At 42.2% G+C, this 144,179-nt stretch overlaps 2 protein-coding genes and 1 pseudogene across 4 annotated transcripts; all 3 read left to right on the top strand.

Annotated features, from left to right (window-relative positions):
* Positions 1-17,835: 17,835 nt before the first annotated feature.
* LOC118713787 lies at positions 17,836-22,564 on the top strand (annotated as a pseudogene).
* Positions 22,565-44,962: 22,398 nt separating this feature from the next.
* EXPH5 (exophilin 5) lies at positions 44,963-112,982 on the top strand. Of its 3 annotated transcripts, none has more exons than XM_036427299.1 (6): positions 44,963-45,287; positions 84,539-84,699; positions 87,109-87,271; positions 93,657-93,705; positions 103,512-103,647; positions 107,553-112,982. In XM_036427299.1, the coding sequence occupies exons 1-6, from the start codon at positions 45,169-45,171 to the stop codon at positions 112,886-112,888; spliced, it is 5,964 nt and encodes a 1,987-aa protein (XP_036283192.1). In that variant the 5' UTR covers positions 44,963-45,168; the 3' UTR covers positions 112,889-112,982. The 3 variants fall into 3 exon arrangements, with proteins under 3 accessions (XP_036283192.1, XP_045433980.1, XP_045433981.1); XM_045578024.1 differs by lacking the exon at positions 44,963-45,287 and adding an exon at positions 67,599-67,878; XM_045578025.1 differs by lacking the exons at positions 44,963-45,287; positions 84,539-84,699 and having other exon boundaries at positions 87,137-88,226.
* A 10,710-nt stretch (positions 112,983-123,692) lies between these two features.
* On the top strand, positions 123,693-143,866 carry POGLUT3 (protein O-glucosyltransferase 3). The gene is made up of 8 exons (XM_036427303.2): positions 123,693-123,942; positions 130,457-130,654; positions 131,257-131,543; positions 134,934-135,150; positions 137,267-137,463; positions 138,971-139,165; positions 140,431-140,535; positions 141,951-143,866. The coding sequence occupies exons 1-8, from the start codon at positions 123,741-123,743 to the stop codon at positions 142,074-142,076; spliced, it is 1,527 nt and encodes a 508-aa protein (XP_036283196.1). The 5' UTR covers positions 123,693-123,740; the 3' UTR covers positions 142,077-143,866.
* The last annotated feature ends 313 nt before the right edge of the window (positions 143,867-144,179 follow it).

Here is a 144,179-nt window from a genome sequence, read left to right as displayed (position 1 = left end):
ATCTGAAGCAAAAATTTGATAAATCTATGAGCAAAATGAAAAATTTTTAGCATAAAACTCTCAGTAATTTACATGTCAAATAGAAACAAAATTAATAAGCATGTAGATTTTAACAACACAATGATGTTTAACCTAAACATATGTATAAAACATTCCACACAACAATTAAGCAATATTCATCCCTTTCAAGCACAGAGAGAATGCTTTCAGACATTGAATACAGACTAGTCAAAAAGCTAATTACAACAAATTTTATTTGGCATCATATGTAACCTCTCCACAAAGCCACTAAATAAGAGAGTCAGAGAGATGTCCACATTTTCCTCTTTCAATGTTAAACCTTGGATAAACCTGTAATGATTAATTGACTGCCCAGGGAACTGGTAACACATTGCTTCGGGTGTGTCTGTGAGGGTGTTTCTCTAGATTCTAGAAGATTAAGATTTGAGCCAGTGTATTGAGCAAAGATCACACTCATCATCTAATCTGGTAGGGCCACGTAGAACTAAAAGGCAGAGCAAGGGCAAATTTGTTCTCTGAGCTGGGACATCCCTCTTCTGCTGCCCTTGGACATCACCATTCCTACTTCTCAGGCTTTTGGATTCAGATGGGGACATCTACCATCTTCCCCCAGTCCTCAAGCCTTCAGGTTTAGATGGGGACTACTCCACTGGCTATCCTGGATTTCCAGCTTGCAGGCAAACTGCTCAGCCTCCATAATGAATGAGTCAATCCCTCATAGAAAAATCTCTTTCAGTCAGCTCAGTGTGGCTCAGTGGTTGAGTGTCAACATATGAACCAGGAGGTCACAGTTCCACTCCCAGTCAGGGCACATGCCCCAGTTTCAGGCTCAATCCCCATGTAGTCGATCAATGGTTTCCTCTCATCACTGATGTTTCTACCTCTCTCTCCCTCTTCCTTCCTCTCCGAAATCAATAAAAATATTATTTAAATAATATCTTTCAGTGTAACTCTATGTAGCCTATTGGTTCTGTTTTTCTAGAGAATGCTAACTATTACAAAACCTGAGGACAGAAAAAGCTTTATCTTCTGCTACCCTGTCTAGTTTCTGAGAGATTTCTGTACAGAGAGCTTCTTGTCAAATTGGGCCAATTCAATACAGTAAAGAAAATAGAGGCATACGGATGGAGACAGAGAACATCTCATTGACTCATCTGAACCTTGACTCCCTCGGTTCCTGGGTGACCAGTGAGCTTGTCCTGGGACCTCCATAATTGGACAGGTGATCCCACAACAATGCTAGCGATAGGTGGAATCAGGGGCCTGGTATCTGAGTTGGAAACCCAAAGTCTCTAGCTGGTAATAACTGAGAGGATATCAACCGAGCAAGGGGGAAACCAATGTCCTTAGAAGAAGGCCGAGTCTAAAGAATAAACCTTGGGTATACCAACCAGCAGGACCAGGCAGAGGACATTAAGCCTAAAAACTCCACTCCCTGCAACTAAGTCACCGAATTCATTCCCCTTACCTAAAATTCCAGGGAAGGAAAGGGAGATAACCTAGGTTTTTTGTAAAACCTCACCTTTTTAGCCAAATGAGAGCTTAAAGGACTGTTTAATCATAGAATTGGAGTAAATTTGAACAGGATCAGACATTCAGTGAGGTTTATCTACTAGCCTGCGATTGTGGCCTGAAGACAATAGTTATAGACAAGATAACCAGTCTGTATGCATCTTCACTGCTGCAGCTGTAAGTACATAACATTTTTTGGTTTTATATATTTTTTATTTTCTTTTTCTGATTATGAAAAGAATATAGAAAGATTTAAAAAAAAAAAAAAAAAGCCCAGAAAAGAATGAAGAAGGAAACAAAGTATCCATAATTTTATCATGTCCATGACAGCTAACTGTTCCTAACATGTTGACAAATTTCTTTAATTTTTGTTATGCATTAATAAAACATTGAGTTTCATAAAGCATGTGGGTTTTATATTCTGATTTTTCTTATTTGAGTGTTTTCCAGTGTCTTTAAAATTTCTTTTTAAACTTAATTTTAAAAGCTACATAAATTCCATTTATGGATTTATGAAAAACTACTTAACCAAGTACATTTTGATTGTTTCTGATTTTATTAGATTAAAAGTAATATCACAGTGAAGAAATTTGTATATTAAATTATGTCTGAACTTTTTCTTATATTCTTATGAAAGGTTCCTAAGAGGTATCATTGCACAAGTTGATCAGAGTATTTTTTAAAGCTCTTAAAAATATGTAGCTAGATTGCTATTCAGATGATTTTTTAATAATTTATTATCACATCAACAAAATCTTATTCTTAACAATTAAGATCTATTTATAATGTGACTAGTGGCCTGGTGCATGAAATTTGTGCATGGTGGTGGGGGGGTTCCCCTCAGCCCAGCCTGCACCCTCTCCAATCAGGGACCCTTTGGGGGATGTCCAACCGCCAGTTTAGGCCCAATCCCTGTGGGCTAGTGTAGATGTTCATTCGTCAGAGTTTTTTTTTTCCCCCAGAAAGAGAGTTTGAAGTAGTTATTTACAAAAAGATATTGTCCCTATATCTTCTGAGTTGAACCAGCAGCCACAATAAGGAAATTTTATGTTATATTTTTTAAAAAATTAAGTAAAGAAGAGTAAATAGGGGATAAAAATGAAATTTTTGGTAATATTAGCAGTCACTATAATAAAGCCACTGAAAAAATTGTTTTTGGACAACTGTATGTAAATTTTCATTTTTCTTTGATGACATAAAACACAAGATTTGTGAGTTTATCAGTTAAGTGAGCAAATATATCTTTGGGGAGATCATGCCTAAAAGTATTAGATCAACCTCTGTTTTAGAAATAAACCAGATACTTTTCCTCTGGAAAAGTAAGCCCAGGCTTCTTCAGACTCAGATCTCTACAGCCTGGCTGGGGTCAGTGATCATACTCAGGCTGGGGGAGGGGCACAGGGGCCTGAGCCCTCTTACCTACCTCTCTCCTTTCACTGGCCCCAGCGATATTCCAGGGACTTGCAGTGAGAGAAATGACCTTGACTCTTCCTGGCCTCTTGTACATCCTTCGTCTGAGGCCAAGATATTTTCTTTGGAAACTCAAAATTCAGAATTTGACTCTTACTTTTATGTTCTGACGTGCCTGCTTTTTATGTAGATATAAATGTACAACGTCCTTGCCTGTGCAGGGGAAAGGAAATGGAGTGTAAGAAATGAAAAGGAGGGTCAAGTATCATGAAATGTTATCTTGCCACGTTTTTCTTGCATATTTGAATTTGTGGACTAAAAGCGGTGCCTATGGATATTTCCTAAGTGTTACTTTCCATAAGGATGTCTTCCCCAAACAGCTCTTCTCTGCATGCTCTTCTTTGACAACCCCATTCACTAGTTGATGGCTTCCAAATCATTTTTCCAGCCTTTGACTTTAGAAAATGATGAACACTGACTTCTGGATATAGCCCTTGATGACCCATAAACACTTCTAATTCAATGTGACCAAGCTTGAACTAAGATCATTATCCAAAAATCTTTTTCTTAGCATTTCCAGTTTAGTTGGTGATGCTATCATTTTGCCCAATCATTCAAATTGGAACCCTGGCTTTATCCTTAATTTTTCTTCAAGTCCCATATAAAATCCATCTGAGATTATTGATTTTTATCTCCAAAGCATTTCCCTACCACCAGTGTCCTTGTTCATAGCCATGTTATCCAGTGTTTACTGCAATAGCCTGCTAGCTGTGTCTCTATGTCTGGTCCTGCTTGCCTTGAATCCGTTCTCCACATTGCAGCTGCAGTGACCTTTCTAAAACATAAAGCCTCTGCTCCTCCAGTTTTACCTCTTCCCCAAGTTTCAGCAGTTGGGTGCTTATCTAATGCATTTGTTTTCTGATCTATCTTCCCAGGTAGGGTGAGACACTGGCCCAGCTGGGACGCCTGGGAAAAATCTGAAGCCCCGATGAGAGTGAAACGAAACAAAGAAGCTCCAAACAATAGGCAGAAAGCAGAGATGAGATCAAAGTGAGAGGGGCTTTTGATGGGGGACAAGAGAGATGGCCCTGCAGATGGGAGAGACAAAGCTGGGAAGAATCCCTCTGAGGCAAGGGAGAGAGATATTTATGCACTGGGACCAGCAGTCCCAAGGGAGCAGAGAGGTTAACAGGTGCCACAGAATGGTTGAAAGTTACGACCAACCTTTCCTCGTGTAGCTCCTGTTGTGTCTGATTTCTAGTCTTCTTTGAAGACTCCGATGAGACAATGCATCTTATGGGAAACCTTGCCTGACCTTCCTCCTTGAGCTGCTGTCTTCTCCTATTCGTGTATATCTACAAGTGTTCCTACCCCTACCTTGTTTTGTGCCAACATGTGTGTAGCCATTGCTTCTTTGTTTGAAATGATCAGTTGACTGTCTGTCTTCTCTCCCTTGGACTAATGAACAAGGACTGAGTCTTATTTATACGTATTCTAATCCTCAGTGACAAACACAAGGCCTGTGAGTTATGGGGAGCTCCAATATTTGTATTAAGTGTCATCACTTCCAGAATCTTCACTTCAGTCTCTCTCTCTCTCCAGCTCGTTTCTAACCCTCCACCTTTCCAATCCATTTTCCTTCCACTCCTTTTTGTCAACTGCAAAGAGATCTCTATCCTCCTCTCTTCCTTTTAAAACAAGTTTGTAACCCTTGTTGGGGAAGAGGGAAATTCCTCCCTTTCTACTCTGCTTTAGTTCTTATGGCTGGACTCATGGTAAAATAAAATTGACAGAAGACCAGATAAATAGGAGAAAAACCAATTTAATACGTGCACATGGGAAAAATGCAATATAATGTTCAAGTCCTAAAATGAGGCTCAAAGAAATGACCACATTAGACACCTTTTAGTATTTTTTAGACAACAAGAAAATAGATTATGAGAAGATGACAGGACAAAGAAAGTTAGTGCTCATTAGAAAGGAATCTAAGCAAAGTTTGGCTATTTGTTAGTGAGGAATCTGAATAAAGTTTGGCCTTGGGTGGTAAATTAGTAAAAACTTTTATTTTATTTTATTTTTAAAATTGATTTTAGAGAGAGAAAGAGAAACATCGGTAAGTTGCCTCCCTCAACATGATAAGTTGAGTTGGCCCGTAATCTGGGCATGTGCTCTGATTGGGAATCAAACCTGCCACCCTTTGGTTTACGGAACAATGCTCCGACCAACTGAGCCACACTGGCCTGGGCAGTAGAGGCTTGTTTATATGAGCTTTCACTATAGATTCTCCTAACTCCTGTGGTCAGGTTATTTCACCCCTCAGGATCAGGGTGGGCACATATCACATGGGAAATTTACCTCCTGCTTCTAGTGGGACAGAGAAGTCAGGTTTTCTTGCATGAGCAATTCCTTAAACAACTTTAATTCAAAATAATTAATATGTCATGTTGGATATCTTGAGGTGGCCTGCCCTGGGCCCTATAGTCTTCAACTAGCTTCGCTTCCCAATCCAGCCTCAACATCTTGGTACATTATTTTAACTATTCTTTTGCCATAACACCCCCTCTCTCCCTTGTCTTCCTATCACTTCCATCCTGCAAATTATCAATACCAGATCAATTTAGCCATCCTCTTCCTGGAGTCTAAAATGGGGAACTTTCCTTTTGTAAATAATGCTAGGTTAATATGTAAAACACAGGCATAGGTTGTCCCTTGTTCTTTTTGTTTTTGAGTAGTCTTTTCTAATTTTACTTTATCTCAACTAAACTATGCTATTTGCATTTCTGGGGCTTCAAATCTGCTTGTCTGATCACACAGTATTTGTGAATGTGTGCTCTTTCTAACACTAGATCTACAGGATTCTTAACGAAGATGGTTCTGAGACTAAGTAGGGTTGCAGTCCTGAGGTGGTGATCATAGATGACTCTTTCAGCTCTCCCTCCTGAGAGTGCTGGCTTAGCCTCTCCTTGTAAATTCCACTTCCCTCAGGTCTCACTGGCCGAAGCTCTCTCCATTTCCCTTTGATAAACCAGGACCACGCCCCCCTCCCCCTCCCCCCTTCACACACACCTCTGCTATGGCATCATGGAGCTTATCGGAAGATCTATTAGCTCTCAACTTGGCATCAGTGAGCTTTCAAAGCTACTCTCTCTCCCTGAAAAAAATCTCATCTGAAGTTCAATAATTTCTTGAACTTTTCTTACTCATTTTTTTAATTGAATTAATAAAATTAAGCTTTTATACCTTTTGTTGAAAAGGTAACATATAATTTGGTAAATACCACCTTTTAACCAAGTGATCAAGGTTAAAGGCCCAAGTATAAGAAGTCATTTCGATATCATGTACCTTGATAGGATGCAGTAAGAAAAAACCTTCACCAAAGTGCTATTCTTTCCCAAAATTCATATTCCCTGCTCTAATCATGAGGAAACATCAGACAAATTCAAATTGAGGAGTGGTCTATAAATTATCTGAACAGTATTCTTCAAAAGTATCAACAACAGGAAAAACAAAGAAAGATGAAGAAACTGTCACTGAAGGAGGCAATGGAGACAGTGACTAAATGCAGTGTGGAATTGATCCTAGACAGAAAAAAAGACATCAATGAAAAAACTGGGCGATCCCGATTAAAGTCAAAGTTTAATTAATAGAATTGCACAGATATTTAACTTCTTAGTTTTAATAAATATTCCACGGTCATGCAAAATGTTAACCTGGGTAAAAAGGATATAGGGGAACTCTGTACTATCTTTGCAACTTTTCTAAAAATCTAAAATTGCTTTGTGTGTTTGTTATTGTTGTTGTTAATCCTCACCCAAGGATATTTTTCCATTGATTTTTAGGGATTGTGGACGAGAGAGGGAAAGACAGAGCAAAACATTGACGTGAGAGGAACACATTAATTGGTTGCCTTCTGCACACACCCGGACAAGGGCCAAGTTGGGGAGAAGCCTGCAACCAAGGTATGTGCCCTTGACTGGAATCGAACCCGGGATGCTTCAGTCCACAGGTTGATGCTCTATCCACTTAGCCAAACTGGCTAATGCTAAAATTTTGTTTTTTTATTTTTATTTTTTATTTATTTATTTTCTTAAATATATTTTATTGATTCTTTACAGAGAGGAAGGGAAAGGGATAGAAAGTTAGAAACACCGATGAGAGAGAAACACCGATCAGCCGCCTCCCGCACCCCCCCCACTGGGGATGCGCCCACAACCCAGGTACATGCCCCTGACCGAAATCGAACCTGGGACCCCTCAGTCCACAGGCCGACGCTCTATCCATTGAGCCAAACCTGTCCTGGCTGTTTTTTTTAAAAAAAAAGATTTAAAAAGTAACACACATGTCATGATCATATAAAATTACTTTTATCTATTTATCTATACTTTAATCCATCCCTCTATTTCCTCAATTTGTATATAGAAATGGAAAGATGCTTAAAATAAAGGTCACCCAATTTATTATTAGATATTGGGATTTTTAGTTCATTGCTTTTTCTTTGTACTTTTCTTTATTGCTTACCATTTAAAATTATTTCATGTCAACAATAATAAACAACTAACATATATTGAGCACTTATTATGAGGTAGAACTTCTGGGATTAGAATTTTATACTTCATTCTTTTTTTAGGTTTTAAGCTATTTAATGAAAAAAGAATTTAAGAATTTAATATTTAAAAGGTGACTAGGTCATATCTTAGTCTTAAAATTTTTTTTCCTTAATTTCATTTTATATTGGTTTTGGTGTACAGCTTAGCAGTTAGATAATCACATGCTTTACATAGTGTTCTCCTCAATATTCCCAGGCCCCCAACTGGCACCACTCATAGTTGTCACAATATATATTTCCTACACTTGACTTACTTCTCCATGACTATTTTGTAACTATCAGTTTGTGCTTTCTTAGTCTCTTCACTTCTTTCACTCAACCCTCCAATCCCTCCCCCCCTCCAGCAGCTACCAGTTCTCTCTCTGTATCTATGAGTCTGTTTCAATTTCATTTGCTTATTTATTTTATACTTTAGATTCCCCATATGAGTGAAATTATATGGTATTTGTCTTTGACTTCTTTCACTGAGCATAAATCCTCTAGGTCCATCCATGCTGTCACAAATAGTAAGGTTTTATTCTTTTTTTTTTTAATGGATGAGTAGCATTCCCTTCTATATGTGTACCATGGCTTTTTATCCACTTATCTGTTGATGGGCACTTAGGCTGCTTCCATAGCTTGGCTAGCTATAATAATAAAAGCATAATATGCAAATTGACCAAAGGATCGAACAGCAGAATGACCATCAGGACGATCGTGCTATGACACACGCACTGGCTCCAGGCCAGCCAAGGCAGGTGCAATGTGATTGGCTGGGGGGCCTACCATCGCCCATGATCGCCCTGCAGAGGGAGGGAGGCCCAGGCCACCGGCCAGCAGGGTGATCAATTGGAGGGCTCTGCAATGACCCCAAAGAAGGAGGCCCAAGCCACCTTCTGGGGAGCGATCCATCAGTGGGTTCCATGGAACCAGGGAACAGGGGTGTGTGGTGGCAGACTCAGACAGCACCAGGCCAAGGCGAGTGTGGGCAGGGAGTGGGACCTCGAGGCGGCCGGGGCTGTGAGGGCCCAGGACGATAAAGGCTCTGGCAGCTGGGACTGTGAAGGCCTACCCTTGCACAAATTTTGTGCATCAGGCTTCTAGTTGTAAATAACATTGCACCTGACATAGTGGTGCATATACACTGAGTGGCCAGATTATTATGATATCTGAAAGCTTGGCCAAAGGGAGGGGACATGGGCGGTTGGCCAGCCTGCCTGCTGGTCGAACTCCTGGTCAAGGGGATAATTTGCATATTAGCCTTTTATTATATAGGATATACACTGAGTGGCCAGATTATTATGCATTCAGAGATCATAATAATCTGGCCACTCAGTGTATTCTTTCACACTGAGTTCCTTTGGATATATCCCCAGAAGTGGAATTACTGGGTTGTAAGGCAGATCCATTTTTAATTTTTTGAGGAAACTGCGTACTGCTTTCCATAATGGCTGCACTAGTCTGCATTCCCACCAACAGAGCATGGGAGTTCCCTTTCCTTCACATCCTCATCAACATTTGTCATTTGTGGATTTTTTGACGATAGCCACTCTGACATGTGTGAGGTGATAGGTCCTATGGTTTTAATTTGTATTTCTCTGACAGCTAGTGATATTGAGCATCTTTTCATATGTCTGTTGGCCCTCTGTATGCTCTCTTTTGAGAAATGTCTGTTCATGTTCTCTGCCCATTATTTTATTTTATTTTTTTAAATATTTTTTAAAAATATATTTTGTTTTTTTTATAGTCAGAAACATCCTTGAGAGAGAAATATCAATCAGTGGCCTCCTGCACACCCCCCACTGGGGATGTGCCCACAGCCAAGGTACATGCCCTTCACCAGAATCAAACCTGGGACCTTGAGTCCACAGGCCAACGCTTCAGCCACTGAGCCAAACCAGTTAGGGCCTGCCCATTTTTTAATTGGATTGTTTGTTTTTGTGTTGTTGAGTGGTATGAGTTCTTTATAAATTTTGGATATTAACCTCTTATTATATGGGTCATAACTTATTTTAATCCTCAAAATAAACCTATTTTGAGGATTAAAATAAGTTATGACCCATATAGGTGTGGTTATTGTTTTTATTATTACAATATTACTTCTTATCTAAGTTAAACATACCTATCACAGTAGTGAAAGTCAGAGTTCTACAAGGTGCACTGTGAAAACATATGCATCCAATTTTTGCACTCTCTGGGAGCAGTCATTTTAAACTCTTTCAGCTGTTTTCTTTTAATATTTACCTATATGTTGCTTTCCCAAAAAATCTGCTTAAACAGCTAATTCTTATTTTCAGTTTTAGATGTTATCTCTTGATTTTCTACTATAGAAGACAAATATTTAGATCTTTTAAGATGCTCCCCTTTTAACAATGTACATAAGTTTGCTAGGTTAACGTTCTATGTTTGCATTATTAATGTCCACGTAACCAAGATTAGCAGCTAAGCCATGAGTATTGCCTGCCTGGTATAACTTGTCCTCTTCCCTGCAGTTAATAATTGTCTCATTTATTCCTCACATAGACTTTCAACTATCTTATTTTAGCCTCACCGCTATCCTGATTTTAGGGGGACCTGGTACCACCCATCCACCCTTTCGGCAGTTCTGCAGTGTTGAAGCAACTTGCTTTTTGCCTTTGTTGGTTCTGCTAACTCCATTAACACCATTCCATTTGCTTTTTAGCCTCTGTAGTTTTGTTCTCAATTCTTTTTTTCTTTTTCTTTTTTCTTTCTGTTTTCTTTGTCTTTGTGGATTTGGGGACATGTTAAATCTCTGTTATAATTTTGATGGCATTTTAGCAGAGAGTAAAGGTAAAGAAATATATTCAGCCCACTTTTAAATAAAAACTCCATTGCTGAATATTTTAAATAATAAGGGATGTCACTCTTATAAAGACAAAGTTACTTAGTTAAGAAGACAAAAAGAGACCCGCCTAATGTATTCCTGCAACCATCTCAGCATTAAGGTCACATTTCACAGCGTGTCATGGGAGACCCCCTGTGGACTGGTTCTCTCCAGGACCTCGTTCTATTACCTAACGCGGGGCCCCTGGAGAAAGGCCAGGACCTTTCGGATTACCCAAAAAATATTGTAGATGATGACTCACTCTGCCAATGCTACTGCTGCTACCAATTTCTCTTTGCTTAATTGTCTTCGTGTTTTATAAGACAGAAAGACTGACATTGATCTCATTGAATGTGTGTTTGTCACATCAGGCCAGGAAATCTATGCCACATTGTGAAAAGTGGCCTTTTAGAGAAGAGCTTCTGTGGAAACACTGAAGTCCTGTCAGCTAGCTAGCTTGCCTTCCAAGGCTTATCTGGATGAGCTGTGTTTCCAGTTTTGTGTACTGACATAAGTATTTCATTACTCACTGTGGATTAAGTTGAATTGCCAATTCCCCACCCATTGTATCAAAACAAAAGCAACTTAAAAGAAGAAGGAACTGAACAGAGCGTAGACTGTGAAACCACAGAATCTTAAATGTCATTGAGGTTTCAATCTATGTCCTTTCCTGCTTTGTGAAAGCAGGGATTTGGCAGGTGAGATCTTACTTCTTCAACATTTCAAATGAAACTAAAAGAGTCAGTCAAATGAGGGCTGCTCAAATCTTAAAGGGTGAAAGTTGCTATTCAGCCATCGAATAATTTTACTACTCTTTGAACATTTTTGTTTACAATATAATTGAACAGGAAGAGCTTGGAAACAGCTCTCCCTGGACTTACATGCCAATATAAACCCTGCACCCAGAAAGCATGCTAGACACAATTGTGTTGACTCTTAGAGAAGTTTGCCTTTCACAATAATGCCAATTACATCATGGGAACATGTCAAATGCACAAGCCCCACCTCAAATACAAAACTTTAATACAAGACAATGACCATATATTGGCTTATTTGGTTAGGACAAGCAATGAAAATGAATCTGCTCCTAAGAAATATTTAGAATAACTGTGAGTTAAGAGGGCAAATCTGTCTGTCAAACAGGTTTTCCAAGTTGGTGGCCTTGAACCCTTGGGGATATTGGATGCAAGGCTTTAAAATTTCATATTTTCACTTCAATGATAATCAAAGCAATAATATAAACACTATAGGGATAATATCTAAAAATATTAAACAGGTCAATTTTGGTTTTCCTTATTAATCATGTTCCTCAATAACCTGCTATCATTCATGCTAAACTAGAAGGTGCCTCAGGAAAAAAAGATACAAACTAGAAAGAAAATCCATTAAATGGGAAAGATGTGGTAAACTTATTACTCCAAGACTAGGAGGGGAAGCAGAAACCCTGTGGAATGGAAAAGAGATGGAGAGAATGAGCCAAGAGGTCAAAAACCAATATCTTCCTTCTCTTTGATTTTCCAATCCTCTCTCCTCGGTTTTTTCTTCTTCATTCAAATGGCTTCTTCCTAGAGTAAATCCTTTAGTAGTTCTTTTAGGAAGAATTGTCAGTGGTAAATTTTCTCAGATATGTCTTTTTTAATTTTTAATTGATTTTATTTAAATTATTTATTGTTGAAAGTAATACATATGTCTCCTTTTTCTCTCATTGACCTCTCCCCATCCACTCCCACCCCCAGCTCATGCCCTCTCCCCTGTCAGATAGTCTTATAACACATTTATTTTGCCTTATTTTACCATTTCAGTTGAATGATCATTTAGTTAGAAATAGAATTCTAAGCTGATAGTTTTGAAATTTCTATTCCATTGACTCTGAACTTGATAAGTCCTGTTTAAGTCCATTGTTGTTTTAACTAATGTTTTCTATTAGTAAAAGCTAGAGGCCTAGTGCACAAATTCATGCACTGGTGGGTCCCTCAGCCTGGCCTGCAGGATTGGGCCAAAACTGGCTCTCCAACATCCCCTGAGGGTTCTGGATTGTGACAGAGCGCAGGCCAGGTCAAGGGGCCCCATCAGTGCATGATTGGGGCCAGAGTGAGATGCGGGAGGTTGGCTAGCTGGTGAGGGACCACATGTCTGACCTGTCTTGCCCAGTCCTGATTGGCCAGACCCCAGCAGCAAGCTAACCTACTGGTCAGAGCGTCTGCCCCCCTGGTGGTTAGTGCATGTCATAGTGAGTGGTTGAGTGGCCTTAGCATATCATTAACATATTACGCCTTGATTGGTTGAGCGGCTGACCAGGTGACCAGACATTTAGCATATTAGGCTTTTATTATATAAGATGTAAAAAAAATCTTGTTGTTTTAATATTTTCTTTTTATGTTAGGTGTAATATAATCATTTATCCTGAACATTCGTGTCTTTCATTAATTCAAGAAAATTCTTAATTATTATCTTTTGAAATATTGTCTTTCTTGCACTCTCCATTTGCTCCTTTGTAAACTATTGATAGACACTGGACATCTCCCTTCTTTCTTCCATGTCTCTTAAACTCTCTTTCATTTTTTCCATTTCCTAAATAAACTCTTTGATATTCACATTCAGTGTATGTTCTCTTAGTTCTATATTTCAGGTCATGAATTTTCTATTTAGGAAATTAAGTTTTTAAGTTATAATTATATTTTAAAGATTTTCTTTCATGAAGTTCTATTTTTTAAGCCTACCTTTTATAATATCTCATTTTTCTATGCTTGCTATTCTTTCTTATGTCTTAAGTTATTTTTATAAGATATGTATTTTTTTTTATAGTGCTATAAGTGGATGTTTTAGGGAGGAATGTTTGGAGAATGTATAAATCTATTGTTTATTAAATCCAATAACTTTCACAGATGGCAAATTATTTCCTCTTTTGTTTTGTAATTTTCAGAATGTGGGTTTATCTCCAGTGGGTATTTTTTTCTATACAGATAGAAATAGCTTCTTTGTATATTTGATTTTTGCTTTTGCCAAGCTGCTGAGTGATACCATCAACAGGGACAAACTTTTTCATTCACTTTTTTAAAATTCTCACCTGAGGATATTTTCCCATTGATTTTTATAGAGTGGGAGAGGGAAAGATAGAAACATCGATGTGAAAGAAACACATAGATTGGTTGCCTCCTGCATGAGCCCCAACCAGGGCCTGGGCCAGGGAGGAGCCTGCAACCTTAACTGGATCTGAACCCGGGACACTTCAGTCCCCAGGCTGAGCTATCCAAACCAGCTAGGGCTACATTCATTTTTTTTGATGTGGGGTAGGGTGGGGTTGCAGGACAAGGTTTTCTGGACCATGAAGATGTTTCAAATCTTACATGAAATAAATTCAGTATTTTCAGATTCCAAGTTCATACCTGAAGTAATGTTGGGGCTTTGATTTCTTAGGCATTGACAAGTTTCCTTTGAGTCTCCCTGGGACAGTGGAAAGAGTTTTTTTAGTCCTTTCAGAGGTATATCTCTTTCAGTATCCCCAAATAGGTTTAAAATCCATGTTCCTAAATATTAGAGTTAATTTCTAAGTCTGAAAATTACCTCTGCCCACCCTGGTGTCTACATGGTGAGCTGTGTGTTCAAAGTAGTACTCGTGTTTAATTCTTTTACCAAAGTTAAAAGCTTTTTTTTTTTTTTTAAGTGATAATTCAAAATTAAGGGTCATTTCATAGAAAACAAGACTTTGGCCTTAGCTGGTTTGGCTCAGTGGATAGAGTGTCGGCTGGCAGACCAAAGGGTCCCAGGTTCAATTCTGATTAAGGGCACATGCCTTGGTTGCTGGCTTCTCCCCAGCCCGAGCCCTGGTCAGGGCACATGCAAAAAGCAACCAATCGATGTATTTCTCTTACATCGATATTTCTCTCTGTGTTTGCCTCTCTTTTCCACTCTGTAAAAAAAAAAAAAAAAAAAAAAATCAGTGGAAAAATTTCAAGGTGACTCAGCTTTTTATATCCACAAACAGGGTGGGCATCCCCTAGCTAACAAGGATTAGTAAACAGGCAAAGCTTCCACCTCTTTCTGGACCACTGAGCTATCCATGGACTAGACCTTAGTCATCTTCCTTCCCTTTCCTTCTTTCCTCTTTCTTCCATCTCCCTTTGTCCTCAGACATGAAGCACCATTAACAAACAATGCTGCCAGAGAGTCTAGATGGAGGACATGGGCAAGGAGAGGAAGAGCTTATTTTCATTCTCATGTAATGGTTTCAGTGGAATGTATCTGTTAACACCCTGAACCTTGCCCATGAAAGAGAACACTGAGGATCAAGAAAATGTGTGTGTGTGTGTGTGTGTGTGTGTGTGTGTGTGTGTGTGATATATGGGAGAATTCCATCTTTGTACATAGACACTTGTATTGTAATACACTGGATCCTAGAGTTCAAAAATCCAAAATAGCTCTTGGAAATCTCCTCATGGTCCTTATTCTTACCTTACACATTTATTTCAATGTTAAAGGAAAGACAGCCTTGGGGACTATCTTATGATTTCCTATTCCAAAATGGGAGGCTATTTTGGTTTAGGTTAGTCTTCATGTTATTTTAAGAGGACTGACATTGAAGCAATTGGCATGGCTTGTTATAAAGCTCCAATCCTGTCCATTTTACCCAGCTGTATTCTCACATTTTCTACTCCTCTGCTAGGTTGAAAATTCTTAAAGGCCAGGGACACGATAATTAGCATTATACTGTGCAGTTCATGGAATATTTAAGGGGTAGAATGGAATCATGTTTTCCCTAATTCACTCTCCTGCCTTCATCCAGGGCCCTGGAATGTGAGCACCCTACTCAAGTGTCATGGGGATGGTGCACACAGCAAAAGGGAAACGAGCTCTCAGGAGAAACCAGGAGGTCTCTTTCCTTACACAAGGCAAGGTGATGATTCATATAATCCCAATGAGGCAACCATCAGACAAAAGGATTTCAAGTCGAACAGCAATTATGAGTCATAAGAGTCATGCTCTAAGTTTGAGTATCCAGGTTTGTTTTGCTCCTCAGTTACATAAATAATGGGCAGCACACCTTACATACAGACAAAAACAAAAGGCCTAGATCACTTGATTTTTTAAAAAATTTAAACACTCTTTATGTACAAATATGCTTTAGTTTTATGTTTATGGAGGAAATAAAGTGAATCATATACATTTTCTTCAATTTCATAAGTCTTTCATTTGCATTCCTAGGAGTTATATTTATTTCCCTCAAATACTCACTCAAATATCACATCCTAAATTATTGTGAATAGGTATTTGAAGTGAGGACTGGAGAATACAGTTTTTCCCATAAGAAAGCCTAACTGTTGCTCTTATAAGAACATGAAATCTGTTATCTCTCTTTTTAAAAAATATATTTTTATTGATTTCAGAGAGGAAGGGAGAGAGATAGAAACATCAATGATGACAATCATTGATTGGCCACCTCCTACACACCCTGTAATGAAGATCTAGCTGGCAACCTGGGCATGTGCCCTTGATCGGAATCGAACCTGGGACCTTTTAGTCTGCAGGCCGATGCTCTATCTACTGAGCCAAACTGGCTAGGGCTCTGGTATCTCTTAAACAATATAACTGACAAGGCATCATCACAATATTAATAGAGATGCTTAGTAGCAAAAAGGGGACACAAGCTTAGGACCCCATTAATAAGTCATTGTGATAAATAAAGTTTTGCTACTTTCTCTACCAGTCAACGTCCTTAGCAATTTTGACTTCCCTCAAAGTGTCTCCCACATAATGGTGTCCAATATACAATTGACAAATGATTCGTGAATAAATGAATGCATTTCTCCACTTTGACATGCTGAGCTTATGGTAGGTCCTTCATATATACTTCTTGATCTGCTTTGTCACTATTGTCAACACTTCTGTCAGAGCTGCTGCTCCTCGTGGCACCTGTTGATTATGGCAGTTGCCAAATAAACAACATTTGTATACACATTCCTACAGATAGGACCCAGAAATAGAGTACTGTGTTGTACCCTGGTCATGTGACTCAGATTTTCCTGCTTTGTAGTGATCTATGTAGACTAAGAACAGAGCATGAAACACAATTCCTTTTCCCATCATTGGTGGCTGTAATGTTTTTTTTTGTGGGTTTTTTTTTTTTTTTTTTTTTTTTTTACCAGTTTTACTTCAGTCATCAGAGCCTGATTGATACGCTTTATAAATGGAAACTTAAAAATCATAACTCATCAGCACCATTAGGTATATGTGTTTTAAGTTGCCTTATGGGGACAATAGTAATTCATTTGGTATGTCTTGATCAGCATTAGCACTATAATAAAATTTGACGACTGTTGCTTTTTTTAAAAAAATATATGTTTTTTATTAATTTCAGAGAGAAAGGGAGAAGGAGAGAGAAAGAAGTATTGATAATGAGAAAGAATTGGCTGCCTCCTACACACCCCCTCTGGGGATTGAGCCGGCAACACAGGAATGTGCCCTGACTGGGAATCGAACCATGATCTCCTGGTTCATAAGTTGATGCTCAATCACTGAGCCATGCCAGCCAGGCTACAGATACTTTTTAAATTTTACTAAATATATAGTTAAAGTCTATATATGATCTGTTTAATCTTATTGTTACTTGTTTAAACTTTTTTGAAAAAGTATTTTTCAATCTGGAATTATAAAGGCTTTTAAGGTTTATTCTGATAATAATATGTACAAGAATTAATAGCCTAACTTTAAAAATACTAGTTCAGAAATTCACACTACTTGTAAACTTCTTTTATTAAAAAAATTTTTTTTTCATTGATTTCAGAGTGGACGGGAGAGGGGGAGAGAGAGAGATAGAAATATCAATGATTAGAGAGAATCATTGATTAGCTGCCTCCTACAGGCCCCTACTGAGGATTGAGCTGACAATGCCAGGCATGTGCCCTAACTGGGAATTGAACCACAGTGACCTCCTGGTTCATAGATCAATGCTCAACCACGAGCCACACCCACATGCTACTTCAAATGATAACTAAATAACTAATTATGTTCCTGGGATGTTCATAAAAATGAGGGTTTGTGCCCTGGCCCGTCTGCTCAGTAGTTAGAATGCTGGCCTGTGGACCAAAGCGTTGCAGGTTCCATTTCTGATACCTTGGTGGTATGCTCACCCAGGAGGCAACCACTAATCAATGTGTCTCTCTCACATTGACGTTTCTCTCTCTCCCTCTCTCTCCCCCCCCCCTTTCTCTTCCTCCCTCCCTTAAAAAAAAAAAAAAAAAAAAAAAAAAACAGTGAAAGGTGGAATAATAATTTCACAGTATACTCATATCAAATCATCATGTAGTACAACTTAAAATAATACTTTATATGTCAATTATATTTCAGTAAAACTGGGGAAAATGTTGAGGCCCCTGACTGCTTCTTCTCTCCCAGCCCCTGCCTCTCACAGACCATGTACCTTTTGGTGCAGACAAAAAACAAGCAGCAGTTGGACAGGAAGTGAATGGCACTGAAACAGATTTCCAGCATCAAGTGGTTGGGGGTCGGCAGAAAGTTCTTGAACATGACAGTGCTGGACTGAATTACAAAATAAAATTTGTTATCTACTTAAACCACCAAAGGCAAATGCTTGTACTATATTGGCTGTCTGTGTTTTTTTTGTGTGTGTGTTTTTTTTAATAGCAAAATCTGGTGATCGTTAGGATCCCTCAGCAAGTGGCCTTGTTGTCATTGTTCCAGGTAGCAGCCCTCATGGCTGAAATATTAAAAGAGAAGGTGAGTCCGGCCAGGGTGTCTCAATGGTTGAGCATTGACCTGTGAACCAGAAGGTCATGGTTCAATTCCCAGTCAGGGCACATGCCTGGTTGTGGGCTCAATCCCCAGTGAGGAGCGTGCAGGAGGTATCTGATCAATGATTCTCTCTTACCATTGATGTATCTCTCTCTCTCTCTCTCTCTCTCTCTCTCTCTCTCTTTCTCTCTCTCTTTCTCTCTCTCTCTCTCGGTGTGTGTGTGTGTGTGTGTGTGTGTGTGTGTGTGTGTGTGTGTCTCTTTCTCCCCCTTCCTCTCTGAAATCAATAAAAATATATAGTTTTTAAAAAGAAAGGAGAAGGTAAGAGCTGGGACTTTGGCACTGGTGCTGAGTGTTATGAGGATGCCACTGGAGATCCTTGGGCCACTAGGGGCAGGATGTACTCATATGTACAGTAACAAAGGAGCTTCCCAACTCATAAATGCCCATTTCCCAGTGGGCCCCCAAAGGATGTCTATTTTTGGCCACTCTGTGGGAAGCCACGGAGCTCTGAGTTTTGCTTTAAAGAATTTTGGAAAGTATAAATCTATATCAGCATTTGCTCCCATTTGCAATTCAGTACTTTGTCCTTAGGGCAAAACAAAACAAAACAAAACAAAACAAAAAACAAACAAACAAACAACAAAAAAACCCACCAAAACCTTTAATGGATGGATATTTTGGAACTGATCAAAGTAAATGGAAGGCTTATGATGCTGCCCATCTTGTAAAGTCTGATCCAGGCTCTCAGCTGGACACACTAACTGATCAAGGAAAGGATGACCAGTTTCTTTCCGATGGACAATTACTACCTGACAACTCCTAGCTGCCTGTACAGAAAAGAAAACCCCTGTGTTTTTATTTATTTACTAGAAGCCCGATGCACAAAGATTCATGCTAGAATGGGCTTTACTTTCCCTGGCTGCCAGTACCGCCTTTCCACTCCAGCCCAGCCACTTTCCGCTCAAGCCCTGCCTTTCTCATCCTGCTCAGAGGCCGTTGGGGAGGTGGGGGGGAGAGCAGCAGAACTCCTGCGTCATCGCCATGGTGATAATGCAAGCATCCCACCCCCATCACTCAGCCCCTGTGTATGCAAATTGACTGCCATCTTTGTTTGGTTGATTTGCATATAACTCCTGATTGGCTGGTGGCATAGAGGAGGTACAGTCAATTTACATGTTTGTCTATTATTAGATAAGATTTTCAAATCTTGGTGATTGAAAGTATTATATATGTCCCCTCCCCTCCCCCAGTCACCCCTTCTAGCCCACCCATTCCCTTCAATTATTATTTTTAGATTGCAAGAAGTTACTAATCATAGCCACTACTTCATTTGCAACCTTTATCACTAATCATGCAAAATAGCTACATGCCTGAAAAAAACCTTAGATAAGGGAGTCTCTTCAGGATTATAAAAATTTTAATGAAGAGAATTGTAGAGGAAACTATTTCAAAACATTGTGTTTCATAATGCTAAAAATGCTTCGTCCTATGTAGTTGAATAACTTTCCAAATAAATATATGAAACCTGAAAAAAAAAACAAAAAAAAAACCAGGGGGAGAATCCAAGATGGCTGCTTGGGTAGGCAACTAGCCGCAGCCGCACACAACAATTTCAACAAAATACAACTAAAATATAAAATGGACATTACCCAGAACTACAGGAAAGTCGACTGACTGGAAATTCTACAACAAGAAGCAAGGAGAAAACCAGAAGGAAGCGCGGAGGAGCTGTAAAAGCCCAAGGTACAGAGACACGCGGCGCGCGCGGAGAGGACAGAGCCGGAGAGGAGGGAGGCCGAGTGCCTGGCTGGCGGTCCCAAGCGGGAAGGAGAGAAAAGCTCCGACTGTGCTGGGCCCAGCTCCAACTGCTCTGAACCCCAATTCTAGGCCAGACCCCGGGGACCCAGGCTCATCCATAGGGAGCCGGGCTGTAAGGAAGGACTCGGGGGAAGTGGCGAAAGGAGGTCCCGGAGGCGGAGGTGCGCACACTGCGCTCAGAAAAGGGCCGGCCGGCTGTGCCGTGGGATTGCCCTGACGGGAAGGAGACAGGGGCTCCAGACTGCTTTGAATGCCACCTCCAATCCCACTACCAACCGAACTGAACCCCAATACCGGACTCATTGGGGGAGAGCATAGACAGTTTGGCAGCAGGCGAAAATCTAGGGCACTTTTCTCTCAGAGGAGCTCGCAACAAGTACTGAAGGACCCTGAGTCTCAGGAGTCGCATAGGGCGGGGCTGACGGAAGCCAAGGCTGTAGGCTCCACCCTGAAACCCCGCCCCATCAGGAAAGCTGCCTGCGAAAATGCCTAAACCAAATAGATCACAAACGAAAGAAATGGAGGACAAAAAGCGACTGGATATAGAGTTCAAAACCACACTTATAAGGTTGTTCAAGAATCTCCTAGAAAAGGCCGATAAAATAAACAAGACCTATGAGGATATGAAAAGGGATCAACCAGAAATAATAAGGGATCAACAAGAAATAAAGAATACATTGTCTGAAATAAAAAATATTTTATGGAGTCCTAAAAACAGAATGGAAGATCGCAAGAATCAAGTCAAAGATTTGGAACATAAAGAGCCAGAAGACACTCCTCCGCAGACACAAGAAGGCCAGAGAATCCAGAAAGTTGAAGATAATGTAAGAAACCTCTGGGACAACTTCAAGCGAACCAACATCAGAATTATGGGGGTCCCAGAAGATGAGAGAGAGCAAGATATCGAAAACATACTGAAAGAAATAGTGACAGAAAACTTTCCTCACCTGGTGAAAGAATTAGACTTACAAGTCCAGGAAGCGCACAGAACTCCAAACAAAAGGAATCCAAAGAGGACCACACCAAGACAAATCATAATTAAGATTCCAAGAGCAAAAGACAAAGAGAGATTATTAAAAGAAGCAAGAGCAAAGAAGGTAGTTACCTATAAAGGAGCACCTATACGATTGTCAGCTGATTTCTCAACAGAAACCATGCAGGCCAGACGGGAATGGCAAGAAATATTCAAGGTGATGAATAGCAAGAACCTACAGCCAAAGATAATCTATCCAGCAAAGCTATCACTCAGATTCGAAGGTCAGATAAAGAGCTTCACTAATAAAAAAAAAGCTAAAGGAGTTCATCACCACCAAACCAGAATTATATGAATTGCTGAAGGGGGTTCTTTCAGAAGAGAAAGTAAATAAAGATAAAAATTATGAACAACAAATATGTAACTATCAACAAGTGAATCCAAAAACCAAGGAAACTAAAAAAAAAAAATCTGAGGAACAATATTAACTGTTGAATATAATAGAATCAGAGGTATGGAAAGGGAGTGAACTGTTTATTCTTGGGGAAAGGGGAGAGGGGGATGTGGGAAGAGACTGAACATAAACTGTGCACCTATGGATGAGGACAATGGGGGGTGGGGAAAGGGCAGAGGGTGGGGTGAGAATGGGGGGAAAGGAACATTTGTAATAATATGAACAATAAAAATTTATTTAAAAACAAAACAAAACAAACAAACAAAAAAACACAACCTGGGAAATGGATGAAGGTGGAATGATTGACTGACCAACCGTATTTCTCTGTCAATGCCAGAGAATGACAGTCTTGAAGGACTTGGAATTTCTGACCATGTCCCTTTAAGGGCTCATTGTCCTGGGCATCTCTAACGCATCTAATTGGAGCTCAGGGAGAAATCATGCCATTGCCAATGGAAGCAAGGTTGTTGAGGAATCTGAAGCAACATTAATACATATGTACCAGCTAAGGAGTTAGTAACTGGGTTAACTGTATGTTTGACTGAGGTTACTGGAGAAGTAACATTTCTATTTAATACCAAACACTCTAATATAAAGGAATTATATGTAAGAAATAGATGTGCATTGTTTAAATCTTCTCCAGACAAATGTAACTTTAGTTCAATAGTACCTAATAATAAAATGTTATGTGTTTTATTGCTTTTTGTATATTAGAAAGAGATAACTACACTCATAGTCAAAGAACACGGTGCCAGCTTTGACAAGCTCTAGTAAAAATGGAAACAAAATGTCAGGTGTTACTTCTCCAATGTCAAAAGTCATTAATAAATTTATCCAGCTCATGTATCATATTGCAAAAGAACTTAGAACAGAAAAAGAAGTAAATGTTCTGGTTCCAGAGACACGGAATGTTAGTGAAAACAAACGAACAAGTCTATGATTTTTAAGAAAGACTCAGCCACCCTGTCCAGGTAGCTCAGTTGGTTAGAGTGCCATCCCAAATTGCCAAGGTTGTGGATTTGATACCCCATCTCAGCATATACAAGAATCAACCAATGAATGCCTGGATAAGTGAAACTACAAATCAATATTTCTCTCTCTCCCTTTCTCTCTCTCTCTAAAATCAATCAATCTATAATAATAAAAAGGTAATGTGCTAATTAGATCAGACATCATTCTGTATGTTCTTCCTGATGAAGCCAGGGAGGGAGGGAAGCAAGCCCAGGCCCTGGGTGCCCGTGGGGGACAGAAGGAGGGAAGCCAGGGTCCCAACAGCCCAGATCCCGGGTGTTGGAGGGAAGCCAGTGCCAGCAGCTGGAGAAAGGAAGGCCTTCTCTTGCACAGATTTTCATGCATCGGGCCTCTAATAAGTATATAATTAAAGGAAAGAATCTTCCCCCACAAGGAGCAAAAGACTCAGTAAAGGAGCAATACAGTGAGTGCAGTAGGGAATAAGAAAAAGTTTTGGAGACCATTAGGGCCTGCAGACTGAAGGGTCCCAGGTTTGATTCCTGTCAAGGGCATGTATTATACCTTAGCTGCGGGCACATCCCCAGTGGGGGGTATGCAGGAGGCAGCTGGTCGATGTTTTTCTCTCATCAATGTTTCTAACTCTATTTTTTTTAAAAAGAAAAAGAAAATAAAAATAAATAAATAAACAAACAAAGATGAAATGCCTCCACTATTGTTTCTAGGATTTTTTCCCAAGTTGTGCCTTGATGCTGCCACTTTCATGACCCCAAAGTAACAACCCAGTTTGCTCACAAGTAAACAATGACAACAGCTGTCATCATGCTGTCTTTCTGACAGTAGCTATGAGACATCACACTCCATCTTATGTATCCTAAGATGCTAAGTGTGAATAAAGGAGCATCTTAGAGTTGTGGGATTTGGGTAATACTTATCTTCATAGAACTACAGTGAGGATTAATAAGAAAATACAGGAAAAGGATTAATAAGATAACATAAGTAAAAGGTAGCTATTATATTACAGGGAAATGAGAAAATTGCACCACTTCTGATCTGGGCTCCTCACCATGTCCCTGGGATGCTCATAAATACTGAATTAGCTTATTCGATCCTTATGTGTTGTAGACTTAGTTGAGAATTGGCATTTTGCATATGATGGTTGGACTTTGCAAGTCTAAAGCAGTATTGCCAAGTAGGAGATTTATTCCAGTCTCTTACTCCTTTCCTCCAAATTAAAAAACAAAACAGCAAAAAGCCTTGTGGTCTCCTAAAATCATGGCAAAGTCACCAGATTATGACCCTCTTTTTCCGTTTTGCTCTTCACCTCCTCTGCTCTCCTGGGTCTCACTCATCTCCCGTTACCGCCATTTGACCTGCAGGTCCATTTCCAGTTTACATTTAGAAAGCCACTTCAGGCAAATGGCGAAGAGTGTATCAAAGGAAATATCAAGACTTCTTTCAAGGGTAAATGAAAACTAGCCATAAGAATTACTTGGGACTTTGAAAAGACAAAAGCCAACAGCGCTGTAATGGCACTGAGCTTCATTCTTCTACTCGGTTCTTCAGTGAGAGGTCTGAAGATCAGGTTAATCTAAAACAGGAAGGAGCGAGAGAGAAATCTTCTGCACTTTTCTTTTTTTTAATTTTATTAAATATATTTTTTTATTGATTTCAGAGAGAAAGGGAGAGACAGATAGAAACATCAATGATGAGAGAGAATCATTGATTGGCTGCCTTCTGCACGTTCCCTACTGGGGAGGAATCGAGCCTACAACCCGGGCATGTGCCCTTGGCCATAATGGAACTTGGGATCTTTTAGCTCGCAAGCCAATGCTCTACCCACTGAGCCAACAGATAGGGCGTCTGCACTTTTCTGCAGAGGATTAAAGCAATGTCTTCACTGCTCAGACACCACATGCTCTCTTGTAAACTCTATAATTTGTCCTAATTTGTCAGGCAGGTCCCACAATAAAGCTGGACCAGAACAAATTCGTCAAACCAAAAACCTGCTTGGAATGGAAATGTTAAGGGAAAATTAGCAAAGGATAGAGGGAAGGAGTGGGCCAGGGAAGAATGACCAGGCCCACATCAGGCAGGATGACATCAGATAGGACTACTGACATTTTGAACTAAATAATTCTTTGATTGGGTTGCTGTCCCATGCAGAGAAGGATGTTTAACAGCAACACTGGTTTCTACCCACTAGATACCAGTAGCACCTCTTCTATCCCCTACCTCACCCTTGGGTTGTGATGATCAAAAGTGTCTCCAGACATTGCCAATGTCCCCTGGGAGGCAAAATTGCCCTTGGTTAAGAACCACGTACATGGAACCAGGTTAACAAATCAAAGATCATGGGTTGTTGTGAGATATCAAGGTCCCAAAAGGAGTCTATGTGTGGAAGACTAATTCAAGCAGCAATAATTCTCAGGGGCAAAGGTTATGAGTTTCAGCCCACATCCTGGGTTCACTCATTCAGTTTCTCTCCCCCAACCCCTGTCCCTCATTGAGGATGCAACTGGCCCCCGCAGAGAGCAGGCCTCTAAGACAGAAGTCTTTGCAGTCTCTGCTTGAGCACTGCCTTCTACCAGCAGAGGGAGGTGGCCCAGTTCCCCTAGCTGGGAAGGAGCTGCAGAAAAGCATAGAGGACTCCTGCTTCTAGACTCGGCAAATGCGCCTTCACCATGTGCAAAGGGACATGTCAGAAGAGCCAAGCGTTGTCTCACTTTCGGTTCTTATAAGTGTATTTCCAGTAGGACATGATCTCACTCATCTAGGGGAAATGGTGGACAACATAGACTGATGAACAAGAACAGACCCAGAGATAAGGAGCCATGGGTCAGACTGTTGGACCTCAGAGGGAGGGTGGGGATAAAAGGGAGAGATCAACCAAAGGACTTATGTGCATATATATGAGCCTAACCAGTGGCCAAGGACAACAGGGGGGTGGAAACATGAGTGGGGAGAGATGGGGGATGGGAATGGGGAAATGAGAACAAATATGTGATACCTTAATCAATAAAGAAATTTAAAAAAATAAAATACACACACACACATATATATATATATATATATAAAATCTTTATTTTCAAAACAAAAAGATACTAACCAGGTATGTGAAAATAGCCCAGTTGCTGATTTACTTGGCTCTATTTCTTGGTTTTTATATTGGTATTAGCTCTTTTTTTTTTTTTACCATTACATATTTAAAATGAGAGAGAGAGAGAGAGAGAGAGAGAGAGAGAGAGAGAGAGAGAGAGAGAGGAGCCTAACAGTGGTGTATGAAGCTTCCTCTACTTCCAGAGTTTCATTAGCTTGTCCTGAATGCCCATGCTGGAAATTCCGTCATCACAAAAGCACCTTTCCTTTGAGCTGTGATGTTAATAGGTGACAGGCAGAACCTTCCAAATCTTTACTTTAGGGAAGTGCAATTTGAATGCCAAAAAACCTAGTTATGATTACAAACTTCATTGTGTCTAAGTATTACCTTACAGCACTTATTAAAATGTAGAGTCCTTGAATACATTTAATTGGACTATTATTCAACCTTTAGAAAGAAAGAAATTCTGGCACATGCAACAACATGGATGAAGCTTGAGGACATCCTGCTCATGACATAAGCTAGTCACACAAAAAACAGATACTGTGATTCCATGAATATGAGATACCTAGAGTAATCAAATTCATAGAGACAGAAAGTAAGATGATGGTTGTCAGGGCTGAGGTTGGTTAGGGGTTGTGGGGGTCATTTGTTTAATGAATATGGTTTTAGTTCTATAAACTGAAAAGAGTTCTGGGAATAGGTGGTAATGGTTGCGCAAAAATGTGAATATACTTAATGCCAATGAACTGTACACCTAAAATGGCCACAATGGTAAATTTTATGTTAAAATACTAAATTAAAAATGCAGATACTTGGTTACCACCAGTGATTCTGTTTCAGTTAGTCTGAATGGGCCCAGAAATTTGCATTTTTAACAAGCAATCCAGCTGATTCTATGGTAGTTTTTAGATAATCCTTTCAAAAACACTGGTTAGTGAAGGAACTAAAATCTAAGGATGTACTGAGATCAGCTAGAAATGTATGATTTGCCAGAAATACCAGGACACAATTTTCTTCAATGAAGACAAGATTTTAAAAACTGGTTCATGAGAAGAGCTCCGAAAAATAATGGGACAGAGTCCCAGAGCTAAAGAAATGTATCTAGATTTGATCTAAGACAAGGTAATTAGCAGACACAGGTGATCTTGTTTGCTGTAACTGTGGGTGGAGGCATGAAAGATTAGTAAAGGGGAGGGATTCCTCACATGCGTAAATCACAGTGTGAGGAAAGTGGGTAATAGCTTCTTGGCATTTGGGTAATTACACATGCAAATTAGAAGAGCATATATATATATGAGCCAAACAAAACAAAGACAATTATGAGCACATTCTAGAACCACCATGCCAGTCGTACCACCATTTCCAGCTGCCCAGATGTAAGTACCAGCAAAGACACGGTTTCCAATTGTTTATACTGTATTAGATATGTTAAGAGCACAAATGTTTTGTTTGGAGGGGATTTTGTACATCGAGTGAGGAAAAAAATATGACGGGTTCTTTTCCAATTAACTTCATATTCTCCCACACTAAAAACCACATGACATTAAATAAATATAGGTCTAAGTAAGTGTTTGAAATAATTATTATTTTCAGTGTTTACATTGACTGGGAATGCGAGAATTAGAATTTTTTCATTCTTCCAGTTCTTCAAAGCACTCGAGTGACAAGCAGATGGTAAAGGGAACACACAGATATGAGGCACTTCCCCCTTTTTCTAAAATCTTATGTTGGTAGTGATATTCTCATTAGCAATATTTTATATTTGTGTTGTATTGATCTATTGCCTGGAACAGCTTCTGTTCATTCTCAGATTCAAAGTCAAAGTATTTCCAGAGAACCTGTATTTTCAGACCTTCTAATCTTGTTTATTCCTCTTGAGCCTCAATTTGATGACTCTTAGATGGCCACAATGAAAAGTCCATCATTTATGACTTTTGTAGTCTGGGAGGGTAAATGGAAATGTTCTCAACGGTTTGTAATTTTAAAAATCGGTAAGTGGGTTCTGGCTTCTGTGGCTCACTGGGTTGGGCGTTGCCCCATGCACCAAAAGGTTTCTGGTTCAATTCCTGGCTTGGATATTTCCTTTCTCTCTCCTTCTCCCTTCCTCTCTCTCTAAACATCAATTTAAAAATATTTTTTTAAATCAATAAGTGGTATGAAAAAACTGAACCTAGAGCCAAATGTGTGAGTTTAAAATAAAAATAATTAAGATATGATTCCTGCTTCACAGACTTTGCCATCTAGCTAGGGGAGAGAGGTATGCAAACAAAAAGTGCAGTGAAGAATTCATTCTAGGTGCTGTGATAAAAGTCTATAGAAGTCGACTGAGGCTCGAGGGAGGGTATCAGCAGGCAGGGATGAATCATGTGGGAGGAAGTGGGGAAAGTCTTCATATGCAAGGTGAATTTTGAGCTAAGTGTTTAGTATGAAACTGTCTTTAAAAGTCTTAAATTCAAGATATTTACAATCTCATTAGAGAGAACAAATAAAAAATATATGAATAAATAGTGAATTATTTAGCATTACATTGTGTGGGACTGATTAATAAGACCAAAAGCTTTTGGGAAAGGTGGGTTGGAGCAGGTGCTTTAGAAAGGAAGTAGAGTGGAGCCACGCCGTAGGATGGGCAGGAAATAGATAAGAGCCATGGAGATGGGGGAACACATGCAGAGAAAGCACCTGAGCAAAAGCCTGGACCTCAAGGAAACCAACTGACCGGAATGGTCTGGAGGGACAACAGAGTCAAAGGAGATAAGGCTTTAGAGGCAGGCAAGTGCTTTTGAGGATTTCTGTAGAACAAGCATGTCAAACTCCAAGGCTAACACAGGCCAAATCAATGAGGCATGCAGCCCGTGGGAGACGAGTTTGACATGATTGATGTAGAAGGTGATGTCAATATCTCACAGATTTCTGATCAGGGAAGTAATGTGCTAAAAGCAATATATTTTTTAAAATATATTTTATTGATTTTTTTACAAAGAGGAAGGGAGAGGGATAGAGAGCTAGAAACATCAACCAGCTGCCTCCTGCACACCCCTTACTGGGGATGTGCCCGCAACCAATGTACATGCGCTTTACCAGAATCGAACCTGAGACCTTTTAGTCCGCAGAAAAACACTCTATTCACTGAGCCAAACCAGTTTCGGCTAAAAGCAATATTTTGGGAAAACAACTCTAGTTTCCACTTGGAACCATAAAGAGCTCGGAGTAGAGGCTGGAAGGCCAGCATAAAGGCTGCTGTGATTCTCCAGGCAGAAGGGGTGGTGGGCCTGGGAAGGGGCAACTGCGTAGAATAGGGTGGGAAGGTGGGGAGGGACTGTAAGTCACTGTCAGTCACTGCCTCCCATGGGGAATTACTACATCTGCATTTCTAGCCACACTTTTCTCTCTTATGATTGTAAATTCCATATTCCTTTCTAACCAGCAATACTGAAAGTCAAAATGATCAATTAGAATTTTTAAAATTAATTTTATTGTGGTGACATTGGTTAATAGGATCATATAGATTTCAGATATAGATTTCTATGATACAAGGTTTGTATATTGCACTGTCTGCCCACCACCCAAAGCCAAATCTATTCACATCTTTCAGAATGATTCATTATCACATACGTCCACCATAGGATGGTCATGGCAAGCAACTTTGTATATACTTTTAACAATATTATTATTATTATTATTATTATTATTATTATTACTTTCAGAGAGAAAGGGAGGGGGAGAGAGAGATAGAAACATCAATGATGAGAGAGAATCATTGATTGGCTGCCTTCTGCACACCCCCTATTGGGGATCGAGCCCACAACACGGGCATGGGCCATTGACCAAAATGGAACCTGGGAACCCTTCAGTCCCCAGGCATATGCTGTATCCACTGAGCCAAACCTAGGGAACAACTTCATGCGTTCTGGTCCATCAGAGAAACCGAGTAGCTTTCAAGAAGACCCAGAGTTAGCAATGAGAGGAGCATGTCTCAAAATAAAGGTTCTCTCAATCCAAGTCGTTCCTATACAGGGTTTCTCAACCTCGGCACTGTTGACATTTGGGACCAGATAACTCTTTGTTGTAAGGGGCCGGCCTGTACATTGTAGGACTTGCAGCAGCATCTCTGGCCTCTACAGCAGATGCCAGGAGCACCCCCTCTCCCCGGTTGTGACAGTGAAGAGTGAATACATTTGCTGAGTACAGAAGGAAGGTGTCCTTTATGGTTTTCTGCAGCCCCTGCCCAACAGCTAGGAGAATTGGGCTGCTACTGACCTTTGACAGTAGAGACAGTGCTTATGCAAAGGTTTCAAAGCCGTCTGTCTTAGCGGGCTATTCTCTTGCCAAAGGTTCTCCAGAGGTGCCAAAATCACCCATGCAGTTTAATTTTTAGAAGAATAACGTTTTAGCCTATGCTTTCCTGAGACAGATATTTTCCATTACTTTCACTGTAAACTTCAGGCTAGTGCTGCTCATACACTGAGTCTCTGAAGGATGAGAAAAATCCAAGCAGCGGAGTCACTGCTTCTTTGACCAATTCATTTTGGAAGTAACAGCTGCAATTCATTAGCAGTGGAATGTTCTCTACCTTGAAGCATCCTTACAAAGGGGCTCCACCATCACACTCCAGCTCCACCTAGAACTTTGGTGATAACTGGTTTGATGCTCTTCTTCCAGAAATTTTTTTCCCTACTGAAATACTATGCCGATCCCTGTGATCTAGCTCTTGGAGAATGTCCTTACTGTCCATTGACCTCTTCTTCTTCTTTAAAAAAAAATAAAAAATAAAGTTATATATATATATATATATATATATATATATATATATATATATATATATATATATATTTTTAGAGAGAGAAAGGGAGATGGAAAGAGAGATAAAAACATCAATGATGAGAGAATCATTGATCAGCTGCTTTCTGCATGCTTCCTACTGAGCATCAAATCTGCATCCCAGGCATATGCCCTCAACCGGAATCAAACCTGGGACCCCACAGGTCGACGCTCTACCCACTGAGCCAAACTGGCTAGGGCTGACCTCTTCTTTACTCCCAGTCCCTCCCAAGTTAGTTTACTCCAACTCAGCTTCATTCAACTCCGTTTTTTTGTGTGTGTTTTTTTTAAATATATATTTTATTGATTTTTTTACAGAGAGGAAGAGAGAGGATAGAGAGTTAGAAACATTGATGAGAGAGAGAAACATCGATCAGTTGCCTCTTACACACCCCTACTGGGGATGTGCCCACAACCAAGGTACATGCCCTTGACCAGAATCGAACCTGGGACCTTTCAGTCCGCAGGCTGTCGCTTTATCCACTGAGCCAAACCAGTTTCGGCCATACAACTCAGTTTTATCTCTCTGTCTGGTTCACTGCCATTACATGATCTCTGAAAACCTTATTAATTTTACCGAAATATTGTATACATTTACAGGCTTTCTTTGAGTGTTCCTCCCCCTTTAACCAAAAACTAATTTTGTTCTCATGACTTGGATTCCCTCCTTGAACAGAGGTGGTGGCCACTTGTGTTGTCCTCTTCGCTTTAACCCTAGGGTCTCAGTTATTGGCATTCTCTTTGACCTCCACATCCCCTTCCACACCAGTTTTCTGGCCACCATTCTTCAGTATCCCCTCCTTTAAAAGCCATCCTCTCAACATTCCTGTTGCTGTTCCACCTTCTCATCTATAAACCAGGACACTTGCTCATAGAACAGGGATTGGGGCCCAGAAATCTTTTCCTTTGAGTTCAAATTTTTAGTAATAACATTCATAAAGTAAATATGAAAATCACTATGGATGAGAGAGTAATGAGGGAAGGATGAATTGAAAGGAAGGAAAATAGGTTCTCTTTAATCAGCAAAGACATGTATGCTATTAATTTTTTAAAACCATCTACCTCCCTTTCCCCAATTAAAAACAGCAAAAATAAATGCCTACCTCCAAAAATTAACCTAAATTGGATCAAGTACCACCATAACATCTTCTGTTCTATCCTGGTTTACTAGATACATCTCAGATGTATATTTAGTTACTTACGGATAATAGTCTTGCTAGGCTTCCCCAACATCATTCCAGAATCCCAGCCATCTTTTTCCTTAAATTTCTGAAATCTATATTGCTTCTTCTAGAAAATGCCTTTCTTCCCTCCAGCTCAATCCTTAAGGAAGGCCTACTCCTTATGGTAAGTAGGTGTTATTAGGAACTGCTCTCTTCACCCGCAGGTGGAGACCATATTTGTTGCAGGATTCAGAGTTATGTGGAGCAAACAGGCTATAAACCAGTGCAGAGTGGCTATGCCTTGCAAGTGTTTACAACTCCTTTGATCTAATGCTGTCCTGCTGGACGAAACTTAAGCTTTACATTTTGAGAAGATTGAATTAATAATGACATTATGTTTGATACATTGAGTTCATATTTGGACTATTTCCTTTACTACTGAGGTGAAGGAAATAGTCCAAATTATTAACATAGACATGTCTTATTAACATAGACAAAGACATGCCTTATTAACATAGACAAATAGTCCAAATTATTAACGTAGCATGTCTTATTAACATAGACAAATACAGTGAAATATAATTTATAAAAATTTTATTGAAGTGAAATTCACATAATATTAATCATTTTAAATAGAAAAATCCAGTGGTATTTAATACATCTACAATGTTGTACAACTGCTACCTAGTTCCAAAATATTTTAGCACTCCTAAAGGAAATCACACCCAGGGAAATATAATTTTTAAACCAGCCTAGGAAATTATATATGATTTGCACAATACTAGTACTAGACACTGGGTTTCTATTTGTTTTTCATATCTTATAACCCACTTTGTGTTAAAGACAGTTTTAGTGAAGAGGGAGTCCAAGGACCACAGTCAATGAATTACACAGAATAAAACTCTTCTAGCCCATATAACCTTCCTGGAAATTTGATGAGTAACATAGATTTATATAGAATATACTCTTCAAAAAGAGAAGTGTAGGGGATGGGGGCAAATAACAGTTTGAAATGACCAAAGTCATTGGAGGATATTAAACTAAAAAGAGGAACTAGAATAGAGAGGCAAAGAACATTGCTTGGCATGTGCCAGGTGCTCAAAAAAAAAAAAAAAAAAAGTTTGTTGACTGAATAAGTGAACAAACTACTCCCAAAGGAATTAATGAAATAATCCAGAATGGATGGATGGATGGATGCATGCATGCATGCACTGAAAATGGATCTAGCATGTAAGGAGTAGTGTTTCAATGAGCAATTGATAAGCCATGGAAGGAAGCACAGTAAATGTTTACTATATAATTGCAGCTGGACCAGCCTTAAAAGCAAATAGGAAAAAGATGTAAAGAATTTATTATTTTGAATTCAAATATTTACAATTAAGGCAAAAAGATCAGTCTCTATAGTTTTGCTGTTTATCATTATTAAATATTTGAAATAAAAAAACATTTTAAACTTAGAGAAAACAGCTTTGAGGAATAAATATTGATTGAATTTGAGTACTTAAGGTTTTAAAAAAGGGCCTTGAAGTAGAAGGGCGCCTGCTATTATATAAATTGTTGTTTATAAGCTTGGATTGCGCCTCATGTAGTCATAAATTTGCATGACCTTTCTTAGTCAGTCTTGAGGATAATATTTATGGTTTGCATTTTCTCCCATATGACTATTAATTGAAGTATGCTATTAATTTTTAAAACATCTATCCAGTAAATCCCTTGACTAGAAGAATGTCTAATATGATACATACCATTGTTTGATTCTTGGTATTATAACAGAATTAATTAAAGTACTGGCATATTTTCATCTACACAATAATTAGTTGAATGGGATTTAGCAAGATTTAGAAGTGACTCTAGTCTAAGAATATTCATTTCTGCTCAATTACATTCAAATGAGATATTTAAACTCAGGGACCACAAGCATAGATGCATATTTTTACCTTCACCAGGATTATTCCACTAGCTGAAGGGAGCTCCTCTATTGCAGGCAATTCTTTTTCATCCACAGGCTTAGCTAGAGGAGTTAGCTTCCTAATGCACAGCAACAACTTTCTGTATTCTTTCAACTGCTCACATGTAGAAACTTACATATCATGATCCTGTTTGAAGGCACTTGATAACATTGTATTTGTCATCCAATTTGTCACTTACTGTCTTAGCCCATTTGGGCTGCTATAATAAAATATCGTAGACCAGGTGGCCTATAAACAACAGACATTTATTTCTCACAGTTCGGGAGGCAGGAAGTCCAAGATCAAGGTGATGGGAGATTCAGGGTCTGGCGAGGATCACTTCCTGGTTCATACACTATGGTCTTCTTTCCGTGTCCTCACACAAAACAAAACAGACAAACAAACAAAACAACAACAAAAAAGCACTTAGGAGCTCTCTGGGTCTCTTTTCCAGAGCACAGGTCCTATTGATGAGGGCTCCCTCCTCATGACCTAATCACCTCCCAAAGGCCCTACCTCCTAATTCCACTCAGTGGGGTTAGGTTTTAACATAGAGTAAACCTATAACCGCGTGACACAACAAGCACTGGCATAGCCAGAAAAAAACAATTGAGTATCATAGCAAAGGTGAAGTGCCGGGAGCCATAAGGAAAAAGTCCGGTCTCACTTCCTGGTCAGTTCCACTTCCTGGTTGAGCAAGAGCATGCGCCAAAAAGCCTGCACGAGCGCCAAAACTGTTATCCCTCCCACATTGGAATAGCCTACCAGCTAAGAACAAGTACCCACCGCCCAGTCAATCTTTCCTACCCCTCCCCTCCCAGCCTGAGAGCTTATAAACCGTTGTTCTTGAATAAAATTTTGAGGCTTGATCAGAACCCTGTCTTGCCTCCGTTCTTCGCGTTCCTTGTTTGTTTCATTCTCTTAGGTGGTTTCCACGTGCCCTCGTTGTTGCCCCGCGGGTCGGGGCAGTGAAGGCTCAAATCCTGAAATCTATGTGGTTTAGGTGCCATGTGAAGCATGCCCATGGATCAGAACAAATGTCTAGCAAAGGCAATGAAGGACCAAAATTTACTTAGAATATATCCCAATTAAGTAATTAAGGTTAAGTTAAGGAGGCCATAATTAGTAGTTAGATCTACTTAAAGTCTTCCAACATGATGGCTCTGGTAATGAATTTAGAAACAATAAATAAAATTATCAAAGTCTATTTAATGAAAATTTGTCTGCTTAATTCACAATACAAGTTTTGAAAAACTATATAATCTTGGTACTGTGGTAGTCACACTAAGGAGAGAACTTTATCTAGTTTGAAATCTAGGTTTTTTTTAATCAAAAAGAGAAAAAAAATATTTATAAACTCTATTTTTATTTTTTAATATATATTTTATTGATTTTTTACAGAGAGGAAGAAAGAGGGATGGAGAGTTAGAAACATCGATGAGAGAGAATAATTGATCAGCTGCCTCTTGCACATCCCCCCATTGGGGATGTGCCCACAACCAACGTACATGCCCTTGACCGGAATCGAACCTGGGACCTTCCAGTCCGCAGGCCGACGCTCTATCCACTGAGCCAAACCAGTTTTGGCACATAAACTCTCTTTAAATACACTGAGGGGAAAGACCGTCCAGTTTAGCCACAATTTGATTTGATGTAAACAATATGTTAATTAATCATAATGGTTTAGTTAATTAGAGATTGCAAACAGGCCACTGTGCACCAGTGGATGGGGAAAGGAAAGTATAGGTTTCAATCTTTCTCCTTTTATTCTGAGTGGCTATTTTTTCAAAGCATGGGAGAAGCTGAGATCAGTCTTCATATTAGATTTTCCTCTGCTCTTTCTGGCCTACTCTTCTCTCCTGCCCGTGCAATTCAACAGGGGATGTATTGGAATAGGGAAGTGTCTCTTCTCATCTCCCTCTTTCTTTCCAAGTTACCCAGATAGCAATCTCCTGGACTCAAAGAGTAAAATCAAGCTCTCTGGGAAGAAACAAATAAAAGGCTTTGATTTTGAAGAAATAAGTAATTGAATTTTTTTTTTTTTAATCTACTGAGAGCAGGGATGGCATTCTGTCTCTCAGGTTGGCAGTGGTTATCAGTCTCTATCTCATCATCACTGTGGGTGCTCTTCTTACCCTGCTTTTTTTTTTTTTAACTGATAAGAAGATGCCCCAGCAACGAACAAGAGAGATTTTCCAGGTGTCACTTCTTGTGTTCAAAGGATAGTTATTGAATGTTGCCTGGCCAGTGTGGCTCAGTGGGTGGTTGAGCGTCAATCTATGAATCAAGAGATCATGGGTTTGATTCCCTGTGAGGGCATATGGCTGGGTTGTGGGTTTCATCCCCAGTAGGGGTCACCAGAAGGTAGGCAATTGATGTTTCCATCTCGCAATCCCTCTCCTCTCTCGAAAAATCAGTAAGAACATACTTTAAAAGTGTAATAAAAACATACTAAAAAAGGACATTGTTTTCTAAGAGAAAAAGCAGCCATACCCAGCCAGTGTGATTCAGTGGTTGAGCCCCATGAACCAAGAGGTGACAGTTCAACCCTCCCAAAGGGTCGGGAGATAGGGGCATGGTACAGGAGGCAGCCAATCAATGATTCTCTGTCATTGATTTTTCTCTCTTTTCTTCTCCCTTCCTCTCTGAAATCAATAAAAATATATTTTAGAAATGAGAAAAAGAAAAGGAAAGGAAAAGCAACCACAGTGAAAGTACGTAGAATTGCTCTAAGAAAGAATTTCTGAAGAATGAATACTGTGAATTACCAGAACTGGTTACTGAGGTTTTATAAGAAACAGCAATAATCTTATTTGCGTAAAAATACTTTAAAGTTCTCAGAGAACCTTCAAAATCATTTTTTGATCCCATTATATTGTGAAATCATCTTCTATAGAGGTCTTTCAGGAACAATATTAAGAGCCTTTATCAAACTATACACAATGTGACTGTAATTGAGTTATGAATATGTGTGTATACACAGTTGTTTTCATTAACTCTATCTATACACATATATGTACAAGGACTTTAGGATGATAATCAAATACAGAAAAGAGTTCCTGAATTAGGATGAGAGGATTATAAATATCCTTTTTTCTCTTTTACTTCTTTAGTATCATACTATTATTTGTTTTTTTATTTTTCTTTACCTGAGGATATGCTTTTAATTGATTTTAGAGAAAGGAAGGAGAGAGAGAGAGGGAGAGAGAGAGGAAAAAACATCAATTGATTGCCTCCGGTACACACCCTAACCTGGATCAAACCTGAAACCTGGGTATGTGCCCTGACCGGGAATCAAACCTGTAACTTTTTGATGTATGGGTGATACTCCAACCAACTGACCCAGAAGCTAGCCTATCTCTCCCTCCTTTCTTCTCTTTCTCCCTTTCTCTTTCTCTCTCCCTTTCCCTCTCTCTCTCTCCAATCTCCTCTTTTCTCTCTCATTTATACATTATTTCATTAGAACTACTATGTGCTAAGTAAGCACTTCACATACATCATGACATTTAATTCTACAACTTTATGAGGTGGGTACTACTATTACTCTTATTTCATAGATAAGGAAGTGATATGAGCATCCAGGGTAACACATCTACTAAACTGTACAGCCAGAGCTTGAACCCAGGACTCCTGACTCCCAGTCCATGCCCTTAGAATGAGATCTAAACTCCCTTGCCCTGATCTAAAGGCCCATGCCTATCTCTCCAATCTCCTTTTATGTCCTCCTCCTTCCACCAATACCCCATTTTTGCCATGGTCCAGAGACATCAGCCCTGAGTATCTCAATGACTTCCCCGCCTCAGCATCTTTGTACTTGCCTCTGCGTGGAAACCCCTTCTCCTGCTCTCACCAAGGCCGAAGTATTGCCCCTCAGCTCTGGACCTCATGTCACGTTAAGGTGGTCCTCTGGCCACCCCATGTAAAGTTGTCTCCTTTTCTCCAAAATCACGCTCTGTCAAATCACCCTGTTAATTTTCTTTGGAGTACTTACTATGCTTAGTTAATCTTTTATTTATGTACTAGAGGTCTGGTGCACGAAATTTGTGCCCTAGGGGAGGGGGGTTGACCCTCAGTCCAGCCTGCACCCACTCCAATCTGAGACCCCTTGAGGAATTGGGCCTAAATGGGCAGTCGGAACTGCCCATTCACAATCCAGAACTGCTGGCTCCCAACTGCTCACCTAACTGCTTCTGCCTGCCAGCCTGATCACCCCCTAACCACTCCCATGCCGGCCTGATTGATGTTTAACTGCTCCCCTGCCAGCTGATTTGCCCCAACTTCCCTCTTCTGCTGGCCTGGTCCCTCCCAACTACCCTCCCTTGCAGACCTGGTCCCTACCAACTGCCCTCCCCTGCTGGCCATCTTGTGTTCACATGGGGGCAGCCATCTTGTGTGTTGGAGTGATGGTCAATTTGCATATTATTCTTTTATTAGATAGGATCTACTTAGGTATTGTCTGTCTCTCCCCTCAGAGTGCAAACTGCACAAGGACAGAGACCCTGCTTGTCTTTGTACCTTTGTGTTCCCAGCACCTGGCACAGGGCCTAACACACAGCAGGTTGAACAAATATTAAGCGACCTTAACCACTCAACTATATTACCTGGGGTGGGGAACCCAATGAATTATTTCTTGCATAAAAACAATATAAGTTCAAAAGACGTTATACATAGCATACACGTCTATTTTTATCCATATTTTACTCAAATTTAAGCCACTTTGAAGTTATCTGTACACTTATTTTCCCAGTTATTCATGCCTGACTTCTTAGCCTGCAGGTTTCAGCTCAAATGGCACCTCGCCAGAGCCTTTCCTGATCATCTCACGGAGTATGCCAACCCCCTCCCCCCGCCACACTGCTCCCAGCCACCACTGTGATTTTTATTCCCTTATCACACTCTAAGTTTCTATTAATTTGTTTCTTTTTTTTTTTTTCTCTCCCCCTCAGCCTATTCAATACAATGTTTTTTAGGGCAGGAACATTTTTATGTTAACCCTGTATACACAGCATCTGGGACATTTCCCTACACATTCTAGACATTCCATAATGAATGTGTAAGTGAATCAATACACTGGTCACTTATATGTATTCTCTTTTTATTCTACTAGTTTTTAAATGGATTTCTTCCTGATTTTTTTTAAAGTAGATAATCATCGCCTATAGTTAACTCTTTCTTTTCTGAGAGTTACATTCATTACTTTTGCTTTTCTTCAATGTATCAACTAGAACAAAACAATGTTAAGATAATACAGGTAATACCAGGCATCTTTGATTTGTTTTTAGTTAATTAATCCACCACTAATTATGGCTCTGGGATGAACATGACTTACCACACCAAGGAAGCATCCTAAAGTTTAGTGGTTTAAATTCAGTTTAGTTCAAACAAAAAGCAATCTTGAAATTTATCAAAGGACTTTTGATCATGCAGTATTCTTTCTTTCAAATACTAAGGTGCACTACATTAATTATAATCTTGCATTTCTAGAAAAACTGCACTTAGTCATTTCATAGATTTTTGTTTTTAATTGATTTGTTTTAGAGAGAGAGGGATAGAGAGGTAGAAACCTCAACAAGAAAGAAACACCAACGGGCTGCCTCCTGCACAACCTCCTGTGCCCTGACCAGGAACTGGAATAGTGATCTTTTGGTTCATGGTCGATGCTCAGACACACCGAGCCACACCAGCTGGGCTCATTTAATGTATTTCTATCTTCAATTTACTAGCCTTTTTCTTGGGATTTCTTTCCTTTCCTCTCCCCATATCTATAGTCACAAGGAGAAGTACATTGTGTTTGTCTGTCTGTGTAATGTCCTAGTTTTTTCAGGTGTTGCTTTTAGGCTAACAACAAATTCACTTATTGCCCTAGGAAACGTGGACCTCTTTTGAGTTTGGGAGCAGAGTCTTGGGTGTTTGTACAAACCTCAGAGTCCACCACCTTCTCCCTCCATCCTTCCCCAAAATCTTCTTCTTCCATCCTTCCCCACCTTCTTCCTCCGTCCTTCAGGCACAGCAGAAACACTGAAAGCCCCTTATGTGGAAGATGGGAGGCCAGGTGGAATTGAATGTTTAGGACTGGGGTGAATAATAAATGTGTGTTTTTCACACAAGTTCCTCGATTTAGTCAGGATTTTTGGTTTTTATCAGGTAGACTTGGTATCTGAACCTTATCCGTGTTGAATTCTGACATGAAAGAAGAGGAAGCTCTGGCCCCCTTGCTTTATGTGATACTTCGGATTTCAGTTAGGCTCAGTGACCTGTTTAAACACTTCAAAAGTCTTTATGAATCTTGCACAGTGTTTCTCTTACTCAAAGGGCCATTATCCTAGGACTTAGGGAGTTCTGTGCAGCCATGTAAGGGGTTGTTGTAAAAGACTATTTAATAATATATTAGATACCTATGAAAAGGGGGCTATACAAGGATTTAAGTAAAAATATTTTTAAATAGTGGATTATAGATCATTGGTCCTTTTTCTTCTTTTTTATATTCTTATATTTTTATATAATGGACATTATCTGGGGGAGCAACCATTCCCTTACTTCTCTTTGCAGGTACTTCCATGATTAGAGTAACTTCCCAGCCTCTCTTTCTGGTCCTCACTTGCTCCTTCTAGGGTAGATGGAGGAGTAAATTATTTGATTGGAGGGTGGTAAGGGTATGAAATTTCATGATTCATGCTTTTTGAATGATTGAGACCAACCATTAGGAAACTTGAAGCACTGGTGGCATTCTCCCTACCATCTTCCTACCACCAATAATATCTGCTCCCCAGACCCAAACCTAACCTCTGGTGATCTGCGCCAAGGTCTAGACTTGCGAGGAATGAGTCCAGTGAGCCCACTTGGCTATAAAACGAAGTCACATCCTTTCATTAACCTACCAGTAATAAAGCTGAGGTTTTTCATCTTCATCTGTTTGACTCCTATGCTTTATTTTCCAGTTTTCTCCAGACTCAAATGGTCAAAGAAAATGTTACTTTTTAAATTGTAGGCTGCTCTGTGTGCAAAATAATATTAATAGGTGCCATTTATTAAGCATTAATCGTGTCCATTGGTTTATCGCATCATCTCAGTGAATTTTTACAATAATCTTATAAGGCTGGTTCTATTATTGCCCTTGTTTTTGTAGGAAACAAAAACAAACCAAAAAACTAACGTTCAGAGAGTGTCAGATGCTGTTCTTCGTGGAATACTTATTCTATAATTGTGGACTCAGGACTGGAGCTTCAGGGAAACCGAAAAGGGAGTTTTCTGTCTAGATTTGCAAACCCATTTACTGAACTACTGTTAGAACAGTGAAAGGAACAACTGCGCAAACTCTCTCCTTCACATCTCTTGCTTATTAATAAAGTCCTGTTGCCAACATCTAACATTCAAGCTGACAGGTATTTGCTTGTTTAACTGAGAGCTACCACCCAAACTCACCCCAGAGAAGATATGTGTGTGGGTGGGAGGGAACCCATCCCCATGCTAAAGAGATGGTTTTCAAGGGTCTGCTAGGGGCTTACGTGACTTTAAGTGACAAAAATTCAGATATTTAACCAAGTATGTGATCAGCATTTCTCCTGGCAGAGTGAAGTGCCAGGGAAGGGGAAAAACTAAGGCATCTATCGGGGATTTGGCCCACAGACTGGAGGAACGGGACTATGGGAGATTTCTAAAGATTGTTGCTATCTATCCAGCTGTTATTACAAAAAAAAACAAAAAAACAAAAAAAAAAAAACCATAAAACTGATGAGTATCTCTTTAGCTGGAAGGCTGGGCAGGAGGTTGCTGGGGTTACCAGATACTAAGGTGAAAAACAGCTGCTTAAAGCCCATCACACAGCACTTTGAGAATTATTTTTACTTTAAAAGCATGATGTTTATAGCCCCACAGAAATTATTCGGTATGGTCTCTAGAGCAAGCCTCAATGCCTTGCGGGCTTCTCATTGTAAAACCTCAGTGTTAAAATGTCTCAACTGGATGCCCTGCTGTGCCACAACCCAGGGCTGAAGTGTGCCTCCGTGACAATGTCTGGTGTGGTCATTCAAGGATCTGAGCTCAGCCTCTACGCCCTGTCCACCCTTTGCTCTGGCTAGCTTATCCAGTCTCAGGCTTTTGGCTTGTCGCAGATGACTCCTCAAATCTACTTCTCCATCCCTGTTTTAAGAATTTTCAGCCTCTGCCGAGATGGGTTTGGCTCAGTGGATAGAGCGTCGGCCTGCAGACTGAAGGGTCCCAGGTTCGATTCTGGTCAAGGACTTGTACCTTGGTTTCAGGCACATTCCCAGTAGGGGGTATGCAGGAGGAAGTTGATCGATGTTTCTCTCTCATTGATGTTTGTAACTCTCTATCCCTTTCCCTTCCTCTCTGTAAAAAATCAATAAAATATATATATGTATTTTAAAGAATTTTCAGTCTCACATTCTCACTTTTGCTGAGTGGGTCCATAAATTACAGGTACCTCAATCTCATGTCTAAAACAGAACCCTCGGTCTCTTTACAAACCGTATGCTTCTTGTGCCATCAGATAGATGACTTTCAGGTACTGTACCTCTCTTAAAAGCCTGCATCATCTTTGTGACTCTTTCTTTCTTTTTCTTTTTTTAAAACATATTTTATTGATATTTTACAGAGAGGAAGGGAGAGAGATAGAGAGCTAGAAACGTCGATGAGAGAGAAACATCAACCAGCTGCCTCTTGCACACCCCCTACCGGGGATGTGCCTGCAACCAAGGTACATGCCCTTGACCGGAATCGAACCTGGGACCTTTCAGTCCACAGACCAACGCTCTACCACTGAGCCAAACCGGTTTCGGCTGTGACTCTTTCTCTCACCCTCGTGTCAAATGCATTACCAAGTCCAGCCAGCCGGTATCTTTGGACTCCAATCCTCTTTGCTATTCCATGTCCACTGTTTTGGTTCAGGTCCTCTTTGTCCTTTCTCCTACCTCAGCATCCCAGCACAGTGGTGTCCTTGCCCCCATCCTCCCTCTACTCTTCATGTCTACGGCCACTGTCATCACTGCTCCATTTCAACTACATCATTGTCATCCTCAAAACTTGTGCTGATGCCTCATTGCTTACACCTGGAGTCCAGATTCCTTAGCCTAGTAATCATAGTTGGGCCTCAGCCTTATTTACTCTTCATATGCCCTATACCCTAGCCCAGTGTTTTTTTTAACCTCATTTTCATTACTGTTCCCGAAAGGAGACTTCCAAGGATTTTTTTCTTAATCACCCCTTTCATGAAATGTTAATGCCACCAATATATAATACTACTGTGTATCTGTTTATGCATGAAACACATGTTTATATTCTGTACTTCATATTTAAAAGTAAGATATTTTTACCCTCAAAAAAACAAAACAAAACAATTTTTGCTTCATTAGGGGCAATCTCTTCCCTATTGACAATGTATACTCTAGCCAAAACAGATCACTTACCAATTCCTGAAAATGTCCTTGTATTTTCTAGCTTCCAAGTTTTTGTTCATTTTGGCTAATAGTCAGAGGATTTGAAAGAATATGAGAAGATTCCTGGAGTGTCAAGCTGCCTTGCCTGGGATTGACTCACACATCTCCTCTCAGCACCCTCCATTCTTCTGTTGAAAGCTGGCCTTTACTGTTGCAACCCAAATACCCTGTCCTCCCCCTGACCCACTCAGTGGGAACTAGCTTCTTTCTGTGCTCCAGTAGAACCTTCTTTATGTCCCTGTTGTGTTCTTCTTTGCAATGTAGTGGTTTTGCTTTTTGTGTTATTCCCTCACTGTCCTATAAACTTCCTAAACACAAGGACTAACTTCTTCACAGTGTACAACGCCTTCAAACAGTATGCACCAGGGTACATTAGTTAAAATCAGTCCACTGATACACCAGGGACAGGAACAAGATAAAAGTCTACCAGTGCTCACATTAAAAAGTCTTACGTGCAAGCTGAATAAATGAACACACTAATGATTAGTGGGGGAAAGGCACATTCCTAAGCCAGCATCATTAACGCAGAGACTGCCTATAAAGGAATGTGAGTGTTGTACAACATTGGTGAACTGAATTGGTTCCTGCTGCAGAGAAATAACAAACGCCCACTGAAAATTGCTTGAATGGCTCCCTGCCTACATATGTCTTAAACAATGATGCTCAAGGTGAGTAGAGGACCCAGAGGCCAAAACATAAGTAGCCATTTTTGACACCGCGTTTTTTTGTGACATCACCACCACATAAGAAGTGACCAGACTGAGGCCCTGGGCAGGGACATTGATCTGACCAAGTTTATTGTTATGTGAAAAGTGAAGCAAAAGAAACATTTTCTGGAAAAGACTTGATCATTTTAAACTATCAGTATAAATATGTTTAGAAAGTTCCATCATATCTTTGAATACTACTTTCTAAGAAAACCTGTTTCTGTGGTTTCATAGGATTACATTTTGCTTTAGTCAGAGGATTAGGTCTTGGCATTTGTATTACTTCTTTCATTGAGACAATCAAATCTTTTTTTTTATTATTGAGGGCAAATTTCTCAGACTTTCCAATGGTTGATGCTTTTTGGACTTTGTTGATATTATTAATTCTCATCTGAGGATTTTTTTCCATTGATGTTTGGAGAGTGAAAAGGAGGGAGAGAGGGAAGGAGGGAAGGAGGGAGAGAAGTCCATGGGAGATAGATACATGGGTGGGCTGACTTCTGCAGGTCCCCTACAGGGATCAAGCCCAGAAACCTGGGGTGCATGGGAGGATGCCCTACCAACTGAGCCACACTGACCAGGGCAAAGATGATCAAATCCTACAGAAAGCTACAAAAGGTTCTTCCTATTATTCTTTGCCTTAGGGCTTGCTCCTAAAATACCATACACAGTTTTATGTTGTTTCTTTTCTAAAATCTGAAAATGACTTTTGTGGGGCAATCAGATGGGGGAAGGGAGAAGATCTCTGAAGGATGAGATGCTTGTCAGAAAAATGTATTTCCAAGGATGCTTTCAATTCAGCCCTTGGGCCTAGTCTGCTCACAGCAATTTACAGAGAGTTCAGCCCTTTCCGGTCATTCAAATAGGGTAACTAATCTTCATTCAGCAGCTTTAAAGCGCCTACAGGCAATTCTACTTCCAATGGACCCTTTATTGAAAAGGAAGGTTGGAGCTGTGACTGGTTTGGCTCAGTGGATAGAGCGTCAGCCTGAAGGATTCTGGTCAAGGGCATGTACCTCGGTTAAGGGCACATCCCCAGTAGAAGGTGTGCAGGAGGCAGCTTATTGACGTTTCCAACTCTCTATTCCTCTCTCTCTGTAAAAAAAGCAATCAAGTAATATTATTCTAAAAAAAAAAAAAGAAAAGAAAGGAGGCTTCGTGGTGAAGCTCTTTCCTTTGCACTCCCATGAATCCAGCTCAGGTCCGGAGCGCACACAGCACCGGGCAAAACAAATACTTTGGCGCCAACACTTAAAGTCTCAGCGTCACTTAGGAGCAGGAGCAAGTAGGTTTGTTGGTTTAGCAAACAGGATAGGAGGCGGGGGGAGGGGAGTGGGTGGGAGGAGAAAGGAGGAGGCAGGGCCCACCCCTTTGGAGCGGGATTGGTCCCCTCCCTCCCTCCGGCCGTTCATTTGGCACCCGGGTCCGGTGGGTGGAGACAAACCTGTCGCTAAGGTGGTGTCAAAATGAGCCCCGTAGGTGTAGGTGTGGGCTGTTCCCCAAGTTTGTGGTTTTAGATTTCCAAAGGGACAGACTTAGTGGCTAATGGGATCCAGTCTTCTGTATCTCACCGTAATGTCACCGTAACAGGAGGCTCCCAGGAGCTTAAGAGGGTAACTCCCGACACAGACAACATGACGAACGTCCCTCCGGGGTTTGATTTTAGCTTCCTAAATGAGGAAGAGGCCAGGAAGATCCTGCAGGTGCTGGAGAGGAATGAGGAGCTGCAGAGGGCGGAGAAGGAGAGGATCAGGTACAGAAAGCAGATTCTTTCTCTGCTCCCGGGACCTGCGGGCCGGGGCGCGGGGGGAGGGAGCGCGCGGCTCCCCGGGGACACCTGTCCGGCCTGGTCCTCAACGCGCAGCATCCCTCCCTCTGGGGCACCCCGGCCGGGGGAGATCTGCCATGAGCTTTCCCCTTGAAAAGGATTTGGGGGGGCCTAGTTGGGGCTCTTTCTGCTGCACACAGCACCCCAGAAGGGCTCGGGTCCCCGCGGGGTGGGGAGCGCCCCTGCCCTCACCTTGCGGGCGCGGACTCCCGGGCGCTCCTCTCCGAGTGGGGGCCCCACCTCCGCCAGGACCCTGGGTGGCACCCGCCGCCGGGGGTCCAGGCGGATGCGCCCTCTGCAGCGCCCGGCTCGGTGGCCTCCGGTCGGTCTCAGGCCCGTGGGCCAGGCCCGCGGGTGGAAAGGGACCTGGGCGCTGCGTGGAGCGGGATCCTAGACCGCACGCACCCAGGCGCTCACACAGCTCCTCGCCCTACAAAACACCTTTCTCCGCCCCGCACCGTCAGTCGGCGAGGCCATGGAGAGAGCTGACCTCTCCCTGGAGGCGAAAGGATTCCCCACCTCAAGGGCTGGGGCTCCGGGAGCTTGCCCCACTGTCTGGAGTGACCCGGCTGGGACTGGGGATGTGCCCGGAGGCTGGAGTGGGTGGGGCGCCTGGCTGGTGGCAGTGCTGCAATGGGGAAGTTGCCCTGGAATTTTACCCTTGACCTTACTCTGCGGTGCTGTAGGTCAGGGATTGAAATCAAGAGTTTTACAACCTGGGAAGTACGTGAACCAGTTTTTGTTTTTTTCCTGATGGGGAAATGTGGGTTCAGTGAGGGGCTGTTCTCACCAATTCTGGAACAGACCACCCATCCAAAGCGGGCTCAGTTGACTGTGGAAGGGAATTCAGGGCACCGCTCTCAGCCCAAAGAGCATGTGGCATCGATTGGGATTTGGAAAGCTGCTTTGTGTGTGAGTGATGTGTTTTGGTGGTGGTGGTGGTGGTGATGTGAGTTCTAGATTTCCACCTCTTGCCAGTGATCTCACTGCCCATCTGCCCTATACCTCCAGTTAAGAACCTCCAAAGATACTCTTCCCGTACATAGGGGAACCCTAGCTGGTCTTTATCAAAAATTAGAATACCCTGGGCCTGAAGGTACAGCTTTTCTCTCCCACTGGCTCCTGTGGGGATACGTGAACATTTGTTTATAAAGGAATATTTGAAGTTTGAGGATGTGTTTTTCACACCATCATACGCTGCCTTTTGAAAAACACACTCCGTCATTTCCTCAAACAGTGTTTAAGTGTGTCCTCATGAACACAGCTTGTCCACACCCACACACCCACGTGCATGTACCTACACATATGGACGTGCACTGTACACAGGCACACCCAGCCTTGCCAAGGACTTCAGAGCTGCATGCAGTTTGTCTTCAGCAGAGAGCAATAAGAAAGTGTAGCTGCTCTCAGTGTGCGTTCTTGGAAGTGTTTCTTATCTCTCAGAGGATGTTACCCAGTGCTGTGTATCTGGGGAAATTGAGGAGAGAATTAGGAGCTATCTGGAGGGAGGGGAGCTTCCATTTTGGATATTACCGATGTGGCTTCTCATGAACTAATATATAGTCTTAGAAATAGTAATATTGCCCTACCCGTGTGGTCAGTTGGTTGAAAGGTCACAGGTTGGATTCCTGGTCAGGGCCTCTGCCCAGGTTTTGGGCTCCAACCCCAATAGGTGCATGCAGAAAGCAGCCAATCAATGTTTCTCTCTCACCTCAATGTTTCTCCCTCTCTCTCCCCTCCTATCTCTCTAAAATCAATAAAAACACACTTTTAAAGAAATAGTAATATTACCCATTTTAATTTTGATTCAACAGGATTTTGACTTTCCATAGTTGACCTGATGCTTGCCTTGTGTTTAGTCTATGGCAGGTTTTGGTGGTCGTGTCAGCTGACTTTAGTGGGAACTGCAACTACACTTCAGTGGCAAAAGCCATGGGCTAAGCAGGAAGGCCTCAGCAGAAAGGCTAAAACACATTTTCTGGTTCCATGGCACTCATATCCTAACTGAAACATCAATACAAAAATAGTACTGTTAACTATTAAAGAATTAAAAATAATTACCCCAAATTTGCCGAAACCGGTTTGGCTCAGTGGCTAGAGCGTCAGCTTTCAGACTGAAAGGTCCCAGGTTTGCTTCTGGTCGAGGGTTGTACCTTGGTTGCAGGCACATCGCCAGTAGGGGATGTGCAGGAGGCAACTGATCAATGTTTTGACATCCCCAGTAGGGGGTGTGAAGGAGGCAGCTGAAGGTGTTTCTCTCTCGTCAATGTTTCTAACACTCTATTTTAAATAAATAAATAAATAAATACCCCAAATTAAAAAAAAAATATAAAACATATTTTATATTAAATATGTATATATAAATATATTAAATATAAAAAACTTAAGGTAAGTAGGCCCTCGGGCCAAATGCTCAAGGCAATTATATCTAGTACATTCCTTTCCCTGGCCAATTCTTGGGTCCCACAATCAAATACCTGTCACTGGAGAGCAGTCCCAATGGGGTTGTTCTGCTTACCGATCCATGCACATCGGTTTTAATAGCAAGTACTGGCATGCAGAGAAGGCCTGAGATAACATGTCAACTTGGCTGTCCTTCTGCTTATTTTCTTGATATGTACGATCATCATATTTTCCAGATCCAAAGTCAGAACATGTGACTTGTAATTCCAGATTATTATTTGAGACTCTGGGAGGCCTTTTTACTATATTGAAAAACGTTCTCGAGATCTCCTTGCTAGGTTATAAAGGGACCAAATGAGGAAGTTTGGGACAGCTGATGATTTCAGTTATCTATAGCTCTGCTAGGCTTGAGGAGTCTACAAGAAAAAACATTTTGTAGAATTACAGTGTCATGCTGGGCCATAGATGTCCAGAGATGAGTGTTAAAGGAGTGACATAGTTAAGGTAAAGCAGAGATGGCAGACAGCCCTATTTCAGAAAGGATCCTGAACACACAGTATGTATTTCCCCCTGTTCTCTCCTCATTGGTTCCAGGCCTCATCTGGCTCCAGCTTCCTAGGAAAATATTTGCATTAAATATTATAATTTTTTTAATATATAAACTTTATTCAAATTTTTTAAGAAGAAAAAAACACCAAGATTCAAAATGATAGGCAAAAGGTAGAAATACAATAAATCATTCATGCTAGGAGATATTCAAATAGTAAACAAAAACACTACAGAAAAACATTCACCCTCACAGTAATGAAGAAATGAAAATTGAAATAACCACAAGACACCTACCATGTTGCACCTTTAAAAATAACATAAAAAATTATTGTGCAGTGAAATGGAAGATTCAGCAAATTGTTAGTGGCATTGTAAATTGAATACAATCCTTTTGATGAACTGTAAGGCGATACCTATATATAATGCCTTCCCTTGACCCATTCATCCAATTCTTGGATATTTTTCATTAGTAGGAGATTAGGGAGGAGAAGATGGCCACACCAACATTTATTAAGTGCTTCCTTCTTATATAATAATAGTAATTACCATGATAAAAATAACAGTATTTGTCTCTTACTGTATACTAGGCACAGTACTACGCATGCTTTCTATTGTATATTTAACTAACCCTCCAAGTAACCTTACTAGGCACACACTTTAACTTTCATTTCACAGAGAAGGAAACCACTTACAAAGATTGAGTATCTTGCCAAAACAGGTTTGTCTCAGTGGATAGAGTGTCAGACTAAAAGGTCCCAGGTTTGATTCCATGCCCTTGACATGTACCTTGGGGGTGTGCAAGAGGCAGCTGATCGATGATTCTCTCTCATCGATATTTCTGACTCTCTATCCCTCTCTCTTCCTCTGTGAAAAATCAATAAAAAATATATTAAAAAAAAAAGATTGAGTATCTTGTCCAAGTTAAGTGGCAGAGCCAAAATTTAAACCCAGCTCAATCTCAAAACTATTTTGCCCGTCAGCATTGAATAATCCCGACGACCATCCCTTGGGGTGAGTATTATTAATTAATTACTTTGTGTGGAAGGGAAACTGAAATTTGACAAGGTTAAGGAACTTGCCCAAGGTCACATAATTCCTAAGTGGCAGAGCTAGCTTTGGAGCCTGAATCTGTCTGGCTCCAAAGCCTATATTTTCCCACTGCACCATGTTTCTTCCTGAGGAAATAATTTAGTAGAGGAAAAACAAGAAACATAGTCTCAGATATTTATTGCAGCATTTCCTATAATCGCAATATAGTTGGACATTTCAAATCTAAACGCCCAATAGAGCACAGTCATTACAAAGGACAATTGTGAGGAGATAATTCTGTCTCACCGGTGTGATATTTTTGTTCTGCATTTCAGACTACGTTGGTTGTTGTTAGATACCTCCAGCTTATCGTAAATAAAACTGTGGGGGAAATGCAAATGCGGCATTCTTTTGTGGAAAGCGGATCACAAAATAGTGCCCATGCTATCATCATTGCACTTTATTCAGGACACCTGTGCATGTGCTCAGCAACTGGAAGAAAATGAGCAAACACCTGTGCCTTTTGATGAACCTCTAGGGCTTGATGCAGCTTCTGGCCCATGGTGAACATTCAGTAAATGTTTTCTTTTTATTTATTTTTTATTTATTTTTTTAATATATTTTATTGATTTTTTTACAGAGAGGAAGAGAGAGGGATAGAGAGTCAGAAACATCAATGAGAGAGAGACACCGATCAGCTGCCTCTTGCACACCCCCTACTGGGGATGTGCCCTCAAGTAAGGTACATGCCCTTGACCGGAATCAAACCCAGGACCCTTCAGTCCGCAGGCCAACGCTCTATCCACTGAGCCAAACCGGTCTCGGCTGTTTTCTTTTTTTAAAATACGTTTTTATTGATTTGAGAGAGAGGAAGGGACAGAGAAAGAAATATCTGATCGGTTGCCTCCCACACTCCCTGTCCAGGGACACACACCCTAACCAGACACTGAATCCCCCGGGGACATATGCCCTGATGAGGAATTAAACTGGCAACCTCTCAGTGCATGGGGAGACGCTTAACCAACCAAGTCACACTGGCCAGGGCCATTCAGCAAATGTTTACGAAAGGCATGGGCTTGCCCTGTCAGCTGGGGGAGCCTGTCTCCGGCCCAAGCCCAGCACTGCCAAGATGGAAAGTCAGGCCCGAGGGAGAGGAGGCACGCAGGCCAGGCCAGGCCGGGATTCATGCTGGGCGCATGCCACCTTGGAGGCTCTGGGAAGGCAGACGAGGGGAGGGTATAGGGTTTCATGGCTTAGAGGGCAGGGGACACCAGGGGCAACCAAGGAGCTTGCATGTAATAGGCCTCCAGTCAATACTTCGAGGAATGGATGACCTGCACTGGCTGAAGTCAAGTAACCCTCACTGCTCTCCCCACTTCTGACTCTGTTTTGCCTTCCTGTATAATTCCAACATCCTCTGCCCAAACACACAGGATTTCTCCTTCCTTGGAACCCTATAATGCACTATATAATCTCTGTGTTACATTTATTCTCTTGTGTGAGTGTAAGATTCGTGCTATAGAAATATTCTCAGAGCCAGTGAAGGAGATAGAAATTGCCAGTTAAAATCCAACCTGACAGCTGAAACCAGTTTGGCTCAGTAGATAGAGCGTCGGTCTGCAGACTGAAGGGTCCCAGGTTCGATTCCGGTCAGGGGCATGTACATTGGTTGCAGGCACATCCCCGATAGGGACTGTGCAGGAGGCAGCTGGTTGATGTTTCTAGCTCTCTATCCCTCTCTTTTCCTCTCTATAAAAAAATCAATAAAATATATATTTAAAAAAATTTTTTAACTTAAAATCCAACCTGACAGTTCCATTTCTTGTTGTGAAAAGGATTTTTTTCCTGGAGGTATTCACTTGGGCATGACTTCTTAGGCCTTACACAGTCTGTGGTTCTAGCCACAGGGAAGAAAAATGGCTGAGAATCGGAATCACTATTTATCGATTCTGAAAAGTATCATACTTTCTACAAGTATCATACTTTCCACAACTACCTGCCTATCACCCCCACTCCCACCCACCCACATCCCATAAATGTAACTGATATGGAAAGTGCCAGGAGATTATATCAGCTCACAGAAGAGAGATCAGTATGTCAACATCATTTAAGTATAAGCTGTCCCAGAGCCTGGCATAGTCAAGTTGAAAAACGGCATGTCTAGATTTGGCCTAGCTTTGCTCAGTGGCAGGATTGCAGCCCAAGAGGGTTTCCCGAAACTTGGCTGTTGGTGAATGATTTCACTGGTGTCCTGAGCTGGGGCGCCGTCCTCAGAGGGATTGCAGAATGGAAGTGGTGACGTGGTTGGAAGCTGGTGGGAGCTACCGCGTGCCAGAGAGACTGGAAGCCAGAGAGGCGCAGGTCTCCTGTCTCTCCTAAGCTTCCCACCTGCTCTCTCCTCACCCAGCCTGTGAATCTGCCTCTGGCTAAGAGACGGACTTTCAGGAAACATCAGATGCCAGGCCCTGTGAGGATACAGCAGAGAAAACAGAAATGGATTCTGCCCCAGATGGCTTTGAGCTGTGGTTGGTGTTAAATCCTGCGAGGTGAAGGTGTTCCTATCAATGCAGTGTCTCCTCCGGTAGCCCTGTGTGGCCTGGGGCACGGGCCCTGGGAACTGCCCGGGAGTCACAGGGGTGCCTAGGAGGCCTGAGTGTACCTAATGTAGCCAGGTCTGAGGCTAACATGCATCTCTGAGGTGTCTGCATTTTCCAGTCATATCCAATTTTGTCAATTCCTTTCAACCAAGGGGAGATCTTTCTCTCAGACACCTTCTCCTGCCTACTTACTCCTCTGGGTTGGTCTCCATGGGCAATATGCATAGAAGGACCATGTTTCCCCCAAAATAAGACCTAGCTCATGGAAAGATAAGACATCCCCTGAAAATAAGACCTAGCGCAACTTTGGGAGAAAAAAATTAATATAAGACACTGTCTTATTTTCGGGGAAACAGGGGTACTAATTTTTAAAAAATATATTTTATTGATTTTTTACAGGGATGAAGGGAGAAGGATAGAGAGTTAGAAACATTGATGAGAGAGAAAATTGATCAGCTGCCTCCTGCACACCCCCTACTGGGTATGTGCCGGCAACCAAGGTACATACCCTTGATCGGAATCGAACCTGGGACCCTTGAGTCCATAGTCCAATGCTCTGTACACTGAGCCAGACCAGTTAGGGCCACATGGAACTACTAGATTCACAGTTCTATATCCCAGGGTTGGAGAGAGTGTCCCTGTTAGGCTTTGTGACATTATAACTCTCCTAGCTTTTTTCTGTTTTCTTTTATCCTCATCGTACTCTGATAAAGCAGGTATTTTTATCTTTTTGCAAAGCTAATAACAGCAGTAATCATAGCTAATACTTGTTGAGCACTTGCTCTGTGTTAAACTCTTCATGTACATTATCTCATTTAATTCACAACAGCCTAATGAGTTAAGGGAGTTTTCTGTGTTTTTTTTTAAATCTCCATTCTACAGAGGAAGCTTAGAGAGGATCAGTAACGTAATTGAGATGCTACTGCTAGGAAGCCTGGCCAGGTACTCAGAGCGTCACCCTGATGCCAAGGTTGTGGGTTTAATCCCTGGTTAGGGCACATACAAGTATCAGCCAGTGAGTGCATAAATAAGTGGAACAGCAGCTCAATGTTTCTCTCTCTCACTCTCTCTTCTCCTGGCCCCCCATCCCCCCTCCAATCAATTTTTTAAATTTTATTTTTATATATATTTTATTGATTTTTAACAGAAAGGGAGAGAGATAGAGAGCTAGAAATGTCGATGAGAGAGAAAAACACCAACCAGCTGCCTCTTGCACACCCCCTACCGGGGATGTGCCTGCAACCAAGGTACATGCCCTTGACCGGAATCGAACCTGGGACCTTTCAGTCCGCAGACCAACGCTCTACCACTAAGCCAAACCGGCTTCGGCATCCAATCAATTTTTTAAAAGCTGCTAAGAAATATTGCATCTGTGAACTGCCTCCCACAATAAAGTATGAAGAAGCTAAAATGATCACCCTCACTTTGCCCATCTAGCTTGAAACAGAGTCAACCCTGACCTCTTCTCACTACAAAACTCTTGCTATTTCTGCTGACCATGACATAATTTTTTAAATGTTGACCATTTCTTTTGACAATAAAGAAATGCAGCCGAAACCGGTTTGGCTCAGTGGTAGAGCGTCGGTCTGTGGACTGAAAGGTCCCAGGTTCGATTCCGGTCAAGGGCATGTACCTTGGTTGCAGGCACATCCCCGGTAGAGGGTGTGCAAGAGGCAGCTGGTTGATGTTTCTAGCTCTCTATCCCTCTCTTTTCCTCTCTATAAAAAAATCAATAATATATATATGAATTCGACCATCAAAAGAAACAAAAAAAACAGAAATGCAAGATGTTTGCCTTTTTAACTTTCACAAATACTATGAAAATAATTTGTTTTTAGAAATACTTGAATGTTTTGCTGCCCTTTTCTCGCTAATGTTTTAGTGATGTTAATGTAGTCATGGCTAGGGTGGTTTCTGTACACTGATTGTGGTCAAGGACTGTACGGGGTGGAAAGCCTACTCGTACTCAATTCTTAATTAAATGGACCGTAACTTCTGTAAGGGAGTACAAAAGAAATGAAAGATCTGGAGGAACCACATGAAGGACAAAGAAGTTCAGGTTAAGGTTAAAAACATTTTTCCTCCTGTTCACATACTTGGACCTTAAAACAGAACCAGCTAGCGAAGAGCTTTGCTAAGGCGATTCAGGTCTGGTTTGCCGCAGTTAGTTATTTGCCCAGACTGTGATATTTGAGAGCCGTAGGCTCACCTTCCTCTCCTTCTCGGGAATGTTTCCTTATTGGCATTGCCAGCGGTGCTATTTAAAGGCTGGACTAAAATGTCACGTCAGCATATCACAGGAGCCAGCTTCCTCATTCCACTGTGCTAGACTTTCTAATAATCTAATAATGAAAGAGGAAAATGGGCTGCAATAACCCAACTCTCCAAAGAAATGGGGTGTTTTATATATTTACTAGAGGCCTGGTGAACAAAATTCTTGCATGGGGGTGGGAGGGTATTGTCCCTCAGCCAAGCCTGCACCCTCTCCAATCTGGGACCCAGTATGATTGGGCCTAAACGGGCAGTCGGACAACCATCTCACAATTCAGGACTTTTGGCTTCCAATTGCTCACCTGCCTGCCTTCCTGATTGCCCCTAACTGCTTCTGCCTGCCAGCCTGATCACTCCCTATCCACTCCCATGCCAACCTCATTGATGTCTAACTGCTCCCATGCCAGCCCGTTTGCCCCCAATTTCCCTCCTCTGCTGGCCTGGTCACCCCTAACTGCCCTCCCCTGCAGGGTTGATCACTTTAAACTGCCCTCCTTTGCAGGCCTGGTGCCTTCCAACTGCCCTCCCCTGCTGGGCATCTTGTGGTGGCCATCTTGTGTCCACATAGGGGCAGATCTTTGACCATATGGGGACAGCCATCTTGTGTGTTGGAGTGATGGTCAATCTGCATATTACTCTTTTATTAGATAGGATAGAGGCCTGGTGCATGGGTGAGGGCTGGCTGGTTTTCCCTGAAAGGTGTCCTGGATCAGGGTGGGGGTTCCCTTGGGGCATGGGATGGCCTGGGCAAAGGGCATGTAGTGGTTTGCAGGCCAGCCTCGCCCCCCAGCAACCCAAGCGGAGGCCCTGGTATCTGGAATATACTTACTTTCTACAATTGAAACTTTGTAGCCTGAAGTGGAGGCCTAGCACTGCAAGGGCAGGCAGAAAGCTTGGCTTCCTCCGTTGCTGAGGAAACGCCTCCCTCCTGCTCTCTGTGGCTGTAGCCATCTTGGTTGGGTTTATTTGCATACTCGCTCTGATTGGCCTGTGGGTGTGGCTTGAGGGCATGGCTTTTGTAGAGCAGCGTGGTGGTTAATTTGCATATTGCTTTTTTATTAGGTAGGATATCAAATGAGCTTTGGTCTCAACTTTAGAACAACGCAATTCACAGCAGGTGAAGGAGGACAAGGGCTGCAGAGGGGAGGGCAGGGGAGGAGATGGGACGGCAGGGGCTATTGAGAGGGATGGTCACCTGGCAAGTTCTGTTCTGCTCTCCAGGTTTATTCTAAGGACACTTGGGAAGAGATTGTTCCAGGCATGTCTCTCAGTTTCTGGTAGTTCCTAGGCTGTGGCAGCGTAGCTCTAGTCTTCACATAACACTCTCCCTGGGTGGGTGGGTGTCTGTCTCTGTGTCCAAATTTTCCCTTTTTTATAAGGACATCAGTCATATTGGATTAGAGCCCATCCTGAAGACCTCGTTTTAAGTTGATTACCTCTGTAAAGACCCAGTCTCCAAATAAGTTCATATTTTGAGGTATTGGGAGTTAGGAATCCCAAATATATACCTTTTGGAGGATATAATTTAATCCTTAAGAGCAAGGCTGGTTCAATATTTTAAAATAAATTACTGTAAACCATTATATCAATAGTCTAAAGCAGAAAAACACATGATCACAGTAATTAATGCAAAAAAAAGCACCTGACAGCCCTTGGCTGGTCTGGCTCAGTGGATAGAGTGTTGGCCCACAGACTGAAGGGTCCTGTGTTCGATTCTGGTCAAGGGCACAGGGCACATACCTCAGTTGCTGCTCAATCCCTGGCCCTGGTTGGGGCACTTGCGGGAGGCAGCCAATCGATATGTTTCTCTCTCTCTGTCTCTCCCCCTCCCTTTCAATCTTTCTAAATATCAACGAAAAAATATACTCAGGTGAGGATTAATGACAACAAAAAAAGCATTTGACAGAATTGAACATGCATTCATTATTTTAAAAATCTCAGCAAGGGCCTGGCTAGTGTGGCTCAGTTTGGCTCAGTTGGTTGGAGCATCGTTCCCTGTACAAGTTTGATTCCCAGTCAGGGCACATGCCCACCAGGTTTCCGGTTAGATCCTCAGTGGGGGGGCTGGGGGTCGGGGGAGATGAAGGGGTGCAGCTGATCAATGTTTTTTTTCTCACATTGATGTTTTTCTCTCTTGTTCTCTCTCCCTCTCCCCTTCCTTCCTCCCTTCCTTCTCCCTCCCTCTCTCTCTCCATTCCTTCCTTCTCGCCTCCCTCCCCTTTCCCTTCTTCTCTCTAAAATGAATTTTACAAATTCTCAACAAGGAAGAAATAGAACCTGATAAAATACATCCACAAAATAACCTATAGCTAATATCATACCTAATGGTGAAAGATTGAATGCTTTCCCCCTTAGATCAGAAACAAGGATGTACAATATCCTATTCAACATCATATTTAATATCCTAGCAATATTAAGCAAGGCAAAGAAATAAAAGGCATACATAACAGAAAGGAAGAAATAAATTGTCCCTATGATTGTCTACAAAGAAAATATGTCTGCCCTTGTCTCTCCCCAGTGTGGTTCAGTGGTTGAGCGTCAACCTATGAACCAGGAGGTCAAGGTTCAATTTCTGGTCAAGACATATGGCCAGGTTGCTGGCTAGATCCCCAGTGTGGGGCGTGTAAGAGGTAGCTGATCAATGATTCTCTCTCATCATTGATATTTCTATCTCTCTCTCCCTCTCCCTTCTTCTCTGAAATCAATTTTAAAAAATTTTTTTAAAGAAAGAAAGAAAACCTACCAAAAAGAAGAAATCCCAGAACTAGTAAGTGAATTTAGCAAGGTGATAGAATACAAAATTAATATACCAAAATCTACTGTGTTTCTATACAATCGCTATGAACAATTAGAAATCTGAATTTAAATTTTTTATGGAAAAAATACAAAGGAACTGAATAGGCAAAATAATTTTGAAAAAGAATAAAATTGGAAGAATTATATTACTTGATTTGAAGACTTTCTATAAAGTCGAGAGAGCATAGTATTTGTGAAGGAAAAGACATATAAATTAATGGAACAGAATTTAGTCCAGAAATAGACCCCAAAAATATCTCCAATTGATTTTTTTTTTTTTTCAGAGGTACACAGGCAATTCAATTAAGGGCAGTCTTTTAACAAGTGGTATTAGGATAAGGGGGCACAAGGCTAGAAACATTTTCATCAAACTCAAATAAAACCCATTAAATAGTGACTCTCCATTTCCACCTCCTCTCAATTGCTGGTGTGCACCAATCCGCTTTCTGTCTCTATGGATTTACCTATTCTGGATGTTTCAAATAAGTGGATATGGAACCTTTTTGTGTCTGCTTTCCTTACATAATGCTTTTGAGGTTTACCTACCTTGTAGAACGGATCGGGACTTCCTTTCTTTTTACAGCTGAACAATATTCCACTGTGTGTAGATACCACAGTTTGTTTAGCCGTTCTTCTGTTGGTAAACATTTGGGTTGTTTTCTCCCGTTTGCTGTTGTGAATAGTGATGCCATGAACATTCATCTATAATATAAGTATTGCTTGGGCTTCTTTTGGGTACATACCTAGAAGTGGAATTACTGTGACATTCAGTAATTCTGTGTTTAACCTTTTAGGAACCATTGAACTATTTTCATCCACATTCACTTTATGGTGTATATTATTTATGCAACATCTAACATAAAAATAACCTTTGCAAATGGACTCATAGCATAATTTTGTGGCCACATACTATTCTCTTGCATGTATTTTATAATTTAATTAACCATTCCAGTATTTTAGCCACTTTGATTTTTGTGATTTTTTTTGTATACTAAATAATCTGACAAACTTTTGTGCTTTACATGCTTAATTCAACCGAAATTGTCTCCTTAGGGTAAATTCCACAAAGTCAAATCATTAGTTTATAATGTAAATATTTTCTAAGTTCTTGTGGCATGTTACCAAATTGCTTCCAAAAAACGTTCTACCAAATGGCACCTTGACTGGCAATGTGGGAAGCCTCCATTTAGCCACACCCATCTCAGCACTTGATAGTTTTATTATTTTTTAAATCTTTGTAAATTTTTTAGGTTAAAGAAAAAAAGATTCTTATACTTGATTTAATTTCTAACAATGGTTATAATGACCTTGAACTTTTTGATGTGTTTATTACTCATTTACATTTCCTGATTTACAAATTGTCTGTTCATATCTTTGCCCATTTATGTTTGAAGGTTTGTATTTGGGATGCTTCTTGTCACGAATAACAGATCAAACCATGGCTTCTACAAATAGGGGATAAACTCTTCTGACATAGAAGACACCTGGAACTATGCAATTGCAAGCTGGCTTAGTGTTTAGGATGTCAGCATGGTGTACTGGCAATGCAGGATGTCTACAACGCCTCCAAACAGCACACCCCTGTTCAAGGCCAGAAGGAAGGGGACAGGATTGAGCCAACTGCCTCTGTCCCTGTTATTACTGAAGTAATAGCTTCCCCAGGTGCCACCCCAATGGATTTCATCTCCTCACATTTTACTGACAGAACCAGGTCTTTAGGCCACCCTTCACTGCCAGGGACTTGAGCAATGAAGGATCCAAATGCTAGGCTTACACCAATCATGCTCCATCCCCTGGGAATGAACACTTTGTTGCCCACAACAAAATTATTAGAAAGGAGGAGGCACCTGGAAGGCATGGATTCTAGAAGGCAACCAGCACTGATACAGAGTCTCAGTATGGGTTTGTTTGTTTTTTCTGCCCGGCTGGTGTGGCTCAATGGTTGAGCATCGACCCACAAACCAGGAGGTCACATTTGATCCCCAGTCAGGGCACATGCTCGGGTTGTAGGCTCCATTCCCCATAGCAGGAGTGCAGGAGGCAGCTGAGCAATGATTCTCATCATGGATGTTTCTCTCTCCCCCCCTCCCTTTCTCTCTCAGAAATCAATAAAAGCATATTAAAATCTCTTCAGGAGCTCATTGTCGGTATAGTAATCAGGGTCCCACCGTAAAAACAGAAACCACTCACTATTTAAAACAAAATGTGGTGCGGTGACTAGATTCCACGGTAATAAAGAGTCAAGGAAACCAACTGGGAGTGAGAAAACTAGAGACTGGCAGCAGCAGGGCGCCTGGAGGCAATGCTGTGCTGCTAACTGGCTCTCCCGGAGAAAAAGCCTTGGTTTTAGCATGGGCCAGTTTGAAGCTAGCAGCAGTTTACCAGGCGGCTTGCAAAATTCCTAAATATTTACCAGCCTGCTCTTCTGAGCCAGTACAAGCCAGCTCTAGCGCACCACACGCTGGAAAGGAAAAGGGAGCAAGTGGTGTTATCCAAGCCCACAGGCCAGAGCATCACTAACTACCAAGAAGTCCTCCATGAGACAGGGCGAGGAGGAGAAACAGTCTGACTTTTCCCTTCTCACCCTCACATCTCCTGACAGTGCCTGGTTGAAGCCGGCTGGAGGCAGCCGACCAGCAGTGAGAGCCTGGGAAATGCAGCTTGTGGGGTTTTCTCCCAGCAGCAGGAGCAGAGCAGGGGAGAGACAACTGCTGTCCTCCTCCTTTCTCTCCATCCCTGTTGTCTTTTCCTGTCATCTTTTGGATTCTGCGTTTTCTCGCCGCCTTACATTGCTAAGGCTTTGCTTCCCTGCCAGAAAATTCCCAAAAGAAGACTTTTCCTTCCCCTTATCCTACGCTGCTGCTCATGCCCGTCCTGGGCCCTTCTGTGGTTTCTCTCCTGCTTCTGCACCTTTTGGGAGTTGCTCTGCTCTGCTCTTCCTTCTTTGTGCTACTGCTTCTGCGCACCTGGATATTCTGCTAAGCACTCTCTGTCATGCTTGGGTGACCAGGGTTTTATGTGGAGAGGAGGACTCTCACTCAGCGCACCAGTGGTGGAGAGGGCTTTGCAGAAAGGTTGCACGTGGACTGAAACTGGAATTTGAAGGACTTGGGGGAACCAAGATGGCTTTAGGGACTAGCTACTCGCTCTGCTTGCATGCCACAGCCAGCATCATCCTTCAGGATGTCTTTGATTCCCTCTCATGATGCTGCTGAAATTCTTAACTGGCTCAGTCATTCCACATCAGCTGGTTCAGATTCCGAAACTCATGGCTGTCCATGCCAGGTCACCTGATGCATCTCTAGCCAACCTGTGGCACTGCCCGGGGGAAAGCTTAGCGCTGGGTTTTCTCAGCAGGGGCTATCGGCCATCCAGTTCACCTAAGAGTGATATCATGTTGGCGTGGCAGGCCCTGGGACTTACCTGTCCAGGAAGGGGTTGCACTTGCTTTCACTCTACTCGCTCTGCTTCTCCTCCCTCTCTGCCCACCACCTGTGCACTAAGATCCATTTGCTGTGTCTCCCTGCCTCTTGTGATGGCAGGTCTTGGCCCCCAGAGATTCTCAACCCTAGTTGACATGACAACTGTCTGGGGAATTCAAGAAACTACCAATGGTAGGCCCATTGGACACTCGGGCTTAATTGGTCTGTGATCAGGTTGGGCATAGGTATTTTTTGGGGGGGAGAAGGGGGGGGAGAGGTCTTTGTTAATCCTCACCTGAGGATATTTTCTCATTGCTCTTTAAAATTTATTTTTGTTTATGTGTTTTTGTTGTGTTGTTGTTGTTTATTCTCACCCAAGGATAGTTTCCCATTGATTTTTAGAGAATGGAAGGGATAAGGAGAGACAGAAAGAGAGAGAAAGAGAGAGAGAGAAACATCAATGTGAGAGAGACACATCAATTGGTTGTGCCCCAAGCAGGGCTGGGGATCGATTCAATACAACTGAGGTACATGTCCTTGACTGGAATCAAACCCAGGACTTTTCAGTCTCAGGGCAGGGAATGAACCTGCAACCCAGGTATGTGCCCCAAAGAAGGAATCAAACCCTTTGGTACCTGGGCTGATGCTCTTAACCACTGCTCAGGACCAGAGCAGGCATGGGTATTTTTTGTAAGCTCCCTGGATGATTCTGAAGTGCAGGGGAGATCCCATCTTGGCTGCCTGGGCACTGGGCACTGACTTCACCTGCCACATCTTTCCCACACTCCTCGCCTTTCCATGAGTTTCACTGTTGACTTCTCAGGAAACTCTATTGTTTGGGATGGGAAAGTCTGGAGTCCTAGCAAGAACAGCCAAGAGGGTCATGCCTTGTTTCTAGTACTTTCCCACTTGAAGAGTGCCTGATAGTGAAAGGAGTTTAGAGACAGGAAAGGCAGTTTTAGGGAAGGGGATCCATGGGAGAGGAATGCATATGTGATGGGAGGAGATGGCTCCAAGCCAGAATGTTTATCTTACAAGAGGAGAGGGGAGCACTGAGTGGGCTCTGAAGCTTTAAAACTTGGGCACTGATACCATGTAAGGAACAAGGGGAAAGTGGCCAATTAGGAAAACACGGGGGACATAAATTAAGGAAGGGGCCAATTAGAAAGTGTCGTGGTTCAGACAAAGAGGCTACCGGTAATTGTAAACCCATAGGCAAAAAGACTTGGGGGACTAGGTTTTTCCCACCTGGGATGCCTCCCCAAGGGGAGTTTGTATATGCTTACAATAAACTTCCACTCTTTGCTTAAAATCTTTTAGTCCACGAATTTCAAACTTGATAGGACAAGAAACTACAAGGAGAGTCCGAGAGCTCGCCAGTTCATGTATCAATAGAATCAAAAGGACCTTCTGTCCCTGGAAGAATTGCTTTTTACTTTTCATTGTTTTTATTTTGTTTTATTGCCCACTAAGTGTGGCTTACACATAAACACAAGTGCTGTAATATCCATGAGCTGGTTAGATCCTGGTCTGTTAACTCACTTCCTTGAACCTGACTCTAGTCATGGGTTCTTCACACTAGTGGCTGAGTGATTATGTTCAATGTGGGGGAAATGGGAAATGGCTCAAGAAGGGAAACAGAAGCCCAGAGAGTTCTGAACAGCTAAATCAGCCTAGTTTCCATCCAAAATGGCCAAAAGAAAGAGGCATTAGGTCTCTCTCTCTCTGCCGTTTCTGATTCGTCAGAAATACTTGACTATGGACTTTTTAAATATATGTAATTCTTAAATGCTAGAGGCCCCGTGCATGAAATTTGTGCACTGGAGGGGGCGGAGGGGAGAGGGTCCCTCACAGTCTAGGAAGCCTCGGAGGATTTCTAACTGCTCCCCCCTGGGGGTATCAGGCCTAAGCTGGCAGGCGGACATCGCTCTCACAGTCTGGGCCTCTCACAGTCCAGAACCCCTCACTCCTTGCCACCCACCTACAGTGAAGGCAGGAAAGGTTCCCACCACCACCACTACACTTGCCAGCAATGAGCCCGGCTTCTGGCTGAGAAGCACTCTCCTGCGTTGAGTGTCTGCCCCCTGGTGGTCAGTCTGCATCATAGGGACTGGTTGTTCTGCTGGTCATTCTGCTATTCGGTTGATTTGCATATTAGGGTTTTATTATATAGGCTATGCCTTCCACACTCACTTGATCCCCTCCCATATCTTTTAAGGTAGAAAGAACAAATACAGTAGGTCCTCGAGTTATGTCGGAGGCCCTTTCCTATGACACGACGTAACACGATTTTCATCGTTAATTCGGAACCCACCTATATAAGCACCTATGTCACTTCCATGTAGCACATACGCAGCAGTAATGAAGTGAAACAGTAAAAATTTAAAAGAAAGCTAACAATTCCTGACCTTTACTTGTGGTAAATAAATAATAAAAAACATAAAGCACATATCTACATACGTCGAAATGACCAAACATTTTTTTTTTTAAGAAATAAATGGGAGATGGGGACGTAACCATGAAATGACATACCCCGAGGACTGTCCGTACTATTATCCTCCTTTTCTCTGGATGAGACTTTATCCGTATTTTTCCCTTTTTCCAAAGAGCCTCAAGACCATAGTAACACCCAGGTGTGGACATGGGACAGAACGTAGGACTCCAAGTGTCCCCTGTGGCACTTGTGCAGCATGTCCTATGGCTCTACAGGCGAAGCCATCCAGACACGGGCAATGGCCATGTGTGGGAATGTGTAGGCTCAAAGGGAAGTTAGTACCTCAGCTTTAAGGGAGTTGAATAAGAGGAGAACATGTGAGTGTGATCGCAGTAATAGCGGTGTGAGGTCAGACTGGGGCCCTCCATGATTTCCATCAGCTTACGGTCACACCAAATGAGCTCATGATCTAAGTGAGACTCAAGTGCTGTCCATTTAGCAAAAGTTCGCACAGGACTGCCTTTTGCTGCCAGCAAGGGGCTTGCTGCTTCCCAGCCCCTCAGTGAACATCCTGGAGATGCTGCTGAGATACAGGCAGGAGGGAGGCAGGGATACAGGCAGGATACAGGCAGGGATACAGGATAGTGGGGCTGAGGAGCTCTGAAGACAGGATCCTCAGAGGCTCCCAGATGGCCTGAGGAAATCTTCATAGGTTTTAATTAAATCCCCTAAACAGCCAGCATTTTTATTTAAATTGTGTCAGAGCCCAGATGGCAAAACAAGTGTGTGTTTTTTTCCTTCTGTTTTGTCTTTCATTTTTAGATTTTTAAACTGCAGGACTTTTTACAGCCTGTTTTAAAAATTGCCATCATGCACTTTATGTGTGGTTCTGCTTCCCTCCAGATGCTGGTGAGGTCCATAAAAATGGACTATGCGTGTTAGAAGGTAGGTCTAGGTTGTCGGGTGAATTACTGCATTTGCACTTGAGCATGCACTCCCCTCAGAATCACCAAGGGCCAAGTGAGAACTTTGCTGGCTCCTCAGAACAGAAGCAGCCCTGGGCTCAGCTGGGCAGGGCATTTCTGACAGTGGCCTTCCCCATGGGGAGGCAGTCAGGGGGCACCCAGCCACCCCTCTGCTCTCTCTGCTCTACAGCTGTGGGTTCTGTATGGCACTGGCTCCATGGACAACTGGAAAGGCCAATAAATTAGGTCATGCCTGTCCACTGCCATCCAGGCAAAACTCTTAAAGAGGTTTATGAGTAACATATTCCCTCCAGGGTACTATCTCCACCTTCAAAGCCACACTGGCCCCACCCTCACCTAGTTCTGCCTGGCACTTACACACCCAGTTTTACTGAGCTCTGGCTCCAGATTCTTCCCCGGCTTTTTTTCACGTCCCCATGTGTCAACTTATAACACCTTGCTCTGGCCTCTTAAGGAAAGGGAGCTCACAGGAACAAAATATATATATAATCTATTTTAAAATATATCTTTATTGATTTCTGAGAGGGATGGAGAGGGAGGGAGACAGAAACATCAATAATGAGAATCATCATCGATTGGCTGCCTTCTAGGTCATAGGTCAATCTTCAACTTCTGAGCCATGCTGGCCAGGCAATAAGTGTCATTTTTTTTTTTTTAATTATTATAAACAGCTTGCATGTGCCTAAAAACCAACTAACAACTGGTGTAAAAGCCACAATTTCCAAACAGTGCTCCAAAACAGCAATTTAGTTTTATCGTAACGTGATTAAAATGCTTTTCTGTTTTCAGCTCATCTCCGAGGGCTGCAGGCACAGGCTCCTGAAGTTGGGAGCGTCTGCACCTCTAGCGGTTGGGTCTCTGGAGGAGGGAAGCCAGGTCCCTGCATGCCTTTGGCTTGGCTCTGCCTTCCTTCCTGGGAGGCAGGTAGTCACCAGTCAACCTGCTTCCAGATACTGTTATTGGAAAAATGCATAGGTGGTCTTTCTCTGTTGCTAGCGGGAGTGGGGCTCTTGGGGTGCTGCTGGAAGAAGCATTTCCAGACGCCCCCCGGGCGATGAGACGTGTTAAAAGCTTTATTGCCATGGAATTGCATCCCTTTGGTGAAGTCCCATTTCCCTAATCCAGTCCTGGAAGAAGCACAGTTGAGGATCCAGGAGAGCTAGAAGGAAAGCCGGTGTGGAGCCTTCCCGTTCCAGCGTGGCACTAGGCAGGTGGCAGCCATTTGTCCATTGTGTGTAGGGTCCACCCAGCCCCAGGCCATGTGGGCAAATGCAGAGCATGAGAGCCCCACAGGCCAGGAGTCAAGGATGCTATGCCAGGAGGCAAGAGAGAAAACTCCCTCGTTTAGGAGCTTAAGTATCTCACATCTTCCCGTGCTTGCGGTGGCCATACCTACTCGGGCCAATGACCTGTTCCCAAGTGTGATTGACAGACAGTTTACCTTCCCTATTTCACCCAGACTTTCCTGAGCATCTGAGTATTCTTCCCTGGTCCAGTACCTCCCCCCGAGCCTCTGCAGGGAACAGACCAGTGCCTCCCTGGGGAGTGGTAACTGCAGCTTCCTGGCAAAGCTGTCCAGATGGCATGCCTATTGGCCTTCTCTTGGCTCCTTTCCAGTTATTAATGAACTAGGTTGATTACATTGATATCAATATGACAAGCTCCTCCATTTGCAGCATGAAGGCAATTCATTGTCCTTGGACCCTGTCACTGCCTCAGGACCCTCAGCACACCCAATGCCTGCAGCGTGAGAAGGATCAGAGGTCTGGGTACCTCTGTGTCTACTTTAGCATCAGAACCCCACAGAATAAATTTTATTTTCATATTATGATTCAACAATGTTTCTGTTAGGCATCAAACACTTATTTAGCAGATATACTGAGATCCTACTATGAACCTAAATAGAATATTGGGGACTAGCTACAATTACAAGAAATATTAACCATGCTCTGTTAACTGTGGTTGTTCTGTTCTGATTTGAGAAAGCAGACTCTTAACCTCGCCCTGGGACGAGAGTTGTACGCCCTGGGACATGGGAGCTAACATCAGAATGTAGTCCCTCCTCCTTTCTCAAGACCTGCCTACCATTATGAAAAGATTAACAACCTTGTGGCTCAAACAATCTAGTTCAGGAGGCACCCCGGCCCCAGCCTGCATTGCCTGTAACATGTAACCATTATCCCGGGCCTACTTTCCCATGCCTGCAATTCTTACTCTCCCACATGATCTTTGCTTCCTACCCAATAGAGGCAGCTGGCTTATGGGGAGAGGCAGAGCAGATTTTTGTGGATGACCTGCTGCTCTCCCATACTGCCACCATTATTGAGATAAACGCTCATATATGATTCAACCTTGTTTCTGCTTAATTGGCTCAAGTAGTGATAGGCAGCCTGGACCCATTGGTTATCCAATTACACTATTATCAGATATACAGAAATGCTCTCTACCATCTCTCAAGGTAGTGAGGGAGATAGATTTTAAAATAGTATCCTCACTAAAATGTAACAGGCCATAAAATAGTCTCACACAGGGATACTGAGGCCATTTGACCTTAGATGAGGTGTTAGGGAAGACTTACTGGACATGGTACCTGAACTGAGTCTTGAAGGAGGTCTGGGGCAAACACAGGTAGGAATGGCACTCCAAATGGAGCAAACAGGGTTAGCTAAGGCACAAGACATGAAGGATGAAGGTGGAGCTGGAGGCTCCTTCAGCAGTGGGCATCAGTAGAATGCAAAAATGACAGGCCATGACTGACCAGGGAGGGCCTGGTACAAATTAGAAGCTAAGCCCAGTCATCAAAATGCTTAGAGCCATGATTGGCAAATTGTGGCTCATGAGCCACATGCAGCTCTTTGGCCCCTTGAGTGTGGCTCTTCCACAAAATACCACGGCCTGGGTGAGTCTATTTTGAAGTAGTGGCATTAGAAGAAGTTTAAGTTTAAAAAATGTGGCTCTCAAAAGAAATTTCAATCGTTGTACTGTTGATATTTGGCTCTGTTGACTAATGAGTTTGCGGACCACTGGCTTAGAGCAACAGTGACAATGGGAATGGCTCTGGGTAAAGGATTAAGTCTTTTGGAAGAAAGATGCGTTTAGGAACCTTGACTAGAGATGAAGAGAAGGGGAGCGGCTCAGGGGATCTGTGGAAAGTTTAATTAGCAGAACTCAGTGGCCAACTGGCTGGAAGAGGAGAAAGAAGGGAACCTGCAGATGAACTCAGCTTCCAGCTTTGAGGTCTTTGGCATCTGAGCTACTGCTTACCTGGGAACTGGTGGGTTCAAGTGGACTCCACGCTTTGTGAGTCCAGAGTGAGGTGATATTTCTGAACACTAAAGGAACCAATTCCTACCAACATTTAAACATGTAGATACATTATCTCTCCATGAAGGTTATTTCTTGGCCATACAGGTCGTTTCAGGCCTGTGAGCAGGATTGGGGGTGAAGCGAGGAGAGCTCACATTTCTGAGCAGAATTCTGGCAAGGGCTGAGACGTGTTCCCAGCTCCAGATGGCCTGGGGGAGGGCTTGGGGGAGAAGCTGAAAGCAGCAGAGGGCCTGATTGGCCCACAGGGACACCACCCGCACACGCGGAGGGGGACAGCCTGCCGGGCAGCAGGTGCCCAGCCAGCCAGATGCAACTGCACCTGGTCTCATTTCCTCCCGGTCAGCGTTGGAATTCTGTCAGGAGTTGTCTCTCTCTCCTCTTCTAAGCAAAAATAATTCAAGTCAACTGATCACTGAAATACCCTCACCGCCCCTTCAAAAAAAAAAGCCCCAACGTTTTTTCAAGTGGCTATTTTCCTCTGTAAAGCAGCAGCACATCGGCTTTTCAGCAGCACCCTCCTCTTCGGTCCGGGATCGAGGATCCATAGAAATGTGTTTCCCCTTCGGCCAGTGAGGGATTCTCTGTCTTCAGTGTACCCTGCCAGCTTGGGGTGCTGGGCACTTTGGTTTGAGAGCTTGTCCAGAGTCACTGAGGAGAGGGGACAAGCCATCATTCTCCCGTTGGCTACCCAGCACTTCCCAGGTAAGCTGCTGTGCACCAAGGGGAAGCCCTTGGCAGCTCATCTGGACCTGGTATTCCAGAATTTGCTTGAATATATTGAATGCCCATCTCTGGGTTCAAAGCAGCAAGGCTGGGAATGTTATGTCCAGCAGGCATGATGATACATGAAAAAGATGCCCCCTTTCCAAGTTTATCATGAATGGGAATTTACTTAAATAAATCCCAGCATCTTTGGGGGATTAAGATTAGTGATGTTTTCATTTTTATTGGAAAAAAAGATACTTGACAAATATTTTGAGGACCTACTCTTTGTATGGGCTGTGCAACCTACTATGATAATTACAAAGTGTAAAACTCAAGAAATGGATAATCTATTTGGGTGGACAAGACACAGAAATTAAAAAATGTTATAAGGCTGCACATAGCTAAGTGCCCTGATGAGTGACATAGAAAGACAGTAGATTTTTGGAGTGGGGGGGGGGAAAAAGAAAAAGAAAAAAAAAAGATGGGTAGGAGCTGAAGTTATTAGGAACACCTTCAGAAAGAGGTTAGCCTTGAAGGGTAACTGGGTGTAGACAAGTGGAAGGTGAATAAAGGGAGAATGACTTGCAGTTATGACTTGTTAACATTCCCATCGAACCTATTCTACATAACACACTTATTGCACTTTCATTAGTAGCTGGAATACATGAATCTTCAAATCAGGAAGGCTATTTATGTTAATATTGGGAACTTAAGCCCTTAAAAAAAAAAAAAAAAAGGTTTGTTTGTTTGTCTATTGTGAGAACTGCTGGCTAGCTAGAGCATTCCATCCCACCTGAATTCCTCCCCTCCCTGCCCAGGGCTCTGCTTGCTTTTGTGGCTTCTACTAAACATACACTGATTTTTAACAACCTTGCACAAGAGAAAGAGATTTAGGCTAACTGGTTTTTCTTTTTTTATTATTCTATAAATGATAAGTAGCAGCACAGCATGAGATAATTTCTGATAAAACTGAAGTTAACTATGTGTTTAAGGGTTGTGTGGTAACTTTCTCCACACCTCGGGTTTTCCGTTGAATCTGCTGACTCAGGGAGCCATCTCCCAGGGTGTTGGTGTTTGTGTGAGTGACAGGCATGAAGCCACAAAAAGAAATCTTTAGCGTCTCCCTCCAAGCCCTGTTCTTTACATGAGAGCATAGGAAACCTCCAGAAGATTTTCATGATCTTAGCATTGACCTTCTCCTCAGTACTACCTGTGTGTATCTATCAAGAAATTGTGAGTTTTAGAGTTTAGGAATTCTTATTTATAGCCCAATGACACAGGATGGCAATGAAAATATTAATAGATAATATTAATTACCTCCATGAGTAAATTTTGACAGTTTCTCCTGATGCAAGGCCAGCACATAAAAACTTGTTATAATGACTTAAGCAAAACAAAAACAAGCTGTGGGGAGGAAAATAGTTTTCCTTCTACCCTTCTAGGTTCTTTTGGTTGGTCTAGTAATCAGATTGATATGAGAAAGATTAACAGGGAAAAATAACCAAATTATTACATATGTACATACCTCAGAATATGGAGCCAGACAATTTGGGAAAATTGAGGCTTATTTGCCAAGGAGTTAAGAAGGGGGAGGTTGTGGTTTGGCACTTCAAAGGGCAGGAGGGCAATTCATGTGGAGATGAAAAGCAAATGTTTGGCAAACAAAATGTTTTCTGGGCTTTCTGCCACCTCGTTGGTATTAAGCTATAGTTATATATCATGATAGCTCCCTTCCTGGAAAAGGTCCTCTATCTAAATTATTTTAAGCAGTTAAGGGAAATGTCAAATGTTTTTCTTGAGTCTTTCATTTCTTAAAAATAACCAGCTTAAAACAATCAATATCCGATAAAAGGCATATTTGGGGGTTGCAAACTCTGCTTCCCTCAAAACAAAAACAATTTTCATTCTCCATTTCCTTTGCTCAGATTACTCTCTGCCTATCATGATCTTCACATACACACACCCTCCTCCACCACAGGTTCTGTCCCAGTTCTTTGGTTCTGGGGGTCTGGAGGTTATAAGACTGGTCCAGGTGCAGCTTGGAGGTTAAAGTTCTCTTCTCTGGGCATGCTTTAACTGCATTATTTGTGGTTTTGGTCTGTGGTCTCTGAAAAGTAACCCAGTATTTTGTTAAACAACATGGTTCTGTAGTTACATTTCCTGCCTTTGAGACCCATCTTTGCAAATGCTTTCTCAGACGTTAGCCAGAATTAATCTTATCCTTCTTTATGATCCCAAAGCAAGAAAGTTGGTTTTCTATTATATGATAGCGATATAGTAAGAAATATATATACAGATATACTGTGTGTGTGTGTGTGTGTGTGTGTGTGTGTGTGTGTGTGTATTTGGTCTTTGTTCCCTTCCCTGACACAGAGCTTCTTAAACCCCTGAAATTTCCTGAGTGGTAGGGGTCAGAAGAGTATCTTTTCATTATAAGCCCCTTTCAACTACACCTGAATTTATGCCACGGAGGTGACTCTAGAAGGATGGGGGTTGGTTGCCAGAGGGTTGGGGCTGTTAGCCCACCCCCTAACCTCGGTTAGGTGGCCAATGATTTAATCAGCCATGCCTGCAAGAGCCTCTCTAAACAACCAAGTGCAGAGAGCTTCTGGGTTGGTGAACAAGAATGTGTCTGTGTGTCAGGAGGGTAGCATACCCCAAATTCCCTGGGGACAGAGTGCCTGTGCTCAGGACCCTTTTGGACCTTGTCCTGTATATCGCTTCATCTGGCTGTCCTTTTGTATCCTTTAAAATTTCCTTAGTAATAAATTTGTGTTAGTAAGTCAACTTTCACTTCAAACTATTATTTTATCTGAGTTCCGGGAGCTGTTCTAGCCAATTATTAAACCTGAAGAGGAGGTTATGGAAACCCCAGATTTATAGTTGGTCAATCAGAAGTACTGGACTTGATAGTGGGATCAGTTTTATGGGACTGCGCCCTTACCCTACGGGGTCTGCTTTGACGCCAGGTAGCTGGTGTCAGTGTTGTGAGTAGAGAAACCTCCCCTTTTAATGATTTTTTGTGTTCTGTGTTATATCACAGCTAGTTTGTGCATATTTTTCCCACTGTTACATCTTAAATTTCTTAGTGTCTTCAAATTATTCTCACAAATTTTCTTACTTGTTATAGTTGAACTGATTTTTTTTTTTTTACACTCAAAAAACATTTCTCAATCTTTTAGCTAAACGCCTGCACTGAGTTAGATCATGGGGCAAACACTGTGTAAGGATGATCATTGTAAACAGAAAGGAAACTTGTAAAAACATCCAGAGGTGATAGCACAGAGTTTGGAATGGTTGGTGCCCAGGGTTTAAATGAGAGGATGAGGGAAACAATCCAGATAGGTACGCATGGGGTCTGGTTATGAAGAATTGAGTTTTACAGATGAGGAAAACGAGACACAAAGATGCCATTTGATCAGCCCAAGTAACAAAAGGATTAGAACCCATCATCTGATTGCACCCATCACCCAGGCCCAACACCCTCTCATGAGCTCAGACAGTGGTTTCATGCATCCATGCCAGATTGGGACAATTGGCTGGGAAAAGATGAAGATATTATTAGAGAGTGACCAGGACAATAGTATCTATTTCGTTCAGCCACATATACCTCTTTGTACTTGGTGTAAGGTTCGCTGTCCGTGCCTTGACCTAACACTTGACACTGCAATCTAACGCGAGGCAAACAACTAAGAAATTTTAAGACTGAAGACACATTCAGCACTGCTCTATGGCATGTTGTAGTAGCCAGTCTGAGTGCCCGCTTAGTGACACAGACCAGTCTATAAGTTGCCCTTTGAAGCAAATACCAAGAGTTGCCAACTCTGCCATCCTTTTGGCCCTTTTCCTTGAGTTTTAAAGGACTAATATTTCCTTTTTATTTCTTTTTTTTATTGTCAAAAAAGTAATATTTGCAGTGACACCTGGGTTAAAATAATAAGCAAAGGTGTTGAGATTAAGTCATAAAAATGACATTCAATAAACAAATGAAATCATGTTTAACCTCTCTAATAACCAAAGAATTTAAAAAATTCTGGACAGTATTTTTGCCCAGATTTAGTTTTGTGGTCAAGCACAATTTCATGGTTTGGTTGATTAGGAATGCAAAAAATTTGGGGTCATATGACCCAAAGCACAGCAACTACCTATGGCTGCTTTGCTACAGGTGGCACACGATCCCCACAGTTCATGGGCTGCCTGTGTGCTAGAAAAATGGCCCATGTCTCTCAGACAGATCTACCACCATACTTAATTTATTATTTCTGTAGCCTAAGTTCTGTTTTGCATTTGGTAAAGAGAATAAAGGTACCAGAACGATTTAAAACAAAACAAAACAAAACAAAACAAAATGATGGGGGGAATCAGATACCCAGATTTATTTTTCTTTGACATTCATTATCCTACCTGAAAGAAAACAAAAGGGTGAAGGGGTTGAGAAGTACAAATTGGTAGTTACAATATAATCATGAGAATGTAAATTACAGCATAGGGAATAGAGTCAATGATATTGTGTAATTATGAATGGGTCCAGGTGGGTACTTGAATTTCTAGGGGACCATTCTGTAAAGTACATGATTGCCTAACCACTACGCTGTACAGCTGAAACTAATACAGAATAATATTAAATATAAACAGTAATTGAAAAATAAATAAGAAAACAAATATTTTTGCAAATAAGACCAAAGTGACTCAAAGCTAAATAGATAATGACTTTTAAACTATAAGGTCATGGTTAATAAAGAATATGCCACACCCATATACCCACCCATTCAAAGTAAACAGTTTCTTTCATTTCCACTTTCCTTCTATAAAATGCACCTGGCATTACTACTTCATTACACTGGCATTTCTTTCCGTTTTTGAGAAATGGGTTGGGTGTTTACAGATTAACTACAATTATTCTATACCGCTTCTTGATGCACTGAAATGTATTCATTTAAAGTACATAACAGCCTCCAATGTTCCATTATTATTTTTTATTGTGTAACAGAGCTTCATGTAGGACTTTTGTCCAAAGACCCATTGAGATTTTATGATATGCATTTAATACATTATGAACAATGATCATAAATTTTGTTTATTGAGAAAGAAGAATTTAGATGCTAAAATTTGAAAGCAAATAACATTTAACAATATTAACAGTAAAATTATTTTTACACAAATGTTAAGATTCCATAAATAAATTATAGAATTAGGAGAAGACCATGCATGTGTACAACTAGCATTATTTCATTTCTCCCCAGGTACTGATTCTTTTGTAGAATCATTCTAGGAGTGCTTCTTAGGAGTCTGGGTAAATAAGTGTAACTGCATGTAAAGACAAAACTTAATAAACTCTTCTAGGCGAAATAATACCATTTCAAACGTTCTCTGACCTGGGCAGTGAATCCTGCCGTGGATAATGATTTGCAAGTAATGGATTTTCTGAGTTTTCATGATCCCTGATGGGAATCTAGGGCATTTAGGAAACCACAGAGCATTTTCTTAGGATTCTGTGTCCTGAAGCAAAGACTGAACAGCTATTTGAGAACTATCTGTGCGTAGGAGTGGAAGGAAGGAGTCTCACTTTGCAACATTAAGTTCCTTAAAGTTAAGGCTTCTTCCAGAATGTTGAATTTGGGTTGATTTTCTAACATCTTCAAGTTTTCATGATAGAGAGGGTGAATTAATTTGAATATAACAATTGTGGATCCTAATTATAGTGGAAGCAATGTAGTCATGTGACCTTTCAGCCTGGACCTGGAATGAACTATGGGGGCATCACTTACTTCCATCCTGTGGAATTGCCTAAGCTCCTCCTGTACTGTCCCCTTTCTGTCTTCTTTTCCTGGCAGGACATGATATAAGAGGTTAACATTAAATTACCTGAATATAAGAAAAAAGCATGCTCTACATTCTTATTGATAAAAACAAAGGAGAGCAGCACTAGATCTGTATGTGTACAGTTCTGTCTTATTTCCTAACTAGACACAACTAGCAGTATAGAAGGTATGGGCAGCCTTTGGGGTATAGCTATCTTAGGAAAGAAGTCATGAATGATATATGATATATGATATATGTTATATGATATATGATATATGATATATGATATGATATACTTGTTCCTGTGGAAAGTAATACAATAATGAATAAATAATAATGCAAGAATAAACTCTTGCATATTCACTAGACACCTACTTTTGCCTCACCCTGTATTATAACATACCAGAATAATATATACATATACAAATATGCATACATATTAATATACACTATAATGGCAAATCCAAAATATTGAGATCATTCACTTTATGCATCAGAATTTATTGAATTCAACCTGCTGTACAGTTGTGCTAGTAACAGCCTTACAATAGTTATTTATGTCTAATTCTGCATCTACGAGCAGAATTTTCTAATCCCTGACCTTCCTGAAACTTGTAGAACCCAACACGCAATTTGCATTAACTTTTCTTTTTTCACTGTTACAACTTTTATATTTCAATTACAGTTTACGTTCTATATCAGTTCTAGGTGTACAGATAGTGGTCAGATATCATGTACTTTACAAAGTGATTCCCCTAATATTTCAAATACCCATCTGGCACCACACATAATTATTACAATATTATTTACTATGTTCCCTGCGCTGTACTTTACATAACCATAACTATTCTTTAATCACCAATTTGTACTCCTTAACTCCTTCACCTTTTTTAACCCAGCCCTCAACCCTTATTCTCTCTGGCAACCATCAGTTTGTTCTCTATATCTATGAGTCTGTTTCTGTTTTGTTTGTTTGTTTGTTTGTTTGTTTGTTTGTTTTATTCTTTAGATTCCACTTATAAGTGAAATTATATGGTATTTTTCTTTCTCTGTCTGACTTATTTCACTTAGCATAATACCCTCCAGGCCCATCGATGCTTTTGCAAATAGTAAGATTTCTAAGTGTGTGTATGTGTGTGTGTGTGTGTGTGTGTGTGTGTGTGTGTGTCTGAGTGCCATTCCACAGCTTTTTTATCCCTCTTGTCTGCTCCTGGGCTCTTGGGTTGCTTTCATATCTTGGCTATTTTAAGTATCGCTGTCAATTTGCATTAACTCTTGCCTTAAAATTTCAGTGGAAGAAGTCTGAGCATATGTATAAAGAGGAATAAGTAGGAAGCAAAGGCAAAAACTCTGTTTTTCAATTTTCTTGTATTTGTTTTTTGGTTTATTCAACAAATATTTCATCACTGCTTCTGTGTTTTCAGAAAGTCCCGTCCTCTGCTTAGTGAGCTGACAGACTAGTGGCAAGACGACTGGGATGAAAACAAAGTGCAGACAGGCTCTGGGAAAGAATAGCTGTGGTCACTCAGCACCTGTTACCGTGCTGGGGAGAGGGGGCAGATGCCAAGTAAAGCCTAGCGCTTTCCCTCACCGCTTTGTAACCACGGACAAGGTGTTTCACCTTTCCTGGTTTCAGTTCCTCTTACGGTAAAATGAGGATAATAATGTCACCTCACCTGTGGTGATGAAATGAGATAACTTATATGGAAGCACCCGGTGCACTGGCTGTCTCACACATATGCTTACCACTTAGTGACAGGCCCCATTTCCACGCTGGGGAGCGCAGTGTGGTTGTGGGGTTCGGGGTTCCTATAGCACTCAGCCGCATTATGAAGGTCCTAGATACAACACAAAACTTTACCCCCATCTTTCGTAAATGCATTGTCTGTTTGAATCTGGGATGTGAAGGAGCCAGAGAAGGAACAGCAAAAAGGTCATGAGAGGGCAATTGGCACTCAAAAACAATATGAAAGACTGGGATCCTTCAGGCTAAAACACAGAGGCTCAAGCAGGTACATGATGAGTAATTCATTTAATCCTGTAACTTACAGAGGTGACCCTGGGAGCTTTCCCAGGGGGCGGGAGTAAAAGGAATAAGTGGGTTTAAAAAGATAAGATAGCCAAAACCAGTTTGGCTCAGTGGATAGAGCGTCGGCCTGCAGACTGAAGGGTCCCGGGTTCGATTCCTGTCGAAGGGCATATACCTTGGTTGCGGGCATATCCCGGGGTGTGTGTGTGTGTGTGTGTGTGTGTGTGTGTGTGTGTCCGCGCGCGCGCGCGCGTGCGCGCGCGAGGCAGCTGATCAATGTTTTTCTCACATCGATGTTTCTAACTCTCTCTCTCTCCCTTCCTCTCTGTAAAAAATCAATAAAATATATATTTTTAAAAAGATTTGATAAATCTAGAAAGACAGAAAAGCCCTGATAGCTGCATGAAGAATTGGGCCTTAAGCTCTAAGTTGGACCTTAGAGCGGATGGACAGCCAGACTCTCTCCAGCACCTTCTTTAGGGTGATGACTTGGTCAGATATCACTCGCTGTGATCTGAGCTAGGATGGGAATCACACCGTCATCGGTATTACCGAGACAGCTTATATTCCCCCTCTGTTGTGACTGTGTGTCATGTGAGGATAAATACCCAGGAAGGTTACAATTCCCAATTTAAAATATAGAAAAAATTGTCTTTTATTCTAGATTGGGCAACCTCAGCCACAGCCATTCGAGGTGTGTAAATGGGCTGTGTGTCCAGTGTGGCTTGGGTGCCATTATTTTGCTGCTCCTCTTTGAGTTCTAGAGACCTGTGGTTTTTGTCATTGTTGCTTGCTTTAGAGTATCACTTTTCTTTTTCTGAGCTTCCCTCCCCCCCAGGCTTCCTTCTATGGTTTAACTTTGCTCTCCAAAGGACACATTGCCCCCAGAAACCTGCTTGCTTTTCTAATCCCTGCCCTTCCCTGAGCCTTGGCTGCCAGCTGACCCAAAGAACAGGTTCCGGTGACAAGGGAAAGGCTCTCAGAAAACAGTCTTGTTGGAAGTTGAGCAGGTAGCGGGGCCAGGCCCTGGATTGCAATGCTGCTGGGGCAGCCACTGACCAGGGCTTGTGCTCTCTCTCTACTCTGCCCCTCCCCGGGTGAGAACTCACAGCCCTGGTCCTAAAGCTTTCCCTACGAGGATGAGCCCTAAGAGATCTGTACCTGGAAGCATCACCTTTCAGGGGCGACACTTTTCCCGAGTCCCCTGGGGGTTTCGGGGTTTTGCAAAGGGGTTCCAGTGGACGGAGTACCCAGCTTCCATGGTGACGTTAACCCAGTGTTTAACTCTGACTCAGAAAACAGTTCCTGCCCCACGCACACCAGCCGGTTTTCCGTGTGTTGTGGTTGCTGGGCAACACGAAGCAAAAAGGTGTTTGAATTCCTCCATGGGCGGAAAACTGTGCGCTGCTCTGATCGCTTATAATTCAGGCAACAAACCCGCTTTTCCAGGACCCGGTGTCATCGAACAGTTCGTTCCAGGGTTCCCTGAGGACTGAACCTGGAGAGCCAGCATCGGAGAGAGGATTTGGAAACTATTTGGCAAAAGGTCCTTGAAACCAAGAGGAGGCTGTTGATAGGGATCTGGATGCTTAACTGCCTAGAAGTCAGAACAAGGTGTAATAAGATGGCTTAGATACAGGAAGATCAGCTCTGAAAGAACACTGTGGGTACAAAAGCCAAGAAAATGGAGGAAAAAATGTGAGTGATGAGACAAAAAAAAAAAAGGGGGGGGGGGGGAGTGTGAAAACATAAAAAAAAAAAAAAAAAAAAAAGAGGAATTGATGCCCTTGGTAAGAGGAGCTGGGAAGGGAATTATTTTGAGAAATATTGAGATTTTTCTGATGAGGAAATGGAAGATATAATTCCTGTTTTAGGGCCTCAGGGACTAGTTTGCTTTCAAAAATTGCCCATAGATTTTAAATTATCATTATCATATTTTTAACTGGCAAAAGTAACTTTAAGCTTATACCAATCGCATTGCTTAGTAGTGGGTTTGTAAGGCGAGATAGAAGATTAGGAGGCCAGGGGCTTTAGAATTGAAGTGTGATTTGCCCTCCCCGAGTGCCACCTCTGCAATGTGGGCATCAGTCCCTCCACAGTGCGGTGCGGATTAGCAGAAAAGATTTCAAAGTCCTTGGAGATAGTAGGCACTCCATGCATAGCCTCTACTGTTATTTGTTATTATTATTATTATTTCACCTGAAGACAGGGAGGTTGATGTTTTAAGGTCCTTTTTAGTGTTATAAGATTTCTTAATGATTTAAATCTGAGGTAGATTTTGATAGAACATTTTAGACCAGAAGATATCTTCAGGATAATCTCATCTTTGCTCATGCTTTTAAATTGTGCATAACAAAGCATCCCAAAGCTTCAAGGAATTCTGATAATTAACTCCCCCATCCGGTGGTTGGTGATGTGCTTCACGGGCCTCCCTCTGAACAGGCCCTCATGCTCAAGGGAGCTAGCCTGAGCTTCCGTATGCAGCAGGATCCAGATTCCAGGAGGGAGAGAGCAAAGACTGCTAGACCTAGCGTTTTACTGTGTCACTTTCAGCTGGTCTAAGCAAGCACAAGGCCAGCCCAGGTTCAAGGTCGAGGAGAAGTGACAAAGTCATATCGAGAAAGAGAGGAATTTGGGGAGGCCTGCTTTGTAAGAGGGTGCCACTTCATCCAACCATCCTTCACAAACCAGGAAGATAAAGCCAAGAAAGTTAAAAATATTTGGCCTAGATCATCTCCAGTGCTCTTTCTACTATCTGATGGCAACTCAACAACAGGCTAGCATTTGATTCACAGAAAGCAGACAAGTGGGGCCAAGGAATGGAGATAAAGGGACAACTATCACTTGCTGCTCACATTGCAAATGGGTAGTACATGATCGATTAGCCATGGAAATAAATATGAGGACAAGCACCTGCTCAGACTAAAGCGGAACAAAGCAAAGTGAGAAGCAAAGATCAGCAAGGGCACAGTTGGGGAAAACAAAGAAGGGGATTTGATTTCTTACTCAAGGATGGAAAATAAAGGAATCAAACCTAACTGAGGAGGAGGAACCGCAGAGGGCAGACTCGCTCGGGAGATGCTCTGGAACCCAAGGCGGCACTCGGCAGGCTAGGATTCCTGTGGAGGGTCTAAGACAATAAGGCCCGGCAAGAGAAGACCTGACTTAACTCAGTCAAGTTAACCAGCCCGGGGCTAGGACAATTACAAGTGTAGCCAGCAGTCCCCATGATAATGTTGAGTCGAGCTGGACTGATGAAGCAAAACAGTTGTGCACTTGTAATTTATCCATATGCATGCCATTTAACCCCAAGTTTCTTCTCATGGGCATAGAGTGGATTGTCTGCTCTATATGGCTGCCTGAGTGTAAAACAAGCCAGTGTAGGTGAGGAAGAGTCCCAGGCAGGGTGGCAGTGAGCTTGGCTGATGTCCACTTGTAAGCAAATGCTATCTCCATCAGACCAAAGCCAGCTGAGACTTAAAAATACTGGCTTCTTGCCGGGACCGGTTTGGCTCAATGGATAGAGCGTCGGCTTGGGGACTGAAGGGTCCCGGGTTCGATTCCGGTCAAGGGCATGTACCTTGGTTGCAGGCATATCCCCAGTAGGGGGTGTGCAAGAGGCAGCTGATCGATGACTCTCTCTCGTCGATGTTTCTAACTCTCTATCTCTCTCTCTCCCTTTCTCTCTGTATAAAAATCAATAAAATATATTAAAAAAAAAAAAAATACTGGCTTCTTAAGTTTCATATGTCAGGGCACCCTACTTTATGTTCAGAATTTCTTTTGTTAGTGTTGAACTAATTTGATACTTTATTTCTGAGTAAATGAATGAATCTAAACCACTGGTTTACAATTATGCCCCTTTTATCAATACTATTATACAAAAAGCTCACTTAACCGTTATAGATGTACAGGCTATTTTCCAGTGCACAGAATGCTTGAGTGTCTAAGACTAAGGAGCTGAGTTATAAGTACGCAAAGAGTTTAGATGTTTGTGGCATTGCTAGTTTCTTTTTCTGGATTATCCTTACTTGAAAGGCTAGAACTATTTATGTTTTGCTTCATTGGTAATAGGTAAACACAGGGCTATTTTTTTTATTTTATTTTTTTTTTACTATTTTACCCTTAACTTGTCTGGCTGTACTTGATCCCCACTTTCCTGACAACACTCCTCAGAATTAATCTTGAAATATTTCCTCTTTAAAAGCTGTTGAATTTCTCCAAAATCTTGCCCTTTTGTGTATCTGCTTGTAACTACTGTCTTTATTTCTCATGGTTTTCATGAGACAAATGTTAGCATATACACACCTACAGATCAATTATGTTTTACCTACTGTAGTCTAGGCAGAATGAGTTTTTCTATGGCCCAACATTCACATTTAATCAGGATGGAAGTCAGAAACCTGGGAGAAGTATGTAGAGCAATTAGTTCATATTTTTATTAATTATGCCTTATTCCAATGAAAAACTCTGAGACATGGATTCATAAATTGATAAAAGGTACAATTGCCAAAACACCAAATGTAATTAGTAAACAAACAAGGGAAAGTGTTCAAACCTTACTACTTATCAAAGAAATGTGGCATATTTTTTTTTAGGCAAAGAAAATAAAATTTTCTTAAAGAAAAAAAGCCACCCACTTATACCTTAGAAGTATTAAATTCAGAAAATAAAAATACTCAAAATAATAATATGAGTATTTCAAGGATGCCTAATGACAGTCTTGTACATTGCTGGCACAAGTAATAACGCCACAGCCATTTTGAGAAGCATTTGGTAATGTGTGTGAAGAACCACAAAAATGTTTTGACTTTTTGACCAATGATTCAAAACTTCAGTGTCTGTCAGAGGCACTGTAAAAAATAGAAAATGCTCTTGATATTCATTATAGCAGTATTTATAAGGGGGAAATCTCAATGTTCCACACCAGAGTGACAATACATAAATTATGGAAAATATACCAGCTTGAGTATTATGCAAATATTTAATGATTGCTCCAAAGATGAGTAATGTTAAAGGGGTTTATAATGTTGGGTTTTTTATTATTATTATTATTATTATTATTATTATTATTATTATATGAGCATTGTGTCTATGAATACCATCTTCTATGCACCCACAAAAATAAAAAAATCTGGCAGTCTTCCTAGACATGTCTCTGTCCCTAATCCTGCAAAGTCACTTCACTGCTTGGTGGATACTTGGGGTCAATCTTCTCTCTCCTGTACTCCACTGGCATTTTCTCTCCAAATGCAAGTCAGATGTGTCAAGCCCTGCCACATCCTCAGTGCTTCCTCATTGCTCCCGAACCAAATGCCAGGCTTTCACCCAACCCCAAGCACTGCCTGACCTGGCAGCCAGCCGCCTCCTCCTCTCCCTTCAGTTGTCTTCTCCATCTCCACCCTCAGCCAGGCGGGCCTCGTTTCAGCTCCTTGTGTCTTCCTCGGGCCACTTGCTCCACAGCTGCTACTCTTCTGCTTAGAAAACTCTTCCTGCCCAGGACCCCTTCAACCCTCAGGCCATTTGTCATCTTCTTAGGGAAACCTTTGCTGCTGCCTCAGACCAGGTCCCCTTCTTATATGCTCTCACAAGCATCTACTTACTTTTCAACAGATGCTATTCAAAGGTTGCAGGTTCTATTCCTACCCAGAGCATAAACCCAGGTTAAGGCTCAGTCCCCAGTTGGGTTGTGCGGGAAGCAGCCAATCAACGTTTCTCTCATTTGACACCTCTCTCTCTCTCTCTCTCTCTCTCTCTCTCTCTCTCTCTCTCTCTCTCTCTCTCTCTCTCTCTCTCTCTCTCTCTCTCTCCTCTCTCTCTCTCTCTCTCTCTCTCTCTCTCATATTTTTTATTGATTTCAGAGAGGAAGGGAGAAGGAGATAGAAACATCAAAGATGAGAGAGAATCGTGGATAGGCTGCCTCCTGCATGCCCCCCCCCCCCCCCCCCCCCCCCCCCGCTAAGGATTGAGCCTGCAACCCAGGCATGTGCCCTTGATCAGAATCAAACCCAGGAGCCCTGGGTCCCCGGCCAATGCTCCATCCACTGAGCCAAACCTGCTAGGGCTCTTTTTTTTTTCTCTCTCTCCCCTCATCTCTCCCTTCCTCTCTTTAAAATCAATAAAAACACATTAAAAAAAAAAAAACATATCTGCTCTGCTCACCATTATACCTCTGTATCTGCACCATAGGAGGCCTTGCACAAGTACCTATTGAATAAGGTTTTTTACAACCATGTGAGAAACTGTGTCCTGCATTTTCAATGTAAGCATTTCTGCCATTAACATCTTTGCTGCAAATATTTAGACCACACACCTATTTGGCTGTAAGGCAATTTCATGGTAAAAAAAAAAAAAAAAACAACAACAAAGTGACAAAACATAAAAAAAGGATATTGCCCAGCTGGTGTGGCTCCCTGGTTGAGCATCAGCCAATGAACCAGGAGGTCACAGTTGGATTCCTCATCAGGGCACAGGCCTGGGTTGTGAGCTCGATCCCCAGTAGGGGGAGTGCAGGAGGCAGCTGATCAGTGATTCTCTTTCATCGTTGATGCTTCTATCTCTCTCTCCCTCTCCCTTTCTCTCTCTGAAATAAATTAACAAAAAAGGGGGGGAGGGGGGTAAGATACTTTAGTAAGGGAAGCAGCAATAAAGATAGGAGTGACCTTTTGTCAGAAGGGTGGCAATGGCAAAATGGGAAGCACTAGTGCAAACTATGTGTGCTGGACCTAATGATTGTTGCCTAATGCTTTTCAAAATGCAAGTCTGGGCAGGATGGCCTCTGGCTTCCTTCTCAATTATTTTATAAAATGACAGTATCATAGCCCCAAGCAGGAGCCTGAGTTGCAACTATCTCGGTTCATTGCCTTTAACTCCAAATTTGCCACTCTGCAGCTGTCCCACACACCACCTTCTTAGTAGTAGGAGGTCCCTAAAAATGTGTGCTTCATAGAGGAGCCTGGATAAAGGGCACATGAAATTCTTTCCAGAACAGCAGAACTTCCCAAGTCTGAACCCAGCAGCAAGCCTGACTTTCTCACCAGTACTGTGCCAAACTGCCTACTTCATGACAATTGTCAGGTTCTTCAAACTCCCCTTTCTACTCTGTTTGCCTCAGGGCTGTCTCCCTCTGAACTGAGCACTTCCTTTTTCCAAACAGTTCTAAGGGATCCTGGAAACATCGATGAGAGAGAAACATAAATCAGCTGCCTCCTGCACACTCCCTACTGGGGATGTGCCCACAACCAAGCTATATGCCCTTGACCGGAATCGAACCTGAGACCCTTGAGTCCACAGGCCAACGCTCTATCCACTGAGCCAAACCGGCTAGGGCCAGATATAGAGAAAATTTTGATGGTTGCCAGATGGGAGAGGGGTTAGCGGTTGGTTGAAAAAGGTGAAGGGATTTAGAAGTACAAATGGGCAGTTATAGAATAGTCACAGGGATATAAAGTGCAGCCTAGGAAATATAGACAATAATATTGTAATAACTATGTATAGTATCAGATGGGTACTAGATTTACCAGGGTGATCACTACTTTGTAAGTTGTATAAATATTATAACTTACAAAGTAGTGATCACCCTGGTGATCACGAGGTTCTACACCTGAAGCTAATATAATATTGTATGCCAACAGTAATTCAAAAACAAAAAATAAACAAAAAAAACTATTACAATCAATGATTACATTAAAACTTAGAGTAGCTTTTCATTTGAAAGAGGACTAAGCAGAATACAGTAGAGGAGAAGGAAGAAATAATGATAGAATTTCAGTTCTGGTATTCTGAAAGGGAGGGGGGGGGGCAGACACATTTGTGCTTGGGCTTCCTTTTCCAGCTATCTCAAATCACATTGCTTCTTACTACTCCTGTATTAGCTCTATGTTCATTTATTACTTTTGTGTTTTTGCGTTTAAAGAATTCCATTATCTAAGATCACTTGCATTCAACAATTTTTTTCTGCAATTTCTTTTATCTTTGATCACTGGATGGGCAAGTAAATACCTTATCTGTTGTATTGTTGAATCCCTATTGCCTACACAGGGACTGGTACATGGGCATTTCTCAATAAGCATGAATGAATGAGTAATCAGAACAAGAATATTCTAGTTTCAACACATCATTGAAAAATCTGTCATTCAAATGCATATTAAGTCACATTTGCACAGTATTCAAGACAGGTTGTCCTCATTGACTTGATTATTTTAACTACCAGCAAAAACTTATTTTTTAATTTGTAAACTAGAAGCCTGGTGCACAAAATTTGTGCACTCGTGGGGGGATCCCTAAGCCTGGATTGTGAGAGGGCACAGGCCAGGCTGAGGGACCCCACCAGTGCACGATCAGTGCTGGGGAGGGATGCAGGAGGTTGGCCAGCCGGGGAGGGACTGTGGGAGGACTCCAGGGTGTGTCCGACCCATCTCACTCAGTCCCAATCAGCTGGACCCCAGCAGTAAGCTAATCTATTATACCAGTCAGAGCATCTGCCCCCTTGTGGTCCATGCACATCATAGTGAGCAGTTGAGCAACCTTAGCATATCATTAGCATATTATACTTTGATTGGTTGAGTGGCTAACCAGACAACCAGACATTTAGCATATTAGGCTTTTATTATATAGGATGAGGATTGTTAGTGTATTTGGGAGAATATAGCTAATGCATATACTACATATACACAATCATGAAAAGGAAATTCTTTCTACAGCCAATTTCCCCCTAGACTTATAGTTTATGGAAAGTCTCCATTAGATAAAGTTTAGCCCATTCACATGAGTTTATCCTTGATGTGAAGAATTTAAAGGTGCATTTGATATTTTTCTTTATTTCAGCAAGCTCCAGAAGACAAAGAGGGATATCAGATGGCTTCAAGGAGTGACTGGTGAATGGTTTGAAGAAATTCAAAGAAAAAAGTTTTGCAATGAAACAGATGTTAGCCAAATGTTAAAACAACCCCTTACATACAGGCTAAGGAAGGGGATGGCAGAAAATGGTAAGAAAAATTTTATATCTCATTTGTTTGTTTGTTTTTTCTTATGGCATAGTATTGTAGATAATGGCTCAGTGGCTCTTGAATTTAACCCAGTTTCCTTTCGGACTATTTTGAAATAATATCATACAAAACTGTCATAACACACACAATGAAAAGAGTAAACTGAAAATTTACTATAATGTCAGGGGTGTCTGTTATTAGAATCAGCAATACATATACTACAATGGTTAAGAACATAGATATTAACATTTTCTAAATCCCTGGATTCAAATCTCCACCCTCTATATATTCTCTATTCTATCAGAATCCACGTGATTCAAGTTACTTATTCTTTATAAGCCTCAATTTTCTCCTCTTTAAATGGGTATGATAATTCTTACCTCACAGGCAGTTGTGAGAATTAAATAAAATTCTAAGTACAGTATAAAGTAGTAGGCTGGATCACAGTAAGCACATAGATTAGTGTGGTGGTGATGCCAAAGGAGAAGGAGACAGAGGAGAGGTGGGGAAGGATGGGATGGTGTACCGATGCTGTGACCCTTCTGGTACTTTGGTAACTCAAACCCTGGGAGCTCCAATAAGTATCTTCTGTGGGCAGTCTAACTATGCGACCACCAGCATGCCACTTACCTTCACCAATCACTTTCTCGAAAATCTGTAAATGAGGATAATAAAACCTTTCACAGAACTATAATGAGAATAGCAAAGTGCACTAGAAGTTATAAAATATGTACTGTAACACTATAAAGTATCTTTCTACTGATAGTCACATTGACAACTTTTGCTTATATGTGGCTAACATTGGTAACATCAGAAAACATGCAACAATAATTCTAAACTTACATATTGACAATATTTTGTAACTCCCATAATAAACAAATACATCTAAAAAGACCCACATTTCAGATATTTAGATCACATGTGTCAAACACAAGGCCCGCGGGCCAAATCCGTCCCGCCAGGCCTTGCAATGTGGCCCGCACCGCGCTGTCATCACTGCACTCCGCTGCGTTTCCATCACAATGACAGTTTATGACTGTTCAGTAAACCATTCCGCCCGCGATTTAGGCTGGATTTTAGATTTTGGCCCCTTGTCTGATTGAGTTCGACACCCCTAATTTAGATTAACCCCATATATACTGAGAGGGTTAAATGGAATAAAACGGGGCAGAGAAAAACTTACTGTGCTTAGCAGATGTCTTGCAGAAAGCTTGCAGCCTTGAGCACAGCATAGCTCAGATAACCAGAAGACACTTGCCATAGGAGGAACCAAGGACAGACTGGACCCTTATGTCAGCAGAGCAGCTTATAGCCAGCAAAAAATGAATAAAAACCTATCTCTCCCTGCTCTCCTCCCCGATGCCTTTCTCGGTCTCAGCCCACCTGCGCCCAGGTGTTGGGATAAAATCTCTTTTGATACATTATAGCCTCATGTCATAGGTGTGTGACCCCGGCCCAACTCTGAACCTTTCATATCTGTGGTGACTTTCTCCTTACCTTGTATTCCTCTAATATTTATAAACTCAGCATACCCAAAAGATGGTGTACTAAATAAGCATAGTGACTTTGTATGTGTTCATGTTGCCTTGGAATTCTTAGTAAAGCTATATGTTATCTATACATATATATTCTACATATTTATGTTGCATGCATATATACATATAAACCATACATGTAGCAATATATATAGAGAGAGATTCTTTACTTTAAATGGCTTAATTTCCTTTCCCTTTCATCCCTTTGATATGAAAGTTACATTGTACCTATCACGATGTTTTAAAATACTAAAATAAAAATTTCTGAAGGACAGGGTGGTTAAGAGCCACATGAGAACTGAATGAGGTCCCCAACACCTAACCTTCGTATTTTATTTATTTATTTACTTATTTTATTTATTTAATCCTCACCGGAGGACATTTTCCCATTTATTTTTGGAGAGAAGTAGGAAAGAAAGGGGGAAAGACAGACATCGATGGGAGAGAAACCATTGATTGGCTGCCTCCTGCACAAGGCCGGACCAGGGAGGAATGTGCCCTAGACTGGAATTGAACTGGGACCCTTCAGTTTGCAGGCCGATGCTCTATCCACTGAGCTAAACCAGCAGGCCACCTCACCTTGGGTTTTAGATGGCCAGGGGGAAGAAAGTTGAGTACATTCACAGGGCTGGTACAGGGAGGTATCCATGGCACCGCGGTCCACAGTGCACATGGACCCTCTCCACTCGGCAGAGCCATCAGAGGCACAGGACTCCCCTCGGAGTCCTGAGGTCTTCATGTGGAGATGCTCACTGCACCTCCAGACTCCAGAGAGAGGGAGGAGGAGGGAAGAGAGAATAAAGCCTTAGTTCCATGGGATTCATTTACCTGGGCATAGTTGAATGACGCAGAATTTTTACATTTTTTCTTTCAGATCCTCTGGAATTACAAACATCCAGATCTAAAAGCATACCTACACCGAGAGACCCAACACCCGTTCCCTCCCGGCTGAGCTTCAGATCTTCCTTTGCTTCCCTGTTCTCATTCAGAAAACCCAGGAAGGACACTTTGAAGCTTCAGGCGCCGGGACCGAAAGGGTGAGTCAAACTCAGGCCACGTGACAGCTCATTGGTTACCTGATCCCCAAGGCCGGCAGGCAGCCTAGCCTGTGTGTGCTCAGAATGATAACGTTTGCTCCCAGAATTTAAATTTAGACACTCACGCAGGAAACAGGACTTAGCTTGCAGAGGGACAAAGTCCTTAGGAAACCTGGCTCACTTTGAAATCCCACTTCGAGTCAGCGGCGCACATCCCAGGTAATAATTACTGACAATTTTCCCACTGCTCCCCACGCCTGGTCTATATGGCAGTCCGGCAGCTACATTCAAATCAAAACGACTTCTTCCTTGGGGAGCAGGTGTGTCTGTGGGGGCAGAGAAAGACGGGGCCTGGAATGAGCGTTAATGAATGAGATGGCCACAGAGACCCGGGCCAAATCAGAACCGCCGCGAAGCCGTTGCCCAGAATGTAAACTTCAGGTGAAGGAGGGGAAGCTGTGGGAGCAGTGGCGGCACCGCCCCAGAGGGTTCCTGGTTTAGATCCGTAATAAATCACATCTGCCTGACTCACGTGGCCGGATTGTTTTTGCGAACAACAAGCAAGGCTTCGTGCCTCGGTGCGATTGAGCTGACTGCGGAATATTTCCAGCAAGCCTTCCTGGTTGAAGGGCTTCCCACCCTCCTGAGGTGTTGGCTTGGCACGTGGTGTGTGCGTCCAACCATCAGGCGTGCATTGCCGGGCTTTGGGGAAAGGTGTGAGAGGTCACTCCTGCAGAGAGGCGATAGGCAGCCGGCAGCTGGTGGCGGGGGATGAGGCTCCTGGGCTTCGGGGGGACAGTTCTGTCTTCTCCTCCCGGGTGGACGGAAGGCTCTGGCTCCTAGCTTTCGCCAGAGGCGCTCTGGTCTTTGATGAAATAATAAAGAGCTGAACAGGATGTAGATTGACGGGACTGCCTCCACCAGAGCCACTTACAAGCAAATGCTTTCCAAAGAGGTGAGTTGATTTGTTGTTGTTGTTGTTTTGTTTCGTTTTGTAAGAACTGTTCGAAACATCAGGAATTCTCTCATTTGGGAAATTAACATGGAGGAGTATTCCTTTTGTAGCTAACATTTCTTTTAAGGAGAAAAGAAATCATCCTACTGTGTATTGTAGCTGGGGCTTGTGTTTTTAAGTGGTTTTCTTTTAAGGCAGAGATATATATTGCTGAACAACCTACCATTAGCAAACCAGGAAAAGTTGAAAAACCTGTTAGCTCTATGGACAAGTCGTTTCCAAGCTCAGATTGCAAGTTACTGGGAAAAGGGATCAAAGAAGATAAAAGATCTAAATGATCTTTGTTCTGGGTGGCGTGTGTCTTTGTTATACGCCGAACTGAAAAGAAAACTGAAACTCCTGCAAAATTCTGTTTAGCCACCATCCTTCAAAATTCTGTTTAGCCACCATATACAGAAATGACGTGTAGCTTTCTTTTAACCAGATGAATGGAAACATGTAGCACAGCGTGCAGAAATTAAACAGATTTCGTCGTTTTTAAGTGTACGTGTGTGCTTAGCAGTTTTCAGAATTTATCTTTAAATATATTTTACTTTCAGAATGTAAGTGGGAATAAATATTTGTTAGCTATGCTGGTGCAAAGGTCATGAAAAGCACTGCTTTTGCTCTGAAGAGGTTTCAGAGATAAAATGTAAAAAATATGTCCTTTTTATTTTTAAATATCAGTTGGTAAAACTATTTGGATATAAATCCTGAATGTGTGCGGCTAAGGAAGTGTTTACCTACTGTGGGAATATCCGTAACCAGGGGCTCTTTACCCTTAAGTAGAACTGAACTCTCTTTGGCAGTTCTGATGTCTCTAAATACAAAATCGACCTCCAAAATACAGACTCCGACTCAGGAGCTGCCCCTGGCCTCTGAGTGCAGCAGAGGAACTGGCACAGGGCCCCGGGGACGCGCAGTCTTTCGCAGCCGGTTTTTTCCTGCTGAAGTCATCAAGGTGTGACTTTGTCACACTCATTGCTCTGGAGAAAAGTCAGCGAAGCAGTTTATAGGATTTTGCAAATCACAGGGGAACCAGTCACTCTAGACAGAATCCAGCCTTCTGCTCAGCCCTAAAAGAGTTGCATATTAGAGAAGTTTCTTTTCCTCTTTCAAGGTATGGCTTAACTGAGAAGTGACACTGGATAGTGGGTAACTCTCTCCATGACATGGGGGGGAGGAGGGAGGATGGACTTCGTCATTTCACCAGATAGATATGTGTGCTCATTCTAGAAAGGCCCAGGCAATAAAAGCAATGGCATTTTGAAGCTTTGATTTCCTATTGTCAGTGCCTGAGAAATCGTGGGAACACTGATAAGAGGGCAAAAAGCTCTGTCATTTCTGCTTCCCATAGCACTAGTTTCTCCTCTAAAATCCGTGCACTTCCCATATTATCCCATTATTATTGTAATTCTATATGAAGTGGTCATACAGTGCCCTCTGTGACTGCCGACCCCAGGAAAAAAGGAAAGTATTTTCCATTCACGTTTTATTTACTGCTAGCCAATACATTTGAGAAAAGTCTGCATGCTTTACATGTATCTGTCTTTCCCCAAGCATTTCCTCATGTCTTGCTATGGGCCACCTAGTGCCTGTGACATACAGTGCTCATCCCCCACCACAAAGTTTCCTTCCACGGAGTTCGGCAAGTCCCCCACCGTGCGTGTCACGAGCTTACAAACGCACAGCTGCCAGGAGCACCTACAGCTGTTCCTTTCTCCTTCCAGACCCCAGGGGGTTGCAGAGGGGCCCTCCCCACCATGAGTAGGTGGTGTATGTGCTTCCCTGTTCCAAGCTCCAACATACTCCAAACAAAGTCACTCCCTCAAGAGGGCCAGGCCTTCATGTCCACACACATCCTCAGCGCTGTGCAGCCATGTGCCACCAGCCCATTATGGCGCGCTTAGGGATATGGACTTTGGCTCCCCTACTCTTTGCTCTGTCGTAATCTCAAGGGCTAGGCCAAGTGCAGATACAAGAGAATTAGTTCGTAGGCTCATGTGCAGTGAAGCTTAAGATCACTTCTTTTCTCCCAGGACCATCACAGTTCTGGGCATATGGTAAGCCCTCCCTCCTTAGCGAGTGATAACTGCTCTCCTGGAGTGAGTGTGAGCATGCCTGCTACCCTGTTCCTTTAGGATCATTTGTCCCCCTTGAGATGCAGAGATTTGGTGGATCCAGCCAGCCACTCCTCAGACATGCCCAAATTTGCCAGACCCATAGGTGTACACAGCTTAGGCAGTCCAGCTGCAACCCCCGTTTATATAAACAAAACGTTCAAGTCCTATTTTGGAAAATTCTAAAGGCAGATTCGTATGTTCCTAGATGCTGTTTGTTTGTATGTTTATTTTCTCTTTCGTGCCATACAAATGTCCTGCTGTGCTCTCTTCCCCATCCCTATTGGAGTGCCCGTGCTTGGAGGGAGCACAGACCTGAGGCACCCAGACTGAAGCAGTGAGAGGAAGGAGCTCCTTCTCTGGAGGTGCTCCACGCCAGGTGTGGGGTCCACAGATGAACTGCAGGTGTGGAGACAGCAGGGAGAAGCAAGACAAGCGGAGGGGTCTTGAATTTCATTCTGGGTGGCCAGCGGTTCCCAGTTGATCTGATGGATCAGTATCATGATCTCATCAGCAATTTAAAATTAAAGGCCACCCTGGCTGGTTAGAGCGTCCGCCTGGTCAAGGGCATGGACCTGGGTTGCAAGTTCACTCCCCACTCCACCCCACCCCATTGGGTGCATGCGGGAGGCAACAGTCCATGTGTCTCTCTCACATTGATGTTGCTCTCTCTCTCCCCCTCCTTCCCTCCCTTCCACTCTCTCTGAAAAAGCAGTGGGGGGGGGGGGGGGGAATATCCTCAGGTGAGAATTAACAAAAATAAAAAAGAAATAAAAGAAGAAAGAATGACAGATAATCATTCCCCAATCTTCAGATGCTGATTAAGAAGGTCTGAAGTAGGGCGCAGGGATGTTATAGCTTATTTTTAATTCTGTAGGACGTCTGGATGTTCATTCAGGGTTGGGAACCACAGCAGCACAGCTTCCTCCTCCCTCTGTGCTAAGGGCTGTCAGAGTTCTCGGTGTGGGGCCCAGCAGCCAAGGCGATAGTGTCTCTCTTATTTATCAAGCTTTTACCAAAGCCCTACTCTGGATCAGATACTACATTTAGTGTTAGAGATAGAATCGTGAAAAGAAAGCCAGTCTCTGCCTGGGGGACTTTGTCATCTAGTTGGGAACATCTAGGCTGGAGGTGCACCACATCGTGTTCTCCAGGAAGTGCCAATCGCAGCAGGATCATGGCGGATCCGTGGGTTTATTATGGCAGCTTTCTGGCAAAGGACAGTAAGGATCTGGAGGAAAGGATGCCCTTTAGGATTCACACAGGGATACCTTCTGTCCTCCCTGCAACCTGGTGTACTGATGACTATGGTAGAATAAGGTAAGTGCTCTGGTGGATGCATGGCATTCCTGCCATGAAGACATATAGGAGAAGCATTAGCTCAGACTGGAGGGTCCGGAGGGCTTCCTGGAAGAGGAGAGCCAGTTTTTGAAGGACGCAGAGGACGGAGCTAAGCAATGAAGAGTTGGGATGTTGCACCAGGCAGAAAGAATGACACAGCAAAGATCCGGAGACCGGAAAAGGCAATATCTGGGTCACTGAGGTTCAGTGACCCCGTGTAAAGTGAGACTGATAGGAGATGGGGTGGGAGAGGATGGCAGAGTCCAGAACACAGGCACTCACATGTGCAGTGCAGTGCTAAGGAGTTTGGACTTGATTAATGCTGTAGACAGCGGGGAGCCATAAGTCACGTTTTAAAATAATACCATTCTTTTCCTTAATAGATATGTTATATGTTTTTCTTTATTTTATGTATTTATGCATATATAGCAGATATAAATCACCCATGACTCACTGGACAAACACTAGTATTTTGGTGTATTTTGTGCATGTGTGTGTGTACATATGTAGGTAATTTTATACAGAGAAGTAACATAATCAGATCTTTACTTTAGAAAGATCACCTTAACTCAGTGGTCCTACATCGGGGCAATTTGGCCCCAGAAGACATTACTGTTCTGCACACCTGCAGGCCGGTGCTGTTGGCATCTGGTGTGCAGGGGTCAGAGATGTTGCTAAACACTCTTCAATGCATGCGACAGACCGCCACACCACTGACAGGCCAGGAGTGCCCGGGCCGAGAACTCCTCCCGCTGTGACTCAAAGAACAGATTCGAGGGGGAAAATTTGAGTAGGGATCCCAGGGAAGAGACCGCCAAGATGGCAGCGGCTTAAATGAAGGTAGTGGCAATGCGGAAGGCAAAGGTAGGCAGATCTGTGCACAGTTTAGAACATGGGATCATGAGAACCTGGCGGCTGGATGTGCTGGCTGAGGAAGAAAGGAGAGTGGAGATTAGCTCTGCCCTCTGACTCAGGGAACTAGGTGGATGATGGCGAAGAATACAGGAGGAGGAGCAGAGGAGATGGGGAGCAAAATGAACACACTGGCTCCTTCATTCAAGGAACGCTGTTGGAGGAATTCAATTCGCAGCACGGTGGAGCAAAGGAACGGTCCTGGGCTTCCCAGGCCTTCACCATGACAACAAAAAGGAAACAGAAACATAGACGGGTGCTAAGAAGGGGAAGGTCTGCCTGCTCTGGGAGCACGTTGGGAGAGGGTTAGGGGGTACCTTAGACCCGTGATCAGCAAACCAGCTCTCGATCAGCAAACATTTGGCTCTTTGGCCCGCTGAGTGTGGCTCTTCCACAAAATACTCTTTGGCCTGGGTGAGTCTATTTTGAAGAAATTGCATTAGAAGTTTAAGTTAAAAAAAAATTGGCTCTCAAAAGAAATTTTAATAGTTGTACTGTTGGTATTTGGCTCTGTTGACTAATGAGTTTGCTGACCACTGTCTTAGACTAAGAATCAAAGTCTGGGCAGGTCTGCCAGGGAGAATAAAGTTTATAATGATTCTTCAAGGATGAGATAGTTATTTAGGCAAACAAAGGTAGAAAACTGTTCCCAGCAAAGGAACAATGAGTGCATAGGTTCAGGAGTGTGGCTAACTTCCTGTGGCAGAAGGGATAGAGGAAGGTGAGATCCGAGGCTGGAAAGAATCAGGAACAAGGTGGCATAGGGTCTTCTGAATGTAGAGAAGAATGTGAACTTTCCCCCGAGTGTAAATGGGAATCATCAACCAAAGGACTTGTGTGCATGCATATAAGCCTAACCAGTGGTCATGGACAACAAGGGGGTGGGACATACATGGGGAGGGGTTTGGGATGGGAATGGGGGAAGAGGACAACTATGTGATACCAAAAGTCAATAAAGAAATTTTTTTTTTAAAGTTAGGCACTTCTTCAAAGAAATTATTTCCAATTCTTTCCACAGGTGTGACAGCCATGTGGGACCGCCTGTGTCTATGAGAGGAGCTGCTGCGGTAAGTAGCTGGAAACGAAAGGAATTCGGAATTAATGTAATCCCTGGTTGGCTACCTATTTAAATAGGATTCTCTTCGGCTCAGTTTTAACATTACTTAGGAAATTTAGATTTCTCTTAGAGAGCTCAGAGTTTTCCGTGCATGGTTGGTTTCCCCATTGGCTCTGGCTCTGACATGCTCACCAGCAGGCTCTGCCAAGAAGGAACCAAGCCACCTGGTGTCCACTCGCACCACCAGTGGCATCTCCAATATTTTACCCCTTGTCCCTCCCATATGGGGCTAAAGCGGTGGGCGGAGGAAGAGGCAAGAGGCATCATTGCCACTTTTGCAAACCTATTTGGGTCTGAGCTGGACTATTTTTGGGTGGGATCATCATTGGTATTCCGAGAGGAAGCCGCTGAATGGAGGGATGCATTTGGCCCGAACAAGCTCAGAGGAGGGTCCTGTCCCAACATGACTCTCCACCAAGGGCTTAGATGGAAATCTATCTGTGTGCTCCTATGCCTACAAGATTGAAAAGCTGTCTTCTCCTTCTTGTTTGTTCATGGTCAGAACCTTGGTTCTACCCTTGCCTGTGACTTTCTGTGTAACTCGTGTGGTTTGGAGGTGAAAGAATGAGTATTTTGGAAGAGACCTAAGAGTGTAGGCAGAGATGGAGGTATTCTTCAATTCGTTGTGGTCTTAGCATTCATGCCCCTCTCTCTTTTTTTTTTTTTTTTTTTTTGCAAAAAGCATGAGGTAGAATTCTGGTGAGGAATGCATATAAACAGAGGTCCTTTAAAAACCAAGTGAGCCCCCCTTTTCTTTCAGAGAAATGCTGCTTCGTTCCTTCGTTCCGGATGACACTGAACCCTGTCCCTCTGCTTTATATGCTTGAGCCCCAAACAAGACACCAGCACCAGCTGCCATACTCAAAGATAATTTCAGTTAATCCCCAGAGGAACTGTGTCAAGTCCCCATTTTAAAGATGAAAAAAAGTGAGGTTTAGAGAATGTAAAGATGCTCAAGGCCACTGGTCAATGGTAGAGCCAGGATTAGAAATGCTGAGTCTCTGGCTGAAGTTAATAATGCCTACAGCTGAGTCCGCCCCCACGCCCTGTTCGCATGTGAGCCCCGGGTGCTCACTCCCTGCAGACTCGCCTTTAACGTTGGCGCAGCACAGAGCTTTGCTCCCTAAGATAAGGTGACCAGACGTCCGCTTTTGGCGGGACAGTTCCGATTTTTAACAATTTGTCCCACATCCTGCGGCATTTTGGGGGACTTTTTTAAAACGCTGCGGGACGCGGGACAATTTGTTAAAAATCGGACCGTCCTGCCAAAAGCGGGACATTTGGTCACCTTACTCTAAGAGGCAGAGCCTGCTCCAGGACGCTTCTGTGTTCACGCTCTTCCTTGGGAGAAGTGCTCAAGCTCACTGGCCTCTCCCGTCTGAGAGCCATGGCCTCGGAAGCAGATGAGGACTGTAAAAAGAAACGCAACTGCCCAGAAGTTAGAAAACTGTAGAGCAATTTGGAATGCTCAGGATTTGAAAACCCAATCTGAGGATTAGTAGATTTTTTTTCCTTTGGCATTCTTGATTGCTGCTTGCATTGAACCCTTTCCCTGCTCTTATTGTGTCGCTATAAAAGGGAAGAATTGGGAAAATACAGCAACTCGCACCACTGATTGTTGATCCCACCCAGTTAATAACTTTTATAAGAAGTAGGAGGGAGACAATAATAAAACTACTGTCTAAAACTGGGTGGGGGCCATCCAGCCGGTGGGGCGTATAAGGCCCACAAAAACATTTCGCCTGGCTCTGCCAAGCCATTAGGAGTGAGTTAATTAAATGTTTGACCAAATATAGCAGGCTAATTTTTAAGTTGATCATTTTGTATGGCCCCAGAATCATGTTATAAATATCCAAATGACCCTTAGCAGAAAAAAGGTTCCTCACCCCTGGTCTAAAACAAGGGTTTTGTAGAATATGTAGGTTTCCATTATTTATTCATGGAAGCCCTATCCCTTTAGGGCTCCAGGAAGCTGGAAGTTGGCTGTTGATGCTAGAGGGATTCTTGCCAAGATTTAGGGTAATGAACTTTCCATCACTTGGTTGGCAACCTGGCAGGAATGGTGCAGAGAGGATTCTGGTATTTTATAGGAGACTAGAGGCCTGACCTGCAGGATTGGGCCAAAACCAGCTCTCTGACATCCCCTGGATTGCTAAAGGGCACAGGCCAGGCCAAGGGACCCCACCAGTACACGATCGGGGCCCGGAAGGGACACAGGAGGTTGGCCAGTCTTGGAGGCACCACAGGTGGGCTCCAAGGTGTGTCTGGCCCATCTAGCTCAGATCCCATTGGCCGGACCCCAACAGAAAGCTAATCTATAGGTTGGAGCATCTGCCCCCTGATGGTCAATGCATGTCATAGTGAGTGGTTGAGCGGACTTAGCATATCATTAGCATATTACACTTCGATTGGTTGAACAGTCAACGGGTTGACTCTATACTTAGCATATTAGGCTTTTATTATATAGGATTGTACTACATTATTAGATAACCTTCCACTCAAAAGAGAAGAAAGTTTCTATTTAACATTTTGCTCCAGATTAAAAGAAACAAAGGATTTGAGAAAACAGAGAGAAATTTAGAGACATGCAGCTCAGAGTTTCTCTCAACCTCAGCACTATTGCCATTTGGGGCTGGGTAATTCTCTGTTGGGGACTGTCCTGTGTATTGTAGGATGTTTAGTAGTATCCCTGGCTTCTACCTACTAGATGTCCATGGTTCTCCACTCAATTGTGATAATCAAAAATGTCTCCAGCCCTGGCTAGTGTGGCTCAGTTGATTGGGCATCATCCCGTACACCAAAATATTTCCAGTCCCAATTCCCAGTCAGGGCACACACTCAGGTTTTGGGCTCAATTCCCTCATGCAGGAGATAACCAATGGATGTTTCTCTCTCACATCAATGTTTCTCTCTCTCTCCCTCTCCCTTGCTCTCTTTCTAAATCATCAACAAAACTATTTTTTTTTTAATATCTCCAGAATCACCAAATGTTCCTTAAAGAGCAATTGCTATTAGTTGAGCTCCATCTCCTTACAGGTGAAAATCCACGGTCAAAGTAGTCACCATCAATGAGAATAAAAACAAAGCATAAGGCCGTGGCCACTTGATCACTCCTCAAATCTGAACGAATTTTGGCGTGGCCTGCTGTCAGGTAATATGCCAGCTCTGGGATCCTAGAAACACAGCTCCAACGGACTTACCCTCTGGGCCAGTGTGGGCTCCTTGCAGCCAGGACTGTCTGCCCACCTGTGTATGCCCACAGCCTGGCACAACCTGAGCTCTCAGAAACTGAAAGAATAAATGAATGAGTGGTGGTTTTAAGCCACAGAGTGCGATGGTAAATTTGACCTTTGCCGGAAAGCAGACACAGAACAAATTCAGGGACATCTTGAAAAATGACTTTGTTGACTTTACCAAGGCATTTGATAACATCAGTGCGCTTAGACTTCTGCTCCAGCAGCTGTTCTGCAGGTTTGTCTGCTCCAGGAAGTTCTCAAATAGTTTAAGGTTACTCTGTGACAGGTTTGTTTGTCTCATCATGTCAGAATGGCAAACAATATCAGTAGAGTGCATTGGGGTTGCTTAGAAGGCCTCATGTTGCTCACATGTGATTCACCATGTTTGAGAATGTTACTGAGATCCTAAAAGCTGGCATTTTGAGACTCTGGCCTCTACCCTGTGGGACATTTTTCTAGCTTATTGTTAGTGCTCCAGGAAATCTTCTGAAAACCACAGGAGAGTAACAATATGGACTTACAAGCCCGGGACACCATTCCAAGCTGTTGTTCTTTCTACAACTACACTGAGTGACCAAGTTATTATGATCTCTGAACGCATAATAATCTGGCCACTCAGGGTGTGTGTGTGTGTGTGTGTGTGTGTGTGTGTGTAGGTGTGTGTATGTGTGTGTACTGGAGGCCCAGTGAATGAATTCGTACATGGGTGGGATCCGGCCAGCCTGGTCAGGGGAAAGGGACATGGGCAGTAGGCCGGTATGCCTGCTGGTCGAACTCCTGGTCCAGGGGACAATTTGCATATTTGTCTTTTATTATATAGGATAGGAGGATATAGGATATACACTGAGTCTTCAGATTATTATGCTTTCAGAGATCAAAATAATCTGGCCACTCGGTGTATTAATTCATTTCATCTTGTGAGGTAGGGTTTTGCCGCTGCTGTTGTTATAATTTTTTCCCATTTTACCAAAAAAAGAAACTAAGGTACAGAAAGATGTGGTAACTTGCCCAAAGTTATACAGCTATTAAGGGGCAGAACAAGGATTTGGATCTCTATGGAGCTCATGTGTTTAACCATTACACTTTCTCACCTCAGGCATGATTTTCTGAATCCTAATGTTATAAATATTCAGCATCTCAATTTCTGTAATAATGTGTACTGGAAATTTTATAAATGTAATTTCCTACCTTGGTATATTGTAAATCAGCCCATAATGGTGTGCATGGAGGGTATGGAATGTTTAAAGCAAAGTTTCTGTCTTCAGAGAGTTTATAATCTAATTGAAGATATGTACATTAGTAAAAGCAACAGAGTGGGAAGAACAGTGTTAGGAATGAGATCAGTGAGTGTGGGTAGCCAGTGCTACCATTTATTATTTGTATCACTTACCCAAGACTCAGTTTGTTCATCTGCAAAATGGGAATCATAATCCTTACCTCATTCACAAATTTGATGTAAGGATCAGATGAGATACATATTAAAATGAAATATAGGTTATTTTGAAAGTGTATTGAAAAATTAATTTAAGAGTAATGTTATCAAATATCAGAGTTGCTGAGAATGTAAATGACCTTGCTCTGACATAATAGCTATCATACCAGAGGCGCATACCAATATACTATGGTCATTCATTCTTCCTGGGACAATGGGAGAAGGGCTCACAAAGATCAAGAACTAGACTCTGAAAGGTTGAGCTGCTATTTTTCAGGAGAAGAAGAGAAAGAGCGAGGCCAGGAGCAGAGACGTGGAGGCGGAGGAAGAAGTGTGCAGCATTTTAGAGAACTGTGTGGTGTGCTCAGAGCACAGGCTCCTTGAAGAGAGTGGAGGGAGGGAAAGACTTAAATCAAAAGCCAGAAAATTATTTGGGCACAATTTTGCTGCATAGAGGTGTTTTAACCTCATCTTCTAGGCCAGGAACGGAACACATACTTTCTTTTTTATGGCAGCCGCATGGCATGGAACATTATTTGGGGGTGGCTTCTGAAGCCAAAATTGAGCCCTGACAGGATCCGTGTGCTTTGGGCCTGGAGGTCGTTACCTCTGCTCTGGGTATTGAAAAATTCCAGGTGCTGTCCAGCAGCTCTGAGACCTGTGCATGGCCTCAGAAGATGCCTAAGCTAGGGTGCAGTACACTGATACACTAATAAAAAAGCAGTGAAAGGCGATTCAGCATGGGCTCCATAATCTGGCAGCCTGGAAATGAGTCCTACCTGCCACACCTGTGGCCTGAAGCAAATAACTGACTTCTTGCAAACTCACTTTTCTCAAAGTGGGAAAATTAATAGTACCAACTGCGTAAAGTTGTTAAAATAATGAAATAAAGTAATCCATAGGCAGCCCTAAGCACAGTGCCTAGAACCATGGTCGGCAAACTGCGGCTTGAAAGCCACATGCGGCTCTTTGGCCCCTTGATTGTGGCTCTTCCACAAAATACCACAGCCTGGGCAAGTCTGTTTTGAAGAAGTGGTGTTAGAAGAAGTTTAAGTTTAAAAGATTTGGCTCTCAAAAGAAATTTCAATCGTTGTACTATTGATATTTGGCTCTGTTGACTAATGAGTTTGCTGACCACTTGGTCTAGAATAATTAGTGTATAGTTGCTATTGCGGCTAATAATAATATCTCACATACAGCTTAAGCAAAAGAGGTCCCTAGGGCACTGGTAGAGTTCAGTCTTCTCTATGCCTGATACCTACCACTGACTAGCAGTTACTTTTTTTACATTTCATCACTGGAAAAAAAATTATTGCAGAATTAAAGTTAAGTGTACGTAAATTCTCCATATTTTATCTTATTAATATAGTTTAGATCTCTCTGTGTTAGAAGCACTCTTAACATATGAGGTGAGCAGAGTTGGTCTTGAAGTAGAGGATCTGGCAGACATATGCAAGTTTTCTAGGTGCTAATAATCCTTCCCAGCTTGAAGGGGGTCATCTTTTTACCTCAGCCTCAGTTCCTACATTTTCATTTTAATATGCATTTTCATTATAAAGGGTTGTGATCCAAGAGGACACAAGAGTATACTCTATTCTACATAGAGGAAATGTGAAATTTGTGTGGGTGTTAAAATGGCTGAGATGCCCAGCGGCATGGCTCAGAGGTTAAGCCTATGAATATGAACCAGGAGGTCATGGTTCAATTCCTTGTCAGGGCACATGCCCGGGTTACAGGCTTGATTTCCAGTGTGGGGGGGTGCAGGAGGCAACTGATCAATGATTCTCTCACATCATTGAAGTTTCTATCTCTCCCTCTCCTTTCCTCCCTGAAATCAATAAAAATATATTTTTTCAAAATGTATGAGAGACAATGATGCTTACTATTCTCTTAATCGGATGTTCCTAGTCTCTACCAATTTCCAGACTGCAGATTTGGGAAGAATGGACTTAGATGAAGCATGACTAATTGTTATTAGCACAAAGACATGAAGACTTGAGAGACAGTAGGAAGGGCACAAAAGAGAACAATGCCTTGATGCATTTTACAGAGAAAGAATTTAGCTGCAACTGATTTGATTTCTCAAATGATTAGCTTCTGGTTTTATTACCTACAGCTGTTATCTCACTAGTTATGTTTTGCTTCTAACATTTGTCTACTTCTGAATTTTATACTCAAAACACGTATCTCACTAGTTATGTTTTGCTTCTAACATTTGTCTACTTCTCAATTTTATACCCATAACACGTTGGTCACTGCATATAATTTAACATTGTGGATTGTTTATTAATAAATCTTCCTTGTATGCATTCAGTTATGGCTTTCCCATAGAACTGAATACCACAAGTCAATGAAATGTGGGCAGGGCTTCTATCATAACTGACCTAGTTCTTGAGAAAGAAAACAGGCGGGAGTGAAAATACTAGACTGTGAGGAATGTGGGGATTAAGGGAGCCTGAGCTTTAGAACTGGACAGACCTGTGCTGGAGAAGGAGAGAAGCTGGAGTTTGGGGAAGGTTCGAGATTTGTGCGTAGGCATCCGGAGTGAGGTGAAATGTAATAGTGAACAATCAAATGGAAAGGAAAAACTTGGGAAAGAAAGGGATTCAAGAGGCGAGGACTGGGTAGCAGAGGGGACTGAGAACAAAGACACTGGAATGGTTCAGGGATGGGGGCAGGATTAGCTAAGGTGGAGTCAGGAGTGACAGAGCCAGTTTGACAGAGGAAATGCAAATGGAGTTTTGGCTCAAGAAAGTGAAGGCGTGGGAGTGTGTAATTCCCCCGAGGTTATGAGGACAAATTAAGCTTGAAAGTAGGGCAGTGATGGGTTTAATGAAATCAAAATAAACATTTGCTAGTAAAGAAAACAACTTTAGCTCTGCATCATTCTCCTAAATCCCATAAAGCTAGCGATAATTTTTGAAAAAATTTACAAGGTCAAACTCTTCAGCACCTGTGTTTCCAAACTACCAATCAGCATCTTGTGTCTTTCTTGTAGGGTCTACCATTCTATGTGAACTCTTTGGATAAAAGCACTTTTCCTCCCACATCCATCCAGTTCTTTAAAAAGGAAGAATAGTTTATTGATTTTTAGAAAGAGGAAGGGATAGAGAGAGAGAGATATCCCTACATTGATGTGAGAACTAGTGAGCTGGGCAAGTTCACAAATCTTTTTAATTTTATTTTTCCCGTCACCATTTGTCCCCTCTGTGCCCTCTGCCACCTCCCCCCACTTTCCTGCCCCACCTCCCACTCCAGAAATCACCACACTGTTGTCCATGTCTGTGAGGTCTCTTTTTTCTTTTTTGCTCAATCCTTCTTCCCTCCCCCTATCTGATCCACCACTCTGGTCTGTCTCTATTTTGCTTGGTAGTTCAGTTTGCTCATTAGATTCACATATGGGTGAAATCATATATATGGTACTTGTCTTTCTCTGACTGGCTTATTTCACTTAGCGTAATGCTCTCCAGGTCCATCTGTGCTGTCACAAAGAGTAACATTTTCTTCCTTTTCATAGCAGAGTAATATTCCATTGTGTAAATGTATCACAGCTATTTTATCCACTCATCCACAAAGCTTGGCTTTTGTGAATAACACTGAAAAGGACATAGGGGTAGATATATCCTTTCAAATTAGTGTTTTTGGTTCTTTTAGATAAATTCCCAGAAATGTAATTACTGTTTTTATTTTATTTTTATTATTTTTTGTTAATCCTCACATGAAGATATTTTCCCATTGGGTTTGAAAGAGTGTGGAAGGGAGAGAGGGAGGGAGGGAGGGAGGGAGGGAGGGAGGGAGGGAGGGAGGGAGGGAGGGAGGGAGATAGACAGAGAGAGAGAGAGAGAGAGAGAGAGAGAGAGAGAGAGAGAGAGAAACAACAATGTGAGAGAGACACATCGATTGGTTGCCTACCACACATCCCCAACCTGGGCTGGAGATCAGACCTGAAACCCAGGTACATGCCCTTGACCAGGAATTAAACTTGTGATCCTTCGGTGCAAGGACCAACATTTTAACCACTGAGCAACACTGGTCAGGGCTCCATTTTTATTTTTATTTTTTTAATTTTTAACTCCATACTGTTTTCCACATTGGCTGCACCAATTCACATTCCCACCAACAGTGCACAGGATGTGGAGAAAAGGGAAGTTTACAAATCTTAAGGTCCACTTCAAGCTTCAGCTAACCACCTCTTGAAAAAATAGGCAGTGTTGCCGAAACCGGTTTGGCTCAATGGTAGAGCGTCGGTCTGTGGACTGAAAGGTCCCAGGTTCGATTCCGGTCAAGGGCATGTACATTGGTTGTGGGCACACCCCCGGTAGGGGGTGTGCTGGAGACAGCTGGTCGATGTTTCTCTCTCACCGACGTTTCTAGCTCTCTCTCTCCCTTCCTCTCTGTAAAATATCAATAAAATATATTTTAAAAAAAATAGGCAGTGTTAAGAAATCTAAAATTCTAGCCAATGGGGCCATAGAGACAGAGGCAGAGCAGCACCGAACAGACTGTCAAATTATAGCAGGAAGGCTGGGAGGATTGGAGGGGGGAAGGGAGGTAAGAGATCAACCATAGGACTTGTATACATGCATATAAGCCTAACCAATGGACGTAAGACACTGGGAGGGGGTGTGTGTGTGAGGACATGTGTGTGTGTGTGGTGGGGAGGCCAGGGGAAGATCAATGGGGGAAAAGGAGACATATGTACTACTATTTGTAATACTTTAAACAAACAAACAAACAAAAAAAATACTCCCAACTTAAGAGAGTTCAATTTCTTTCCTGTTTTTGAGGAACTTCCCTAAGATTTGTGTAGTGCTGTTTAAGTTTGTAGGAGACTTTGGCAAAGAAAGACTCAATATCTTGCCTGAAGACTCATAGTAAAAAGAATTGACATAGGTAAGGAGAAGTTTGTGATCACTTGAAAATGACAGAAACACTAAACACTATTAAATTGAGGAACAAACATTGGAAAAACTGATGGCAGTCCTTTAAAGTAGTACTTCTAAGCAATGAAAATGTTTGTGGGAATATGTGGCTATTCTGCCTGCAGAAGTCCCAGAAATAATATTGCATTTTCTGTTTTGAAATTAGCAGGCAAAACGATATAATTCACCTCCGGAAAACCGACCAGTAGGCAGAGCGTTTGTCCCCAGACCAGCAGGCATGAGGGAGGGAAGCAGTGTGCCTCCGTGGGATACTTCCGCGCTGGACAATGAGTTCTTCCGAGGTAAGTCTATGCATTTAGTCATCTTTGCAACTCCCAGTCCTAGAGCAAATAATTGCAGTGTGTATGAACGTCCTCAAAACATATCAAACTCTATTTTTGAAATCCTCTTGCTTACGTTACTTAAAGAGGATGCTGTTATATGTTATGAACACAAATATTGAAGACTCTTAAGCCTAAATAGAACGTAAGCAAATATTCTCAGACCAAGGCTGATAAACCTATGGAATGGTAATAATGTTTAATATTTAACCTCAGTTGAAAAGGAAATACACCTCTAGGAAATGTATCTATGAAGTTTACTTTCTTAGTAAACTTTTATTGTCACTGACCTACCTTAAGTGCACTGTGATGAAATCTAATTGTGGTTAAACAAATAACCTTGTATAATATGATCGATAGCAATAGAGAAACAGATTCCAAAAGTACAACACACGCATGGATGTTATTATTATATAACTATAGCTCCCGTTTACATAGATTATTCTGTATCAAAAGAAGCCATTAGAAAAGTAACTCTGAAGTCTTCCCCCAGCTTCCCCTTGCAGAACTAAATTCAGTCTGCAAAGGCAGTGACTTCACCTTGGCCCTGTAGTTGGGACACTTGAGGTGGTTGGTGAGAGGCACCCAGCTGACTGGCAACCGAGGGACCCCTTTTAGTAACATGGTTCCTCTCAGAGAATCTGCTTCTGAGGAAAGAGAGCCAGAGGGAATTCTCTGTTTCAGAAAAGGGTTTTGCTGATAGACAAGAGCTACCATATATAAAGTGGGGGAAAATGGCTTGGCCTCATTTTTTCCATTTCATATAAAGAGGAGAAGCAGAACAGGATTTATTTTTTATTTTTTAACCTCAAGAGTAGTTAGTAAAACGGTGTTTTAATTTGGGATTCTATGGGCATATAAAGAGTGGTTACCTCTGAGGAGGATTCCAGGTGATTTTACCTCTTTTGTTATTCTTTCCTGTATGTTCTGTTATAGCCACATATTGCTTTTATGGTCAGCAAAAGACTTTATTTCAGGAAAGAAAAACTACGAACAGCTTGAAAGGGAGAACAGCAATCAAGGAGATTTTATTATAATTATTTTAAAGGCAGATTATTGTTACTCGTTACACAGTTTTTTGTTTTGGTTTTTGGTGTTGTTGTTGTTGTTGTTTTCCAGGTATTTCCTTTTACTGCCCCACCTTATAGTTTGGCATTGCTTGATTATTTCATTTGTGGATATGTGGGACAAATGATTTCAGAGATGAAATCAAAATTTTTTTTCTCATTAAAGCATTAACAGGATGATTCCCTGAGGAATTCCTTAGCTACAGATTGTTAAGGCTCAGGATCAGTTCTTCTACTAGCTGTGCAAACTTAATAGCACTAATTTACATAATATAGGGTAGAGGTAGCCCAGAACAGAGGCCAAAACCCCTCTCAGCACCTGCCCTAATTGATATGTCACAAGTGCTTCCCACTTACATTCATTCAGATACTGATATGCCTCACTTTCCCTATCATTGAAGAGTTAAAATCAAGTATGTTGATAGCAAATAATTTTAAGTATCAATGAGAGTGAACCATTTTATGTAACTCAGACTGAAAGATTTCTGTATACCAGAAACGCCTTAGCAATTTAAATAATACCAACTTTTTCTCATAAAGATTTTCTTTTCTTTAATGAACATTTCTTCAATAAATGTGTCATTTACTTATAGTCATTGTAACATGGATATGGTAAAATTACACTGAGTGGCCAGATTATTATGATCTCTGAACACATAATAACCTGGCCACTGAGTGTATATCCTATATAATATAAGGCTAATGTGCAAATTGTCCCTCGACCAGGAGTACAACCAGCAGGCAGGCCAACCTACCACCCCTGTCCCCTTCCCCTGTTCAGGCTGGTTGGACCCTACCCATGCACAAATTCATGCACCGGGCCTCCAACATACACACACACACACACACACACACACACACACACACACACCAAAGGCCTGGTGCATGAAATTCATGCGTGGGGGGGGGGGGGTCACTCAGCCTAGCCTGTACCCTCTCCAATCTGGGACATCCCTTTCATAATCCAGGACTGCTGGCTCCCAACTGCTCACCTGCCTGCCTGCCTGATTGCCCCTAATGGCTTCTGCCTGCCAGCCTGATCAGCACTTAACCACTCCCCTGCCAGCCTGAATAACACCTAACTGCTCCCCTGCCAGCTCAATTGCCCCTAACTTCCCTCCCTTGCCAGTCTAGTTGCCCTGAACTGCCATCCTCTGCCAGCCCGATTACCCCCAACTGCCCTCCCCTGCAGACCTAAACTATCTACCATTAACAAATCATTTAACAATATTGTATAGAACCTCCCCTGCAGACCTGGTTGCTCTCAACTGCCCTCCCCTGCAGGCCTGCTTGCCCCTAACTGCCCTCCCCTGCCAACCCGGTTTCTCCCCCCCCCCCAACTGCCTTCCCCTGTAGGCCTGGTCCCCCTAACTGCCCTCTCCTGCAGGCCATCTTGTGTCTCCATGGAGGCAGCCATCTTTGACTACATGGGGGTGGCCATCTTGTGTGTTGGAGTGATGATCAATTTGCATATTACCTCTTTATTATATAGGATATATACACTGAGAGGCCAGATTATTATGCGTTCAGAGATCATAATAATCTGGCCACTCATTATATATCTACTACAATGTGGGCATTAGGGAATCTTAAAACTTTAGAATATTATGATCCTATTTAAATTCTAACAGGTTTTTATTGGGAAAAATATCTCAAATATGATTAAATAAACACAATTCAGTGAGATACCAACTGAAAATATCCTGTGAGCACAGATGTGGGCCTCGGAAGCTTGAGCACTGGTCTGGGGTTGGCCTAGGGCCTTGGCATGAGAAGGACCTAATTTGGACACCATTTTCTCACCTTGCTACTGAGAGAAAGCAACGGCCATTCACAATCTTGTAACATTATGAGCTCATAGTGAAATCACCTTTATAATTCATTAAAAAAAAAACAGTGAAAAGTGAACTTTCACGGCCCAGAAATGGCACTGCACAGTGGTTGTGCGCCTCAGGAGACAGACTGCCTGTATCCATGTACTCACTAGCTGTGTGACCTTAGCAGCTTACCTCATCTCTTTGTGCCTCAGTTTCCTCATTTTTAAAACGAGACTAGTATTAATACCAAATCTTATAAGATTAGGTGTGGATTTAATGAGTTAATAAATTAAGTGCTTAGAATTGTGCATGACACATAAAAAGTTCTATCTTAAAGGAATGCTAATGGGCTTTATAAATAAGTGGAACTACAAAACCTGATCTCTATCTCTCTCTCTTTCCCTTCCTCTCTCTCTAAAATCAATCCATAAATTTTTTTCAGTAAGTGAGTGCTAATAGGTCTTAATTTTTCCAGGAAAAACTACCATTAGCAAATCATTTAACAATATTGTATAAAACTTTAAATTTTACATATTGCTCAAATCTATCCAAATAAATATGTTTATAAATTAGGTGTTAAACTTCAGGTGGTAATACTGTTTCTTTAATGAAACAGTTGTTTAAAATTTCTCATTTCTATTACAATCCTCTGAGGTACACAGAGCTGTGCCTCTGAGGTACACGTTAGCTACTTAGTGACACAAAAGAAGTACTAAAAGAAGCCATGATTAAAACCTGTCACTTAAAAAAAATGTAGCTTTATGTCCATTAAGGCATTATGGAAGATTAACTTTGAAAAAAAGTATGAAAAAGAAACTTTCATTACAGCTTTGTAAAATCAGACTATTGTAAAATTATAATCAAAACCAATGTCATCACATCTATGATAATATGAGGAATATAAAATTATTATGTTTCTCCAACAACTCAAATTATTAGGCCAAAACGTTATGTCGAAATGTCACTCATCTTCTCCTTTCAGTTTTAGATGACTTGGACAGCACTCTGGCTCAGGAGCAGTCTTCAAGCTCAGTGAATACAAGAACGCCTCTCGACTATGGGTCAAGAACACAGTTCAGTCATTTTTACTCCAGTGGGAACCAACATGGTTATACCACAGGAAGGCACAAGAACCGCTCTAATGAAGCTCCTAGCATGTCCATCTATGACATCCTCAGACCAGGAGCCCCTAGAGAAGGTTTTAGAACCTTTTCTCCTAGAACAAGGTCCATCTATGACATGTACAGAACAAGGGAGCCCAGGGTTTTTAAAGAAGATTATGCGCAAAAGAATGCTTTTGGCAGCACTTCTCTGTGTTTTGACAGCAGGCAACGATTAGCCTCCCCAGCTTCAGGGCGCTTCACGACAAGAAGCATACATTTTCCAGCCACTACTCAGAACAAGAGTGGATTTATACCACCACGCCACCAGCAGAGCCCTAAGAGAACTCCTTTATCATCCATCATATGGAATAGACCAGATTCTTCTAGAGAGAGGCCGACCCAGGAGGAGTTCCCGAGGGCACCGTCACCAATGGAAACTGACCCTGCTGACCAGTACATGTATCCCAGGAATTTTCAGGAGAATAGGAGATGCGAATTTTATCATTCACAGAATATTTACCAAAATGTAAGTTTAAATTCCCCCATGGATAGCACAGTGAGTCCTGACCCATTTGAGAACTCAGAGAACATGCCATTCTACCATCAAGACAACCCATTTGCGAGGTCTTTTTTTAGCAATACCTTTGGACGAAGCAGGCAACAGAGATTTAGACAAAGTCCTTTTGGGGTCCAACAGGAAGAATATTCTCCCTGGTCTGGCTTTCGTCAAAGTAGGAAACCTTTCGCTTCTGACAGAGACTTTGAAATGACTTCCCCTGAGGCAAATTGTGCCTCAGCTGGTCATGGCCATCATGTTTCTTCCCAACACTGGGCATCATTTTCACCTAGTTACAGAACAAGTATTTCCAGAGACCAAGAAGAGCCATATCCCTGGCAGTTTGGTCCTTATACATCTACACGGGAAAGCATGGAGGTGTCACAAGGTAATGGAAACCAGATGGCTCATTTTGGCATACCAAATATTTGCTCCATCAAATCTAGAAGGTTAGAATGTCAACAGGACAGTTCTCCTGTAGAAGTACGTGTAAACAAAGAACCTTACTCATTTGGAACTGCTTCGACTCTGGCATCCTCATTCAGAAGTTCGTTCCCCCAAATTCCTGATGACAAAGGGAATCATCAGGGTCCCAATTTTCAGAATCCCACAGTCACCTGGCAGAAAATGAAGCCTGCCTCTCTTCTAATAAGAAGCTACACAGAAGTCACTGTGACCAGCAGCGATCCAGTTGATTCTCCACCTCTTACTCAAAGCCAACCCAATACCTTGGCCACAGAAGTAAATGAAGATAAGCAAGACTTGAATGGATCTATTTTGGAAAAAGACAAACAACTGAATAAGATGGGCCATACAAACACAGCAAGTGAAATGCCCCAACCTGTTTCGGAGACAGTAATCTCTAATCCTTTAGCTGATTTTCAGAGTCCCCTCTCCCAGGACTCCGGATTTGTTCTCAATGCATCTACCACAGAAAGTTCAAAAAACTCACCCCACGTCATTTCTGGGAAAGATGTTTCTGAAATTCATATATCACAGAGAGGTAAGGCCAATGAACCAAAGAAAGGTAAGAGTTACACCGAAAACAGAAAACTTGGCCCAGCAACTTCCTTTCCTTTGATTCAGGAAAGCAGAATACCATCATTGTTTCCCAGCCCAAGTGAAGGTGGCCACCAGGCACTAACAGTCAGTAATGAAAATATCTCAAGCACTATTGAAAGTAGCCAGTGGAGCCCTGAATCTACTGGTGATCAAAATGCACCATCGCCAGAAATGTCTGCTATTTTAGATACCAAGGAAGAACAATGTACCGACACTCATTCTACCAATGGTAGCAGGTCAGCTGCTGGCCACAATATCCCGCGTGATTCTTTAGGTCTGCCATCAGGTACAGCACCAGATCGTTCACCATCAAATCAATTTTTCCTTGATGCTCCTTCTACTTCAGTGTTCTCCAGGAGAGGTCTTTCAGGCAAAGATCTGTTTCTGGGAGATAAAGAAAACGAAGACAGTAATAGCAAGCATCAAAATAATCAGTTTACCCTGAGCCCTTCGGAAAATGAATGCAGTGAGGCTAGCTTTATGTCTATACACAACGAAGCGGTTGGTATCAAACGCCATTCACCGTCTCCTTTCAGGGCTGGGAAGGGGAGAGGAAAAGTAAGACGGCGTATATCCTATCTTGAAAAGTTGAGCAAAATAGAAAGTAAACCAGCGCCCACACGTGGCAGCAGTAGCCTTGCTGAGGTGAATCCAAGTGATTCCAAGCCTCCTGAGCTTCACACAACTTACGGCAGCTTACCAAGAACGGCAGCCAGTTCCCTCGTGAGTAGCAGGAAGTCAGAAAGTAAGACAATGGCGCCTTCCTTGAGGAATAAGCCACTTCCACGCCAGTCTGAAACGAATGCAGACGGTCCGATAGGAAGAGACACGTCCAACAAATCCAGCCCCAGTTCTTCAGAGTCAGAAAGCAGATGTTCCAAAGTAGTTTCAGACTCAGCCTCAGCTGGGCCTGAAGCCACAGAGAGGATGACAAACACTGGAACTGCATTCATTAGAAGAAGACCCATTCCATTCCTCATCAAGAGGGCTGTGTCATGTCCTTTAGGGGTACCATATGCCTCGCTTGGAAAAGATGAAAGAGAAAAATGTTTGATCACAGACATGGATGCTTCTGCTGTGACACCAAGACCTTGGGAGAAAACCATGAACCCTCTGGAAAGTGACTCGTCTGCTAGGGATTGTTCTTTAACCAAAAGACACCACCAAAAGGACCACTGCCAAGAAGGCATTGAAAAGGCTGGTAAAATCACTGCCTCCAAGACAGGTACATTTCCCCTTTCAAATGAAGACCCTTTACCTTTTTCTTCAGACTTGTCAGGGGGGAAAAGTGGGGAAACATTACATAAAGTTAAGACTACTACGAGTATGTTTTCTGTTTCTGGTGATGAAGAGAATGTCAAGTGTCTTGAGATAGTTTCAATATATTACACTCTACCAAGGAAACACAGCAAAACATTCTGTAGCCTCCTCCAAAAGTACACTGAAAATATCGACTCACTCACAGAATCAACTAACGTGGCATCTGAAACATGCCCTAACAGTTTAGAAAAAGAGAAACTAAATTATTCTACACAAGAGCAGTCAGGAACAACTTCATCTGAAGACCCAAGGTCGCCGTTCAGCTCTGTTCAGGAAAACAGCCGCTGCCTTTCTCACATTGAGAAGGAGACTGTTTTACAGTTACCAAGTGTTGGGCCCTCAGAGCCTACACTACGGGAAATGGCTTCTACTGAGGCAGATGTTTCTCTTCATAAAGGAGAATCTAAAACTAAAGAGATTTCCCAGGATAACTTAGCTAAAACACCTCCAGGCGATTCACAAAGCAAGAGAAAGAGGCGGGGAAAGTTGCAAAGTGAAACCCTGCATACTTCATCGATGCTTCCAGAGAAAAAAGTCACAGAAGAGAAATCTGAAAATTGTCAGCACTCCATTAAATCTGCTGATAATGGTCCTTCTAATCCTCCAGCCCGTTCAGAAGGGCACATCGAAAATCTGAAAACCAGACGTTCTGGGGAGTGTGCAGGTGGTGGTGTAGCCATCCCACCTACTGGAAGCTCAAAGTGTCTTCAGAAAGCCATCACAGGCATCCCTAAAGATGACTGCCCCGAAGGAGAGCAGCCTAGGAGAGTCAGAGGAGCAGATTTCCAGGAAGAGACTGATAAAGCCCTTTCTGACTCAGAAAGCCAAGTCTTTGCTCTTACTCCAGCTTTGTATAAACTACATCTTGATGAGGAGACTCGTTCAAGTGAACGAGATTTAGACAGTTTGCAGTCGGAACCCAGAGAACTACCTCCAAGAAGTCAGGAGGTAACTCTGACAAAGAAGGGGAAGGCTAAGGATGGAACACAGGGGTTGGCCTGGGATCAACTCTCACTTCCTGCAGGAAGCAATAAAAACAAAACCAGTTTGGATGACCCAGAAAAAGGGAAAAGCAGATCTTCAGTTAAACACAGATTGGCAACCATGTCCAGATCAGGCAGAAAACTTCCAGCTAAAGATGTAAGCCCCAGAAGACACATAGCTACTATCTTCCCCCCAAGTGAGACCTGCTCTGGCTTCGGTGGTTTGTCTCTCGCTCCCCCAGACTGCAATCCACTGTCCCCTGAGCCTACTCCAAAGTCCACAGAATCCAAAGATGAAAGCAAGCTGCATAACGAGGGGATGGATGCGGAGAAATCTGAGGACCCTTTCCAGATTACTATAACACCCAACAGAGAAACTCCAACGCCCTTAAACAATCTAAAGTCTAACAGCATTTCACAACCACGTCAGAATGAGTTTAGAAATGTCTCAGAATCATCACCAAAGTATGAGACTTCTAAAGATGTCACAGCAGTTCAGAGTTTGGAAAGAGAGTCAGGAGCCCTGGCCCAAGCCACCTTCCCCAGCCTCAGAGAAGCTCATTTCTCCAGCCATTCGAGGAAGCTGACCCCTCCTCTCCCTTTGGAGCCTGTGGAGAAATCCACAGGAAGCATCCCACTGGCCATTTGTCAGCAACAACAAAGGAGCACTGCCTGTCAGGAGTGGGGACCTGAGCCACACCCCTATCGCTCAAAGAGTCTAAAAAATATCCACGTGCACGGCAACCTGCTACGCAAAAGTCACCCTCCCAAAGCCAGGGAGCGCCATTTTTCTGAAACCACGTCTATTGACCACGCCCTGAGCCGCCTGACCCTTGGGAATGAGTTCCCTAACAACAGTGAGTGCGGTCGAAGATTCAAATCTTTTTCTGGACGTTCCTCCTGTGATGAAAATGGAAGTTGGGCTTTGCAGAGTGGCAGGACGGAAACGGGTCCCAAGTCAGCCACCTCTATATCCAGACCCATTGACTACGGGATATTTGGGAAAGAACAGCAGTTGGCTTTCTTGGAGAACGTAAAGAGGTCGCTCACACAGGGAAGGCTATGGAAACCAAGTTTTCTGAAGAACCCTGGCTTCCTGAAAGATGGTATAGTCCACCCTCCGGAGTCATCAAGCTCAGATTCTCCTAGCAATGTGATGCCAGAAGGTGGCCTATCTCCAGATGTTCCACTTAATATCTATGAAGAGGATCCGGTGGACTCAGACTGTGACACAGACACAACCACAGATGATGAGTACTACCTGGATGAAAATGACAAAGAGTCAGAACTGTGAGGCTTTTTCCAATAACATGAATAACCTTTTCTCCAAAAGCTTATAGTGGGAATAAAGTAAAATTGTGTGTGTCTATGGGAAGAACAAATATATATAAATCTATTTAGGTAGTACCTGCCCTGAAGCAACCCAAATTCTTTTTCTTTTTCCCTCTCTACTTCCTGAATTCCACAGCAACAAATTCTCATTTTGAGGGTTTTTCTGCTGTTTTCTCTCTCTCTCTCTCTCTCTCTCTCTCTCTCTCTCTCTCTCTCTATATATATATATATATATATATATATATGTATGTATATATATATCCTTAGTCTTCCTCCCCATACCCAATTTAGTCTCTAGTTCACTGTTCAATTTTGGCTTTCTGCTCTACTATCCCCCTGACATATATATATATATATATATATATATATATATATATATATATATATATATATATGTGTGTGTGTGTGTGTGTGTGTGTGTGTGTGTGTGTGTGTGTCATGCCCTGACATATATATACCTTTCATTGTGATTTGCAACACCAATATCCCAAACACATACAAAACTTACTAGTTACTTAGTACAACTGCAAAACTCTCTGTTGCCCTCCTCTGGCCCACACCCCACATCATGGCATTACATAAAATGTAGGGATGATGACGATGGTTTAAATAGTATCATCCTGTTTAACTCATTAACATCTAGGAGGTTTGGGCTTAGGGTTTATTTTCTTTGACAAAGAAAAAGTGAATTTTTATAAGGATGTCCCCTGTTATATCCACAGTGGAGCCAGGGAGCACATGTCTTGAGTGCTTGTCAAGATGATAGATAAGGAGCTGGATTCCTAGGAAGCCAAGCAACACTTGTAGAAATTCCTTTGAAATTGTTAGTTAGAATTGGCTGAATTCTTAAGAGCTAAATTCTAATCAAGTCAAGGACCTGAGGGGGCAGGAGGCTTGGCCACAGAATTTCTGCTTAGGAAAGAAACATCCCTGAGTGGTGGAGAGAAGTAGTGACCCTTCTTTACACTGAATTCCCCATTGCAGCCCTCTAAGCAACTGGTTTTTCCCATTTCCATACTGCATTCGTTCCATTTCTTCATTGCAGGGTAGAATACTTTTTTCCATGTGGGACATTTTAGTCATAAGTTTCCGGTGGTGGCCTTGGCCAAGTCCCTCACCTGTGGGTTCATTTACCAACCCCTTAGGAAATTCCACGGCAGAGCTTCTAAGGGCTTGTCACTGTGATCCTTTCAGTAATTTACCTGACTAAATAACTTCCCAGACGCTCTGAATACCTGACTTTCTTAACTCTTTAATTGGCATGCAGAACTTTGGGGTGGGGGGGCGCCCCGCGGGGGCGGGGGGAGGATTTCTCTCCTCCTCAGAATAAAGATAATTTGCTAAAACTACAGAAAGCATGCCACCCTGGATCTTAGTGCTATGAAGGTCAACATGAGTGGGTTTCATTGGTTTGGTTTATACTTAATTCCTCACCAGTCTGTTTTATCCATATAAATTAAGGATAATGATAGGTGTTGGTGACCTGTATGGAGATCTGGAACTGATAAAATTCAAGACAGTGCTATATTGTCATTATCTTCTTAATCATTGCCTGGCGTAGAAGCAAAATGCTAGGGCAAGTTTATGTTGTTCCCATGCAACTCAAAACGAATGAAGATGTGGTAACTGACGTGAAAGCTAATCCTTAAATCTGTAAATTGTTTTAAACTTCAGCTTCGGAACAATCTTGATCTTAAAGAGACTGATAATAGAATTTAAAATCAAATATTCTGTATTTTTTTTAAATATATTTTATTGGTTTTTTTACAGAGAGGAAGAGAGAGGGATAGAGAGTTAGAAACATCGATGAGAGAGAAATATCGATCAGCTGCCTCTTGCACACACCCCACTGGGGATGTGCTCGCAACCAAGGTACATGCCCTTGACCAGACTCGAACCCGGGACCCTTGAGTCTGCAAGCCGATGCTCTATCCACTGAGCCAAACCGGTTTCGGCTATTCTGTATTTTTAATTTGAATTTTGTATGGTAAGAAATAGCACTTAATATTTTGTGTTATGGATGTTTGTAAATTCTCCCTTTCCCTTTTTCTATTTATCTGTTTATTTAAGTTTTCATAAACCATGACCTATATTTTCTAAGTAATTTAAAGATATTCAATTCTTATTTTAATATTGATTCTTGGTTTTTTTAATGATCGGCTTTTGAGTTCTATTTCTGTAAATCATGACCTATATTTTCTGAGTAATTTAAAGATATTCAATTCCTATTTTAATATTGATTCTTGGTTTGATTCTACATGTATGCTACAAAAGATGAGATGAAGTTAGCTTATTTTTCACTGAGTTTAGGCTATATTTGCATTGAAACTTAACGTAGTTAACGTAGATAAGTTAAGGTGAGGATAAAACACCTTGGGGCCCTGCTTTGGGGCCCTGATTCTTTGCACTGGAATCTACTATATCTGGTTTTAAGGTTAACTGATGGACAGCGCTGACTTGCACGATTTGTAATGTTTGCTATTGGTTTGGCTTAAGAATCAAGAACACAGAAAATTTTATTAAAATAGCACCTTCTATAGTTTTATACTTTTATAAAACACTTCGTTAAAGAAGTACAGCAAATTTCTATGTATTTTAACATAAAAATTACTGCTTTTTCATATTCATTTTTGGTATAGCTGTAGTAATTTATAATAGTAATTTTTATACTTATAGATGGAATAATTCAGGAGGGAATCAATACTAATAAGTATCTGGTAAATTATTAACTTGTTTAGATAATGGGCTTCTAAAACCATAAATTTTTAAACGTGAAGTCCATTTAAAATAGGGCCTAATGAGGTTATTTTAATTTTTAGAGACTTTTCGCTAAAGAATGTATTCCCTTATGTTGTAAATACATTGATGTTAATAAAAGTCCAACTGCTCCTAACAAGGTTTTGGCTGATAATAAGCTAATAAAAGTGACTGTGGGAGGTAACATTGTGCCTGTATTGGAGGTGATGAAAGAAAGTCCATTTAGAATCTAAATTTTAGATGATGGTGAAGATGGGAATCAAATTGGAAAATCCGTAAAGGATGCCAGTGGGTTAAAGAGACCTTACTGTAAGAGTTTATTGTTAACGACAGTACCACTGCTCTAGACTATCCCACTTAGATGTACAGTGTAAATGTGTAAATATTGTGTTCCCAAAGCAAGTTTGTGATGTGTTACCACTTAGGGGCTCTTTGTAATGGGAACTCCTGTGTCCTGACACAAATAAGCCTTACGCACTTTGGTTGAAATGTCAAATAACCCTTTTACGTACTTGTTCTCAAACCTGTTCTCCAGATGTGAAATGAGGCAAAGCGCACCTTTAAAACAACACCTGTGTTGAAATAAATGACTTTAATAAATGGACTGTTTGACTTCGTTTCTATTCTCATCCTCAAATGATGATTTTTTTTAAATGTGAAAGTTTCAGAAGTACAAAGGGAAGAGGCACAGTATGAAAGTGTGCAAACACATCTTTTTGGAGATTATTGAATATCAGTCATATGAGTGGTTTTAAGAAACAGCTGCCTCTCTCTTCTTCTATTGGTACCCCAAAACAGGCAACCAACAAGTGGGATCGTTGCACCCGGTTGCCTAATAGAAGAGGAGTGATAAAGTCTGGTGTTTCTCTGAGAGCTCCCACAGTTATAGAGGAAGAGGGAGCTGGGTCTTCCTGCCAGGAGCAATGATGAAAAATAAATAGGTCTTTGCAAATAAGACATGCAATGTTAATTCCTGCTCAACAATGGCAGGGCTGAGGAAATAGACACAGAGCTAAAACCATGCCACAGAATTGAGTTCATACGGAGCTCTTTTAGAGACTTTTCGCTAAAGAATGTATTCCCCTACATTGTAAATACATTGATGTTAATAAAAGTCCAACTGCTCATAACCGGGTTATGACTCGCAAGATGCAGAAACAGGAAGTTGAGGGAGCCAGCACATTGAACCACCATATTCATTTCCCCCAGAAAGCAATAGAAATAAAAGCAATCGTACGTATAGACTTACACACAGAAGAATGTTTATTGCTACAATGTTCAATTATAGCAAAACTGGAAATAAAGTGAATACCTGATTAAAAAAAAAACATGATTGAATATATTTATGGGGCATACACATATGTAATATTACCATTAAAAAGAATAAAATTAACGGCATACATTGACTTGGAAGAGTTTGCATGAGTACTGTTGAGTGAGAAAAGCAAAATCTTGTTTTTGTAATTATTAACAACACCCCTGCATATGCATGTGTACATACAGAGGAATACATATAGGGCTGCTTTGTGGCAGGGAGTCGGGGTAGGTAGAAGTGGGATGTGGGGGGGCTGTTGGAAGGTATGTTCAAAAACATCAGGAAAAAGAGGTAGGGTAGCAACCCCCCCCCAAAAAAAATGTAAATACACACACACACACACACACACACACACAATAAGGAGGGTGAACACCTGGGATGGGGGGTGGAGGCAGCTGGGAGAGGTCAATGGGGGACATATGTAATACTTTCAACAATATTTAAAAAAAGAAACATATGAATATAATTATATTATGCACTTCTAACATATCAGTGGGTGTTACACATGAGCAGAGCAAGGACAGTGGGCCAGGTATAGAAACTCACCAGGGAAGAACGTTCTGGATGCCTAGTGAGGACAAAACTAGGAAAACAAGAACCTCACCCCCAGGGTAACCTGTCCTCCCCTAACACATCACTGGTCATGTGATTTAGACACCTGACCTTTTCCTCCCTAAAGATAACATCTAGGCCTCAGTTGTGTTTCAGGTGCAGGCCCAGAAAAGCAGCAAAACCAGGCAAGTGACACCCTGGCTGCCTCAGGACCAGCTGCACTGACTAATGACCCCTGCCCTGGCACTGACCAATCCATGGAGACCAGGACCCTGAAAGAGCGCACCTGGGAAGCTGATGAATAGTCCATTAAGACCCTTTCCTGAGACCTCCCCTAGGATTTCCACCTGGAAGAAAGATAAATGTGCTCAGGACAGAGGACCGTGTACACCCTCCCTCCAAGGAGCACACCCATGCCATTCCCCCACAGGCACGCTTCCCCCAACCTCTAAGGGATCCCATGAGACTTGCAACCAGGGCAGCAATGAGCAGTAGCAGCTGATCTGGGCTAACCTCCTGAACCTGTCCCCAAGGCCCCCTTTTCTCTGTGTAGCCCTTCCTTTTGGATATCCACTCCTCCCATCCCCTTTTCCTTAAATAAATTCAATTTTTCTCTACTCACTGTCTGAGATGGCTCTTTAGCCTGCCCTTGTACCACCAACTTTAACATTTCAGTGGGTATACAGATAAAAAAAATTAAAGATAATTTTTTTAAAGTGTACTATCCAGGAGAATATTGAATGTTATTTTCTTTTAAAAACCTGAAATTTACACTTGTTTTTATGAAGCATTATGCTTTTTCATGCCCGGAGCATGAAAATTCATGCATTGGAGAGGGTCCCTCAGCCTGGCCTGCCCCCTTTCACAGTCCAGAAGCCCTCAGGGGTGGGAGGCAACCTAGTGGTCAGGGGAAGGCAACTCCTCTGCTGCTGCCACTGCTGGCAGTGCAAGCCTCGGCTGGCCCGCAGCAGTCCATTAGCATATTCCCTCATTATTGGCTGTTGGTGCCACCATCTTTGAGGGCGGGAATTATACCTATACTATGAGCTTCTGAATGCAATATTTAAACCAATTATCTAGCAATTAAAATTCACTCTAGGAACTGTAATAAATAGAGGTTTATATCCCCATTGTCTTACAAAATACATGATAAATTTCATGCTGAATAAATATTATTGAAGTAATTAAATATTTATGCATTTTATGGGATCTAAGCTTGCCTAAGCCCATGTAAGTTTTTTTAAATTAATTAATGATATTGAAAATGAGATAGTTCTCTAATGTCAAGAGAGGAATTTATCGTAAGAAACAGAGCTATCCCTAAAACCAAGGGTGGAAAAGCTACTTATGAACTGTACCAAGCCTGTATGGTGCACTATATAGAAAACTCTCTTAAGTTTTCTCCTCCATTTCATCTACAAGGCAAAAAAAAAAAAAAAAAAAAAAGGAACTTTTACATTGCCTTTATTTAAGAGATGTCAGTTACACATTGAAATCCCTTAACTCTGATTTTAAACTCCGGAAGAAAAGATTCTGATTAGTCCAGCATGAAGCAGGTTCCAAACTATGGGCCAATCAACTGTGGCCATCCTTGGTTTAAGGTGATGTTTTATAAAGCCTCGTTGTTACCCTGTGGATTGTGGGTAAAAAGAACGAGAGAGAGAGAGAGAAAGAGAAAGAGAGAGACAGAGGGGGGGGAGAGAAGCAGTTACTAGAAATGGGTAAAAATGCTATGATATATTTGGACAATCAATAGCTGTGACATTTACATAGCTTTAATATGATGATTCCAGGCACCAGTGCAATACAGACCATAATTCTGTGTCTGAGATTGGAGTTCAACATAGAGATGAATGGCAAAGGGAATAGAAACTTCCTGAAGTGTATAATTTACTTCAAGATTATTTTCCCCCGTTGATTTTTAGAAAGAGTGGAAGGGAGGAGGAGGAGGAGAGAGAGAAAACAAAAAGCAAAAACATTGGTGTGAGAAAAACACATTGATTGGTTGCCTTCTGCCCACTAGTGCTGGGGATGGACCCTGCAACTGAGGCGCACGCCCTTGACTGGTATCGAACCTGAGATCCTTCAGTCCCAATGCTCTAACCACTGGAGAAAACTGGGTAGAGCGTGACTTTTCTATCGCCAGGAAAGACCTTCTCCCCCTCTTCCCACAACATGATTTTCATGTTTAAGCCTGGGTGTGATCTCTTTCAGAAAGCCTCTCTGAATTCCACCAAGATGAGGTTAACTGCCCTTCATATGAAGCACTAATATTGGGAGAGGCAGTTTGCCAGGGGCCCTGAACATCTCTGAATGTTTTCTATATGTATGCCAAGAATGAAAAGTCCTGCCCAGCTGGTGTGGCTCAGTGATTGAGCGTCAACCTATAAACCAGGAGGTCACGGTTCAATTCCTGGTCAGGGCATATACATGGGTTACAAACTTGATCCCCAGTGTAGGGTGTGCAGGAGACAACTGATCAATGATTCTCTCTTGTCACTGATGTTTCTATCTCTCCCTTCCTCTCTGAAATCAATAAAAAAAATCTATTTTTTAAAAAGAATGACCTTGACCACTCTTCAACCCTGCCATTTGTCATGTGTTTACAGCAAGCCACCTTGAAGGAGGATAACATCTCCTTACCTATGTAGAGCAGGCTTAATTCACCTTACTCTAAAAGCAGTAATGCGCCGAAACCGGTTTGGCTCAGTGGTAGAGCGTCGGTCTGCGGATTGAAAGGTCCCAGGTTCTATTCCGGTCAAGGGCATGTACATTGGTTGCGGGCACATCCCCGGTAGGGGGTGTGCAAGAGGCAGCTGGTCGATGTTTCTCTCTCATTGACGTTTCTAGCTCTCTATCTCTTTCCCTTCCTCCTCTCTGTAAAATATCAATAAAATATATTTTAAAAAATTAAAAAATAAAAGCAGTAATGCCCTAAATTCCATGTGCTTCTCTTGCAATGCAGGCATCCTTGTTAAGCCTTTTGCATTGTCCCCACTGGATCTGGTGGGTTGTGGGGTGGCGGGGGATTGGGGGGGGGGGTTGTGTATATATAGGTTTTCTAGAGCTGCCATAACAAAATACCACAGACTACAGACTGGGTGGCTTACAGGACAGGATTTATTTTCTCAGAGTTCTGGAGGCTGAAATCCAAGATCAAGTCATCCACAGGTTTGGTTTCTCCTGGGGCCTCTCCTTGGGTTGCAGATGGCTGCCTTCTCACTGCATCCTCACGTGGTCTTTCGTCTCTGCCCGAACTCTCCTGATGTCTGTGCGCCCAAATTTCCTCTTCTTGTAAGGACACCAGTCAGGTGAGATTAGGGCCTGCCCCAATGCCTGCTTTAAATTGATCGTCCCTGCCGAAGCCAGTTTGGCTCAGTGGATTGAGCGTCGGCTTGGGGACTGAAGGGTCCCGGGTTCGATTCCGGTGAAGGGCATGTACCTTGGTTGCGGGCACATCCCCAGTAGGGGGTGTGCAAGAGGCAGCTGATCGATGACTCTCATCGATGTTTCTAACTTGCTATCTCTCTCCCTTCCTGTCTGTATAAAATCAATAAAATATATATTTAAAAAAATAAAAATTAATTAATTAATTAATTAATCGTCCCTGTCTTCAAATACAGTTAAATTCCGAGGCTCGGGAGCTAGCGCTTCAGCATATGGATTTCGGAGGGATACAGTTCAGCCCGTAACAGGGGGCATGGGGACCCAGCACACACCACCGTGAAGCTCTCGCTGCTGCTTTTGCAGAGACTGAGGAAGTTCTCTGTCTCTGACCCAGGAGTCTGTGTCTTCTGGCAGCATCCATGAAGCAATACAGACTAACTTGTTAGCTTGCAGGTAGGCTAACATCCCAGACCCCACGCAGTCCCTGGCACCCACACCCTATTACGCTATTTACTCTGCCTCTCTCTTTCTTGTCCACTAAACCACAGGGGCTTTGAAGCCGAAGTGTAATGTCTAAGACATAGGAGGCACTGAATTAGTGCTTGTTGTGTAAATTCAATTTGCCGTGTGATAAAGAATCTGGCCGAGACATCTGTGGATCTGAAGAGATGCACTTTTAAAGATGTGGATTAAGAAAGAAAACAGGTTGGTGCAGAGGCAGTATTGCTAAAGGACTGTTCGGGATACAATTATGTGGCTTCTTTGACATGTTCTTCATAAAAGTGGGTGTGACCACCTGTGTTACACAATTTATCAGGCCATATTTCATTATCCAGTACCAGCTAACCCTCAGATTATTTCTCTGGAAAAAAATTTTTTCAAAGTCTGATTTTGGAAAAATGGGAACAAAATGTTTCAAATATATATATATTTTTTTAAGTGGTAGCTAGAGCAGAGGGAAGCTTTCAACTTGAAACATGCAGACACAACCAGTGAAATTCCCTGTCTGAAAGCATTTCCCTAAATTCTTCGCTGCTGGGTCTTTCATTCCCTCCTCGTCTATCTTCTGCAGTCACCACAGAGGTTACCTCCTTTAAAATTCATTTTCCTCTAAACAGTTGACATTTTCAAGCAACAGGAGGTTGTTGTGGGGTTGAACCCCGGGTTCAAAATAAGACCACCGGAGGCTGATGATTTATTTAAAAAAGCAGGCAAAGATTTATTGAAATATCTGGCCAGGACAGCCGCAAGAGAACCACAGGCAGGCGGACTCCACACGACTGTGCTGCTTCAGGGCAGGTAGTTCTTTTTAAAGGTTCTGAGAAGGAAAACCCCTATTTTGTAACAAACTTGTTTGGAATTTTCTGCTGTTCTTCCTAGATAAAATGTTGCTTTCTAGTTTGCTTTAGCCCGATTGAAGAATGATGAAGATAAACTTAGCTGTCTGACCTTGTAGCCCAGAGACCAGATATGCCCACAATCTCAATACCATGCCAGGAGCACCTTCTCAATTGGATAGAACTGTATTGTTTTTCAAGGCCAGCATCGAGATAACCACTAAGTGCACATAGGGCTGGCTCTTTAATAAAAGAAAGTTCTGTCTGTAACCTTGCTTAGAATTTGAATTCATCCTCCCTAAGCCCATTGCGATGAACAAAGCAAGTCTCTCCACTCTGCAACAGTTCAAACCACAGGAATTCTCCTTTGTTCTAAATTCTAAATCCTAAAGACTGTATTCTGAAAACTGGGGTCAGCCCGCAGGGTCGTTCCCAGTCACATCCTGCTGGACAGTGGAATGTGGCCCTATCTTGCAGAAGCAGAACTCAGTGGTTAATCTCCAAAGGTATGGTCCCAGGCACAGGAAAATTGCCTTAGCAGGTTTAAAATTCAAACAGCAGTTTTTACCAAAGCATGGTTGCCATTATATTTCAGAGGTGAGGCCCAGCGTGCCAAGGCCTTGGCGATCAAGGGTGTTACTCTCATCCTCGGTCTCTCTTTGCCAGATCCCAGCTCTCCATGGGGCCAAGGAGGCTGGGGGGAGGGGGACCCGGGGCCAAGGAGGCTGGGGAGAGGGGGGCGGGAAGCCAAGGAGGCAGGGGAGAGGAGGATCAGGGGGCCAAGGAGGCTGGGGGAGGGGGACTGGGGGCCAAGGAGGCTGGGGGAGAGGGGGATCAGGGGGCCAAGGAGGCTGTGGGATGGGGACTGGGGGCCAAGGAGGCTGGGGAGAGGGGGATCAGGGGGCCAAGGAGGCTGAAGGAGGGGGACCCCGGGCCAAGGAGGCTGAGGGAGAGGGGGATCAGGGGGCCAAGGAGGCTGAAGGAGGGGGACCCCGGGCCAAGGAGGCTGGGGGAGAGGGGGATCAGGGGGCCAAGGAGGTTGTGGGATGGGGACTGGGGGCCAAGGAGGCTGAGGGAGAGGGGGATCAGGGGGCCAAGGAGTCTGGGGGATGGGGACTGGGGGCCAAGGAGGCTGGGGAGAGGGGGATCAGGGGGCCAAGGAGGCTGGGGGAGGGGGACCCCGGGCCAAGGAGGCTGGGGGAAAGGGGGATCAGGGGGCCAAGGAAGCTGGGGAGAGGGGGATCGGGTGCCAAGGAGGCTGGGGGGAGGGGGGCCGGCTCATCGCCGACCCTCCTCGGTGCGTACCCCCATGAGACCACCCGCGCCCCCACGTGGCCGCCGGGGGAGCCGGGGCAGGCGGCCCAGCACAGGCACAGCCCCGCCCGGGCGCACCCCGCCCGCCGGTGCCGCCTCCGCCCGCGGCGCTCCCCGCCTTCGCCGCCGCCGCCCGGACCCAGCGCCCGGACATGGGCCGCCTCCCGCGGGCCGCGCTGCCGTGGCTGCCGCTCGCCCTGCTGGCGGCCGCGGGGGCCCCCGAGGCGCCGGTGAGCGCGCCGCGCAGCCTGGCGTGGGGCCCCGGGCTGCGGGCGGGCGTCGTGCTGCCCGTCCGCTATTTCTACCTGCAGGCCGTCAGCTCCGAGGGCCGCAACCTCACCCGCTCGCCCCCAGGTAGCGTCCGGCCGCGGCCTCCCTCGCCCCGCTGCCCCCTCCCGCCGCCCGCGTGGCTCCCGCCCCTGGCGCTCGCCCTCCTCGGTTTGGTCACGACATTAGAAGCGGGGAGGGTAGCAGTGGAGTGAATGCATGAATGCACGAATGCACGCATGCACGCATGAATGCATGAATGAATGAATGAATGAATGAATGAATGAATCCTGAGGGCCCCTCCTTCTTTAAGGCGCTGGGACTGAGGTTTCGAGTGCCGGCGCCCAAGGCGTTAATGAAGGCAGAGTAAGTCACACCCTTTCCGCCTCTGACTGGTCGGAACTGTTTCTGCACGGAGGGAGGGGGTGCCTTCAAGTATTGAGTCATCAGGCCCACGAATCGCTGGGGTTATGTTGCCTGGGCCTGATGGGTTTTTAGACACAGTTACCTCCTACACAAAGGGAATGAATGACAGATCAGTAGGCAGGAAGAAGGCAGTTTTGCCCGCTAGATTTTGGCCTTCCTGCAGTTTTGAGTTCTTGGAAGCAGATTGCAGGAATTAGGGGAACTCAGTAGATCTCAGGAGGTGTTCCCTCTCCCGAGGGTGGATCTTGTCCCGAATCCCTGGGCCCAGCTGTCCTCCCACGTTTTCCTTCACATCTTACCTTTGCAACGTATTACAACGAGTCCTGCTGGTTTCAAGTTGTTACCCGTCAGGATTCGCTAATGTATGTCTCATTTATGTGCAGCCAACTGGCACCCTGTTTGACCAGCAAAGAATCAATCAGAATTACTCAGTGCCCTTCCTTCCACTGCCAGCGGGAAAGGATGACTACTTATTTTAGTTTTAGAAAGACTTTCTGTGGGCCTAAGAATCAGGAGAAAATATTCTTAAACCCAGATGCAAAGTTTTTCATTCTGCGGTGTATTTTTCTTCCCTATAGTTTATATTCTAAAATTAATTTTATATTGCTATAAGGTGGTGGAAAAAAAAGAAGGTGGAAAACTAAAAAGATTAATTTCTACATGAAAAAAAGAAAAATTACATGATCCAAAATGAAATACTGCTGATCTTACTATTAGTGAAAGAGCTATAAATTTAAAAAAAAAAATCCATTTCTTCTTCTAAAAATATTGGCAGTTTTTTAAAAGTTAGTACTAATACTCAAAGCTTTTAAGGGAGCCCATAGAAGAAAGGATCTCAGGTTCGATTCCTGGTTAAGGGCACATATCTGGGTTGCAGGTTTGATCCCCGGTCCTGTCAGAGCATATACTAGAGACAACCAATCAATGTGTCTCTCTCACATTGCTGTTTTTCTCTTTCTCTCTCCCTCTCCCTCCCTCCCTTTCACGCTCTCTAAAAATCAATGGGGAAAATATCCTCAGGTGAGGATTAACCAAAAATTTTTTTTTAAATAATTAAGATGGTGAAATTTATGTTACTTTTTTTTCCCCATAATTTTTAAAAAATTTGAAGTAACTTATTAAAAGACTAGAGGCCCAGTGCAAGTGCTGGGTGGGACCATGGTGTGCAGGAGCAAAGAATTTTCAGTAACCATCAGAGGCTTGCCCCAATGGCAGCAACTTGTGCCCCACCTTGGTCTGGTGCCCCCGCTCACCTGCTCCACCATCCCACCCACGGCGGCCAATGCCCAACATGTTTCACATATGTCCCCTGGTGGTCAGCATATGTCATAACGACAGGTTCGGTTGTTCCAGTTATTCTGCCATTCAGTCTATTTGTATATTAGCCTTTTATTATATAAGATGCTTATATTTGGTTAAGACTGGAATGAACAGGAAAGAAACTATGTAGTTTCATTCTAATTTTGTAATCAGTAAATTAACCTGTACCTCACTCATTAGCGCCATCAGTGGTTATAGCAAGAGAATAAGGGTATTCCCAAGAAAATTTTCCCAAAAAATGGTTATATTGTGTTTATAATCAGGAAAAAATTTTAAGAAAAAAAAAAAAAAAAGACTTTCACAAGTCTTTCCAGATCACCTCACTTTCCTTCCCTTAGACTCTGCTTGTTTCCTTTCATGCCACTGGATTCCCATCTTCCATTCAAAAGGCTGAAAAACAAACCCCTCCAGTTTCTCACATCTCCTGCCCCCGTCATTCATTTGTAAGTCTGAAATTTTTTCTACTCCCAGAACTGATTTGAAAAGAGGCTCTATTTCCACAAGCTTTAGATTGTCTTACATGACTTACCAAGATTCCCTTATTACTGTCATTATCGCTCTCATTTAATAGTGTCTGAATACCATGGTATGTGGCACATCTTCATTACAGAGAAAGCAAATGTGTTGTGAACTTGAATAGTCTAAATCTGGAAGTCTTGCCGAAACCGGTCTGGCTCAGTGGATAGTGCGTTGGCCTGAGGACTGAAAGGTCCCAGGTTCGATTCTGGTCAAGGGTATGTACCTTGGTTGAGGGCACATCCCCAGTAGGGGGTGTGCAAGAGGCAGCTGATCGATGTTTCGCTCTCATTTATGTTTCTAACTCTCTATCCCTCTCTCTTCCTCTCTGTGAAAAATCATAAAATATATATATTTTTTAAAACAATAAATAAATAAATAAATAAATCTGGAGTCCCCTGACAGAAATTAGGGGACGGAGAAAAGGACCTATCTATATCTTGATTTCACTAACCTCTGACTTAAACTGAATATTTCCTTCTATTGTGAATGTAGGCAGAACCTACTGATATTTTTTATATTCCAAGCATCTAGCACACATGTGTCAAACACAAGGCCCGCGGGCCAAATCCGTCCCGCCAGGCCTTGCAATGTGGCCCGCACCGCGCTGTCATCACTGCACTCCGCTGCGTTTCCATCACAATGACAGTTTATGACTGTTCAGTAAACCATTCGGCCCGCGATGTAGGCTGGATTTTAGATTTTGGCCCCTTCTCTGATTGAGTTCGACACCCCTAATCTAGCACAATGCCTGGCAGGGATCTTCAGTAAATATTATAGGAGAAGAGAAAGAAGGAGTAGAGGGAGGGTGGTTAGAATATGCGAGATGGTAGGATACAAGCAAGTGCCCTTGATCATGAACAAGGTGGGAGCTAGGGGTGCTGACCCCCAGTGCAATCGAAAATCCACATATAACTTTTGACAACCCCAAAACTTAACTATAATGTTTTTCCATGTCACGGGATTGGTTCCAGGACACTCACTGATATCAAATTTCACAGGTGCTCAAATTCCTTATCTAAAATGGCATAAAACAATGCATACAGTTAGCCCTCCATGAATTCCCAACCGTGGATGAAAAATACTGTTTTCAGTCTGTGGTTGTTTGAATCACAGAGGTGAAACCTAGGGAAATGGGCGGGGAAGGATTGTGTATTTATTGAAAAAATCCGCGTATATGTGGACTCACGCTATTAAAGCTCAGGTTGTTCCAAGGTCAACTCTATTTATTTTCTACTCAGTCCTCTCCTGCCTCCATCAGTAATGACATCACTATAAAATAGTCTTACCCCCTAGTTGTGTAGCACTTTACTTTTTAAACTTGCTCTATTTAATTTGTTCTCCTAAATTTTCTTGCGATATGGGAAGGATAGGTAGTCTTTTCACTTTACCTACAAGAAACCGAGGATCAATGATGCTAACATGCTTGCCCATGGCCCCCACAGCTACTAAATGTCAGAGCCAGGTGTGGAATATCTAGTTTAATGCGCTTGCCCTTTCATCAAATCACCATAATATAGTTTCCAAGCATGGTCTGCAAGCAGCCAGACACTTTTGAAGGATTTCATGTAGCCTCCAGGCAAAGCCAGTTGGCCTTCTGGGACTCTGTTCCCTTGGGCACGTGGCCCAACACTTTTGTTGCAGCTGCTGAGACCCTTAACAAACTTCCTAAAGAGCGGGGTTGGGGGCTTGTGCTAACTCCATTCAGCCAGGAGTGCCAGAGGGTATTCCTCCAACTTGGAATTCTGCGAGCCTGAATGCTGACATTACACAGTGTGACCAGGAGGGATTCAGGGTGGGCTTTGAAAGAAGAAGGATTCAAGCTGGTTCAAATGTTGGCTCAGTTACTCCTGGGTATGTGACCTTGGGTGAGTTACTTCTTCAAGGGAGCCGTGGTTTCCTGGTCTGTAAAATGACGGTGACAATACCTACCTTACAAGTTCTTATAGAAAATAAATAAGACAGGCAATGCATTGTGAAAACCTCAAGCTCCTGGACTGGTTAAGTGAAAATTTTTTTAATGTTTTTTATTTCTTTCCAAATCAAAAGTCTTTAGAATTTCTGATTCTAATGAAGTAAGGCTTTGATACTGCCAATCTCTTTTTGTTTGCACAGTCACTGCATTCTCAATCTATTAGCTTTTGAATTTGTGGAGTAGAAAAACTCTAGCTGGGCTTCAATTCTGTTCCATTATATCAGCCACAGGCAGATGAGAATCCGCATTCCTTCCCTTTGAAGCAATTTGCAATTACTTCTTCTCATTTTCTCTTATGAGATTGGAATTGCTTATTTCTATTTGATCATTATTATTTTGTATTGAATCTAACATTATTTCATGCCAACAGTGACACAGGCATGAAAGATTCCTACAAAAGTAGCCAGAAAAAACCACACAGTCCTTACTTACTATGCTTGTCTTATATTTGTTTTGTTTTTTATTAAAATCATAAATTTATGGAGAGAAGGACTGTCTGGTCAGGAGACAAGAAAACTTCTGTACTGTTTCTGGTCTGGGAGGGAATAAGGAAAATGGCTCTCTGGTCCCCAGGCTCTGCCTTCCCGGTTTTCAATCTGCTTGCCTTTCTGGAACTAATAACACAGATCAGTAGCTTATGTGTTTTGTTAAGCATTTCAGCTAATCTGCCAACATTTTAAACAATTTCACATTATATTATTGCCTTTCTTTTACAATCAACCCCTCTATTTATAGATGTCTGTCATAATTTTGTCACATTTATTTCAAATATCTAAAAATGTATGTGCTTGGTACTTAATTATCTAATAGCAAGATGTCAGATACAGCATTACTGTGACTAAACTGAAGAGACTGAGAAACATTTCTCCTGACCCACAAGAAAAAAAATAAAATAAGACCAAGAGAAAATAGAAAAGTCACTCGCTACATTTGGAAACTAAAAAGAGGAGATACAGACTTTCTCAGTAATTTAAAAAATATATACAAGGGTGGGAAAAAGTTGGTTTACAGTGGGGAGTGTGTGAAACATGATTTATTTTTTTATTATTATTTGTTAGGAACAACTGTAAACCTACTTTTCCCCATCCCCTGTATTAAGTATGCTTAATTTCATAATGAGGGATATGAGATGAAAGAATACTTTGGTCACAACTTATTGTTTGTTAGGCTGTGGATTTCAGAGGATTCGCCACTTTTTAAATATGATTAATTATGGTTAGGACACTAATTGATCTTTCTTCTTTTTTTTTTTAATCCTCACTTGAGGATTTTTTTTCCATCGATTTAGAGAGAGTGAAAGGGAAAGAGAGGAAGTGGAGAGAGAGGAACATTGACATGAGAAAGACACATCTATTGATTGTTTGTTTTACTCGGGGGCATTGAACTTACAACAGAGGTACATGCCCTTGACCTGGATTCGAACCCACAAACTTTCAGTTCAGAGGCCAGTGCCCTAACCACTGAGCAAACCAGCCAGGGCAGATCTTGATTTTTAAAGCTCCTGAGGATCTGCACTGAATGCAAATACACCCTCTGCCCTCTCTGAAGAAAAAGGTCTCAGCATTCATACCTGGGCCACAGTAACATGAATCACAGCAGCTTAATATCAAAGCCTAAAAGTCTGCTATGTCTCCCTTATAAGAGAAGGGGGGTTTCTAAGTAGAACAGAAAACCCATGGAATTTTGGAGTGATAAGAAGTATTAGATCATCCTTGCATAACTGTTTCATTTCAACCTGAGGAAACGAGCTTAGAGAAGTAACTCTAGTAGTTACAAAGGTGTGTGTGTGTGTGTGCACGCGTGTGCGCGCACATGTGTATTTGTGCATGGCCATGTAACTCTCTATAATCTCTCTCTACTTAAAGAAATGGGCTTAGACGTATAGCTTGAAATTTGGGTTAGCAAAAAGAAAACTTCCTCGGAAATGGGGGTTATTTGATATTATTGTATAATGGTTTACAAAGAAAGCTTATATATGTCTTAAAAGGAAAAGCTGGATTGCCTTCAAGTTCTGTTATTTCATGGTTCACAGATTTTTAACTACCTGAGTAAGCTTTTACCTACCCCAAAACAGAAAAGATCAAATAGGCAAAAAGTTCATCTCTTCCTTGCTTTTTTATGAATTAATTTTGTTCATTCAATAAATCTTTATTTGAATGACTAATGAGTCAGGTCCCTGATTTAAAGACATAAACCAGAATAGTTTTTGGCCTCAAGGATCTTTCAAACTATTAATAAAATGATTTTTTTTAACCATGGATATTAGAAAACTAAGAAACTCCTGTGTAGAGACAGCTATCCACTAATTGTTACAACAAAGCGACTGTGAAGTAGTAGAGTTATTTATATATTTTTTTCTTTCAGGTCCAGCACAATTTAAAGTAGTAGTCAAATCTCTTTCACCTAAAGAGTTGGTCCGGATCCATGTCCCCAAACCTTTGGACAGGAATGATGGGACATTTTTGATCAGGTATAGGATGTATGAATCTGTCAACGAAGGGCTGAAGATAGAGGTCCTTTATGGTGATGACCATGTGGCCCAGTCTCCCTATATTTTGAAAGGTAAGTGATTCTTACACAATTTAGAACCAGCCTTGGGTGTAGATGTCATGCCTTTCAGAATGAGTTATGAAGACCTTGAAGTTATATGGAACAAAGTAAAGCTCCATTTAACTTGAAATTTTAAGGGAAGCTCAATTGAACTTGAAGTTTTAAAGGAAAGAAAAACTGAGTAACTTAAAGAGATATAAGTGATGATGATAATAATAATAATAATAATAATAATAATAATAAAAATATTGTATATTTAGCTGTAGCTCCATTTTCCAGTACTCGTCATTCGTCGCATAAGGTAAGTTGCATTACCTCCATCAACCATTTATAACTCACTAGGAATTTACCAGCTAATTGGCCGAGAGTACTAGTATATTGGGAGCGATGGTGGGCTATACTAGGTTGTCTAGGGAGGGTGCAAAAAGGAGACAGAAAATAGGAGCGACAGGACTCTGACATAACTACTTTCACCACGGTTGTGTTTAGGGCAGATTTTTCCTGATCCTGATCATCTTAGAATTCACCAAGAAGCCATCCCACGTTCACGGCAGGGGCAGACACGGCGGCTTGCCTTGCTCTGGCTAATGAAGTGTGTGTTTTGCCTTCCCCAGGACCCGTATACCACGAGTACTGTGCGTGTCCACAAGAGGACCCCCAGGCTTGGCTGCAAACTCTTTCTTGTCCGACCGAAGAACCACAGATTGCAAAAGATTTTGCTTCCTTTCCCAGCATTAATCTCCAGCAGATGCTACACGAAGTTCCAAAACGGTTTGGGGAAGAGAGGGGTGCCATTGTCCACTACACGATTCTCAATAACCACATCTACCGGAGACCGTTAGGGAAATACACGGACTTCAAAATGTTCTCAGACGAGATCCTGCTATCACTGGCAAGAAAGGTACGAGAATGAATTCACTGACTTTAAAAACAGTATAATTTAAGTACTTAGTTGTAACATGTACATGCTTAGGAGAATAATGGCCAAGGATGGAACTGGACCCCAGGCTTGGAAATGTGCACATGAGGTGCCCACCTCCCGCGTGTCTGTAAGTTCTCCATGGCTACTTACATTAAATGGCTTCACCCTCCATCCCAAACAAGTAGGGCACAGGGTGCTCTCAGGGTTCCTGTGAACTCTCAGACATGTATAGCTGCGGGAAGTTCTCCATTCCTGCTGAATGTTCCTTCCGTTCAGGTTTCACTCTCTGCAGCTGTTTTCTTCTTGTCACCTCAGAATGATTTGAATTTAGAACACCGCTTCCTTTTTGTACCCGAAACACCTCTGAAAGATACTGTGTGTGGCACAGTTTGTTGGAGGGCGGAGTCACAGAGAAAGGTTATTTTGTACCCATACATAGTAGAATCAATGAATTAATCAATAAATAAACAAAAACCTTAAAAAAATAGGTATCCCTGTACTTTCAGTCAATCACTCCCACCCCAAATCTTCTATTTAGCCCTTCTTTCCCCATTTGCAAAACTTTTAAGTAGAGTAACTCAAAGTGATTTTTGTTCTATTTCCCTGATCATGGAGAGTAAGGGGTGAAGATGGGCAATTGGACGTTTCTCGTTCAGAAAGACCATCGAGGTAGTTTTCTAAACCGAAAGCCAACTTTCTTGATATGAGTTGTATAATTTCCCAAGCACACTGAATGTGTGGCTGCAGTCATTTCTGATTTTGACTAGCAGTTTGCCTCCCCTCTCCCCACCAGTCTACAATATGAACATATGGGCATCTGATCCTAAAGGTGGTGTTTTCTTCCTGCCCTGTATTCCCATATCTTGTATTCACGTGGTTCTTAACTAGGAATAATTTTGCCCTCAGAGAACATTTGACAATGTCTAGAGACATTTTTGTTGTCACCACTGGAGGGTTGCTACTAGCATCTGGTGGGTAGAGGCTAGGGGTGCTACTAAACATTCTACAATGCACAGGGCAGCCCCCCACAGCAAATAATTACCCACAACTAAATGTCCATAGTGCTGAGATTGAGAAACTCTGCTCTATAGTGAGGACTCCTGATCTGGGTTTATTAATGAGCTTACAAATTACTAGTGCCCCAGTGCATGGAATCGTGCACACTGAAAGGTGGCCAGCAGGGCAGGACTGGGCAAGACAGGCTGGACACGCTGTGGTGCCAACCTCCCACGGTACCTCCCCAGCTGGCTGTACCTAGGGCAGCACCTTAGCTCTAAGGGCATCTGCAGAGTGAGCACTGGGTCCCTCTGGCACATAAGGTCCCTTGGCCTGGCTTGCAGAGATTGGGCCAAAACCAGCTCTCCTATATCCCTTGAAGGGATCCTGGATTGTGAGAGGGCGGTTCTCAGGTGATGTATCTCAGAATTGGGCTCCCTCCTCTCTGGTTCCAGGGTGCATCACCCAAGAACCCAAGTCACCACAGCTTGGCAGCTCCTGCGTTGAGTGTCTGCCCTCTGGTGGTTGTTGTGTGCCATAGGTACTGGTCGGACAGTCACTTAGCCTTTTATATATAGAGATATGAGAAAAGCAATAGGGTGAATAGTCACATCCCTCGACCTTCTGTTTTGTTCCAGGTTCTTTGCCCAGTGAATGGGAAGAAATCTAAGATAAATGAGTCTCACCTCTGGTCTTTGAGCTCCTCATTCTCATGGGACTTGTTTTTGTAATTTGGAAGTGAGGGTGGGATGTGAATATAAACTAACAATTGTACCACAACATGACAGGCCTGAGAGAAAAATAGGTACCAGGTTAAAATGCCTGGGAGGGTGAATCATAGCGAGGGTGAGTCATTAGCTCTGGATGTGAAAGGAAAGTGCCAAGTGAATAAGCAGGAGAAGAACATTCTGGCCAAAGAGAATTACATATTAAAGTGGGTGGCATTTTCAGAGAGTAACCCAAAGTTTACTGGCACATAAACAGATAGAAGATGAGGCTCAAAGGTAATAGTAGGACCTTGAGTTCTAACCAGAGAGTTTAGACTTTGTCCTAAAGGCTTAAGGTTCTGTTAAGTCTGGTAGTAACATTAACTTTGGTTTTAGAAATTTGGGCAGCCTGGGGAGGGAGGGCATGTATGGGAGTTGGGGGCGGGGGGGCAATGGTAAGATATGTACACATATAATACCTTAATAAAAAATTTTAAAAAAGGAAGGAAAAAAAAGAAATTTGAGCAGCAATGTGGAAAACATAATAGAGTGGGGAGAATCTAGCAACAGAACACCTAGGAAGTAAGCTATTGCAACAATCTAGGCAGATGATAAAGACATTGTCTGCAGAGGTGGAGATGGAGTAGCAGATTCCAGAATCAAAGGTAGTTGCGATAAAGAGGTTTGATAGAGAGAAGGAAAACAAGGGCTTGAATCTAACTTTGTAGATTCTCACTTAGGCAGCTGCCAGAAAGAAAACCACTCATTCTTACCCATCTGTACAATTTCAGCTTCACACTACAGACCAACTTAAAACGTCACCCCTGAACAGAGGTAGCTGATTCCTGGTTATGGGATTGACTCTGTATTATCCTCATCCTTGATTATCTGATACTGATGACTGAGGCATTCTTTTCTCTTCTTCTGCTATTTTCAGATGTTCCATTTTATCAGAAACTAGAGGCCCGGTACACAAAATTCATGCACAGGAATATGTGTCCCTCAGCCCATCCTGCACCCTCTCCAATCTGGGACGCCTCGAGGGATGCCTGACTGCCTGTTTAGGCCTGATCCCGGTAGAATCAGGCATAAACAGGCAGTCTGACATCCCTCTCACAATCCAGGACTGATGACTCCCAACTGCTCATCTGCCTGCCTTCCTGATCACCCCCTAATCACTCCCCTGCCAGCCTGATTGATGCTCCCCTGCTAGGCTGATTGCCCCTAACTGCCTTCCCCTGCAGGTCTGATGTCTCCCTCCTCCCCCTCAACTGCTCTCCCCTGCAGGCCTGGGTACCCCCTAACTTCCCTTCCCTGCAGGCCCAGTTGCCCCCAACTTCCCTTCTCTGTTAGCCTCATCACCCTAACTGCCCTCCTCTGCAGGCTTGATCACCCCCAACTGCCCTCGCCTGCTGGCCTGATCCCTCCCAACCACCCTCCCCTGCTGGCCATCTTGTGGTGGTCATCTTATGTCCACATGGGGGCAGGATTTTTGACCACATGGGGGCAGTCATCTTGTGTGTTGGAATGATGGTCAATTTGCATATTTCTTTTTTATTAGATAGGATATTTAAGACAGCCAAAGAACTGAAACATTTAGTACCAAACACAGAGGTCTTCTCAGCACTGATTTTTATTGATTTATTTTGTTTGTTTGTTTATTTAGGTCCTTCTCCCAGATTTAGAATTTTATATTAATCTTGGAGATTGGCCTTTGGAACACAGAAAAGTCAATGAAACGCCTGGCCCTTTACCTATCATTTCATGGTGTGGCTCTCTGGATTCCCGAGATATTATCCTTCCGACGTATGACATCACTCACTCCACACTCGAAGCAATGAGAGGTGTTTCAAATGACCTCCTCTCTATTCAGGGAAATACAGGTAAATTCAAGTTCATTATCTAAGAAAAAGCTTAGAAATAAAACAAGGTGAAGGGGATGTTTAGTCAAGGAGAGTATATGTATATATATTTAAATAGCCATTTTTCTTATTTTCTAACCAAGAAACAAGAGAAACAGCACTCTATACACCAAAGAGGTTTCATTAGGATTCTTCTAATCCAAAAATTAAAGCTACATGAGCTGGGCTAGTAATGTGCAAACCTATCAGAGCTGAGTCTCTTTTGAGTTGGTCACTTATAACTACTATTTGGACACATATATTTGGTAAAATTATCACTGAATTCTGACACTAATGCCTTTATATTGCTAGATGAAGTGAGAGATACCTTTGAAAAGCATAAAAAATATATGTACGAGAATATGATAGCAGTGTAATTTGGGTATTATTCCTCCAACACTGTATCTAAGAAATTCTTCCCCTTTCCTCTTTCTGCTTCTCTTGATTCTTTAAAATCTGAATTCCTTTCCCCTTTTTAATGGCCTTAGGTTTATGGCACAACACACCTTTCATTAAACTGAACTCCCTGAGTCGAAGAAAGCCTGCCCTCTCTTTATAGCCTGTCTGTGTTGTGGTTTGGTGGACTGATTTTATAGACAAGTCCAGAGACTCCTCATAAACCATCTAAAGATGATGTGAAAGGAAAACTGACCTACTTTTTATTTGATAACAGTGCATTTCTGAAAGGTGTGCTAACATACTAATGAGTCTGATCCTCTCCAATTTCTGTGTCTTATGATTTATCCTGTAGAACACTGACAGGTGCTAACTAATGACCTCGCTTTAGAATAATAGAAATATATTTAAATTATTTCTTCCTGAATATTTCCCTACCAGGAAAGAGAATATAAGTGTCTGTATGCCTGTGTATATGTATACCTGTGTGTGTGTGTATGTGTGTGTGTATGTGTGTGTGTGTATAAATAACAGCATGTTAGCAAAAGTCTTCCATGTATTCTGAAGTGCTGTGCTCATAATTCTGAGCAAGCTAAGGATTAAAGATGTGTGGGTGTTACTTAGTTACCTAGTTTGTTCTGGTCACCTTGTCTACAGACAAAAGCTGGCTCATTTTGTACTATGAAGCACAGAAGATGGAAGAAGTGCCCTCTTACTCGGTAGTTAGAGCATTGGCCTGCATGCCAAAGGGTCATGGGTTTGATTCCCAGGCAAGGGCACTTACCTAGGTTGCAGGTCCAATTCCCAGTCCTAGTTAGGGCGAGTGTGGGAGGCAGCCAATTGATCTGTCTCTCTCAAATCAGTGTTTCTCCCTCTTCTTCTTCTTCTTCTTCTTCTTCTTCTTCTTCTTCTTCTTCTTCTTCTTCTTCTTCTCCTCCTCCTCCTCCTCCTCCTCCTCCTCCTCCTCCTCCCCCTCCCCTTTTCCCCTCCCTCTCCCCCCTCCCCCTCCCCCCCCCCGCTCGCTCGCTCTCTCTCTCTCTCTCTCTCTCTCTCTCTCTCTCTCTCCCCCCCCCTCTTCCTTACCTCCCTTCCACTCTCTCTAAAAAACCAATGGAAAAAATCTCCGCAAGTCCTTAACAAAAACAAACAAAAAAGATGGAAGAAGCTAATGCCTTGGTGAACAGGCCAAATCAATGAATCTCTCTTTGCTTTGAACTTGGTCCAGTAATATGTTGTATATTTTCTAATGTTGCACAATGTTGCACAACAGAAACTCCACCATTTGAGTGAGCTCTCCCTAGCAGACAAAGAAATGAAATTAGAGCATTCTAATCCCATGAGGTTTGAAAATAGCATTTACTTTAGAACAGGGCTGGGGAACGTCCAGTCAGAGGGTGGCATAAGGCCCACAAAAGCATTGGGTCTGGCCCTGCCAAGGCATTAGGGGTGAGTTAATCAGATGTTTGACCAAATACAGCAGGCTCATTTTTAAGCTGATGATTTTGTATGGCCTGCGAATGATGTTATAATCTCCAATGGCCACTGGCAGAAAATGGTTCCCCGCCCCTGCTTTAGAAGACGTGGTGATGACAAAAGAGCTTCAGCATCTTAGATGACAATGTTAGATTAAAGATGATTACATTTACCACATAAAGGTTTTAAATATATAACCTTTCTTTTTTTTATGGTCTCCACCTCCTAGGGCCTTCCTGGGCCAATAAGACGGAGAAGGCGTTTTTCAGAGGGAGAGACAGCCGGGAGGAGCGGCTCCAGCTGGTGCAGCTGGCCAAGGAAAACCCAGAGCTGCTGGACGCGGGCATCACGGGGTACTTCTTCTTCCAAGAGAAAGAAAAAGAGCTCGGGAAGGCCAAATTGATCGGGTTCTTTGATTTCTTTAAGGTATGCATTGAATTCTTCCTGGGTGGGTCTGAAGGGATAAATTGGTGACTAGCTGGGCTGGGTCCAGTTCCTCCTGTCTTTTGAGCTGGCGCACCCTTCCTTACTAGGCATGGGAATGACAGCACGCCTGGTTTCCTGTTGTTAATTTTGTCTACCGAACTACTCAGAACTGTACTTAATACTCAAAATATAGCACAAGGATTAACTTGGGGTTTGGGTGCATTTCTTTGTGTGTGTTTTTTCAATAAACTGGATATATAAATGTCTCCTACATATATGGTCTCAAATGCCTTTGTAAACGGAGAGAGTATAAATTCCATATTAGTAACACAGGAGCTGGAGTTGAGCTTGAGTCCTGCCTCTGCTGCTAACTGTGAGGCCCTCATGTCTTGTTGCCCCTGCCCTGTGGACTCAGGTGCCTCGCTCCTCAGCGCATTGTCCTGAATTCAGAGGAGACAGAGGTGTGAACAGTGACAAAACCTGACTGGCTAGTAAACTCCTTAGTATCAATTACTTAAGAAAAATTTATTTACTAAATTTCTGAGTCTATCCTGCTCATCTCAGTGTCATATAATTATGAGAACAAGGTATTTGGACTCTGAGAATAGAGGTTTATAAATTTCTCTGAATATTAGTTTTCTCACTTAAAAATACATATTTTTATTCATGTCAGAGAGGAAGAGAGTGGGAGAGAGAGAGAGAGAAACATCAATGATGAGAGAGAATCATGGATTGGCTGCCTCCTGCATGCCCCTTATTAGGGATCAAGCCTGCAACCCGGGCATGTGCCCTGACTGGGAATCTAACAGTGACCTCATGGTTCTTGGATCAATGTTAACCACTGAGCCACACCAGCCAGGCTATTGCCTTTCTTTTTCATGGGTATAAGAAATAAAAAAAAATAATAATGTATAAGTAAAATTTCAAATGGTTATCAGTATTCAGTTTAGTAAATATAAAATCTTTGAGAATAGCTTTCCTACCTTGTTACAGAAATATGAATTCTTCATTATATAGACATAGTTGAAATAGGTATTCCTATTTCTTAAAATTATTTAAGATTTTAAGAAATGCATTATATTTCTTTTTTAAAAAAATATGTTCTTACTGATTTCTGAGAGGAAGGGAGAGCGATAGAAACATCAATGGTGAGAGAGAAACTTCATCAGTTGGCTTCCTCCTGCATGCCCCCCACTGGGGATGGAGCCCACAACCCAGCATGTGCCCTGACGGGGAATTAACCGTGGCCTCCTATTTCATAGGTCAGCTCTCAACCACTGAGCCATGTCGGCTGGGCTGCATTGTATTTCTCAAAATTGGCCTGCTAATGGCTGCTTATGATTTTAACACAGAGAAAATATGAGTTACAAAATAAAATGTAAACCTGTTAAACAGTAAAGTTAGGAAGTGGAAATCAATCCCTTTATGTTTAGTCTTACAGTGTGGATGAGAAGTGTAAGTGAAGCAAATGTTAAAATGTTTGTTTGTGTTGGTTTTCATCTTTCAGTACAAGTATCAAGTGAACGTGGATGGGACTGTGGCTGCTTACAGATATCCGTATCTCATGCTGGGCGACAGTCTGGTTCTGAAGCAGGACTCCCCGTATTATGAACATTTTTACATGGCACTCCAGCCTTGGAAACATTATGTACCAATTAAAAGAAATCTTGCTGATTTACTGGAGAAAGTTAAATGGGCCAAGGTACACTTTATGAATTTCCGTTTCTTTAGGCATTAACAAATTCACCAGAATTAGTTCCAGGAATTCCGTCATAACACAATTTAATTTGACATAATTTAGTCAAAAGAAGTATTTTCTAAAGTTTTTATTCTCTTGAAATAGCTGAAGAACCAATATCGTTATCACTTGGTATGCCCTCTATCAACATTTTTGAGGATTTTTATATTTGAAGTCCAGTGTTTTGTAGCATATATATCTTTCTCATGAAATCACTATTTGTGCGTATACACACACAAGCAAGAATGCTGCAAATGCAAGTTACAGATAGGAAAGACCAGGTGGCAATGCTTTGTGCACAAGAAAACATTTGAGTCAACATGGTGCTCCTTTTTTCCCTCAGTTAGAAAAAAGGCCCACGTTCATAATGAAGGCATGATATACAGCATCCCAAGAATCACAAGTCTCCCATAAAATAAGAATTCTTTTTCAAAGGAAAAGTATTAAAAAGTGATTGTGTTTTATTTGAAACTATAAAAATGTACCTTTTTATTATAAGACTTTATTGTTTCTGAGAAGCAGTATTTGGTTAGGGAAATAGCTGGGTGCCTGAGGCAGAATAATTATTATGACCCTTTATAAAGAATCAGAATTACTTGCAAATGGCTTTTCCTATGGGCAGCATGGTAAAATTTTAGCTATCTTCCCAAAATATAGTTAGGAATGCTCACTATTCCTGTAACTGAAGGGACAGCCTGTGGGTACTGGTGACTAAATGTCTATTACAACAGCAACATCGTCTTTCATTGGTAACAGTTAATAAGAAATTTGGGCCTCTGATCGCATATTTAAAGGGAGCTTTTAAGAGATGTTATAACATGGAAACTGACTCATTCTATTCTAGCTTGTATTTTAATATCAAACAGAGAAGGCTGGAATGGGGAACAGATGATGAGCCCTAAACTTTCTGGGTATCTAAGGAAGTACCAATGTCCTCACAATAGAAGCTGCGTGCGGAGTGTTGCACTTTGGGGGGGGGGGGGGGGAGAATTAGTGGGCCTGTGGAATGGGGTACAAACATGCATGACCATTTCCACCTAACAGAGATGTCTAGGAGAGCACTCTGTCCGTGTCCATAGCCTTGTTCCTAAGTATAGTTTCATCATGATCCAGCTCTCCCATGCAGTGCATATCCAACCACACACGTGTCCTAGCTCACACTCACCTTTAGCTTTGTCTGTGGGTCACAGGAGTGAACTTCATTCATTGTTTCTTTTTACACCTCTCAGGAAAATGATGAAGAAGCCAAGAGGATTGCAAAAGAAGGGCAGTTGACTGCCAGGGACTTGCTACAGCCACACAGGCTTTACTGCTACTATTACAGGGTACTGCAGGTCAGTGCAGGGTATCCGTCCTGCGGGGTCATGTTTGGCTGAAGTGCCTTGTTTCCGGGGAGGGTGGGAGGGGGGTGAGGGGGGGGGGAACAGGAGGATGCCTTCTGAGATTGAGCTTGTGGACTCTGGTTAAGCCAAGGACCAGCCTAAAGGAGGAAGAGTACTAAGTCTCTTGGTAGCCAACATATTTTATCTCCATTCAGTATTACAAAAACAATGCTTACAGCCTCACAAAAATAGGTGAACAGCTCCAACTATCTTGTCAGTGCCTTTTTTTTTTACTAAATGCCTTAGGGAATTCATTATCTAGAAAATTAGAGGCTTAGAGTAGAGGTTATTAACATCTCTCCCCACTCAAAATGTCCACCTCTTTGTTCTTCCTGCTGCTTAGGAGTCCTGCTTTTGCTATTCTAGTATTGGATGGAAAGCAAATATTTAGCTTCCTACATAAAACAAACAAATGAAAAATACTTATAATAGGACTAACACCTAGGGCTAAAAGAGGAAGTATGGTACAAATGTTTATTGGGAATCCAAGGATTAGTTCTTGTGTAACTACCTTTACTTATTAAAATCTAGCCAGGAAGAAAAATATTAAGAACATATGTTCTTGTTTTTAACCTAAATTCATTTTTCCTGTGAGCAGAAAAAAGAGTAAATTCCCTTAGCTGCTTGTTGATACCAGATGCTTTGTGGGGAAGTAAGGCTGGTGGAATAGGGTACAAACATGCACAATCACAGAAAAATTTAAAGGATGAATTACGCTCTTTATCAGAAACAACCCTTAGATGAGTTCTGTTCCCTCTGCTGGGCCAGTAGGAGTTTCCCTCCCTACGATATTAATTAGGCTCATGTGTTCATGTCAGTGCTTTCTTGGGTTTGGCCCTGGACCAGGAGGATCCAGCTCAGTGTACTTGAAACCACTGTAAGGAAATATCCAATTTTTAGGAATATTTGTCAGTGGCCAAAGGGGAGGGACATTTCACAGGCCTGTCACCATTTACAAAACGTGCATGACTGACTGCAAGCCTCAAGGAGAGATGGGTGAGAGCACCAACTGATTTTGAGATGCTTACCACCTGATTTAAATATTCAGTAAAGTTAATTCTTCACTGATCCGTGGAGGATAAATGCTAATTGGTGCTGTTGTTTCAAGAACACTTGGCTTGCCTCCCTTTTTGTAGAGGCTTCCTACCTACACATACAATTGTGGATTAGGGTTCCTTGATAGATTATGAAATATTACACTAGTGCCTACAATAACTGAAGTGAAAAATGGAACATTAGGACTGGAACAACCAGTCCAAATCAGACCTTGGGTTTGCAGCAACTAGAAATGACAGCGTGGTTGGGGAGGAATAGGGGGGGATGAAGCGCGGACTAATCTTTTCGTTGCCTTCGAAAACACATTCCAGAATTACGCTGAGCGCCAGTCCAGCAAACCCGAAATACGTGATGGGATGGAACTTGTTCCTCAGCCGCATGATGACACGTCCATCTGCCAGTGCCAGGGGAAGAGCCGTTCGAGAGAAGAACTCTAAGTCGGCCCAGATTTACACTCCTTTGTAGGCCGGCTGCGTCTTCAATGGAAGCACTCAGACAGAATCTGAGCTACGAAGAACACAGCTTGCCAAAATATAAATCACTCTCTAGGAATACATGTACATCATATTTATTGGTTTGGTATTTTTAATCCATTGTTCACTTTTGCTCGTCCATTTCCAGGTATGAGGAAAAACTATTTGTGTAGGGTGGTTTGTTTTTTTTTACCCCACACAATTTCCCCTTCTACAAGCTGCTTTTGTCATTCAGAGATAGTAAGCCGCCTCTTGAGACTGAATAAGGAAGAAGAGGATGACTGTTATGAATGGTAGCTGGGATTCCATGGTGGGGGATAATTTTTTAAAAGCTCACTCATAACTTTTTAGCTGAGTTTTACCAGCACCTGAGATAAAAATAAGAAAGTGCCTTAAGCTAGTATAATAGTTTCTAATCTGTCACAGCTATTAAAATAGATGAACGCCCCCGGTGAGACCATTCATTATCTATATGTTGAATAAAGGTGACTGCAGTCCGGTGGGGATCTGTAATTCTTTTTAATATTTTAAGGGGATGCTTGAAAACCTCTGCAACAAGCCGCAGGAAGCCTAGTATCTTGGGATTCACTAATAGCTGACAACAAAGGCAAGCGTCCATTCCTCACTGCACCCCTCCTCCATTTCATTAGGTTAAACAAATGGACATTTCCTCTGTCTTTCGGGTCCAAACTTAAGACTGACGGCCCAGAAGTTCATGGCACACTCCTTGTAATGCCAATTCAAGGTTGAGTTAGCTGAAGAACCACACTCCAAAAAACCAGAACTATGCACACTCCCAGTCTTAAAATATTTACTCCCCTAATTGAAATGCCTAATCTGGAAAACAATGTAAACCACTTTGAAGGAGTCATATCTATTCTTTTTTGAAAATCAATAAGAATTTTTCTTAATGAGATAAGAGCCAAATCACGTTAGGAACAATGTAATCAAAGCCAAGTATCCATGGAAAACTCAAGTTTTCCAAAAGCACGAGTGCATGGTATAAAGTAAAGGGCAAGCTGTAGGGAGACCAGATCTTAATGAATCTGTGTCGTTGATATATGGTACATGGAGTTTGGCCTTGTCAAAGCTGAGATGATAGAAAGTTTGCCCTCCCTCCTACCTCCCTGTCCTCCAAACCCAGGTCCTTTTTGACGGCTAATGATATTTTGTTAGAAACATCTTAAACTTTTAAAATGTATGTCACCCGTGGCCAAACAGTTAAAATTGAGTTGAGATAAACCTGGCAGCTTCTGGCTGTGGAACAAGGATGTGCTTAAGAAATTACGTGGAGCCCCTGGAAAGATTCCACTGGAAGGAGCAGCCTTCATCTAATCCTCCATCGTACCTACTCAGTCATGGCTTTAAAAAGAGTGAGATTAAATGGCTTCCTGGTTTGTTGACATGAATAGAATTTGGTAAAAATGGGATTACTAAAACCATGATTTTTTTTTTTCCTTCTTGGTTCACACATTACCCATGATTTCCATTCATTTTTAATAATTTGGTTTTCATGAAAAATATCTGATCTTTAAAAGAAGGAAAAAGACATAAGGATATGCAAATGAATATAATAACTGTATATGTCTAAGCAATCAACATTTGTTGCAATCTTGTTTCTATTAATAAAATGTTGAAAACATCTTAACCATCATTAGGGAATTGGCTAGGTAGATATTGATACATAAAAGAATACAGTACAAGCAAGAATAAAGTAGCTCTATTATGAAAGATTTCCATAACAGTGTTCGGGGGCGGGGGTGGGGGGGGAGAAACAAGTTCTAGAAAAACATGTATAATGTGAAAACATTTATGAAAAAAACAAAAATATATCCATGTGGTTGAAAGTTTGAAAGGATATTCACCAATAGCTGATGGGGGGATGGAGAAAAGGAATTTATACTTTTTGCTTTATACATGTGTGATATTTAAAATGTTTTTACTATAAGTGTGAGTCAGACTGTAAAATAAAGAAAAATTCAAACCTAGAAAAAGACAATAAATGCACAGAAGATATACATAGGAAAATTGATATTTATATTTTCAATTATCCTGTTTTTAATTCTA

Source organism: Pipistrellus kuhlii, unplaced genomic scaffold, assembly GCF_014108245.1.
Source record: "Pipistrellus kuhlii isolate mPipKuh1 unplaced genomic scaffold, mPipKuh1.p scaffold_m20_p_9, whole genome shotgun sequence".
Classification (NCBI taxonomy): Eukaryota; Metazoa; Chordata; class Mammalia; order Chiroptera; family Vespertilionidae; genus Pipistrellus; species Pipistrellus kuhlii.
The sequence above is the reverse complement of the archived record's forward strand: the minus strand, read 5'-3'. Positions and strand labels throughout refer to the sequence as shown.

Excerpts from the sequence above, each read along its gene's own strand:
- EXPH5 (XM_036427299.1), top strand. The coding sequence starts at position 45,169 with ATGACGAACGTCCCTCCGGGGTTTGATTTTAGCTTCCTAAATGAGGAA. Across the intron at positions 84,700-87,108 it reads GAAGGGGATGGCAGAAAATG|ATCCTCTGGAATTACAAACA; the intron begins GTAAGAAAAATT and ends TTTTTCTTTCAG. Across the intron at positions 93,706-103,511 it reads CTATGAGAGGAGCTGCTGCG|CAGGCAAAACGATATAATTC; the intron begins GTAAGTAGCTGG and ends TTTTGAAATTAG.
- POGLUT3 (XM_036427303.2), top strand. The coding sequence starts at position 123,741 with ATGGGCCGCCTCCCGCGGGCCGCGCTGCCGTGGCTGCCGCTCGCCCTG. Across the intron at positions 131,544-134,933 it reads TGCTATCACTGGCAAGAAAG|GTCCTTCTCCCAGATTTAGA; the intron begins GTACGAGAATGA and ends TTGTTTATTTAG. Across the intron at positions 135,151-137,266 it reads CTCTATTCAGGGAAATACAG|GGCCTTCCTGGGCCAATAAG; the intron begins GTAAATTCAAGT and ends TCCACCTCCTAG.